Genomic DNA, 142562 nt, shown 5'->3' on the forward strand with positions numbered 1-142562 from the left:
ACTAAAGACCCTCTTGATGGAGATGAAAGAGGAGAGTGAAAAAGTTGGCTTAAAACTCAACATTCAAAAAGCGAAGATCATGGCAAATAGATGGGGAAAATGTGGAAACTGTCAGATTTCATTTTCTTGGGCTCCAATTCACTGTGGACAGTGGTAGCCACAAAATGAGAAGATGCTTACTCCTTGGAAGAATAGCTATGACAAACCTAGACAGTGAATTAAAAAGCAGAGACATCACTTTTCCAACAAAAATCCATATCATTAAAGCTATGGTTTTTCCAGTAATTATATATGGATGTGAGAGTTGGACCGTAAAGAAAGCTGAGTCCTGAAAAAACGATGCTTTCGATCTGTGGTGCTCGAGAAGACTCTTTGAGAGTCCCTTGGACTGCAAAGAGATCAAACCAGTCAATCCTAAAGGAAATCAACCCTGAATATTCATTGGAAGGACTGATGCTGAAGCTGAAGCTCCAATACTTTGGCCACATGATGTGAAGAGCTGACTCATTTGAAAAGACCCTGATGCTGGGAAAGATTGAGGGCAAGAGGAGAAGGGGGTGACAGAGGATGAGATGGCTGGATGGCATCACTGACTCAATGAACATGAGTTTGAGCAAACTCAGAGAGATAGTGAAGGACAGAGAAGCCTGGCGTGCTGCTGTCTATAGGGTCACAAAGAGTCAGACACAACTTAGTGACTGAACAACAATAACAATATATAGATAGATAGATAGATGAACAAAGTGTGGCATATGCACAAAATGGAATTTTATTTTATTTTCTTCCTTAAGTAGGAAGGAAATTATGTCACATGCTACAACATGGATGGAGCTTGAGGACATTATGCTAAGTTAAATAAGCCTAGATATAATAGCCTGTATATTATATATACCATGTATACAGTAATACTATGTATATATAGTAACATCTTAGGAAAGTATATATATTATATGCTTTCTCTTCTTAGGAAAGAATTCTACAAATGAAGTTAATAGAAGAAAATTATGGCTATTTCTAAGGTCCTTGATGCACACCCTTGGATATGGCTTGAGGCAGCTTTCTGATCCTGATTCAGCAACACCTTTGGGCTCTGCCGAGGCAGTACGTGGAACGAAGCTCTCCTAAGGCCTAAGGCTGCAGCACCCAGCTCAGCTCCCCCGCGTTGTCTCTGCCCCTCCAGGTCGGCCAGGCCCTTTACCCTCAGCCAGCAAGACATCTACCTCCTGCTCACACTGTCCACCAGCCCGTGTGCTACCTTTTCCTTCCCAGCCCAACAAGTCAATCAGTCCTCATGTGCAGACTACACACAGGGACTTACTCCAGCTCCTTCTGGAAACCCCTCTAAATGACAGCAAAAGGATCCTGTACTGCACGGAACTACACAGAGACGATAAACATGGCGGGGATTGAACACAGAAGGATGAGTAGCTGCTGACTTGTAGATGAGAAGCTGAGTCTGAAGCCCATGGTGAGGAAAGGCAAGGAGCAGCTCAGTCTGCACTGAGAACTCCCACAGGCTCTGTGGCCCAGGACTTGGTGGTATCAGCTGTTTCTAGAAGTGTAGGTGCAGATGGGACTGAAAACAGGACTGGTTGAAAGTCATTAGAGAGTGTCTGTACCACCAACCTCCTCCGCATGGTCACACAGCCAGACCACTGCATGTCCCCAAGCCCAAAACAAGACCAAATGGCTGAAAACACAGGTCTCTGGATAAAGGCAGAGCAGGCTGCCATGAGGATGGCCCACCAGACTGAAGACAGCAAGATACTAAAGATTCGCACAGTAAACCGAGAGAAAGCTTACGTGCCGAGGGCTCAGAGCCTCCCCACTCTTTGCTGGCTTGGCTCCCAAACCATGGATAGCTAGGACGGTATCTTCCAGGCACATACTGGAAGATACTTTCTGCAGAGACCTAAAGATATAAAAATGTGGGTTACATAAGGCAACAGGTGGATTGCCATACAGAGAAGCCCACATTGTCAACTCCCCCTGATGCTCAAAGTTCTCAGCAGTTTTTTAGCTCCCCATTTTAAAATATGAATGGAAAACCAAGGATCACCACAAATCTGGGAAAAGCCCCTAACAATCAAGGTAGAGACCAAAACAGGAAAGGAAAAAAAAAAAAAGGAAATGGAGTATGATGACTGGGCCTCTGAACATCCCGATAGGTTAAATGTTAGTTCTAAGTGTGTCTGTGAGGGTGTTTCTGGATGAGACTAACGTTTGAATCAGCAGATTGAGTAAAGCAGATTGCCCTCCCCTGGTGGGTGGGCCTCACCCAATCTGCTGAGGGCCTGCACAGGATGAAAGCCTGAATAAGAAAGAATTCTTCTCTCTGCCTGTCTGTATCTGGGTCATTGATCTCCTCCCACTTTCAGACTCAGACTTGAACTTAAACATCAACAGTTTTGCATCTCGGGCTGTCAGACGCAGACTGGAATTATTGTGTTTGCTCCCCTGGGCCCCCAGCTTGAAAACTGTAGACCCTGGACTTCCCAGCCTCCATAACTGTGTAAGCCAACTCCTTATAGTAAACCAACCTCTCTCTCTCATTTATTTTTAAATTACCCATCTCTTTGCTTTGTTGTGAATTTCTCTATTCCCCTCCTGTTTTTTCCTCTTAAATGTCAGACATTTACTTGTTTTTCTAACAGTTTACATTATCCTTAATAAACTCCCCAAATCCATCCATTTGTCTGTCTGTTAAATGTCTTCACTTGTTTGAGAAGATAAAGACCATCTAACTGTGTGGATGAAATTAAATAACAAAATTTTAATAAAACACTGACTAAATAAAAAATATATAATATATTTATATAATTATAAATATATATATTATACATACAATATATATTATATATAACTATATATATTGGTTCTCTTTCTCCAGAGAATCCAGACTAATACAGAGACTATACAGGGAGAGGAAAACCTAAACCACAACTCTAAGGGGAAAAATTAGAATCAAAATATTTTTTCCCAATGAAAAGTTAAAGAATATGATTTTGTCAAATATGGTTGAGAAAACAACAATCACAGAGAACTAGCTAATCTGATCACATGGACCATAGCCTTCTCTAACTCAGTGAAACTATGAGTCATGGTGTAGGGCCACCCCAGACGGATGGGTCATGGTGGAGAGTTCTGACAAAACGTGATCCACTGGAGAAGGGAATGGCAAACCCTTCAGTATTCTTGCCTTGAGAACCCCATGAACAGTATGAAAAGGGTTGAGTTTTGGAGAGTCATAAATTATTGCAATATCTAACATTTTTGACCAGCCTTAAGAACTGATTTTTGCTCCTTTGGGAGACAATACTGCCCCTGTGCAAAGTGTATGCCTTAAATCAGAGAGGACATTACTTCTGTGAAATAAGACTCAGTTGCTATTTTAAAAATGGACATTGAAAGAATAAAAAAGCATTCTTGGAAATTAAAATTATAAAAGCAGAAATTTAAAAACTCAATGAAAGGATTGTGAACAAAATCTCCCAGCAAGCAAAATGTTAAGAAAGAAGATGGCAGAGAAGGAGAGGACAGATTGCTAAATTATGGCATCAGTTCAGGAAGCTCAACATTTTATTAATGAAAGTTCCAGAAAGAGAGAAAACACAGGTGGGGTATGTGTGTGTTTGTTTTAGTGGTGAAGAATAATTAAATGAACAATTTGAGTAAATTTCTCCAAGGGACTGAAGAATATGCATTTCCAAACTCAAAGCAGCCAGGGAGAGCTGAGACCAGCAAATGAAACCCCGTTCCAAGGCACCTCCCCAAGACTCCAGAGCACGGGGAGCAAAAAGACAGTTCTGAGACACCCATTCTCTTACTCCTGGGAGGTGTCTTCCAGCTCCCGGTCTGTAAGAATCTCAAAGGCTGAAAAGGTTTATTCTAGCAGATTTGTCACGAGGATTTCAGCTCATTTAACCCAAGAGGTTTTGAACGGAGTTCTGAGGACTAGATCACATTTCCCTTACTGTAGAAGCCATATATGCTCATTACAGAAAACAAGGACATTTCAGAAAAGTAGAAAGAAGAAAAAGCATCAGCTCTAATTGAAAAAAAAATCTGAACATTTATTTCTTTACCAGCATGGAACTTTCTCTCTCAAGCTTTATTCTTTTCATAGGAAAAAGGAGTCTCAATTTATTTATGATTATTTCTAATTAGAGTTGACTATGTATTTTTTGTTTCCAAACATTCATTTTTAACTGAAGGAGAACTGCTTCACAATATTGTGTTGGCCTCTGCCATACATCAACGTGACTCAGCCAAAGGTATACACGTGTCCCCTCCCTCTTGACCCTCCCTCCCACCTCCCACCCCTTCCCACCCCTCTAGGTTGTTACAGAGCCCTGGTTTGAGTTCCCTGAGTCACACACAAAACTCCCGTTGGCTATCTGTTTTACATGTGGTGTGTATGTGCATCCATGTTACTGTCTCCATTCATCCCTCCCCCTCCTCCCCTCCCCCTCTCCCGTGTCTGTAAGTTCTCTGTCTTGCGTCTCCATTGCTGCCCTGTAAACAGGTTCATCAGTACCATCTTTCTAGATTCCATGCACATGCATTTATACAGGATATTAGTTCTTCTCTTTCTGACTTACTTCACTCTGTATAATAGGCTCCAGGTTCATCTACCTCATTAGAACTGACTCAAATGTGTTCCCTTTTTTTAAAAAAATGTGTTCCTTTTTGTGGCTGAGTAATATTTCATTGTGTAAACACCACAACTTCTTTATCCAGTCATCTGTCGATGGATATCTAGGTTGCTTCCATGTCCTAGCTATTGTAAACAGTGCTGCAATGAACATTGGGGTACACGCGCCTTTTTCAGTTTTGGTTTCCTCAGGGTATATGCCAAGGAGTGGGATTGCTGGGTCATATGGTGGTTCTCCTCCCAGTTTTTTCAGGAATCTCCATACCGTCTTCCATAGTGGCTGTATCAATTTACATTCCTACCAACAGTCCAAGAGGGTTCCCTTTTCTCCACACCCTCTCCAGTATTTATTATTTGTGCTTCTTTTGATGCTGGACATTCTGACCGGTGTGGGGTGATTTCTGTTTGTGGTTGTGATTTGCATTTCTCTAATGAGCCATGTTGAGCATCTTCTCGTGTATTTATTTGCCATTTGTATGTCTTCTTTGAAGAAAAGTCTGTTTAGGTCTTTGCCCACTTTATGTTGAGCTGTTTTTCTGGAATTCAGTTTTATGAGCTGCTTGCATATTTTATAAATTAATCCTTTGTCAGTTGTTTCATTCATTATTCATTTTCTCCCATTCTGAGGGTTGTCTTTTCACCTTGTTCGTAGTTTCCTAGGCTGTGCAAAAGCTAATTAGGTCCCACTTGTTTATTTTTCTCTTTATTTCCATTACTTTGGGAGATGAGTCATAGAGGATCTTGCTGTGATTCAATAGAGTTGACTGTATTTTTAGCAGTTATAATTCCTCTGGGAATCATCTAGTTTCAATATTTTTCTCGATGTGCTTGGTAAGATATCCTAGAGGAGCTGTGTGCCACCTTCTCATCTCTACGGCCATCCCAGACCGCAGCCTACAATGCTTCTGCTGTGAACGTGTGGAAATGCTCTTTCTAAGCGATGCCAGTTGCCACACTCGGGTTTCCGGTAGTCTGTCTTCCTGTTCCTCTTGCCTCTGGTGTTGTGGGGGTTTGGGTTCCTCTCTGTGTTGCTCTGGCTTACTGAAGACATGGCGGGGGCTGCCCCTCAGCACGTGCCTGCATCTCCTCCCTTCCAACCCTGTGCTTCAGCCACAGGGACCCCACGGACCTCTCTGTCCAGCTGGCACCTACAGAACACCATCCAATGAAATGTCACACATCAGAGAGGGGCAGAAAGCAAAAATGAAAGAAAAAGAAAAAAAAAAAAACAGCTAATTTTACTTTTGCTTTCGGTAGTGGAGCCTACTTAAGTTTCTGTTAAATATTTGTTCCTCAACAGCAAACTTGGTCCTGAACTGTTTTACTCTCTTGGTGAACATAATTCATTTCACGATTTCCCCTCCCTTGATGGAAGACTGTGAAATACGGAGCCAAAGGCTGTCAAAGTTTAACTGAATAACGTGGGAAGCAAACAAGGGTCCACGCTGCGGTTCTCTCTCTTGCTTTAAACCCAGACAATCATAAAAGCAAATCCACAGAACCATCTGAGGATGAGGAACAGGACTTGCAGACCACTGCAGAGTCCATTGCCTAAAGATGTTGTCTTCAGTAGGCAAAGGAGGATGAATGCTGGATAGAAGCACCCTTGCTTTCTCATCCCCACAGTGAGGCAAAAATTTATCTTACGAGCTAAAATTGCCCTAGAAAACATATTTGTAAGATTTGCCCTTCCTCTTCAAAGCCAACAAAAGTGGACACACTTTAAATGCAATTAAGAGTGGGGCTGGGGAAGGCCAGGGGGACTATTTGGCTTCTAGCACCACCTTGTGGTGGCTCATTCAAAATCCCAGGCCCTTTCAAAGGGTCCTGTAGGACCGAGGGTTGATAGCCTTCTTGAGTGTGGATTAAGTCCTTTTCTTAGGTGATAAAAACTAACAGAAATAACTAGAACTTAAGTGTAACTCTACAATAAACAAAGCACTCATTTAGTCCTGGTAGCAGTCCCATGCTGCAAGTAGTAGGATCTCAGTCCTAGAAACATCAAGACCAAGACTGGAAGAAGTTGGCTACTTGCGTGGGGCGTCCTGGACTTGAACCCAGATGTTCATATTCTAAATAGCGTAACACAATTAGAATTGTTGCATGTAGTATACATAAAAACGCAAAAGAAATTAATAGTACCATATTGTATTGCATATGTGCCAGGGTCCAGCCCCAGCAGGATCCAGGGGAACCCTCAGGATGAACGGCATCGGCGACAGAGGACACAGTGAGACAAAGCTCGGGGCTAAGTCTGAAGTTTATTTTTGCACTCCCCCTATATACCCTTAACATCTGTTTTGGGGGAAGTGCATATTGCTTACACAAGGATCAGCTCAAAACATTACAGCAACTTGACCTTCAACAGAAACAGGATGTCATTCACATACTTCTCGTTTACAAGAGTCTTTTTTATCATTTGGCCTTCAGGCCTGTTAACATTTTATGGCTTGCTCCAGGTGTGACTTAAGCAGCCTCAGTAGCTGACCTTGTTTCTCTTGTGGTTAGTCTATTTTCTTTTCGATAGGTGTCATCTCTATGGGAACCAGATAGGATTACATTTTTATGGAACAAAAATGTGAAGGATTGCAAAAACAGCAGATATAGCACAAAACAGGCTCTTAGTCTAAAAGTTAACTACCTCCAAGAAATCACCAGCTAATCTCTATCTCAAGTATTTTCTACTAGGCACATTTGTGGCTATTTTATTTGTGGAGCCTTTCTCACCCCGTGGAGGGACCTATGCGTAATGGTTTCTTTTGTTAGCGTACTGTGCTTAGGATGTTTAGAACAATCATGAGGATTTTTTGCAATGGAAGCACACATTTATCAAACAAGCCAGAATGCCAGTAAAAGGGTTTGAATTGAAGCATTTCTTTCATCCCTGGCCCCTTCATAGGGTACCAGCGTCTAGGAGATTTATTAACTAGGGTTTCAAGTTGGTCTTTATTCAGTGAAAGAGCAGCAGGAGAGTTCTCGGCAGGCAACACAAGAATCTGCAGCAGGGCGAACAAGAACAACAGTAGAAAAGCGGGGAGGATACAGGGTGGGGTACAGGCCAAGGCCAACCTGGAGGGTCCTTGTGTCCTGAACGGCCTTGCGTGTCAGGTCTTCTCCTCATGACCTCGTCATGGGTGGGATCTCCCACAACGGCTCCCGGCACATATGGTATGTTGTTGCTCAGTCGCTCAGTCGTGTCCCACCCTGCAACCTCTGCAGCACGCTAGGCTTCCCTATCCTTCACCCATCTCCTGGAGTTTGCTCACTCATGTTCATTGAGTTGGTGATGCCATCCATCCATCCCATCATCTGTCGTCCCCTTCTCCTCTGCCTTCAATCTTTCCTAGCATCAGGGCCTTTTCTAATGAGTTGACTCTTCACATCAGGTAGCCAAAGTACTGGAACTTCAGCTTCAGCATCAGTCCTTCCAATGAATATTCAGGACTGATCTCCTTTAGGATGGACTCGTTGGATCTTCTTGAAGTCCAAGGGACTCTCAAGAATCTTCTCCAACACCACAGTTCAAAAGTATCAATTCCTCGGAGCTCAGCTTTCTTTATGGTCCAACTCTCACATCCTTACGTGACTACTGGAAAAACCATAGCTTTGACTAGATGGAGATTTGTTGGTAAAGTGATGTCTCTGCTTTCTAATATGTCTGTCTAGGTTGGTCATAGCTTTTCTTCCAAGAAGCAAGCATCTTAATTTCATGGCTGCAGTCACCGTCTGCAGTGATTTTGGAGCCCAAGAAAATAAAGTCTGTCACTGTTTCCATTGTTTCCCCATCTATTTGCCAAGAAGTGATGGGACCAGATGCCACCATCTTAGTTTTTTGAATGTTGAGTTTTGAGTCAGCTTTTTCACTCTCCTCTTTCACCTTCACTAAGAGGCTCTTTAGTTCCTTTTCGTTTTCTGTCCGAAGGGTGGTGTCATCTGCATATCTGAGGTTATTGATATTTCTCCCGGCAATCTTGATTCCACCTTGTGTTTCATCCAGCTCAGCATTTCCCGTGATGTACTCTGCATATAAGTTAAATGTGCAGGGTAACAATATACAGCCTTGACCTACTCCTTTCCCAATTGGGAAGCAATCTGTTGTTCCATGTCCAGTTCTAACTGTTGTTTCTTGACCTGCATACAGATTTCTCAGGAGACAGGTCAGATGGTCTAGTATTTCCATCTCTTTAAGAATTTTCTGCAGTATGTTGTGATCCACAGTCAAAGGCTTTAGCGTAGTCAATGAAGCAGAAGTCGCTGCTTTTCTGGAATTCTCTTCCTTTCTCTGTGATCCAACTGATGTTGGCAATTTGTTCTCTGGTTCCTCTACCTTTTCTAAACCCAGGAGTTTAGGAGTTCTCAGTTCATGTACTGTTGAAGCCTAGCTTGGAGACTTTTGAGCATTACTTTGCTAGTATGTGAAATGAGTACAATTGTGCGGTAGTGTGAACCTTCTTTAGCATTGCCTTTCTTTGGGATTGGAATGAAAACTGACTTTTTTCAGTCCTGTAGCCACTGCTGAGTTTTCCAAATTTGCTGGCATATTGAGTGCAGCACTTTCACAGCATCATCTTTCAGGATTTGAAATAGCTCAACTGGAATTCCATCACCTCCACTAGCTTCGTTCGTAGTATGCTTCCTAAGGCCCACTTGACTTCGTGTTCCAGGATGTATGACTCTAGCTGAGTGATCACACCATCATGGTTATCTGGGTCATGAAGATTTTTTTTGTATTGTTCTTCGTGTGTTCTTTCACCTCTTCTTAGTATCTTCTGCTTCTGTTAGGTCCATACCATTTCTGTCCTTTATTGAGCCCGTCTTTGCATGAAATGCTCCCTTGATGTCTCTAATTTTTTGAAGAGATCTCTAGTCTTTCCCATTCTATTGTTTTCCTCTATTTCTTTGCATTGATCACTTAGGAAGCCTTTCTTATCTCTCCTTGCTATTCTTTGGAACTCTGCATTCAGATGGGTATATCTTTCCTTTTCTCCTTTGCCTTTTGCTTCTCTTCTTTTTTCATCTATTTGTAAGGCCTTCTCAGATAACCATTTTGCCTTCCTGCATTTCTTATTCTGGGTGATGGTTTTGATCAGTCTCCTTTACAATGTCATGAACCTCCGTGCATAATTCTTTAGGCACTCTATCAGATCTAATCCCTTGAATCTATTTGTCACTTCCACTGAATAATCACAAGGGATTTGATTTAGGTCATAACTGAATAGCCTAATGGTTTTCCTTACTTTTAGTTTTAGTCTGAATTTTGCGATAAGTTCATGTTCTGACACAGTCAGCTCTCGGCCTTGTTTTTGCTGACTGTGTACAGCATACACTGTATAGGTATACAGTGTATGTATGTATGTAATATAATGGGCTGCCCAGGTAGGACTAGTGGTAAAGAACCTGTCTGCCAATACAGGAGACATGAAAGACATGGGTTTGACCCTTGGTTTGGGAATATCCTGTGGAGGAGGAAATGACAACCCTCTTAAGTATTCTTGCCTGGAGAATCCCATGGACATAACAGGCTGGTGAGCTATGGTCCGTAGGATTGCAGAGTCAAACACAACTGAACCAACTTAGCAAACACATGTAGTATAATAAATACCCTATACTATTTATAGTATAAACCTTACTCGAGAAGGCGATAGCACCTGTGCTATTTTCTATAGCACTATAAACCAGGATTCACTACCTTTCTGGGTCTATTTCCTGCCTGTGAAGACAAGGCAATATTGGTTGACTCTTGGCAGTCTATGATTGAGCAAATGCTGTTACAGAGTTTCGCTACTAAACCAACTGTGGCCTCTTTTCCTGGATCCTCTGGACACCCTACCTGCAGTAGACCCTGCATCTCTGTCAGTTTGGGGTGCAGTAATGGGGTGGGTCTCAGGGAGAAGGGACATGGGACACCGAGGCAAGAGAACCAAGGCCAGCTTTTATTGTCTCTTACACCAGTCTACTGGCCCAAACCGTGACAAACCATGGGACCTCATTCAACTCTAAGTATATTTTACAACCAATGTATTTTAAAGTGGGGTCACTGAGGTTACCTGGCTCAGTGTCAGAGCCGCACATGTCCTTAGGCCAGCTTTAAATATTCCAAGTGAAAAATCTGCAGCCTTTCGTTTACAGGGCAGAAGTTTGGGGCCATTAATGCTCCTGAGGATGGAGACAACTCCAAGTTGTGCTTGGAGGAAACCGTGTGCCTTGTTCACAGGTCAACCACCAGCAGAGGAGCCTGCTTTTAGAGCCAGGTCCTTGTCAGCCTGCTCAGCATGCTTTAGATCCACTCCTGGCTCCAGGGCACGTGCTGGGCCGGGTCAGCAACCTCCAGTAGGTCTCAAGACAGTTACCTATGCCTTACAAGGAATCCGAGGTTCTAACAGAGTAAGGCCACAACTGACTTCCAATAACAAAAACCCAACCTTACCCTTCCACCACTGCTCTCCACTTCCTACTTTAAATATCCTGTTTTTATCTAGCTCAGCCATTAAAAGCCAAGGGACGTTGGTCAGAAGCAGTGGAGGAAAAGGGTGAAAGGGGCTCTAAGGAGTGGATGTTGAGAGGCATGCCAGGGCTGAAACAGGGTGTGGGATAAAGGGGAAAGAGCCTGGACTGGGGTGGGGGAGCCTGGGGCTGGTGGAGATGCTCTGCTAACCAGCTGCTCCGGGGCTGGGCCTGCTTAACGAGAAGGCCGTGAGCACTTTCCCCTTGGTTTCTTTATAGGTTGATTTCAAAGGACAACTCTGTACAAGCCCTCCTCAGTTTTGTGCTTACCTGGGCGAGCCATCTTCCAGCCTTCAAGGGAAAGGGAGAGAATACGTAGAGCCACAGAGCAGACAGTCAGCAGTTCCTCTTGTTTCCGCTGCTGCTCAGATCCTTCCAGTCAGGGGGAGACGGCAGACAGAGGACCCCCGGTGAGCATAGTCTGAGCCCACTGTGTCCTTCTCCCCTCCAAGAGCTCATTGCACAGAATACTTATGACTGTGTCCAGCCCCTCCCCGCGGGGGCCACCCCCTCTCAGAGGTGACTGGGGTTTTAGGGTCTTGGTTGACTGTGTGGACAGCCCAGACATTACACTTGAGACACATGTTCTCATCAAGAGCTTTCTGCAAAAAGGGAAACATAAAGGCTTCCAGGATCAACTTTTGTTGGCAGACCAAAAGAACTCCGATTATGTCAAGTAAAAGTTGTTACACAGGAGCCCTTGGGCAACAGGTTATGGACAGTCACATGGGCCACCTCAGCACTGGGCCAGGCGGTCCTGACGGCCTAGCGGCCACCGCCTCATGTCCTAGTGGAGTGCGGGGACAGGGGACGACCTCCCCCTCTCCCTCAGGGATGGGTGAAGGGTCTTGAGAACGAGGCAGGGCGCCAGGGGGTGTTCTTGAGACATAGCAGAAAGGGAATTTGTAGACACTGGTCTTGAGGTGGCACACAAATGAATCAAAGTAGAGGAAAATGGGCAAATATGAGGCAGTGGAAAAAGAGCACTCCTTCAAGCTAAAAATACATTTGGAGGTGTTATGTTAGTCTATTTGGCCTCATTTTTCCACAGCATTGTCTGACACGCTACTTGGAGACACACTTAGACTTGCAGGAACGATGAATAACAGGGGTGTTTAAGTGCTCAGGGCCCTTCTGCATTTCTACGTGGAATATTACGTTATACCATAAAACTTTCCTTTTCAAGCACTCCTATTATATTTGTATTTTTATTTGTATACACATTCCTTTAAAAAAGTTAAAATACAAAAATACACAAAATAAAGAGTGAGTTTAAATTCTGCTTGTCAAGGAAAGGCACAGAGATCAACCTTGTGAAAGGTCAGGACTCATGGCCCAGGTTGGGGGTAACAGGAGCTTGGGTATTCTGAGGCTTTCGGAACTTGCTCTGAAGGAAAACCCTCGGCACACACAGTCCTTCTTTTTTATTCACCGTCTCACGAAATACATACTCATTCACCTCTTCTTCATAACCTGTGTCCAGAAAGAGCCGCGCCAGGAATTCTGGAAGACAAGCAGATCAGCAGCGCTTGCAGTCTGGATGGCACTGTACCCTGAGCAACAGTCAGTATAGTGGGAGGCTAAGGGAACCTCACCGTGAGGTGGTGAGAAGGCTCTGCTCTGGGAGTGAACACACTTCTCCCTGTCAGCAGAAACTCCCAAACGATCACCAAGAGGCTAACCAACCTGGATCACACGCTCCTCGTCCCATCAGAATTCCCCACCAGCAGCACAGCCCCAGACCCTGCACTCAGTGTGTGTGCTCACTCACAGTGTGTGTGTTCATACAGTGTGTGTGCTCACTCATACAGTGTGTGTGCTCACTCATAGTGTGTGCGCTCACTCATAGTGTGTGTGTGCTCAGTGTGCTCACTCATACAGTGTGTGTTCATAAAGTGTGTGTGCTCGTTCATACAATGTGTGTGCTCACTGTGTGTGCGCTGACTCATAGTGTATGTGCTCACTCATAGTGTGTGTGTGCTCACTCAGTGTGTGCGCTCACTCATACAGTGTGTGCGCTCACTCATAGTGTGTGCGCTCACTCATACAGTGTGTGCGCTCACTCATACAGTGTGTGTGTGCTCACTCAGTGTTTGTGCTCACTCACAGTGTGTGTGCTCATACAGTATGTGTGCTCACTCAGTGTGTGCACTCACTCATACAGTGTGTGCTCACTCATATAGTGTGTGTGCTCATACAGTGTGTGCGCTCACTCATACAGTGTGTGTGCTCACTCATACAGTGTGCTCACTCATACAGTGTGTGTTCATACAGTGTGTGTGTTCATACAGTGTGTGTGCTCACTCATATAGTATGTGTGTTCATACAGTGTGTGCGCTCATTCATAGTGTGTGTTCAGTGTGTGTGCTCACTCAGTGTGTGTGCTCACTCATACAGTATGTGCGCTCACTCATAGTGTGTGTGTGCTCACAGTGTGCGCTCACTCATACAGTGTGTGTGCTCACTCATACAGTGCGTGTTCATACAGTGTGTGTGTTCACAAAGTGTGTGTGCTCGTTCATAGTGTGTGTGCTCACTCAGTGTGTGTGCTCACTCATACAGTGTGTCTTCATACAGTGTGCGTGCTCACTCATAGTGCGCACGCTCACTCATATAGTGTGTGCTCATTCATACAGTGTGTGTGTTCATACAGTGTGTGTGCTCACTCAGTGTGTGTGCTCACTCATACAGCATGTGTGCTCGCTCATACAGTGTGTGTCCTCACTCATACAGTGTGTTCACTCATTGTGTGTGCTCAGTGTGTGTGTAACAAATATAAAAATTAGAGCTTAAGAAGGTAATTATATTACAGTTCATATTACAGGCATACCTCAGAGATACTGTGGGTTCAGTTCACCGCAAAAAAGGCAAAAAAAGCAATAAGTAAGCATCACGAATTTTCTGGTTCTCCAGTATATATATGTTTACACTATGCTGTGGTGTAGACACAATGCAAGAGCATTGTGTCTAAAAAAACAATGCACATACCTTAATTAAAAAATACTTTATTGCTAACCACCATTTGAGTCTTCTGTGAATCTCAGCAGTAATATTAAAGATCACTGACCATAGACCACCATAGCAAATATAATACTAATGAAAAAGTCTGAAATACTGCAAGACATTAAGTGAGCAAATGCTATTGGAAAAATGGCGCCAATAGGCTTGCTCAACACAGGGTTGCAACAAACCTCCCATCTGTGAAAACTGGAGTGTTTGCTAAGCACAATAAAACAAGGTATGCCTGTATAAAATAGGCTTAAAACTAATGTTCAAAATACTAAAGTCATATTCAACATTTGGATTGTTTTCTTATCAAAAATGACCTTTTAAAGACCGCTCTATTATCAAGTTTATGTACTTAAGAAGTTTCAATCACTTTTATAGAAAAAGGCCTCTTACCTTTGTGAGACTCTAGTAATCTCAAGGCACTATCCTGTCCTATTTGCTTGATTTCTGAGGGAACAAAGTGAAGATTCTGGTTTGCCCCCCCCAGCCTTCCCAACACTGCTCCTAGCCTCATCCACATGGCGCATCACAGCCTGTCTACTGACCTGGGTCACTAAATGGACACCCTCACTAGAGAGCCTGTGAGCTCACGGCTGATGCGGTAAGTGGTGTGTGTGAATGGGTTTGGTTCACACACCACTGGTGTGTTCATTCACCACTGGTGAGTGCGCCTGTGTGTGGAGTCCAGTCGCCCCCAACCCCAAGCAGTACCACAGCGACAATGCAATCAAGGAAACAGAAATCATGACCAATTCCACCAATCTTACCATCAGTGAAAAAATACGATCTGGTTCCATCTTGTCTAACATAAAAGTTTTCTGCAAGTTTGCTCCCGGCTTTAAACCTAAGCATGGCATGATCATACAGCCCATAGTCGCGAAACAAGACACTTTTGCCTGGTTTTAATACCTACAAAACAAAACAGGCTGCACATAACTCGGGGACCCAGTCAGACAGAACTTATTATAAATTAAAACCTGATTATTTTACGGATGAGAATAGCTTACATTTGTGACAGGATGAAAAGGGCCAGACTGAAATACCTGTACTACGAAGGAAAAGGGCCTGCCAAGCAAAGGTGTGGTAAGGCCTGGCAGAGTCCCAAGTGCTGGGGGGGTACTTCCTGAGCTCTGAGGAGAGCACTCTCGAAGGTCCAGTGCCATAATCAAAACGCTAAAGACATTAGAGGAAAAAACATGTACCCTCACTAATATATTATTCTCCCATCACTTTATCAGCCATCTCCTAATCCATGACCCTGTAAGTCAAACTGCTTCTTTAAATATATATATATAATCAATACGAAGTCATGTTTTGGCCTTCCTCATCCTGAGTGTCAGTTCTGGTCTCCTGCACTGCAGTTCTGTATGGCTTGCCCACCATGCTAAGCCCATTACAGCTGACCAGACATTTTCTCACTAAGTCTTCAAACAATTCTGGGAGGAAAAGTGTGATTATCCCCTGAGACTAAGAAACTGGTAGCAGAAAAAGGAAGTGATGTGCCTACAATCATACAGCAGCTGTTAAACAGTGGAGTCTGAGCTCATACTTGGGTCAAATAGCATCACACTAGAAGATCAGGGATGTTTGTTAGTCCTGGGCAGCAGTGGGGAGGGGGAGTGTCAGTCCAATTCTGTCCTCACTCCTAACAAGACCAGAGAGGCTGGGAGGGAAGGGCTAACACCACCCATTCTCCCCCTACTGCTGCACTTCTTGCTTTGAGGTGGAGCACCCTCAGGCCAGCGCAGTGTGTAGAGAAAGGACAAGTGTCAGGTCCCGGTGGGAGTCCCTTACCACAGGTTTTATAAACAGTTGTCACAGAGCAGGTGTTTCAAAAACTGGAAGGTAAAATCTGCAGAGCATCGTATAACTGCTCCTCTCCTACAAAGCAAACAGCCATATGCTTTTCAGAATGAAAAGAACAAGGTACTTGCTGTGACACTTGTTTTTTAAGTGGGTATTCTTTCAAACTGTGTAACATTATCAAGTGAAAGTGGTCTTCAAAAGGGGGCATTGATTTTACTACTAAGTATATTCTGACTCATCACATCTGCAAGATAATCTTTAAAACGTATGACATACACTACCTATTACAGTAGATATCTGAGGTAATTTGATATTTCCTCTTCCTGAATAGAATATGAAAGAGTCCATAATACTTCCAAGTGTGCTGCAGATTTTCTCACTTAGCGAATTCTTATCAACACTAGCATGCATTTAAAATACTGTCAATAAAGAGCCTCTTGGATAAAAACATTCTTACTTTGGTCAGAAATGCTAAATTTTAAAATGTGACTAACTGAGAAGAAAACAATTTGAAAACTTTTATTTGTATGAGACTCACTCTTATTTTCAGAAGGAAGGGAAGGCCGCATGGGACTCTCGCTCAGGAATCTGAGAACTCCTGATCCATAGGCCAGCTCTTCTGTTAACTGGCTGAATGACCCTAGACAAATTATTTCATCCCTCTGAATGTGTTTTCTCGTCTGTAAAACAGAAATTACGGTACTAACACTTCCTCTGAGGCAGAATTGTGCCTTCGCTGGGTTTCTCATCCTCCCAACAGCTCCATGAAGATGGCAGGTGAGATCAGTCAGACCCACTCTTGGTGAGTGAGGTTCAGAGTACAAGTGATTTGCTCGGGCTTTCAGGGCAAGTCAGTGGCACAGGGAAGACCAAAATCCTGTCTTCTGACGACAGATTTGGTTGATTTTTACTCTACCATTTCATTCCAAAAATGAGGGAACCCAACTTTAAGGTTCCCTTTCAGTTTAAAATTAAGTGGTTTTAAAATTCCTCTGGTGTTACCATCCTAGTGTAATTAGCTCTACCATGGAAAAGCATGTTACTGTGGTTGCTCATACAGGACTGGAGAGCTGCCCAAAGGGTATCTGACTGTCAGAGGCTGAGAGGCTGCTTCTTCCGCTAACTTTCTGATGAAGCACATGATATCCAATTAATGAACCAGTCACCGTGTATGGGGGCCTCACACTGCTGTGGTGCACTCACTCCAGGTCAGCTGAAAAAGGAATTCTATTGAGGGCTAAAACAGGAGGCTGAAATGGAACTTATTAGCCTAAGAAAGGTTACAACAGAGGCCAGGTGTGGACTGAGACAGCTCAAATCAGCGTTTTTTTTTTTTTTAACATAACATTTCATTATTACTAAAATACACACAACATGCTATATGTTTTCATTTAAATCAAGAAGAGGGATTTCCTCATTAATACTCGGCTCTGTTGGACTTTATTATAATCTAATGGTGTCTCGTTAAGGCTTTATTTTCCATTTCCTGGGTTACTGAGGTTATCTGTTCATATGTTAACTTACTATCTGTATATTTTCTTCTATAAAAAGACTCTTTTTCCATTGTCATTCTTACTGTTACCCAAGAACTCTTTATACATTCTGAAATACTAATCTTCGTCAGTTGAATAGTTTTTTGGGTTTTTTTTTTTTTTTTTTTTGCCACAGCGAGTGGCATGTGGGATCTTAGTTCCCCAAACAGAGGACCAGGGATCAAACCCATGCCCCTCTGCAGTGGAAGGAAGGAGTCTTAATCACTGGACTACCAGAGAAGGCTCTCAGTTGAGTAGATTTTAAGTTACTTTTCCCACCTGGTCTCTCTAATTTCTTTGTATCATCTTATCGTTTGAAGAAAACAAACTCCTAATTTTGTTATATCATCTTTATGCACAGAATGCTTTTCAGTCTTTGAGAAAACTTTCCCCACTCTGAAGTCAAAGATTTCTTTCTTATAGTTTCTTCTGAAAGGCTTAAACTTTTTGTCTTTTCCAGGTAAGTCTTTAAATCCACCTTTAAATCCATACAAAATGACTTTTGCGTAAGGATGTGAAGCAGGAAAACAATTCTGCATTTTTCCCACATGGACCACCAATGGTCCCAGAATCACTTCCTGAGCAGTCCTTTTCCCAGTCATCTTCCAATGTCACCTCTATCAACTATCAAATTTCCATACATACATGGATCTTCTTCTAAGCTATCATATTTCATTTGTCAATTTTTCTGTCCCTCTGCAAATACCATCTGTCTTAATAACTATAGCTGTAATGAGCCTTTATATCTGGTTAGGTATAAATCTCCCCATCTCCTTCTTCAGGAATGTTTTGACTCTATTCCTTGATGTAAATTTAGAATCAACTTGTCAATTTCCTCAAAAAAAAGGAAAAAGTCTACCAAAAACCTCAAACTTAAACAACAGGGTAAAATATATCATGAAGTGGAACATGATTACACAGTGCATGTTACTTTTTTAAATAAAACATACAATTCTGTGGCATTCATCTTATACCTGTGTAATTATTTAATATTCTTTAATATTTTCTCAATAGACAATTATACTACCTGAAAACAATGTATTTCTTTCTCATTCTTCTTTCTGATGTTTTCCTGCTGACTAGGACCTCTAACACAACGATGAACAGTACTGACAGTGGGCACTGTCCTCCCCACGAAGTCCCAGACATTCCTTACTCCTGTCTCCTGCTCCTTCCTAGTCCCTGGACCCTTCATCAGTGAAATCACTGGTATCCTGAATGCTCCCTTCACATTCCTGTGCTAACAACCTGACTATCCCCTGAGGACAGTTTTCCCTGTCACCTCTCAAGCAGTCAGTGTTTTCGCCCATGGCCCAAGTATCACCGAGTGCGGGGATGAGACAGGGTCCTCCTTGCCCCCCACTGCTTCTTTCTGTGCATCCCTGTTTCTCCCCTCAAGTTTCAGCTCTGAACCTCCTGTCGTCAGCTCATACCACCACCCACTACCCCTTATCATTGCTGTTGTTTAGTCACCAAGTCGTGTCCAACTCTTTGCGACACTATGGACTGTAGCTTGCCAGGCTCCTTTGCCCATGGGATTTCCCAGGTGAAACTACTGGAGTGGGTTGCCATTTCCCGCTCCAGGAGATGTTCCCAAACCAGGGATCGAACTCACATCTCCTGCATTGGCAGATGGATTCTTTACCACTGAGCCACGAGGGCATCTATTAGTTCCAGGGTCGTTTCCCTCAATTTCATGATGAATGTTTCTTCTGGTTTATGCTCTTATCCGTACACTACTCCATTTTTAACTCCAATTAATATGAACATACACATGAATTACCCTTCCAAATATGCTGGATTCAATGATTTGAGTTTCTCTCTTTCAAAGATTTCATCCTTCACCTTACCTTAATCACTCACTCCCACAGTAATGTTCTAAAGTCTTGCCCACACCATGAAGTGTGATAACCCCTTCATACTCTCAATGTCACACAAGTCACCCTCTGACCACCCTCACCATTTTTCCATCTGTCTAATCCCCAGCTTTCTCAATCCTTCATGTTCACCTGAACCGTCAAAGGGAAGGACGATAAGGTGGCGTGTCTCGAGTCCCATTATTTGGAAGTGTGACTTCACTCCCTGAGTGCTGCAGCAGCCTGCTGGTAGTCACAGTAGCTTGGGTTCTAACAGCAATGATGGGAGAGGCAACAATGACCATGGCTGACTTTTAAGAGCACTCACCATTACTAGGCACTGCACTAGGCACTGCAAAAACATCTCATATAATCTACCCCAAATCCCAAGATCTAGTAACCATTATCTCAACATTCCACAGATAATGAATCGGAGGCTCAGAGAGGTAAAGGCAGCGGCCTGCATAGGGAAGTAAGGCTTAACTCGAGGCATGCTGACTCCAGCTTGTGTGCTCTGTGCGCTGGCCCCTGCTCTTCTGGCTTTACCGCAGGGCTCCACAGATCCCAGGCAGCTGCTCCAAGGCCGGCCAAGCTCTGAAGCACAGCTATGGCCACTAAGCCAATCAGAACTTAAGGTGGATGTTTTACGCAGGAGAACTTCTTTTCATACACTGACTACAAAGCCCACCTTGTAAGAACAGGGAGACTGTGAATTAAGATGGCATGTTAGCCTCAGAGGGAAGGTAAGTGAAAAGTCAGGATGTCGAACCCTCAAATGCAGGCTCGCAATCACTAACCTTGTAAATGTTTTGTAAGACAAGGTGCATCTTATCAGGGTGAACTGCAGAGAGCACAAATATCAAGGTGACAACATCCACAGACTCTGGGGGCACGTGTTCCAGAAGGTCATCTTTGGTCAGATCACACTGAAACACCTTGCATCTTTCTGTGTCATAAAGAGGATTTTGCTAGAGAGGAGAAAAACACAAAATAAATTCAACACAACATCCATGCTGATACATACAGAAAAACACAACACACATGGAGATGCTATTTCCATGTGCACACTGCTGCAGAGAACTCAATAGTCACTGTTACGGGGTAAACTGAGGAACAGGTCATTTTCACATTAAAGCATGTAACATTCAATACTGCTACGAGGGGGAAGATCTCAGTTTAACAAATAATTTTGTTCCTTTTTTTCTTTAACAACGTCTGTTGCCTTAGTTTCAGGTGTAGAGTGATTCAGTTATACGTATACATGTATCTTCTTTTCAAATTCTTTTCCCATTTATGTTATTAGAGTATTGGGCTGAGTTCCCTGTGCTATACAGTAGGTCCTTGTTGATGGATCTCTTTTAAACACATCAACGAATTATTTTTAACTGCTTATACTGTCTATCACATATTCCAAACTGAGCATTTCAGAAGCATGTAACTCCAGAGGGATGATAAATCAAAACCTGCCTCTGCTCCCTCAGCCCTCCTCTGAATCATCCACTATAACCCTGAATCCTATGAGAGGGCCTTCCAACTCCCTTTACTGAGACACTCCCACACGTCTTCTGGGTATATTTTCCCTTGATGCAGCGAGCTAAGAAAACCCCCCTTTTAAAATACAAGTATGTTCCTGGTATATTCAGGTAATGGGTTTCAACACATATATAACAGCATTATAGAGAAAAATAATAAACTTGTATTTAATGTAAATAAGGACCTTAATAAGCAGATATATGATGTTATAGGATGGGTCAGTTCTACCTATAACTCTGCTTATAAATTGGAGTTTATTGCAATCTCAACCGAATCCTCACAGATTTCAAGAAATTTGATAAGGTGAATTTTATTCATCTGGAAGTAAAAACCTTTAGAACAGCCAAGACAATTTTTAGATGAAAAGCAATGGAGGAGGAGGCATACCACAGGACATCAAAACACATTCCAAAATGTAGTACTAAACAGTGTGGTTTGAGAATGGGGGCCAACATATCAATGAGACTAAAGAGTGTCCCCAAACAGACCCATGTATTTAGAGGGATCAGTAGTGTATATGACAGAAGATAGGTGACAAAAATGACATTAACTTTTTTAAAAAGATAGAGAACAAAGGTTACAATCATCAGGAATGGAAAATGAATTTCTCCCTCAATTCACTGTTTGAACAGCTAGCTCTATCCACTTGTGTTAAAGGACAGCAGACTGCTAGGTGAAATAAAAGAATTCAGCTCCAGTGCAGAGGTGGAGAGATGGAGAGCCTATCCTTACAGGGCCATGAGCGGGACAGACAGCAACTTCATGTGAACCCACGAGAGAGTAGAGGTCAAAGAACCACCAGCCACCCCCAGATCTGGAGAAGGAGCGGCGCTTTCAGGAAGATCCAGGACCCAAGCATTTGCTTACCTGAGGCAGGAGCCTCCAGTCTGGAGACAGAAAACTAGCAATGTGACAAACAGCACGAAGCTCCCAGGGCTGAAGCCATCGGGAGGCCCCACCCTTGCAGGTGTTTTCCCCAGGGACATCACTTAGACTCTCACAGAAAGAATGGGGCTCTTTCTGGGGCTGGACTTTCTCAGTTCCTTTAAGGGAGAAAAGGTTTAATACGCAGGGGAAAAGCCATCTGAGACTTGGGTCCTTGGGGCACTGGCGGACTATCACTGCCCCTGGGGGAGGGCACTGCTCTGCCCAAACTTTGTCTTAATCTGCAGAGAGAATGGCCTCATGACCACAGAGGATGACAGAGGAGGGGAAGGGATGAGAAAGAAAAGTTCTATTCCTGGAGAGGCAGAAACACTTGTGGGAAAGCTGCAAGAGACAGGCTCGTCACGGGGAGGAGCACAGAGGGAAGACCCAAAGCCAACAGGAGCAACAAAGTCACCAGAGGAGTTGCCCATAGCAACAACAAACCTCACAGGTAACTATAACAACAACAGACTTTAACACAGACTGCAACTCCTGTCTAGATGATCACAAGTCCTTATTACCTATCCACTGCCCTGGATAACATACCTAGCTTTCAACAAAAAAAGAATACGGCACACCATATGGCAAGAAAAAAACATGGTCTGAAGAGACAATCATGAAAACCAGATTCAAATATGACACAGACACTGGAACTACAGGTTTGGACATTAAAAAATAAAAAATTATGATTAACGTATTATAGGCTTTAATGAAAAAGGCAGACAACACGCAAGATCAAATAGGTAATTTCAGAGATATAGAAACTACAAGTCAATGGGAAATGCTAAAAACCAAAAACATAGTAACAGAAATGAAAAATGCTTCTGACAGGCTCATCAATAGGAAATACTGCTTAAAAGGAATCAGTGAAGACATCAGAAAATACACAAACTGAAAATGCAAAGGGCAAAAAAGTTTAAAAAAAAAGTTAAAAACAACAACAACAACAACAACAAAAAGCCAGCATCCAAGAACTGTAAAACAATAGCAAATGGTGTAACAGAGATAACTGGAATCCTCGGAGAAAACAAGAACTCAAGAAATACTCGAAAAATAATGGCCAAACTTTTCCAGATTAATTAAAAATACTCATAACCAAAATTATAAAAGGCATATCTATTTGATTATAGAATTCCAAAAAGACATAAAACCTTAGTACCTCAAAAGGAAATGATTATTAATTTGATGTGATCACTTAAATTCTATAATAAAACAATACCTGATAAACTGGAAGAAATGTTTGCAACAGATACAACAGAATATATCCTCAAAATAGGAAACAAAATGACAGAAAAATGAGCAAAGGTATGAATAGACAATTCATACTACTGTCTAAGCCCAATGTGGGTGAGGATTTTGTTTGTTTTGTTTATTACTTAATCCCAATGCTTAGAACAGTGATTGGCCTACATCAGGCTCCGGATAAACATATGTAGAATAAAGGAAGAAAAACAAGTAGAAGAAAAACTAATGCTTATTTACATATCACAAAATCTTCAACCTTATTTGTTATAAAGAATAAACAATTTAAAATATGCAGACAGTACTTTTGGTCTATAAGATTGGGAGATATAGAAAAGACTGACAGTGGGACTTCCCAGGTGGTCCAGGAGACAAGATTCTGTGCTTAAATGCACGGGGGAGTGGGTTTGATCCCTGAATGAGGAACTAGGATCTCACGTGCTGTACAGTGCTGCCAAAAAAAAAGAACTGATGTTAAATGTTGATGGCACAGAGGAAAAAAAAAAATCTTTATATTATTGGTGAAATTATAAATTGATATAATTTTCTGGATGATAGCTGGCATTATCTATTTAAATTTTAATGTGTATGCTTCCTCCAAGGAATTCTATTTCTCCTATTAGTCACCACAGAGACATGTACACATGTGTTTTGGGGCATGCGTATAATTCTGATTACATCAATCCTACTTATGAGAGCAAAAATTAGAAGCAATTTGAACAATCATCAACAATGAAAATATTACTATATGGCATACCCATTCTGTGAAATACTATAAGAGGTAAATGAAATGCAGTAGACCTACCTGTACTGGGATGAAAAACTTGGCAAGATATAATGTAGAGCGAAGAAGGTAGGTTATAGTACAATGTGATATCACTATTAAAAAAGTCTAATAGGTGCTAAAATTGTGAAAGGTTGATGGAAAAATAGATATCTGCATGTTGCCAAAGTATCCCTCACATATCTGCTAATGACAAAAAGAAGACACCTGTGCAACAGGGGAATTAGGAAGCCACCTTAACCCAGTGGCCAAAACTAGCATCACTTACAGTGAGATTAGATCACTGCCTCCTGACAGGATGCAATATGAAAGCTACATCATCACCTACTAAAGTGTTTTTGCTCAAAATATTTTACCTGATTTAAATCTAACTTCTGGTTTACAGAAAATACAAGGCATAAAGCAACAAGTTAAACAATGATAGAAAGAAACAATCAGCCAATTTGGAATGCGGGACCTCATTATATAAAATTGCTTGCTCTCCCAAAACTCAATGTCATTGGGGAAAAGTCAAGGGGAAGGGCAGGAATGTTTTAGGCTAAGAAGATTTAAGGTACATAATAAAGTGTAAGATGCAGTCCTTAACTAAATACAGCTATAAACGACACTATCAAAGTTTATAAAGCAAAAGAAGCAAAATGCTAGCAATCATTAAATCTGGACACAAGTTTATGGATGTTGTCTGGTATTTCTTTCTACTTTTCTAAATAATGTTATGTTTCTGTATGTATTATACAGGCACATACACAGGAACAGGAATACAGTGATCATAGCTGGTCCTTCAGGAGGAGGACCGGAATTGGGAAAACGGGTATGGAAGTTAGGTACAACAAGTCTAGGAAAATAGAAACATAACAACACATGGATGGTGCACCAACCTTGACATATTCAACAGCTCTTGGAGAAAAATCACAGGCATAGGCAAAGATATCTGGATCTTCTTCTAAAAGTGGGAATAAACAGTTCCCAACCCCACAGCCAGCTTCAAGCATAGTCAATTTTTGATCTTCAAACTGAGGAAAGAGAACCCAAAGTTACAGTACACAACATCCACATAATGAAGAAACAAACTAAAAAGTCCAGAACATGAAACAAACTCTCTGCCCCCATGGAGTAGACAATTAACCAGTGAACTGATAACCCAAAGCAACTGATGCCTCATCTGTTGTCCCAACACTGGGTAATCTGGTGTGGTGAAAACACGGCATAATGGCTAACAAAACAGGCTCTGAGGTTAAATTGCCTGCACTCAAATCTGAACTCTTCCCCTCACCCCATGTTCCATCACTGAACAAATCACTTAAACAGCTTTGTCCCTCAATTTCATCAGCAAGTGGGAATAACACTAATGCCAAACTTCAACATGTTACTTTAAGGTTTAAATTACAGAACACTACTGTTAAGTTCATGTAAAGGGGTGTGATGAAGTATTCATCATTATTATCATTATGAACCTGTCGCTGAAATCATTCCGTATGAACTTAATATTTACAACTTTCAGATTAGCTTTAAAGAAACAGAAAATGCCCACTAAAGTCCTCTCTCCTCTGTATTTTACAACTCAGCAACTGCTAAAACTATTTGAGACAGTGTATATCTAAGCTACAAAAATTCAGGAAACAGTTGACAGGTTTCACAAATTTTCTACCTCACACTCGCCCTGGGAATGCAATAAAACACCCCTCTTCTACACATTTTAAATGAAGAATCGCTCAAATAAGGTGCAATATTAGTTTACCTCTCTACATGATCTGAGCTCCTCAAACTCTCTGGTAGTCCAGTGTCTATCTTTGAAAAAATTAGTGCTATTTCTTTTGTAAAAAAGGTCCCAGTTCTTCTGAGCCTCTTTTTCCAGTTTCTGTTGTTTAAAATCAGACACTAAAGCTTGGTCTCGCTTCAGTTTCTCCTCTTCTTCAGAGCTGAGAATCCTTGTCTGCAGTCCTCTCCTTTGCAAAGCTGCCATCTCCTACGTAGACGGTCATATATTGAACATTTAACACTGCTGGAGATTCTCCATTCCTCAACAACCAGAGGAATTCAAGCGGATACCACAGACACAGGCAGGGTCCTCTCAGAAGTGGTCCCTCAGGCTGGGTTCAAGCCTGAAGCAGTATCGTCGCAGATACTGAAGCAGATAATTCGCAGGAAAGAAAAAAAAAAAATCCGGTTGGCGGTTCTAGAACAGTGCTTTTTTTTTTTTTTTTTAAGATGCTGAGTTAGCGGTTCCAGAATAGTTCTTTCACTTAACATTTCAATTCCGCAAACATTTACTAGATGCTGACCCTACACAAAGCCCTGTCTCACTACAGGAGAAGAGGTCACAAAGAGCAAGACATAGACCCCGCCGTCAGGGGGCTGACATGCAGCGGCCAGGGCTCTCACGCACAGAAAGGCTTAACTCCAACCGGAACAGTCAGTAAGCCTCAGGGAAAAAAAAGTCATTCTCCAGAACTGACAGAGAAACCTTACGGTTCCTCAGGGTTCGGTGTCCGTGAAACGGGGGTGTCTTTAAAAACAACCACGACGGCTGTCCGAGCCGGAGGCGGTCGGTCACCGTCGCCAAGGACGTGAGACACGGGGTTTTTCGGGGAAAACGGAGCTACTACGCCCGGGTGGCCTGAATCTGTCTCATGAACCCGAGGGGGCGTCCCTTTCTGGGAACGGAGGCCCTCGCGCCGCCCTGTGCACGCGAAAGGGACGAAGAAGAGGCTCAGGGACGCGGAGAGTGGGGCCGCCAGGACCCTGCGGATGAGCCGGGTCGCCCAGCCGCGAGGGGCGGCGGCGACCCGCGTGAGCCTAGTCCACCGCGCGCTGGGCGCCCCCGTCAGCAGTTCTTAGGTTCCCCTGAAGGGTGGGGACGGGCGCGCTGAGCCCCCAGCCAGGCGCTGCCTCAAAAGCAGAATTTGGGAGCCCCCGCCGAAGAAAAAAACAAACCACCAACCAAATCCCTTCGATAGGTCAACACCCACCCCCCGCCCCGCGGAGAGACCTCGAATCCGGATTCTCCAGGCACAGAAGACTTTCGGCCATGGCACCGCCCCCGCTACTTCCGTTGCGGGCCCGGAAGTCCCTCCTCGGCGCCGGAAGTTCCGCTGTCGGGTCGTCTCAGAGTCGTCCCCCGCCCAGACGCGCAGGCCCGAGCTCGTTTCCGGCCTGTGCGGGTGGGCGCCGGCTCGGCTACCAGCGCGCCCCCGAGCGCTGTCCTGGGAGCGCGGCTCCCCCGGACGCCGGCGCCGGCGGCTCGGGCCGGGGCCGCGCCAGGAGGGCGCCCGGGCGGGCGCGAGGCACGTTCCGGGCCATGAACGGGACGGCCAACCCGCTGCTGGACCGTGAGGAGCACTGCCTGCGGCTCGGGGAGAGCTTCGAGAAGCGGCCGCGGGCCTCCTTCCACACCATCCGCTGTGAGTCCGCACACCGGCCGCCCTCGGCCCCGCAAAAGGCCAGGGGGCCTTGCCGGCGTTCCCTCCCTTGGGGGACCTTGGGTTTTCCTTTGGTTTTTTCCCAGCTCCCTCTTCTCAGACCAGACCCTTCCCTCAGCTCCCAGGATTTCGCCGCCTTGCGCTACCAAATGCTTCTTCCGAAGGTCATTGGACCTTCTTGCGCCCTGAACCTCCAAGTCCCCCTCCTCGCCCCCACCGCCCCCCACACACCCCAATCTCCACGCTTCAGGAGCTTTTCTTCTTTTCTCGGGGCTGGCATCCTCCACCTTCCCCTCTTATTACCGAAGGGCTGCGACCGCACATCAGTTTCCAGCTTCTTTGTATTCCAGCCTCCCCGCCCCCCCTCCCCCACACCGATCCCCACTGGGGATCTCCACGCTTCATGAGGTTTTCTCGTTTTCCTCTGGGTTGGCCTCCACTCCCTCCTGTTCCATTCCCTTCCTGTCTTCTTTCCTTTTCTTTCCTTGCCCGCTTTGGTTCTATTCTCCCCGACGCCCCGTTGCAGCCCCAGAATCCGCAGCTCTGCACCTCATCCGTCTTGTTTTCCTCCACATATCTGTGCCAGCTTGTCTCCTGCTTTGATGTCCTTTTGAGGTCACCAGACTACCCCTGACTTTTCTTCCAGACCCAGTCTCTTGTGGGTGGAAAGTAAAATTAGAGAGCCAGGAATAAGTTAGAGCTCGATCTATGTTTGGAAGCAAAAGCCAGCAGGCGTAAGGAATGTGCAAATAGTCATTATGCTGGACCTCTTTTTTTCTCCATGATTACAGACTCTGTTGAGGGAGGGCCTTTCCACTCTATCCTGGGTGAAGAATTGGCCGCCGGCGCATCCCACTGTGATTCACAGACTCCTGGTTTCGCGTCCTGGTTAGCCCCAGTACTGGTTAAGACTTGTTTTTGTCCGAGGAGCTCTTAGATGTGACTCAACACCTTGAAACAGGGCGTAGTAAATAATGAACTTCTGTTTTCCTGTGGTCACTTGCCAGGCCATTAGTCTGCTTCCTGCTGACAGCAGATTACCCTATGAGGGGCTGGGCTTTGGGAATGGCATAAGAGCAGCATCATTTCCTGAGCAGTTTACTAAGCTGATGTGTTAGCAGAATGAAGGGCAATGTGCAGTTTAAATCAGACGCTTGACAGAAGTGCCTGGCCTGCTGTTTGAGGCAGGTTTGTGTTAAAAGGGAGTAAGATGGCTGTTCACACTGTGCCTTAATTGCAGTTCAGAAACATGGGCAGGATTAACCTTTGGAAATACAGTTCAACCTTCTGCTCCAGATATCTATAGGAATATTCTTATTAGAGCTATGGAACTTGAGTGTGGCAAATCCTAACTTTGACAGTTCTTATCAAAATGAAATCAACTTATATCATGCTGTGACCTTTCATGTTTCATGTTGTGTTTTACAGTCACAGCGTTTTAAAAACATATTCTGTTTCTTTTCATCTTTATAATAACCCTAATAAAACACCTCATTGTGGGTAATAAGGCATGAATTTTCATCTGTCACTTGGGGGAAGGGAGTATCTTTGCTTAATGAAATGTTATCTAAAGTCTAGCCTTTTTCCTTCAAAATTATCCAGTGGGGATAAGAGGGAAAGTATATGGAGGTAGAGATGAAACAGTATTGCCCCAGAACTGATAATGAAGCTGGGTGATGGTACACAGGACTCATTGTATTATTCTCTTTGCTGTTGTGTATGAGAAGTTTTCCACAGTGAGATAACATTTTAAGAAATTCTAAGTGGTTTGTATTTTCTTTTATCTGAGTTGCAAAAAATTTCCATTCTTACACGCAAATGCCCTGCAAGCACTTGGTACAAGTAACCTGGTGAATAAATGCTTTGTTTCTTTCCCTTTAGATGACTTTAAGCCGGCGTCTATAGACACTTCCTGTGAAGGAGAGCTTCAGGTTGGCAAAGGCGATGAAGTCACGATTACACTGCCACACATCCCTGTAGGTTTTATTCCATCGTTGTTGTTTTTCAATATGGAAGCACAGTAAATCTTCATATTCTGTTACTGCAGTTTGATCTCCTGCTTCTTAAAAACTTCTAGATTTCCAAAGTGCCAACACAAGGAGAAAAGGAACTCTGGGGAGTCGATGGGATGGAATTCATGCTTCCCAGGCTCCTGAGCAAGAAAATTCTTTGTCGTTTTTCCCAAACTCCCTTTTTCCCTTTTGTTCCAAAGAAGGCATGGTGGAACCTGGCTCCTCCCTTAGACATATGTAGCCTCCCCCAACAGCTGAAGAAAAAGAGGCCTAAGTGCCCTATGGGTATAAAACAGCAATAGCTTAGGAGTGTGGAGAGGCAGGGGCAGGATCAGCATGGTTTGTGAATCTGGCAGGGGGTGATGTGCAGGCTGGTGGTTTCAGGCAGGGCCTCGGTTCAGAGCCCCAGGTTAAAAGCTGAGTGGAGAACCCTCCCAGAGAGAGACACTGCTGAAGCCTTACCAAGGCACCTCTGTGATCTCAAGGATCAGACAGAATAGTCTTTAATGAACACGTGTCAGTGCATGTCTGAGGCCTGTCCTGGAACGTGATAAGTTCTTGGTAACCAGTGAGAGAAAGAAAAGGCTCTAGAAAGAGAGACCTGGGAAGCTTTGTGCTGACAGAAACCTGTCTGCCAGTTTAAACTGCTGTCTCATTAGTTGTTGTCTTTGACAGGTTACATCATCTCCCTTTGGACCTTAGTTTCCCAAATGTAAAATAAAGAGGTTAGATAAATAGTCCCTAAGGTCCCTTCCAGCTCTTAATTTTTACTGTATGAACCAGGAGTCAAGGAGCCAACCAATTTCTGATTCCATCAAGGGGATTAAACGATATATTGGACAAATATTAACATCCACCCACCATGGTGCTGGCTCATTACTAGGTACTGAGAATATAGTCTTGAAGAAAACAAGCGTGTTTCTTGGCTCTAGGGAGTTTCAATAACTGTAGAAAAACATAGCACTTACTTTAGAAAATCTAGGGAGACTTCCCTGAGGAAGCGACCTTTGAGCAGATTTGAAGGCTGAATAATTGAAAGGGAGGGAGGGGTTGGGATGTTGCAGACAGAATCCTTGTTAAATCCCTTCAAGACAGAACTTGCGGTTCTGAGAGAGGACTGGTACCTTCTTCTCTGGGACCCGCAGAGCCCGGGGTGAGAGGAGCCGGGTGCAATGGAGGGGCCAGGTGGCTGGTTTGAAGGTTTTCTTCTTGGGTCTTAAGCACTGGGCAGTCTTGGTAGGCCTTAAGCAAGATAGTGGCTTGAGGTACTTGAACCAGCTAGAACAGTGAGCTTGGAGAAGGTGTGTAGTTACTTAGCATGAAGGGGAAGCCCGGACTCTCCTATTACAAGGAAGTGCAGAGATCACTCACTAGCTTTACTGCTCATAGTGAGAGCTCTATTCAGTGTCAGACACGAATGTGTCATTTCTGTTCTCAGTTCACACTTTACTATTATTTGTACATTTCCCAAATCTCTGGAAAATGTACAGTAATAATTTTAAAATTTTATATATATTTCTTGATTACTTAGAGCTAGTTGCACAGTTACAGATTCTTGTTATATTATTTTCTCTTTAACTCCTGGCTTCCCAAGCAAAAATAAAATACAAATGTTTATTCTGTTTCTTTAAAAAAAAAAAAATGTTTATTTGACTGTGCTGAATCTTGGTTGCAGCAGGTGGGATCTCGTTCCCTGACCAGGAAGCGAACCTGGGCCCCTGGCATTGTGAACACAGAGTGTTAGCCACTGGACCACCAAGGAAGTCCCCTTTCTATTCCTATTTGGGTAGTTCTGATAAAAGATTTGATGAGATAAAGCCAGCTCTAAATTCAGTCTTGATATTCATAACTGGAGTGTTTGGTTTGATTGTCTGAATTGTTCTTTTGTGGCGGAAAAGGGATCCACACCACCGATGACTGTGTTCAAGGGGAACAAGCGGCCTTACCAGAAGGACTGTGTGCTGATCATCAATCATGACACTGGAGAATATGTGCTGGAAAAGCTCAGCAGCAGCATCCAGGTCAAGAAGACACGGTATGTGAAAAAGCAGATAAAGGTTGCTGTGCCATTTCTGTAGACTTACCTTGTCTATTCAGTTATTTTATAAGAATGTGCACGTCTGGGAACTTAGTGTCCTGTTGGCAGTCTCAGCAACTCCCACCTGTGTCTTCTCAGACAAGTCAATAAAATATCTTTTCTTCAAAGGCAATGAAAATAAATAATGTTTTTAAGACTCGAAACATAGAAGTCACTGGGGAGAGGGGTGAACTTTATGATTAAGTCAATTTTATTAATCTCATGGTAGTTGATGCAGTACCACCCAAGGGATAAGGTTTAAGTTTACAGACTTAAAATTATGAAAGAATAATTGAGTAGTATATATTATTTTTTAGAGTGACAACATTAAATTTTTACAAGAGACATTTGAGATCATTATAATAGCAAAGCTTTATCTAATTTCTTTTGAATAGTGAGCTCTCTTTTAATTTTTAATTTGACAGGCATTACATGTGTCATATGAGGCCAATTAGATTTTATTTTAAGTCAAATTCTATTCTATAAATAGAAGTAACCCAGTGGTTATATTATTGTGATACAGTAATTATTGTAATAGAGTAAATAAATTTTAAAGAGAGTGTTAGTTCAATGTTTTTCTGTGTATGCTTCCTCAAGCCGTTTTCTTTACTCATTCCACAAAAAGTAAACGTACCCACCATTTATTGAGGTCTTATCACAGGCCAGGCACTGTGCTAGATGTTTTACGTGCGTTATCTAACCTTTACAAGTAACTTTTGGAAAGGTGGTGGTGTTATCCTTGTGAATACATGCACACAGATGGAGAGACGGGGTCAGTGCGCCAGTGCCTCCCTAAGTTCAGGGCTGGCGGGGAGCCCCCTCCTGCTGCGCAATGTGTGGATAGATTACCTCCTCCAACCAGGGGCTGCGGTTATCCTCCTGGAAGCTGTTGGTTGTGGGCGTTTCTGTTACTACTCAGTGTCCTCTAGGGAACAAGCAGTGTTTTATCACTTAAGTGTTTGTTAAAAATACAAGATTTCAGGACCTATTAAGTCAGAGTCTACACTTTAATGAGATTCCCCAAAGTTTGAAAAGTGCTGAGCTAGTCCATTTACAAAATAAATTGTTGATGGCACTTCCTTGGTCTGGGGTGGAATGCTCTGCCTGTGCCGGCAAGAGCTGGCATGTGACAAAATGAGTGGAAAATAGAGAATGGGAAAAAAACTGCGAACAGGCCAGTATTTCCAGAGCTAGCTTTCTTTAATAACACATTTGCGTGTGTTATAACTTTATAGTGTGCAGAAGTTGAGTAGTTACATTATTCTGTTATCATAATCACAGTATATCCTACCTCAGTGCCTTAGCTGCTGCTCAATAAAAAAACATGAGCTCCTTGAGGGCGGCGAGTGTGGTATCCATCTGTCTCTGGTGCATGGTGCAGAACTGGAATGCAGTAGAATGAGTAGTTTGTGTGATAAAATTCAGTCTTCTGAAACCTGGGGCTCTGCAGGTGCTTCCAGGAGCTCGGTAACTGGGGCAGATCTGAGAACCACTGTTTTTGCCCCTCCAATTTACAGACTGCTTCTCATTTCAGAGCTGAGGGGAGCAGTAAAATCCAAGCCCGGATGGAGCAGCAGCCCCCGCGACCCCCACAGCCATCCCAGCCGCAGCCGCCGCCACCACCACCTATACCATTCAGAGCACCAACGAAGCCTCCGGCCGGACCCAAAACCTCTCCCTTGAAGGATAACCCCTCACCTGAACCTCAGCTGGATGACATCAAAAGAGGTAGAGAGCAGTTTCTGGAGCCCCAGTAGCAGCTTGGAGGAGGGCATTGATGTTTCTGTGGAGGTATGGGGCTGGTGGCATGGGCGTTCTGCCACTGTAGCAATTTCTGCAGGGGTCACCGTTCCAGAGGTGATGGGTGTGCAGGGGTTACCACTCACCTCGTTTGATAAGGGGGAGTTCAGTGGCTTGAGCTCTGGCTGTCTTTGCAGCAGTCTGCTTAGAGGCCCGGGGTGTAAACGATCCTGACTACCATTTGAAGGTCCATATGGCAGACCTTTAAGCCTTTGGGAGAAGAGAATTCCCGGTGCTGGGGGTGAGAACCAAGTGTGCCGATGTAAATACCGTGTGCAGGTCAGATTCCTCAGCCAGTGCTTTGCACTGACACCAGGTGTGACGTGGGAGAGCTCCTTGAGGACCAGTGGCCTCCGAGGACTTAGCTGTCTGGTCAGGCTCTCTCCAGTGCACGCCTGAGGCAGAGCTCACCGTGGTTTTCTCCCCCAAACGGTGGATGGTTTTAGTTGTCCAGACTGTTAGGAAGTTACGAAGGTAAGTGTTGTATTTCATATTTGTGAAGTTTTATGAAATAAAATTAAACCCATAACAGCAGTAAACAGGAAAAGATCAAAGTTGGCCTTGGAAAATTTGCCTTTTCCACCTTGTGGAAATACTGTCTTTTTGCAAATGAGATCATTCTGTGTGTGGGGCACAGTTGTTAAGCATCTAGATTTTGTTTTTTCTCGTGGAGATTGGTATGCTGTCTGTGGAAGTTTTCACTTTAGCTGAATAGGAATTGGGCCATGAGTGGTTAGTTGTTGCCATTTATGCTTAAAGGAGCCATAGTCATTTAAGGTCTCGTGGTGTGTTTGGACAGGTGAATCTGGCATCTTTCTCGATGTGTTCTGTGGTGGATTCTTAATATGCTCACGGACACTGAAGTGGTCGGGTAAAACGTGTTCCTTCCCTGCTTTATGTTTAATACAAACCCTGCACCTAAAGGCATGGCTGTCCGTCAAATGTGTAAAGAGGACAGAGGAGGAAGAGAAAGACATTCTTCAGCAGCCTTGGCCCCTCCTGTGAGCCTCGTGGGCCATGCAAGCTGGAAAGGACCCCAGAGGCCATCTGCTCTGGCCCTCCCTCTTTCCAGAGCATCCTGGAAAATTCATTGCCTTCCACCTGGGTCTCCCAGCTGACTAGACATGGATCCAAAGCAAGTGCTCAGACCTTCCAGTTCCTGGTCAGATACTTCTCAGCCCCTAAGCAGAATATTGCTCTTCTCCTACTTGGTATTTAATCCTGTCATTCACAATCTTTTTTTTTTTCTTTTTTTTTAAGCAGATAAGGCCAAACAGACTTAACTTAGTTTCTTAAAAGAATCGTTATCTTGAACCAGTGTGCATTTTGCATACTTTGGGTGAATTAAGTGTTTCCATTGTTAGGTGTTTTTGTTTGTTGGTTTGGGTCGTTTTGTTTGCTTTTGAGGGCTGGAGAGGTAGGAGCTCATCTCAGGTACCATCGTTGCTCTGGGTTTTGCTCCTGCCCTGCGTGTGGCAAGCTTGACGCGCTGACCCCGCCCTGTCGTCTGTTCTAGAGCTGAGGGCCGAGGTGGACATCATCGAGCAGATGAGCAGCAGCAGCGGGAGTAGCTCCTCGGACTCTGAGAGCTCCTCGGGGAGCGACGACGACAGCTCCAGCAGCGGCGGCGAGGACAGCGGCCCCGCGTCGTCCCCGCAGCCCTACGGCAGCCGGCCGGCCGTGGCCAATGGGACCGGAGCCCCGCGGCCGCCAGGGAGCACGCAGCTCATGAGCACCCTCAGTAAGTGTGCCTTCCCACTGTCGGCCGGGGCGGAGCTGGGAGGACTGGTCGGATTGGTGGCTTCTGTCTGTCTTACTCCAGAGTCTGTAAACCTGAAGATATTTATGGCATAAGAAAGGGTCCTGCAAAGACAGTTTGAAGCAGAAAGGAGCAAGTCCCCAAGCAGTAAAAAACAGGAAGCGCAAAACTAAAAATCGGTTTCTTCTCTTGGCACAATTTAAATTTTGTGGATTCTGGGAAGTGCTGATGTGTGAGCGGCAGGGCTCTCTGTTTTTGCGTATCCCAGGTTTTAAGAGCCCTGCCTGCCCCCATGCAGGTCTTTGTCTGGTCCTGAAAGCCCAGTGCCAGCAGACTGCAGGGTCCCACCACCACAGAGGGGAGTGGGTGCCCTTAGGATGTGTTTGGAACCAGCTGACCTTGGGCAGGAGGGAAGGAAGGGCTGTGGTGTCTGGTGGCCTTTGGCACAGTTGGTGGTGGTAAGGCAGAGGGCACCGAGAGCAACCGTCTTCGTCTTGGAGCTGGGATGACATGGGTCTGTGCGCTGTCCTCTCGCCAGAGTCCCTGGAGCTGGGTGTCCTCCTGGGCTGACTTCAGGAGGTGTCCTAACCCTGCTTCTGTGGGGCAGGCAGAGTTGCTCTCAGCTCCACACTGTAGACGTCTAACAGACCCCTTGTTTGGGGCCGGCCTTGTGGCTTCTGCCTGCTAGGGGCCAGAGCACTCCCTTGCCCACCCCACCGCACACACACACTCCCGTATGTGCTGGGCCCTACTCTCCTACCTAAGTGAGTTCAGCACTGTTGTGATGCCAGTGAAGGCTGTCTTCTGGATTTCAGGTATACTTAGCGCTCTTCCCCGTTGGTTCAGGATACTATGTTTTACACTGGGCGTCTGGTATTCATACTGGAGAATGACCACAGCTCCTGTGACTGTGTAACTCAGCTCTTCGTTTTACCCAGTCAGTGCTAAACTTCCTTTCCTTCCAGAAAGTAAGAGCCAAAAATGGCTCAGTGCATGTTACTTAACCTACCAGTGCCTTAAACTCTTTTTTAGCTCTTTATGGCTCTTTATTAGCTTTCCCGGCTTGCAGCTTTTCCAATGGCAAGACCTTAATCTTTGCATACCACATATACAATTAAGTACTGAAGTTACTTAAACCAGGATCGTCAACCAGAACCAACTCACAAACCCTAAAGTCACAGTAAATAGCACAAATCTCCTAAACCCTAATGTGAAAACATACAGAGTGATAATATTGTTTTCCTTGATGGTAGCGTGCATTATATCTTTTCCCCCAAAAAACAAATGGATCAGTTTGAACCTGGGTCAAATAAACTGTTAAGAAATCTCAGAACTGAGTCTTCAGCTCCGTCATGCTGAGCCATTCACATGCACGTCGCCTTCTTCGTAAGTGATGGTGCTCGGCTTCTCTGATTGGGATTACTCGCTGGTCCTGGGCCTCCTTCCCCACATCTGGAACAGCAGAGGTCCCCTTGAGTGGTCTCAGACCTCTTTATGTCATAAAAATTATTGAGGACACTGAGGAGCTTTTATGTTTGTAGCTTGTGTCAGTGTTTACCACATTAGAAATTAAAACTGAAAAATGCTTAAAATACTCTAATTCATCTGAAAAAAATGACAATCAGCCATATGATAATAAAAATAACACTTTTATGAAAAATTTTCTAAATAAAAACATAATCAGTGTGAAGAGTAACGTTGCCTTAAAATTTTGCAAGTCTCTTTAACTGGCATAGTACAAAGTAGGGAGTCTTGGATCTGCTTCTGCATTCAGCCTTGCCATCAGTTGTGTAGGTTGAAGTCTAGGAAGAAAATCTGGCATCACAAAGGTTTCTAGTTAGAAAAGGGAGAACCTTAGGTTGAAGTGTTCTGAAAGGGCCTCAGGGACCCTGGTCCTGAGAACACATTGAGAGGAGATGGCCTAGAGATCAGGGATCCAGAAATGTAGAAGTTCACTTTTGTTTTATTCCAGGTGGTATCAGCTGGGGTCCTGTTATTCTTATTCTTTTAGATGGAAAAGCTTTACATTCTTCACTCCTAAACCTAGATGTTGCACGCTGAACAAAATTTAAGGTTTTATAGAGCTCAGTAGTTCAGGTCTGAGGTATAAAATAATGTGACTGTTCCAGCCAGAGGGGCTGGGTGTGTGTTTATGCTGCATTAGCATATTATTGGCATAAACAGAATTTAGCTGCCTGACCAGGAAACCCAACTGGGTGTTATTATTTTTGATTTTATAAAGAAACTTGATATGAGCAATCCTACAAGATAGTGAATGTATAACTAGCTAGTTTTAAGTATCTTTTGCTATTTATTGAGACCTGTAAGCACTGTGTATCCAGTCCTTCCCTGTTCTGCCCCAGTGTGCAGTGTTGCTGTACTTTGCAGATGCAAAAATAGCAATTCTTTTAAAATGTTGACTCTACCAGTTTTGTGGCCGAGCTGAATCAGTTTTCCTCCATAATTAAACTGAACCAGCGGTGTTACTGGAGCGTCAGAGCCCAGAGGGTCAACCAAAGAACCACAGGGGAGTCGTTTTTAAATTGTGTCCTTTTGGTCTGATTCTGTTTTCTCTTTATAGGAAATGACTTGCAGTTGAGCGAGTCTGGCAGTGACAGTGATGACTAGAGCCGGATCTTTTGAAGTCAACTTTTTGGTGCACAGATCTGCCACGAGACCAGGCTGCTTTAACGTGGCATCCACACTGAGAGGAAGACATGGGGATCGTGACTCTAGGAGGAATTGGAGGCTCTGAAGCGCTCAGATGTGCATGTCTTTAACTTAGCGGTGATGGGTGATTTTCTCATGTGATTTTTGAACAATCTCAACGTTTCAAAGTTTTAAGTAGATCTATAGCAGAACTAACAGAATTGTATCTCTATTTGGTTAGCACTGTTAATGGAAACCATACAAACGTGCCCTGGTCTAGGTTCCTCAAAGGCCACTTCTCCTGGCCAGTGTTTCACTTTCAAACCTCAGCAGCCACCAGCGTGGCCAAGTGGTTTGCCCCAGTGAAAGGAAGCTCAGTCTCTGACATGTGGGGGAGAGGGCAGCCTGCAACCCCAGCATGGGAACATGTTCCAACCACTTCCAGTTACAGAACCGCGGCAGTGAGGAAGTTCTGTCTGACCCAGCCTGGCTGGCCTGTGTGGAAATGGACTTCAGGATGGGGTAGGAGAGCGTCAGCAGGGGGACCTGGATCGTGGCTCAGCCTCACGTCTGCAGATGAGGAAGGGATGGGCCTGGCTGGTGTGGGGCCAGCGTCTTGCCCCAGGCCAGGCCTTCCCACTGCTCCCACCCCTGAATCTCCTATTGGAACCAGAGAGTCTTGTCCATGGGCCTGTGTAAGAGCTGTGTTGTGCATTAGAGCTTTTCCTGGATTCCAAAAGATGGGAGTGTGGGCTCCTTCTAGCTCCAGTTTAGATCCACGCAATCCCTGAATACATCAGTCCCTCATGAGGGGAGTGGGGGAGCAAATGAAGCCAGCAGCCACGTTGCTGATGCACGTGACTCACTTAAACTGGGGCTTTCAGCTCTGTGTGGATCCATAACAAGAGGGCTTCTCTTGGAGGCTGCCAGCAGGGACTGGAGTGGGACGGCTGAGGTGAGGAGGCCTCTGGGCAGATGCTCTCCAGACCGGGGTCCAGGTGGGAGGCGTGCAGTGTGCAATGAGCAGGTGTTGGCAGGGCTCCCCACTTCTTGCTTTTGTACCACTGTTCTTCCCTGGCTCCCAAGCTGACTTGTTTTTTATACACAACCAGAAGAAAGTCACAGGATTGCCTCCTGCGGTATGCCCTTTCCAGATGAATCTGTCGTTGCGGGAAACCGGTCACTAGGAAGCGTTCCGTATACAGCAGACGTTGTGATAAGGTGTCCCACAATTAGTGCATTAGCTTGGAGTCGCCCATTCTGTCATTTGAATGATTATGTCCTGAGAAATTTCTGTCTGCTTCGATTCAGCGGTATTGAGAACATGAAGACTGACCTTCCTCCCTCTGGGTGGCCTCTCCTTGGCTAGTGGAGGGAAGCAGTCTGGACCCAGGAAGAAGCTAGGTGATGGGTGGCAGGGGCTTTGAGTTGAGCCTCACGAAGTCACCTGTGTCCCCCGCGCGGCGGCCCCAGTTAGCTGGAGCGGGGCTGGGCAGCCTGCTCACGCCGCTCCTCCACCTGGGCTTGGGGTCAGGCCGGCGCCTGCGCTGGGTCCTCAGGGGCCACACCAGCACCTGCGCTGGGTCCTACACCCGTCATGGGGCTTCGTGGAGTTCATGGCAGGTAGGAACTTCCTTATAATGAATTGATTGTTTTTAATGTATTGGTAACGACAGCTCAGGGAAGCTGAAGGTCATGGTTGTGTGTGTTAGTTGCTCACTCATGTCTGACTCTTTGCGACCCCATGGACCGTAACTCGCCAGGCTTCTGTGTCCATAGGATTCTCCAGCAAGAATACCGGAGTGGGTTGCCATTTCCTTCCCCAGGGGATCTTCCCCAGTGAGGGATCAAAGCCAGGTCTCCTGCACTGCAGGTGGATGCCTTTCAGTCTGAGCTACTAGGGAAGCCCGAAGGTGATGGTTGGGAGACTTGGATTGTTTCTAGATGTGGGAATTGTTTCACCACTCTTCACTTGCTCAAGCTGGGGCAGGTACCAGGAACTTGGACTAAAGATAGATCTATTTAAGCCTCTCTCCCTCGTTTCCTCCCGTCAGGCTTGATGTATGTGGCCAGCCTGGGGTCTGGGCCTGTCTGGTGCCTGCTGGTGTCTGGGCAGTGCTTGCCGGTGGCCTGGGCCTGGGGGTGGACTCTGCACGCAACCCCCGCCCCATCCCCACGTGCCAGCCCTGCAGACCTGTCCCAGCTGCAGGCCCAGCCCTGGTTCTGTTCTCCGCACAGCCTGTGCCTGTTGCCTCTGCAAGCCCTCCAGCTTTGCCCAGCAGAGTAAGGAATCCTTGCTTTTTGGAAATGAAGCCTCCAGCCTCACAGATTCCCCCTCACGAGTGCCCTTCTGCCAGCCAAGCTGGACCTGTTCTTCCTGCCTCTGTGCCTTGTCAGCCGCCTGCCCCAGCCCCGCTCACGGGGTTCTCTGGGTGCCGCCAGCCGGAGTGCCATGCGTCCACATGGACCTTCCCCTTGCCTAGCGCTGGTCGGCGCGGGCCCCGAGCAGGCCCTGTGGTTCTCTCCTCTCTTCCCTGGAGCACGCAGGAGCAGACTGGAGAGGCTCACGGCCTGGCGGGAAGGGCAGAGAACCACAGGGGACACTCCCGGCCTCCGGAGACAGCTGGAGACTGTTCGCGCCGGCTGTCCTGGTTTCAAAGTCTGACCGAAGCATTAAAACGGCCTTTCCTTTGTTCTGTGTACCATCTGTCACTGTGGGTGCGTGTGCGAGGTGTGAGGTGTGAAGACTTAAGTCCGAAGCACATGAGGAGCCATGGGAAGCAAGCCACCGTACAGGCGTGATTCGGGGAAACCTAACAAACTAGAGATGTGTCATGATGCCACTCATTAATTCTTTTATTTCTGTAGCAGAATCATTTTTTTAAAGTGTGGTTTTAATGTGTATGTGTTTCAGTGGTGGGAAAACTTGAAAATTCCAAGATCCTTATTACTTCCCTGTTTGAGAGGCTGGTTAAGTAGGGTGTGTGTGTGGGGGTGTGTGCATGTGATGTATTTATTACACTATTCTGAAAGAGTAATTGTTATGTGGATATACATTAGGTACAGCCAAATTGTATGTTTCCATTTGGTGAGGAAGGTAGGATCCATAAAACTCAGGCCTTAACCAGTAGGTTGGACGACAAGACCAATTGAAATGTCATGAAATGTCTTTGTTGCTCCTGTTATTTCTGTCTTGATTTAATTGTCTCGTTCTTTAATGATTATTAAAATCTTGTGCCTGAAAGTTTATTTTGCTTAATTATGAAGTAGACATGCATGTTTATATTTATGCAAAATATTTGCTGTAAAGGTTTTTTTTTTTGGTTTACTCTTTTTAAAAAGTCACTATATTTAAGTAAAAAATGAAGGTCAGAAATATACATGTCTCGCGTTTTCTTTTTTTACTAGAAATCGATCTAGGAGTCAATGAAAAATGTAGAGTTCTTTTAAGAATCATTTGTGCTTAAGACTACTTATTTAAATTGATTCCCTTTTTCGTTTGTTGTTTCTCATCGTTAGGATTTATACTTCCGTTTTAAAATGCGTGAAGATCAGAACTGAAGGATGGCTGTAGCAAGCCGCATGGTGTCTGAGGCCATACTGGGTCTGAGAACCCTGGGGGCGGTAAACTGATTCCCTAGACGTGTCTCCTAGTCATTTTAGCTCACCTGGACCGCCACGCTACACAGAGGGCCTACGTACACCCCTGACCCCCAGTCGACACGGTCTGGACGTGATCCTACTACCTCCTTGCATCCCTCAGCTGGACTGCAGCAGCACCTGCACCTGTCTGGGGGTCTCAATGCCCCTGACGTCCTTTTCAATTCGCTGGTGTCTTCAATCTGTTGGGTGCTCGGTAGATTTGGGCTGAATACAGTTACATACTCAGGGAACAAGACTGGGAATCCTCGGCCGCTTACCCTGCAGATGTCCCCCACGCCTTCAGGTAGACACGGGAGACGAGCCCGGACTCCGGGAGCAGCGGTGCAGGGCAGTCACCTAAGGGAGTCTGATCCTCAGTGAACTGTTGCTGTTACAGCAGTAGTAACAAACCATTCCAAAGCCGGATGCTTAAGATAGTGTTTATTTTGCAATTTAGACCGGATCTGGCTGGACGGTTCTGGTTTTGACTCCTTCCTGTGCCTGGGGTCTGACCGGTTTGGCCGATCTGGGGTGACCTCAGCCCACGCAGCGCAGGCCGCTCAGGTCAGCTCCATGTCCCGTTGTCCAGCGGCTGGGCCTGGGCACGTGGCCACGGCAGGGGCAGGGGTGCTGGACATCACGACTGCTGACACCTCATTGGGCAGAGGAGGTCACTGGGCTGGGTTCAGGATCGAGGGCACGGTGGGTACAGACATTAAAGCAGCCCACAGGAGGAAAGGCGAACTTCACCGGGTCCCGGGAGCGGTGGCAGTTATCGGGCAGTTACTGCCGTCGTTCTCCTCCCTCCGTGGGCTGTGTGTCTCCAGCTGGGCTGGGAACCTTGGGCCACAGGATCGCCAAGGCCGCTCGGGGCTCTGGCTTTTCTCCTGGCCGGATGGGTGGAGGAGAGGCCGGAGGAGCTGACAGATCCGAATTGATCCCTACAGAGGGCGCCAAGTGCAGGCCGCAGGCTCCCTCAGGGCCCCGTCCATTCACTGCATGCGGTTTGCTAACCTACACTTTGCAACCCAGAGCGCCACGCTGGTTACCCATTGCTAACTAACAAATTGACCCAAAAGTTTGTGGCTTAAAAAGATCACCGTTTCATGTGATGGAATCTTTTAGTTAAGAATTAGGACAGAGCTGGGCTGGGCGATTCTGCTTCCTGTGGCTTCAACTGATGTCAGTCGGCAGATGGACAGGCCCGGCTTCTCTCCCGTGTCTGGCTCGTGGCGGGCTTGGCTGGAAGCAGGCTTCTTTGGGGCCATACCTGGCCTCTCTAGCAAGGCAGGCTCAGGGAGTGTGTCTTAACGCTGGCTGGTTCCCCTAGGACACGTGAGAATCTGTGTGGTCTCTCATGACTTGGCCCCGAAGGCACTCCGCCACAGTGTTCTATCGGTCAGAGCCGTCAAAGGCTCACCGAGATTCAAGAGGAAGGGACACAGACGCGTCCCCCTTCAATGAATGAAAGAGTCACCCACTCGGGGGTCCCCAGCTGTCTTCCCTGTGTTTGTGGCCTTGCCTGCTTTGGGCTCCAGAATCACTGCAGATAGTGATGGCAGCCATGAAATTAAAAGATGCTTACTCCTTGGAAGGAAAGTTATCACCAACCTAGACAGCATATTATGGAGAAGGAAATGGCAGCCCACTCCAGTATTCTTGTCTGGAGAATCCCAGGGACAGAGGAGCCTGGTGGGCTGCCATCTATGGGGTCGCACAGAATTGGACACAGCTGAAGCGACTTAGCAGCAGCAGCAGCAGCAGCAGACAGCATATTAAAAAGCAGAGACATTACCAACAAAGGTCCGTCTAGTCAAGGCTATGGTTTTTCCAGTGGTCATGTATGGATGTGAGAGTTGGACTATAAAGAAAGCTGAGTGCCGAAAAGTTGATGCTTTTGAACTGTGGTGTTGGAGAAGACTCTTGAGAGTCCCTGGGACAGCAAGGAGATCAAATCAGTCAATCTTAAAGGAAATCAGTCCTGAATAGTCATTGGATGGACTGATGCTGAAGCTGAAACTCCAATACTTTGGCCACTTCATGGGAAGAGCTGACTCATTGGAAAAGACCCTGATGCTAGGAAAGACTGAAGGCAGGAGAAGGGGACGACAGAGGATGAGATGGTTGGATGGCATCACCGACTCAATGGACATGAGTCTGAGTAAACTCCGGGAGTTGGTGATGGACAGGGAGGCCTGGCGTGCTATAGTCCATGGGGTCGCAAAGAGTCAGGCACAATTGAGTGACTTAACTGAACTGACCTGAACTTCTGTGGTGGTTCTCAGGTGAGATATCTACCCAGGGCAGGCTCCTAGGTCCCCCATCCAGCAGCATCAGCACCCCCTGGGACCTTGTTAGAGGCCCGAATTCTCACACCCCAGACCTGCTGGGTCAGAATGACCAGCCCTTCAGCTCATTCTGACGAACCCTAAATCTTGAGAACCACCGCCCCAGGACATAGCTCCCTTGGTGAGCCTCGGTGATGACCTGTGACCACGATGACCGCCGGGAACTTCCCCTCTAGGTGTTGGATGAAGGTGACTAGGGCTGGGTCGCCCGTGGAGGGTGGTATGTACTGTTTACAGGTTGGAACACTGAAGATGAAATTCATCATGGCCCTTGAATTGACCACGGGCAGAATTTCATGGTGGTGTGGGTTTCTTTCCCTTTCTGTGAGGGGACTGGGCTAGGCGGGGAAGAGAGGCAGGGGAAATGGCTGGTTTGGTAAGGTTGTTTCTTAGAGGCTTGTCTAAAAGTCAGCTGCCTGGGGCCGAAAGGAACTCAGGTGAGCCCCCCAGAGAGAAAGCCCCTCTTATAAAGGCAGTGTGCATCCTTTTCCTCTGTTTCTTGGAGGGGTTGGGTGTTGGATGAAGTGACGGTATGTATGTGTGCTTAATCGCTGTCTTGTCTGACTCTGTGACCCCGTGGACTGTATCCTGCCAGGCTCCTCTGTCCATGGGATCCTCCAGGCAAGAATACTGGAGTGGGTTGCCATGTCCTCCCTCCTCCAGGATATCTTCCCAACCCAGAGATCGAACCCAGGTCTTGCACATTGCAGGCAGATTCTTTGCTGCCTGAGCCACCAGGAAAGCCCAACTCCTCACTCCTGCGTGATGCATGGTGCGCACCCCCCCAGCCCCCGCCACCAGGAGATGCCGGTGGGGGACCAGCCCACACCCTGGAGCCTCTGCGTCCATGGTGGTAACTGGGCTGCTGTAAGTCTCCTTGGTGAGTCGCCAAGGTCCTCGAGCTGGGCACTAATTGTCATCACACAGAGGGAAGATCTGAGTTTCCTTGAAAGTTTAAATCGGTTCCCTCTGCTCTAGGGGAGGGCTGGGGTGGACAACCCAAGTAAAGCAGTCATGGGAGTTGGCTCGTTAATTGTAACGGAGTGTGGAGAGTTAAGCAGTTTGGCCCATGGGTGCCCTGCACACGGCTCTCAGTGATGGATGACAGGTGTGTCTGCCCCAAGACGCTCAGAAGTTTCATCCTGCCCGCTTCCCAAGCCCTGGCTCTTCTGTCCTCGCTACCAAGTTTCCTGCAGAGACTGCTTACCAATATGTTACTCCAACAACTTTGCAAAGTAGACACAGGAGTCCTGGGGCCAAACCCCATCCCCACACTTCCTTAGTGATGATGGGAGCGCCTGGACTGGCCTAGGGAATCCCAGCCAGGGGTGGATCCTTGGGGGTCAGCTGAACAGAGCTTGGCCTCCATTACTGGTGAAAGAGTAAGCCAGTTCCGGCTGGGAAAGCGCAAGTCAGCCCCGTGCCCCATTCACAGACAGCAGGCCCAACCACAGGTAACTGCAGAGTTAACAGGAAGCAATCTGTCCCCAGGTCACTGCAGCTCTGAAGGGTCATCATCACACCTTTCTCGCCTCTGGCCTTCTTTCCAGTGACATCCCCAGCCTTGCTTTGTCACTCCTGCCACCTGCGCAGAAATCACCGTGGAACTTTGAGACTAAAATCATGGGCTGTCAAAACTTTGCAGTCTGTAAGCCTGTCAGTAAGTCAGGAAGCTTATTATACAGAGTGAAGTAAGGCAGAAAGAGAAAGACTAGTACTGTCTATTAACGCATATATACGGAATTTAGAAAGATGGTACTGACGATCCTACACGTAAGGCAGCAAAGGAGACACAGATGTAAAGAACAGACTTTTGGACTCAGTGGGAGAAGGCGAGTGTGGGATGATTCGAGAGAATAGCATTAAAACATGTACATTACCATATGTGAAATAGATGACCAGGGCAAGTTTGATGCATGAAGCAGGACATGCAAAGCCAGTGCTCTGGGACAACCCAGAGGGATGGGGTGGGGAGGGAGGTGGGAGGGGGGTTCAGGATGGGGGGACACATACCTGCGGCTGATTCTTGCTGATGTATGGCAAAAACCATCACAATATTGCAAAGGAATTATTCTCCAATTAGAATAAATTAATTTTAAAATGAATAAAAAAAAAAAAAGGAACGTCCCATTCTTGCCTGGAAGACCTGAGCTGTGTGCACCCCTTCAGCAGAGAAGCAGTTTCAATTTCCACCCTAGATGCAGCGCTTCTAAGAGAGGTTTTCAGGAACAACATGCCGAGGTTTTTGTAACTTTATAGTTTTCCACTATTCGAATCAGGACCCAGGTCTACCTGACAGTCCAGGCTCGATGTCGATGCCTTTGCTTTGCACTGTCCAAGCCGGCTTCATTTACATTCTGTTTATCTACCCCCCCCCCATCCTCTCATTATCTTGTTTTTCCTGATTTGATGAGAGGCCCCATTGTTCCTGGGGTGTTTGATCTCCTACAACAAGTGAGTAAACCTTGTTGCTCTACCGGTCCCTCCCTGGGACGTTTATTGGGTAAGCTGTGTGCAGCAGAATTTGAGATCCACTGAAGATCCCCTGGAGAAGGAAGTGGCAACCCACTCCCGTATCCTTGCCTGGAAAATCTCATGGACAGAGGAGCCTGGTGGACTGCAGTCTGTGGGGCCGCAAAGAGTCGGGCATGACTGAGCGACTAACATGCATGCATGCTCTTTCAATGCTTTGCAGCACAGGCTGTGGTCCAGACTGCTATCAAAAATGAGCTCATAACCAGCATCAAAGAGGGAAGAATAACTTGGGTCCCCAAAGAGAGGATTGATTCAGCCTAAGTCACTAAACAATAATAACAGAAGAAATTCAACAAGTTCGTAACAGTTTCTAGAAGTCCAAAAGTATAAGCATGTTATCTCTGAAGTGCAGCACAACGCTGAATAAGGTACGATTATTCCCAGTACGTGGGCTTCCCAGGTGGCTCAGTGGTAAAGAATCTGCTTGCAATTCAGTAGATGCAGGTTCAATACCTGAGTCAGGGTGGTCGCCTGGAGAAGGAGATGGAAGTCACTCCAGGGTTTTTCCCTTGGAAATCCCATAGGCAGAAGAGCCTGGTGGGCTACAGTTCCGTGGGGCCACAGAGAGCTGGACACGACTTAGCAACGAAACAACAATTCCCAGATGAGAACTGAGACCCAGATGAGAAAGCAGAGACTCAGAGACGTTAGGCAAATAAGGATAGTTAAAGAGTGCGTTGATGACAGCCAGGGTTCAAATCCAGATTTGTGCATCTAAGCTCTCTGGGTTTTTTCACGAGCTACACCACATCTTTCATGACCGGTCTCACCCTCAGAGAGCCAACCTTTCCAAGTAGACCCATCAGAACCAAGCCAGAGCCTTCTGGAGGGGAGTGCCACCAAGTGTTCACCCCAAGTGGCTCAGCACCCATTCCTGCTGAAAGGAAAAGCAAATCTGGAGAGATGGCCCCTATAATGGACCTGTGTCCTCAGCCCCCAGTGACTCCATTCCTGCTCGCCGATACCCAGTCCAGCAGCCACCCCCTCCCCGCACAGCCTGTGTGCTTCTGGAGAATTCCCAGGGTGTGGGCTAAGGGTAATCTTAAAACCTTTGCCATCCTGCATTCAGGAACCCAACTATGATCTAATCAGCAGGCAGCTTTTTTTTCTGATAATAGGAATTGGTTCAAGAATGGGCGTGTCAACAAGACTCAAGGCAAGATTTTTCCGAGGACTCCTGGGGGAAAAAAATAAAAGTTCTTGAGAGCCCCTGGGATAGACGTTCTGTCTTCCTGTGGACATTGCAAGGTGCAGATGTCAGCCTGAAGCTGGAGTGGTCAGCTTGTGGCCACCCTAAGGCTCGCATGGACAGGAGAGGTGCAAAGAGCTGAGAGGATAGATCAAGCAAAGAGTTGGAGCAGGAGCCTTGATTGAACCTTGCCTGATCTCCAATCCACTCCCAGAACTTGCATCGGTGATCTGAGCCAATAAATTCTACCCTACGGTTTATATCAAAGTTGGATTTTCTGCTACTTGCCAGAAAAAGCATCTGGACTGACACAGCCTCCATTGGCGATCGTATTCTGAAGGCCCTGCCATTCTCAACCACCTCCACCTGACAGCTGAGAGTCGCTAAAATCCATCACCCGTCTGAGAACTGGCCCTGAAACACCCGAGGGCAGAGTCCACCCCCAGAAATAAGCAGGTGTAGTTGGAGGGGAAAGTCAGCCTCTGTCTCACGTCTCTCGGGGAAGGAAACCGAGGCTGTGGGAAGTGATGGACCAGGCGTGAATCAGGCACAAGGGTCTCCCAGCTCAGCGCCCTCCCAGCCCCGCTGCCCCAGTTCAGCTCCTCGCATGAGCAGCAGACGACCCCGGGGGGTGTTTCTGCGGCGGCCGGGGGCCCCCTGCCCCTGGGGAAACGGTCCCCTAACACTGCGAAGCTGGCATTCATGGCGGCCCAGGGCCCACGTTCCCTGAGCTTTCATCTTCCCATTTCAGAGCCCTGAAGGGGTAGGACTACTCTACAGATGGTCTTAACACCTGTGACCTTGAATCCTCTCCTGAGCCTTTCAGAACTCTCCCTAGAAACACCAGAGCTGGAGGCAGCCCCCCCCGCCCCCCAAACTGTGCAGTCCCGGATCTGGAGCGTAGATGGGGGCTCCCACACAAAAGGAGTACCTACATGAAGATCAGACACAAACTTACAGGTTAAGTAGGTTCTGCTTACCCAACTAATAGCACTTCATAAAGACCTAGAACTGTTAGATTCCTCACAGTCTCCCATGGCCCCACAAGGAGAGCAGTCACCAGCCCCACCCCGGCCAGTCTCACCCCGGCCAGTCTCACCCCAGGATGTGTGCCCACGTGGAGACCGAGCCTGCGTGTCCCAGCTCCATCGATGACCCCTGCAGACAGCCTGTCCCCAGCCACCCTCCCCACCCCCATCCCACGCTGACAGGTGTGTGCGAACCACACTCAGGAGGACAGGTGTGCAGAGAGGGCCATGCGGCCCTGGAAAGGGGTTCAGGACCACTCAGGTGGGGAGCGGGCTGTCCTGGTACCTGCAGCGTGGGGTGTGCAAGTGTCACCGCGGCCTTGGTAGGCTCACAGCCAGAGGAAAGCCAGAAAAGTGCCCTCCGAGGACTGGGAGCCAGGACGTGGCCCGCCCTGGCCAGCTCCGAGGGCAGTATTGGACCTGCATTCTTTCCTACCGAAGATGGTAAATCCAGGCTGGGGGCAGGGCTGGCTGAGCAAGACTGGGCTGGGTTGGGCATGGTGACCTTGGACATGAGTTTCCTTTCTTGGATATCGGTTGTCCCTGGGGGAGAGCAGAACTGCTTCCCATTCTAGAACCCTCTGTGGAGTCTGGGAAGCAGACTTGGTTTCAGAGCCCTCATTCAATCCAGGAGTTCTAGGACAGCAGCCCAAACCCCCAGGGAAGAGAGAGCCACAGCTGGGAAGTACACGGCCTTTTATTTCTTGGTTTCACATCCGAAGATGCCGGGATGAAGGAGGTGGCTTCACATGGGGACAGACATGGGCCATGGACTATCAATCAGCCCAGGACTTGCAATAGAGGCAGAAGGACCCAGACTGACCAACGCGTCCAGCTCCAGGGACACCACCCCGGGGTCCAGCCCGCCCATGACAGGCCAGCAGCACAACGCCAAGCGCCCAGGACGCGGGCAGGCTGAACAGTCTGTACACACCGGCGGGAGGGTCCATCCATCTGGGAGCAAACAGGTCCATGAGGTCTGCCGTGGGGAAGACGTGTCTCCCAACAACAGCTAAGCCCCACTCAGGGGAAACGACGGTGGAAGGCAGCTCAGGGACGCGCAGGACTAGCAATCCTGTAGAAACGGGGCTCAGGCGCGCGCACGCGAGGACAAAGGCACGTGCCCCGCAGACTGGGAGGGAGGTCCCAGGGCTCCCGGAGCGGCGCCGGGACAGACAGACACCGGCGGGTCCCAGAGCTCGAAGTCGGTGGCGCGGCCCGGACGGGAAAGCCCGACGGTGCGGCTGCTGGCGCACCAGGGATGCTGGCGCATCCCTGAATGAGGGATGGACACGGGGACGTTCACAGGACGGAGGCCGCGAGCGCAGAGCCAGGGGAGGTCAGGACGGCGCCCTGGACGGAAGCTCTGAGAGCCGCCCCTTCGGAAACGTCGAGAAGGTCGATGCGCTGCGCTCATCCGCGCTGCTGCAGAACGCGGGTGGGCCGCCGACCCAGTACTTATTCACATTTGGGGCGCTTGCCTGGGGAACCGCCTCCGCTTGAGGCCGTGGCCAGCTCCGGGGGGGAGGGGGGGGTGGATCTCTCGGCGGGCCAAGATCTGGGGCCTCCTCCAGAGAACAGGCCCGTCTCCCCACCCGGTGGTTCCCAGGCCCCGGGAGACCCCCGCCAGCGGCCGGGGAGATGCCTGCGTTTCCAGAGGTCAGAGGGGGCAGAGAGGCTGCTCCCCGGACGCCCCCCGCGGAAGGGAGCAAACAGTCCGTGTGCGCCTAACAGTGCGGAGCCAAGTCTGCGGCATCGGGAAGGCTAAGCGCCCGGCAGACGGGTATCTACATTCGGCCGCAGGGTCGCGCTGGGCGCGGGGTGGAGGCCCGGGGCGAAGACAGGGCGCAGGGGTCCTCGGTTCCTCCAGTCGGACCGCGTTACAAGCTTGTCTTAGCAGCAAGAGTTTGTCCTTGTTTCTGTGGCACGAAGGTGGTGGACACTGGACCAGGATGGGGTGAGGTCAGTCAGTCTGCCGAGGGTGGAAAAGCTGCTACCGGCCCCGCGGAGGTCGCTGCCTCCTCCCGGGGGCCCTCAGGTGAAGTAGCGGCAGGGCGTGGAGTCGATGAAGCAGTACGGGGTGCAGCGCAGGTCTCCGTACGACCTGGGGGAGGACACGGGGCAGTGGGCAGGAGCCCGGGACACAGCCACGTCCTGGGACTCCGGTGCAACCTCGGCAAACGGCTGCTCCCCTGGCCAGCTGCCTAAGGGCCGGGGGCTCCAGGGAGGTGAGGGGCCGGGGGGGGGCAGCCGGGTCCAGGCCTCTGGGGCTTTCTCCCTTGAGCAAAGCCGAGGGGTCTGGGGGTACAGGCTTGGAGGGTAGCCTTGCCCTGGACGCAGCCTCTCGGAGACAACCGCCCCCTCCTCCAGCGCCACCCTTAGACCACACGGTACTATTTCTGAACTGTCTAGTGTGGCGGCCACTGGCCACAGATCTTGAAACAAAGTTAGTGGGACCGAAGAATTGGATTCTTAACTTGATTTAAATAGCTTACCTATGTAGCTGTTTAAATCCTACACCTACCAAGTTGCAGAGCACTGCCTACACATACACAAGCCCCAGCGATAATTCTGAGACTCTGTCTTAACCTCACACCTATTTTCACAAGCATGCCCCGAGGCTTCTTGGGATTACGAGAGTAACCACAGACAGCCAGGGTAAGTCTTGGGCTCCACGCACTCTGTGCCCCAGGTCTGATTACCCACACTCAGGGGTCTCCACAGGCCATCAACCAGCTCAGACCCTCCGCCAACTCTCTGGCCGGGCCTGGCAGGAGCCTCCCTACTTCAGAGAAGGGCAGTGACCGCAGACGGGCAAGAGAAGGGCGACGCACACAGAGGTGGCCAGGTCTTGGCCCAGCCTGCGGTGCTTGGGATAGGGGTGACGACAAGTCTGAGCTCTTCCCCTTGGTTGGATTTGTTGGTGTGCATTTGGGGGTGGGCACCAGGAGACCCTCCTCCTTGGAGGAGAGGGGCGGGCCTGGGGTCTGTCCCCCAGCCCTGCCCAGGGCCTGGGTCCAAGCCCACACAGGAGGGCGGCTGGAGGGAATACGGGCTGGAGAGGCGGACCCCTGAAATCCCAGCCATCCACTCTGGGACAATGGGAGAGGCAGGCCGGGGCCTGGGGGAGCAGCCGCCTCCCCAGCTCTCCCAGAAGCCCCTAAGCCCTGGTCCGGTGAGGTCTGGGGTAGGGGGCGCCATTCTGCTTGAACAGCTCAGGAGACTCCCCTCGCGGGACAGAGGCCTCCCCTGGGCCCGGGAGATGTCCTCGTGGAGGCCAGGACACCGGCATGCTTATCCTGAGCCACATGGATGCCCACCGAGGGGGCCTCAGACACAACTGCCGGGGTGCTGGCAGGAACACTACGTTCCTGGGCTTCTCTTGGAAGAGCCGAGGTCAGCAAAGTGAAGTACTAACTCTGGCGGGGCCTCCACAGCGCCCGCAGGCCGCCTGCCCCCCTCCCGGGCCCCGCTCCACGGGCGGGCCCGCTCCTCAGGAGACCAGGCCGGTCCCGGGAGAAACGGGGGACAGAGCTGCTGAGCCTGAGCCACGCAGGGCTCAGAGGTGGTGCCCCGTGCCCGCCCAGGACCCAGGTGGGGCTGGGTCACACAACTGCGCTGACACAGCCCCCCAACGTGAGCCGGGGCTGCGTGACGTGAGCCGGGGCTGCGTGACGTGAGCAGAGGCTGCGTGGGACGTGAGCTGGGGCTGCGTGTGACGTGAGCTGGAGCTGTGTGACGCGGGGCTGTGTGTGACGTGAGCCGGGGCTGCGTGCGTCGTGCGTCACCGTTCCCCGGTGTCCACAAAGCCCCAGGCACAAAGAGCTGCTCAGGAACGTATTTGTGAAGGAAAGCGGGGAGCCGGGGAGCGGTCAAGCCCGCGAGGCGGTCCCTACCCGGGGAGATAGGTCTCACAGGTCAGGTGGCCGAAGTCCGAGCCGTCGCAGTCCTCCACGCCCCGGTGCCGGTGGCCGTCTCCACAGTAGGCCCGGCGGCAGCCTGCGGGGACACAGCCCTGAGGGGAGGGGAGGGGACGGCCCGGCAGGACCGCTCACCAGACGGGCCCTTCTCTCGCGCGCGGCCTTCCACAAGGGTCCAGACCCCAACCCCACGGAAGGTGGGCGCTGGGCCTGGTCCAGGCCTGCCGTGCGTCAGCCGAGAGCCCACCCCGGCCTTGGTGTCCTTGTCCCAGCCTGGGGCCTGGACAGTTCCCCCCCCCCCCCCATCGCGGGACCACTGCTGGTTCCCGCACGGCAAGGGTCAGGAGACCGCGGGCCCCAGGCTCAGTGACGGCTTGGGGCTGGAGGCGCTCTGGTGTCTGCAGGGAGCCTCCAGGTGACCCTGTGTTCCCATAGGAGCCAGACCGTCTTCCACCGTCTTCCACTGTTCTCGCCGGAGGGGAGAGGGGCCGGGAGTATGAACTCTCGTCTTTACAGCTTGCCGAAAAACTAAACTGGAGTCGCTCAGTCGTGTCTGGCTCTTTGCGACCGGGTGAACTGTAGCCCACCAGGCTCCTCCGTCCGTGGGATTTCCCAGGCAAAAGTCCTGGAGTGGGTTGCCACTTCCTCCTCCAGGGGAATCTTCCCAGCCCAGGGATCGAACCCGGGTCTCCCACATTGCAGGCAGACGCTTTACTGTCTGAGCCAAAAGGGGCTTGAGACCCTTAGGCAGTCCTTCCTGCTGTGTCACCTACACGAGGGGCCGGGGGCCTGCGGACAGAGCCGGCCTCTCAGGAATCGAGGCCCGGATCCGTCAGGGGAAGAGCAGCTTCCCGGGAGAAGCAACCGCTTCAGCCTCCGAGCTCCTGGCTGGTGAGGGACCCGCACTGGGCACCCACGCGTCCTAGGCCTTGACCCGGAGCCTGGCTCCTCCCCGCAGGGCCTAAGAAGCCATGCAGGGAAGGGGCGTCCGGCCCTGTCGGCACCCAGACCGTCCCCGTGACATCGGCTCATGGAATTTCAAGGCTTCTGCCGTCCATGCCCATCACACCTAGTTTTCAGGGACGCCCTCAGTCACCCCACTCACCCCATAGCCGCCCCTCTGAGACGAGGTGACTCAGTGGAGACCAGGTGACTTGGTGGCTCTGAGCACTGCCTCCGAACTCCACCTGACTCTGAAACTCATGCTGCCCACCTCACCTCCTGCTTTCGTCCCTTGACTTTTAAAAGAAGAGGGAAAAGAGACGCTCTGGTGCTAGGACGCCTGCTTGTCCCATCACGTCCGTGAGCCTGAGGGCCGCTTGGCCGCCCCGTCCCCTAGTGCTCAGCTTTGAAGACTCCGTCTGCTGACAGCGAGCCCGATTCAGAGCCTCGGCTTCTCCCACCGGCTTCTCAGTCCTCCTGCACCACCTTTCTCTTTCGATGAGAGTGTGGGTTTTGCCAAGAAGTAGGATTCAGGAGAAAAGGGAGGGCCCCGTGGCTTTTCCGGGGCCCAAACCCTTGATGGCAGCCCCATCACCATCCTCGGAAGGTGGGATGGTTTACATCTGGCCTGAGCGAGGACGGTCATCCCCTCTAGCAGCCCAGCGCTGGCTCTAGGAACTATCCAAAAGCAGCGCAGCCTGACCCCCGCCCCGCGGTGGGGCTTGCTGGTTCCCCGGGGCCAGGCCCCACTCACGGATGCAGTCATCGCCAGAGTCTGTGTTCCCGTCGTCACACTCCTCCCCCAGCTGCAGGACCCCGTCCCCGCAGGAGCCGCGGTGGTCTCCAGGGTAGTCCTGGGGGTGGACAGGTGTCAGCTGGCCGGAGAAACACAGCGCAGTTACAAGGGACGGCGTGCCAGGCAGCCTGGGACGCCGGGGACAGAGGAGCCGGGTGGGCACAGGGCGGTGGAGACAGGGCACTTCTGTCCCGGGGCCAGAGCTCTGCGGTCGGTGGGGAGGCTGGGCCTTGGGGAGCCCGGGGAGCCCTGTCTGGAGCCTGGACCCAGAGCAGAGGCTGCAGGCGGGGGCCTGGGGCCCAGAGAGCTCTCAGAGGCCAGGTGAGGGGGCGCTCAACCCTCCACAGAAAGCTCTGCTCCCGGCCTCCCCTTCCTTCACAGGTGCGTCCCTCTGCGGAACACCACCTTGGGTACCTGGACGGGGAGCCAGCCAAGGCTGTCCTTGAAGTACAGGGACCTCTGGTCTCTGCGGAAGGCGATGGCGTTCTGGGTGTTCAGCCTCTCCAGTTCCTCCTGGTTGTTGACCACAAAGATCTGCCGGAGAACACACTGGTGAGGGTCCCAGAAAACACTTCCCTGGGGAGCAGGGCTTAAAGAGCCAGAGGAGGAAACAGGCCCTGTTGGGGGCTGGTGGTCAGTGAAGAGGGCTGGCATTTGTGCTCCAGCGTGCCTCCTGAAGTGAGGGCTAATGATTCCCACAGCCTCCCAACCCAGTTCAGAATGTCTGAGTTTGGAATAAAAATATCTACCAAGGTTTACCTTTGAAGTGTTACAAAGACTTCAATAAAAAGGTGATGTCATTTAATCAAGTCTTTCAACATCTGGAAATGACTTAAAATTCTTACACTCAAAGGCATTTATTACAATGCTATTATATCAGGGAAAAGCTTGGAGCACTTGATCCATTTCTGAAAATAGGGCTCTGGTTAAATAAATCATAGCACAGCCACCTGATGCATGGATTATTATGTGTCCATTTGAACGATGAATTTGTGTCCAGGGTTTACTTCAAAGTAATCCAAAGGAGGGTGGGCTGTCATACATTAAATATAAAGAAGAAAGGAGATGAGCTGGGACTTGATCATTGTTGAACTTGGGTAAAGAGGACATGGGGGTTCCTTACACTATTTGTTCTGCTTTGGTATTTACTTGCAATGTTCCACAATGTGTTTCTTAAAAAAAGACAATCTAGTGGTTAGGACTCAGTGCTTTCACCGTTGGAGCCCAGGTTCAATCCCTGGTCAGGGAACTAAAACCTGCAAGCTGAATGGCATAGCCAAACAAAAACGACACAGAAAATGCTCCACAGTGGACCCACAACGATATCTAGATTTTCTTCTTTGGATTTTCCCCTTTTTTTCCAGTTTCCTATAACAAGTTTGTGCCCAGTGTAACAGGGAAATAAATTTTACTTAAAAGGTTTATACAAACCCCAGGGGGTCATCAATCATGTCCTGAGGGGTGAGCACCTCAGATTCCTCCCAGAAAAGCCTTACCACAGGAACTCGGGAGCTGGGCCCATACACAGACTCCCCGTAGGAAGGGTTATTCACATTCATGGGAGGTCCACAAAGACATCTTCCTGGGGGCCCAGGAAATCCTCTTTCCCCCTTGGGTCCCATTACAAGTTGTCCTAGAAAGCAACAAACCGCTGTTACCAGAGCAAAGGAAGAGAAAAGCAAATAGCCCAGGGAGGCGTCCACAAGCTTCACGACAGAAAGAAGCCTGAAGTCCACAGTGTTGCAGAGAGGCCTGGAGGAGAGGTCCTGAGAGGTACTTCTGGTCCAAGCTGTGGGTCCCCTAAACACAGCACCTTTGCCAACCCTCTTCCTCCCTTCCCTCTCTCCACAGTTTAGACACTAGACATTCTACTCCCCAGACCCCCTTGCCCCTGGAGGTGACCATGTGCCACAGTGTTGGCCAATGCAAGGTCTGTGATGGAAGAAGGGTGAGCTTCTGGGAAAGCCTATCCTGATAAGGGAGAAGCAGAGCTGGATGGGGACATCGCTGCCTCCTCCTTCTTGCCTGGAAGACAGACAAGATGGCTGGTGCTGCAGCAGCTGTGCTACGACCCTGAAGTAAAATAAGCCAGCATACAGGGACGGCAAGGGCCTTGTGGGACCTGGGACCCTGAGAGTGACACCTAGAGGCTGAACCAAAGCCAGCCACTGTCTGCCCCTGGACTTCTTTGTTGTAGGAGGAAAACAATCCTTTATGTTTTGTGTGCCAAGGTTCTTCAGTCGTGTCCGACTCTTTTGACCCCATGGACTGTAGCCCACCAGGCTCCTCTGTCCATGCAATTCTTCAGGCAAGATTACTGAAGTGGGTTGCCATGTCCTCCTCCAGGGGATTTTCCCCACCCAGGGATTGAACCTGCGTCTCTTAAGTCTCTTGCAGTGGCAGGTAGGTTCTTTACCACTATCGCCACCTGGGCAGCCCAAGATTACTGAAGTGGGTTGCCATGCCCCCCTCTTCTCCACCCAGGGATCAAACCTTCCTGTTACATCTCCTGCATTGACAGGTGGGTTCTTTACCACTAGCACCACCTAAGAACTTCTTATTGATGAGCATGTTACTGGCTGATGACTTTCATTTTTTCTTATTCATTTTATTTTTTTCTTATATGTAGGAACTTTACAAAGGAAACTCTTGAGTGTGGGTTTCTTTGATTTCTTCTAGAAGAAAATGGAATGTTTGAAAATGCTCAGCCTATTTTTTTTTTCTCTGATACTGAGTGTCTGAAAAAGACATGATGGGGAAATTCACTCCCTGCTAGGTGGGAGACCTGCTAGGGTTGGTAGTTCTCACCTGGACTTGTAAAGGCCATGATGCCCAGGCCACACTCCAGACCAGTTCCATCAGGACTGCTGAGAAAGGAATTCAGGCAACTGTGCTTTTCAAAGCTCTTGTGATGATTCCAGTGAGCACCGAGGTTTCGAGCCACTGGGCTTGGGAAATGGTCTTCGCACAAACCCCCTCCAGACTGTCCTCCTCTCCAGCCTCCATCCCTCCCTCACCAGGCACCTCCTCGCTCACTCCTGATCTGGGTTCAAACATGACTTTCTCAGGAAAGCCTTCCTGAACCCTCCTGCTCCGTCCTGCTTACACTGAGGACAGTTCTGTGGTTCCCCACGCCCTGTCTTACTGGCACCTGTCTCTGTGATTCAGTTCCCTGTAAGATCATCTGGCCAGCCGCGTCTCCTGGAAGAGTGGATGCTCACCTCCACGAGGGCAGGTGGACGCCTGTCTTCACTCACCAGGGCGTGGCACCCAGCAGGGGACAGAGTGCATGTTTGATGATCAGATCAAACATCGGATCAGAACGAACCCAGACGAACTAAGCTCTTTGGAAAAGACTAGAGGTCCCTCTCTAGTTGGCAGAAAAATGCTAGAGCCAGGGCCATCCAACAGGAAAAGATGGGCACTGAAAACAGAAATAAGTAAATACCCCCTCCTTCTGGGAAATTACGCACGGGCTTGGATATGAGCCAGTCGTTGGTTTCAGGTTGGACAGCTGTGCCCAGGGCAGTCAGCAACTGGGGACACAGTCTGCACATCCCACGAGGGTGTGGAGAACATGACCCCAGGGGAGAGGTCTGGGTCAGAACCCCGTGGAGGCAGTTGCAGTAGCAGGAGGAGACCCCTGTGGGGCCACCCACATCCTGAGACGTCCTGAGCTGGTGGACAGATCAGAATGCTGTCAGCCTTTAGGGAAGGGAGGCCCGCCAGCATCTTACACCAAGCTGTGGTCATTCGTCCTAACCAGAAATAGACACAGTCTGGGTGGAATGCCAGTCTCCTGTTCAGAGAGAGACTCCACCCACTCAGGAATGCTCTGTGGAGTTTGCACCTGGGGAAACTGAGATGGGAGTGCTCTGTAGCCAAGGATGGGAGAGCATCATGCGGGCCACCTTCCAGCTGCCTGTGCAATTCCAACTTTTCCTCCAGAACCATGGTATCTGTCCCGTTAATCCAGCTAATCAGTGGTGAGGCTGAGATTTGACTTCATATCCACCTGACACTAGGCTGTTCGAAAGACATACGTCCAAGAATTACTGATTCCTGCCAGCGTGCAGGAAGCTGGCAATTCCCAGGTAGCACATTGATTCACTTATGCCCTGTCTGGGGGCAGAAGGACTCCGCCAAACTCGTAATTTGGTTATTGCAAATTACATTTTCAAGGCCTTTTGCTACTGTTCCCTCCTCCGGCCCCCAGCCCCTCTTTTTTGGTTACCTTGGGTCGTGACAAGCTCCTGCCTCCTCCTGCTCCATCCTGCCCACCCCCCCACCCCTCCAGCACTGGTCAACAGCAACAGAGGTGGCCTCGAGACAGGACAACAGGACGTGGCGGGGAGCCTGCTTCCTGCCCCCTCCCCCTACCACTTCCTCCCAGCTGTCCAGGGGCATCTGTTACATCTGCCCGATTCCTGCCAGGCTGCCCTGAAGGGCATAGCCGCCTGAACTCCCCAGCCTCAGCCTCTCAGAGTGTGTTCAGCGAGCAGCCTCTCCATCTCCTGGCAGCCAGAGGACCAGCTCTGCCTCGCTGCCTAAGGGACCTCCCATCCCCACCGGCTGCTGCTGCGATGGGAGCAAGTCTCGAAAGGGAATCTGGGAGAAAGTAGAGGAGACCTGGGCCGTCCCATCACCCCCACCCCGCTCGGTCCCTGCAGAGGCTGCGTGGCTGCATGGGAGGGTCAGGGGACTGGGCATCACAGGTGGATTTCGGACCAGGAGTGGCCAACCAGTCTGCTCGGTGACCTTGGGGGATCTCTGAGGCTCGAAGTTCTCATCTACAAAGAGAGGGTAGGATCAGACCAGGGGAGGTTAACCTGGGGCCCACAGAGCCCGAGAATATCCCAAGATGAATTTGGGACAAGGGGTCTGGAGCTCTGGGTGTAGGTAGACACGTGTTTTTTTCCCGAGAGTGGAACTTCACCAGGCTCTCAAAGGTAGTCTCAGAAATGAGTTTGTAGGCCTGTTCCAACTCCTGATGATGATCTAACTGGGCACAGGGAAGGTCTCTTCTAAATGCCTCCCTCTCTTACTGTCTCCACCCCCCGCCCCCCAAAAAGAAACATTTCCCAAGAGCAGGATTCTTGCCCCATTTTCTTCAGTCCCCTCACTCTGGGAGGCTCCACAGAGGGGAAGTGACCCAAAGGAAAGCACAGGGAAGGGACATCAGTCAAACAGCCCCCCTGCATCCTGCTTGGCTGCTGTGCAATGATCGGGGGGGGGGGGCAGCCTGACAGCTAAAGGGGCCCCGGTGTGTGAGCACCTACAGGTGGGTGCAAATGGGGGGTGCAAAGCTGACTCAGCCAGGACCCTGCCTCAAGGACCTGCCACCAGGAGGAAGAAGAGACACACCTGTAGGAAGCAGTTACCAGCAGGGGACTGTTGCAAATGCAGCAGGGACCGCAGCCCAAGGGAAGAAGATGTCCCATCAGGAACCAGGAAGGGTGCAGAAGAGAGAGCTCGGGAGGAAGGAGAGGAGGTGGTGGGGTGGTCCCGGGGCTGACAGGAACGCTCTGTCAGGCCAGGTGAACCAGAAGGACTGTAGGAATATGCTCCAGCCCAACCAGGAGCAGAGTCCTCTGACGGACAGAGGGTGGTGTGGGGGAAGGGGCCAGGCACAGGGCAACGGCACAGCGGGCTGAAGGAGAAGGCGTTGGAGAACCAAGGAGACAATACAGGGCTACACTGGCCCTGTGACAGGGAGGGGCTGCAGTCCCCCAGAGGCTGACAAGACAATCCAGCCAGCAGCCAAGGGGGCGGCTAAGGGTCTCCAAGTCCTGCCCTTCCCACCCCACCCCACGCTTGAGGGGGGAACCGGGATTCAAGTCAGATACACTGTGGGACCACTGAGGTCTTCGTTTGAGGAGGATGCCACCCAACCACAGGCTCCCTGGCTATTCCTTAGTTTTGTGAGCCCTTAAATACCCCAAAAAGAAGAGGTGGCAAGAATACACAGAAGAACTGTACAAAAAAGATCTTCACGACCCAGATGATCACGATGGTGTGATCAGTCACCTAGAGCCAGACATCCTGGAATGTGAAGTCAAGTGGGCCTTAGGAAGCATCCACTACGAACAAAGTTAGTGGAGGTGATGGAATTCCTGTTGAACTATTTCAAATCCTAAAAGATGATGCTGTGAAAGTGCTGCACTCAATATGCCAGCAAATTTGGAAAGCTCAGCAATGGCCACAGGACTGGAAAAGGTCAGTTTTCATTCCAATCCCAAAGAAAGGCAATGTCAAAGTGGGCTCAAATTACCACACAATTGCACTCATCTCACACGCTAGTAAAGTAATGCTCAAAATTCTCCAAGCCAGGCTTCAGCAATATGTGAACCATGAACTTCCAGATGTTCAAATTGGTTTTAGAAAAGGCAGAGGAACCAGAGATCAAATTGCCAACATCCGCTGGATCATTGAAAAAGCAAGAGAGTTCCAGAAAAACATCTACTTCTGCTTTATTGACTTTGCCAAAGCCTTTGACTGTGTGGATCACAACAAACTGTGGAAAATTCTGAAAGAGATGGGAATACCAGACCACCTGACCTGCCTCTTGAGAAACCTCTTTGCAGGTCAAGAAGCAACAGTTAGAACTGGACATGGAACAGCAGACTGGTTCCAAATTGGGAAAGGAGTATGTCAAGGCTGTATATTGTCACCCTGCTTATTTAACTTATATGCAGAGTACATCATGAGAAACACTGGGCTGGATGAAGCACAAGCTGGAATCAAGATTGCTGGGAGAAATATCAGTAACCTCAAATATGCAGATGACACCACTCTTATGGCAGAAAGTGATGAAGAACTAAAGAGCTTCTTGATAAAAGTGAAAGAGAAGAGTGAAAAAGTTGGTTTAAAGCTCAGCATTCAGAAAACTAAGATCATGGCACCTGATCCCATTACTTCATGGCAAATAGATGGGGAAAGTGACAGACTTCATTTTCTTGGGCCCCAAAATCACTGCAGATGGTGACTGCAGCCATGAAATTAAAAGATGCTTGCTCCTTGGAAGGAAAGTTATGACCAACCCAGACAGCATATTAAAAAGCAGAGACATTACTTTGCCAACAAAGGTCCGTCTAGTCAAAGCTGTGGTTTTTCCAGTAGTCATGTATGGATGTGAGAGTTGGACTATAAAGAAAGCTGAATGCAGAAGAATTGATGCTTTTGAATTTTGGTGTTGGAGAAGACTCTTGAGAGCCCCCTGGACTGCAAGGAGATCCAACCAGTCCATCCTAAATGAAATCAGTCCTGAATATTCATTGGAAGGACTGATGCTGAAGCTGAAGCTCCAATACTTTGGCCACCTGATGCAAAGAACTGACTCATTGGAAAAGACTCAGATGCTGGGAAAGATTGAAGGCAGGAGGAGAAGGGGCCAACAGGATGAGATGGTTGGATGGAATCACCGACTCAATGGACATGAGTTTGAGTCAACTCCGGGAGTTGGCGATGAACAGGGAGGCCTGGCGTGCTGTGGTTCATGGGGTCGCAAAGAGTCGGACAGGACTGAGTGACTGAACTGAAACTGAACTGAAATATACCAGGGGCCAAAAACATCCCTTCCAAAAGCAAAACCCAGGCTTCAGACCATGCTGTCAGTCTCTGGGGTTGGCAGCCCAGGGTTGTGGGCTTGAGGGAATCGTCCTGCCTCAGAACCAAGAAGGGAGAGAACTGACCCAAAGAACTTTCATCCGGATCATCCAGTCATCTCAGGGAGACAGTGTGGGCAGGGACACGGGGCCAAGCTACTGCTCGGGCCATATCCTAACAGACAGAAATGGGTGCGGCAGGATGTCAAAGTGACTGATGCTTGTCCTTCCATTACTTTTTCCTTCCCGATTTCAAGGGGGTGGCTAGACCGTGCTTTCTTGCCCTTGCTGAGAAACAGGTCATATTAGACGACATTTGCCTTCTGTTCTCAAGAGGGGCAGCGCTGTATGAGGTCCATGAGGAGGGAGGGGCTGGAGGTCAGAAAAGGAGAGATCACACCAGAGTGGGAGGACAGGGACCCCAAAGCCTGGAGACGTGGAGACTGCAAATCTCAGGAGGAGCGGTTGTGGGGTGCTCCTGGGAAAGCTGACCTTTGAAGCCCAGGATTCCCAGGTTTAGAGATGATCTGACACTCAAGCCTGGTATGAGGATGGTGGTTACCCCTGTGACCACATGGCCTCGGGCAACTGGTTTCAGAGGTGAATGGGGCCGGTCAAGGGCTGGAGGGACCTCCTATGATGTCCTTTCACCATAATCTCCCAGGATCTCTGCCCCACTGTTCTGTGACAGTTGAAGAAGTGGAAGGAACCCCATTAACGTGCAAGATTGAATTTTTCCCAGCATCCTAGCTGGTTGCAGTCTCAGGGCCGGTTTTCATTTGGTTTCAAGGATCTAACAGAATTATATTTCTTGGCCATCCCACGATGTGGTTGTAAATATTTACCCATAAACACAGTGGGGGAAAGTGCACTTTGGAATCTTTAAATGCCTTCATTTTCTTAAGAAAAGAATTAGAATAAAAATTTTGGTTCCTTTTGCATAACTGAAAACAATGGATCTTGCACAGTCAGTAAACAGTATTCATCTATATAAACACAGCACCAAGAGATGCTGTGTTAATACAGAGGATGTGTTGTGAAAGGCCTTCCTTTCTAACAAACCAAATAAAAAGCTCCTCAAATGCAAGTAAAACAAGGTAGCAGTGTACCTATGGCTTCTTCAAGGGAGACTTTCATTTCTTTGTAATAAACTCTTTCCATAGTCAATGCAAATCTGTATGGACTCTTTCATAACACTGTAAGAAAGAAAAATTTGCAGTGTCATCTTTACCCCGAATTGCTTGGAGCCATGAAATGTTTTTTTATAAAGAGGTGTTCGCTGTTGAAGTACTAGCTGGTTATTTTTCAATTCATGTATCAATGACATCACCAATGTGATTTTTTTCTTTTTCTCTCCTCTATTTGTTCTCCAAAATGCTAAATCAAAACCTTAATAGTGTTTATCTTCCTTGTGTAAAACTCGAATAAGCCAAATGGTAGATAAATTAGAAGTGTATTGAATTGCTGCAGGCATTTCAAGTCCAACCTCTGCTGGACTCCCTCTGGGAGGCTGGCCAGAGGCTGACACTCTGGACCAGGTGAAGCAGTGAAGTTCTTACCTGCAGAGGGAGGACCTGGGGGGCCTGGGGGACCCGGACGGCCAGGTTGACCAGAAGGCCCAGGTTTGCCTGGGGGGCCTGTAACGCCACTATCTCCTTTCTGCCCCTGATGGAGAAAAAGGCAGAGCCCGTTATAAGAGCAGGACATTGCAGACTTTCTTCCCCGGTCAGCTGTCCACTGGCAACCAGCTTGTACTTTGGACCAAGTGCTGGAGGAGGAATGCAGTCCCAGAGGTCACCAAGCTCATAAAAAGCTCAGGGGAAGCAACATTTGAGACAGTGCTGGATGCAAGTTTATAGATACCCAATTTTTTTTATATTGGGGTATAGTTGATTTACAGGATTGTGTCAGTTTCCGTGGTACATCATAGTGATTCAATGGTTTTTTTAAAATTATATTCCATTATAGGCCATCATAGAATATTGAGTAGAGTTCCGTGTGCTATACAGTACATCCTTGTTGCTTATCTAGTTTATGTGTAATAGTGTGGATGTGTTAATCTGCCCCTCTCCCATCCATCTCCCTCTGGTAACCCTAATTTCGCTTTATGCAGGCATCACTTCTTGCTCTGTCCTAGACACATAGCATGTGACAGCAAACGGGGAGGATCCAACCCACCCCCCTCTCTGGCAGGTGCGGAAAGAGCAGGTGCTTTCCAATCAGACCATTTCTGTTTCAGCACAAGAGCTCTTCCCACCCTGTGGCCTCTGGTGCTTTCAGGATGAAGACACAGCCCCTTCCTTCAGTCTCCCCAGCCCTGCACAGCTGGACTTTCCAGGCTTGTCCCAGCCTTTTGACGTTGTTGGTCTTCAGGAGCACATGCCTTTTATTTTGCTTCTCAAGACTCCTCTCTGCCCCAAACTGCTCTCCCCTCCCTTCTGCCTTGATAACTCCCTCCCATCCTTCCACACCCAGTGAAAACACCACTGTGGCAAAGCCTTCTCCGACTTCTCCTGATCCAGTCAGTTCTCCCCGGCACAGGCCCTTTGCCTTCGTGGCCTTCACCCCTGCTCAGAGCTACAATTGGCCTATGGTCATTCCATCCACGTCCCTCCAGGAGACAGAAGCTCCCCACAGGCTGGAATCTGTCTTGCTCACCTCCTTTCCCCAGATCAAGTTGGGGAGGAGGAGAAGCTGAACACAGAGAGTGGATGTGGTTTGTTGGCTCTAGGTCAGGAAATCTGGCTTTTCATTTGGTCCATGAGGCCCTGCGTAACTCAGGGCATTGCTCTGTGCCCTAGTTTTCTTGTCTGTGAAAGGCAGCCAGGCAATATACACCTGCATAGGCTTGTCACGAGGCTAGCAAAGATCTCAGAGGTGAAAACGTGGTTTGCACAGAACCAAGGGCTTCGTGGGCCAAGTTGATTATCATAGCGGCTGGCTTGGTTTCATCTTTGCTCCATGGTCAGAAAAGTTCTGGCTCGTAAAGAGACGTGTACCTGTGTCTTTCCACGTGGGATGTCCTCTTTGCGGTCTGCTCTTGGACGGTTAAGTGCACACATCTCCCCCGGGGCTGCCCTTAGGAACAACCCCAGAAACCAAGGCTGGCATACCTGCAGAACCTCCCCCCGAGCCATTGGCTAACTGTCCCTGCCTGGGCCCCGACCACGGCAGTGCCTGGAACTCGGCAGCTTTGGATGGGTCCCCTTCACACAGGTGTGCCAGGACTGCCTCACCCACCTGCTGAAATGTAAATCTTCCCAAGCCTGGGGGGCAGGCCAGCCGAGCACGCCTTTCAACCACCATGGGATGTGTGACCTGCCACCTTGCCCACGTGGCCCTGGGGGCTCTCTCAGCAGTGTGCAAGGAGTTCTCAAATCCTTCATGTGGGATGGTGAGGTCAGAGTTTGTCCCCAACTCCATCCCAAGGGAGGGAGTCTTAAGCTTTGCCCGAGCCTTAGCAATCTGTGAGGCCACCGAGACAGGTTCCCCTTGCAGATGTCACAGGAAGTCACACCTTCTTAATATAGCTGCAGCGAAGGCTCATTTATCTAACAGCCACATCGGCTGGCTCTGAGCAGAGGAAGTGACACAGCTCGAAGAAGCTGGAAATGCTCCTTGTCCTGACCTCGGCGGTAACAGAATGTTCTGCTTGTCGGTCATCTGCTCGGATTGGCCTCGCCTCTGTGAGCAGGACTCACTGAGCACTGCTTTCCAGGAAAATGCTCCTCATCCCTCTGTTGCACAAAATCTGGGGATTCCCATCCAGGAAGCCGCCGTGTCTCTGGGAAGGAAGACATGTGTGATACACTCATGTGGTTTTCCTGGGTCTGCCCAAGGCCAGCTTGGAAGCAGGAGGCTGAGGAGAAGATATGCAGTGGGGAGACTGGTCTCAGGTCTCCAGTTTCTGTCCCTGCTGGGGAGCTGGCTTGGCTGGGGGGTCCTGGGTGGTCATGCCGCTTCCCTGGCCCCTGGTTTCTAGGTGACTACATGCAAGGGAATTGGGTTGGTGGGATCTTCAGTCCTGGATCTGAATTTCTTAACTCCTGGAGCCGCTTCTGAATTTCTGATTCTGGAGTCTGGGTTGTTTAACCTCCAGAGACTCTTAGCACCACAGCTCAACAAACACCCTGTGTATAAGACTCTATTAGGCAATTAATTCATGACAAAAAGAAAGCATCACATCCAGCCCCCAAGGCTGACCAGGCAGGCTGGGGTTGAAGCGGCACTCAGGTGTCTATAAAGTCTTAGAGAAGATGAGTCCATATCCCTAACTGAGCTCCCAGACGTGGTTCTGGTGTTGTCTTTAAGATGGCTCCAACACAGTCATTCTCAACAGGGTCAAGAAATAGACTTCTTGGCTTCTGCTCTGACCAGGACCAGACAAACACTGTCCAAGGAAAGACACAGATGACGGAAACCAAGTGGCTTCTCGAGTCCCAAGCATAGCACGTTCTGGATGAACACGGCCATAGAGGGGAAAATGCTTTCTTTTTAAAAAGACTTTTTCCCTTGTCTTTCTTTTTCTGAGCCTAGTTTTTAGGAAACTGTTATCTGTGGCCTCGTGGCCATGCTACCCACGGTAAAGCTTTAGAAATTGAACTGGAACCTTGTGACTTCAAGAGTCACCATGGATGGGCTTCCCTGTTGTCTCGGTGGTACTCGGAGGACACAAGTGTGATGTCTGGTCCAGAAAGATCCCCTATGCCGCCAGACAAGCAAGCCCATGTGCCACAGCTTCTGAACCCATGCACCAAAACTAGTGAAGCCTGCGCGCCTAAAGCTCTGCAGCAGGAGAAACCACTGACATGAGAAGCCTGCACACACCTTGACAGACAGTGTCCCTGGCTCACCACAGCTGGAGAGAGCCTGCACCCAGCAACAGAGACCCAGCGCAACCAAAACAAATAAAAGTCATCGTGGAAGCTGATTCATCAGGTCAGAGTCTATATCATTCCTAAATCCACTTTGAAAAGACTAGAACTGGCTTCTTAGCATTACTGTGGTTCTGAGTTCTGGCACATGTGAGACTCACGTGGAGATTTAGAAGCAACAACCCACCCTGAAGGTTTATATCAGAGTCTTTGGGAAGTAAGGGCTTGGCAGGAAAGAGAAGAGACACATTTGGAACACCACCACTGCACCCAGGGCAGGGCATCTGTATTGAATCAGCCCCCAGGTGATTCCGATGTAAGCTTGAGTCTGAGAGCCATGGATCTAGCCTAAGGAAAGAATAGGAACGTGCCCACACGTGTTCACTCCTCAGCATTATCTATAGTCCGGTTAGGCCTCTCTTGTCTGAGCAATCTTCTGGTCCCTCATTTACTAAAATCTGATGCAGGGATTTTGAAAGAAATGTTTTAAAACACGTAATGAATGAAGTAACAAGTGAAAGTGCATATGTTGTGATTTTTAATTAAAATTTAGGATAAATATAAATGTATATAGGTCATAAAAGGAACAAATGGCTAGAGAGTCCACAGAAGCAATAACATTGGAAGGAAGACCACCAACATGGTAACAGGGTTATGCCTAGACGTTACGTGTTTAGATGATTTCCTTCCTAGTTTTCTCAACTTTCCATTTTTCACAATGCTCATGTATTACATGTATAATGGAAAAGGAGGTAAAAAGCCAACAGAGTGGCAACCGAAAGAGTAAGGGACATGTGACTCATTCAAAGGGGTGAGGTGCTCTGAGGCCCTGGGGACAGCTTACATCACATGGTTTTGACCCAAGAGCCTGCTGACCCAGGGAAGGAAAACTTTCCCTAGGCCCTGAATAGTGCCAATAAAGAGGGTCATTTACAAATGGGGATCCTGAGGGAGGAGAAAACACCCTGCTTTTGAGACCTAGAAGACCCGTGAACGGCCCGGAAATATCTGGGCTGGTTCCAGAAGTCCATCTGTTTCTGGGACACTGAGGTAAAAAGCAGGTTTTTGTGGGGTCAGTGGTCTTGGTGCAGACAGACCTGTTTCTGTGAACTGAAGACCCACTCCTGGCCTCAGCATTGGACACAGCTAGATGAGCATTCTACTCCATCCCCCTCAAACTCGGCTCCCTTAGGGAGCCCAGGTGCCCTGCCCCCCAGCCCAGAGGATGCCGGAGACCAGATTGTGTGCCCAGAAGGTCCCTGACCCACTATGCCCTGCACCCCAGATCTGGTTAGCCCTGGGATCCATACCTGCTTGCCTCGTTTCCCTGGTCTGCCTGTGGGTCCCCGGTGGCCAGCAAGCCCAGGCTCGCCCTTTGGCCCCATTTCTCCCTGGAAAGAAGAAAGAGAAGCAAGAGAGGGGTGAGGCTCGAGACTCCAGCAGAGCTCCAGGTCAATCCGCCCCCTTCATGGGCCATCTCCACCGTCGCTCTCTTCTAGGCAGGCTGCTTCAGGAGGCTGGGGGAGCGATAGGGTCATGAGACAGGGAAAGAGATTCTTCACGGAAGAGGAGGGGAAGGAGCAGGTTACCCCGGGTGGGGTTATCATCTGAGAGACACGGAGGCTGGGCAGCACACAGTTTGGTTCCCAAGTCCCCAGTCTGAGCGGCCAGGGTGGGAGGTGCCTGCATTTTAGTCCCCTGTGCCTGTGCCTGGGACACTGTTGGGGGAAATGCTCTCTCTCTTAGTTGAAATTTTATGTTGTGTTTTTAGCATAAATCCAAATCTCTGGGGTTTTTGAATAATCGGACACAGTTTTGACAACTGTCATCTTTGGGAAGCTTCTTCCATGTTAGATACATCCCTATGCATGCGTCTTAGCTGCTCAGTCACATCTGACTTGTTGTGACCACATGGACTGTAGCCCACCAGGCTCCTCTCTACATGGGATTCTCCAGGCAAGAATACTGGAATGGGTAGCCCCTAACCCTAACTCCCACTTCAATACTTTGGCCACCTGATGCAAAGAGCTGACTCATTTGAAAAGACCCTGATGCTGGGAAAGATTGAAGGTGGGAGGAGAAGGGGATGACAGAGGATGAGATGGTTGGGTGGCATCACCAACTCAATGGACATGAGTTTGGGTAAACTCTGGGAGTTGGTGATGGACAGGGAGGTTTGGCGTGCTGCAGTCCATGGGGTTGCAGAGTCGGACACAACTGAGAGACTGAACTGAACTGAACTGAACTGAGCCATTGCCTTTTCCAATACACATTCCTACTCTTCAGCAAAAAACTGGTTCCACCTCACTTCCATTTGATTCAGAGAGAAACACTTTGTGGGAGAGATGTTCCAGACACGTGTTCAAATTCCTAATAAAATTATTATAAACTGCATGGAAAGCAACGTAAGCCATGTGTGTGTGCTAAGTCGTGTCAGTCATGTCCAACTCTGTGTGACCCTATGGACTGTAGCCTACCAGGCTCCTCTGTCCATGGTTCTCCAGGCAAGAATAGTGGAGTGGGTAGCTATTCCCTTCTCCCAAACATAAGCCATATTCCCAGTTAAAAAGCAAATGCACTAACTGCAGAATTCGAGAGTTTAAGGTCAGCCTTTTGTAAAACTGGTCTCTGCATCTCAGACCATCCCCTTCTTCCCTGTGTTCTTCTAGGATTCTGGGCTCACCTGTGGCTTCTTTGGCTCATGAACCCACAGGGCAGCCTTCCTACCCCCAGGAACCCCTGGACACCCCAGAAAGCACCACACAAACTAAGTTTCGCAGCAGGAGCCGTGAGAATTTCTGCCAGGCAGTGGCCAGTGCCTGTGAAGAGCTTCCCTAACCACTTAGACAACGAATAACACCCAGATAACTTCTCCCAGGGACGCCATTGTGTACAACACAATGGAAAATTCCAGGGAACACCAATTCACATTGAGGATCAAGCACAGAGCTCTGAAATTACCTGCTGGTTCAGCCAGTGTAATGAATTTGTCAAGCTACCAACATCCTGCCTCACCAAGAACTGTCCTTAAACCTACAATTTCTTTCCCATCCGTCATGCTCTTCAGCCTGCTTGGATAGGGTAGATTCTCTGCGACTATGTAGATGTTTGCACAATTTTCCTTGGCTATTTAGAGGAGGCTGAGAGATGCCTTGCTTGTCTGGGAGAAAACAGTAGCATAAACAGCATAATTTTTTGGAAAAGATTGTCTGAAGGAAGTGTGGTCCTTCTCCTCACCAGTTGGAAGCAGCCAGTAATATCTTGATCTAATTTCTCTCTGAAGACCTAATTATGGTCATCACATTACCTCTGTCTTAAACAGGCTGCATGGGAGGGAGGGAGAATTCTCTATGGAAAGCCTAGCGAATGGAACAGAGAGCAGAGAAGCTGTCATATTTAATTTTACAGGAATGTATTGCTCTCAGATACACAGAATGAAAACCTAGACTAAGTATTTTAAAATAAAATTGTTTTTCTCGGTAACGTTCCCTTTCATTTGCTTATAAAATTAATCTCTTTTCAACCCACCACTCTATGTAGGTAGCAGAAACAGAGCTTTTGATAGCTTTGGGCAGTGATAAATGATAATAATTTCAGATGATTGAAATTATTTAAATATAATCTACCAATGGGAGAAAGATAAAACTTTGTTCTTTCAAGCATGGAAAATAAAATTTTAAGGTGAACTTGGAAACAATTTAGAATTCTAAGAAAGCATCCCACTTGCCTGTTGGAAGAATATCATGCCCTGAGGCTTAGACAAAAATAGGTTTCTAATCTTAATGCCTTAACAACATAAGGACCCACCATTGCAGTGGTGATTGTCCTAAGTGGTTGTTCAAGCACCCTTTCTCTTTATTGTCTGACGCTCCCCTCACCTTCACGTCTGAGTTCTCTTCCCCAGACCCTAACCTCAAATAAAAGTTAAAAAAAAAAAAGTCAGTCAGTTGCCACTTTCACAATTTTTAGTATATCTGACACCACTCTGTTATTCAATGACTACTTTTTATTTAAGTCAACCAAATAAACTCCTTTTTATTAAGCCTTGTCCTAGTAAGATATCCCTGAAATCCTTCTAAGTACTTAAATAAATAATACATTTAACTGTCAAATAAAAACATTTTAGCTGTCACCTGCTAAAATAGCTCTGCATTCCTCTGGTAGTGCCTGTACCCTCCTGAAGGAGTGCTGAGCTGGGTGCCGACAGAACTGGCCTTGAACCCTCTTCAGGGCCCCTGGCCGCTGCAGCTCCAATATGAGTCCCGGGGCACAAAGCTTTCTGCTTTTGAACAGTCTGATAGCCCCCTGACAGACAGGAGACACAGAGAAGGCCTCCCTCTTCTCAAGTGGGGTGTCCCTTCCTCCTCTGAGTCAGAGAGAGGTCTTACCAATACATTTGGCAACTTGCTCCCCTTTCAAACAGGAACCTTCCACAAAGAAATCCACTTATCGTTCTTGATGGATGAAAGGCAGACCTCTTTTTGCTGTGCTTGGAGGATCTAACTTGTTACTGAAGCCTATTTTTACTACTTCTGAGTACTTACTTTCTGCCCCAACATTCCAGGAAATCCTGGGAAACCCTGTGAAGAGAAAAACAAACATAATGACTGCTTCTGAAATAATGCTTGAAAAGGCTGAGGAAGAACTTGGTCAGTCATTTTCAAGATAAAGCCCCGTCAATCAGCCAGTCAACCCATTAGTCATCCAGCAAGTCAGCCATCCAGCTAGTCAGTCATCCAGTCAATCAGTCATTCAGTCAGCCAGTCAGTCAGCAGCCAGGTAGTCAGCCAGCCAGTCATTCAGTCAGTCAGCAGCCAGGCAGTCAGCCAGCCAGTCATTTAGTCAGTCAGCAGCCAGCCAGCCAGTCAGTCAATCATTCAGTCAGTCAGCAGCCAGCCAGTCAGTCATTTAGTCAGTCAGCAGCCAGTTAGTCAGCCAGCCAGTCATTCAGCCAGTCAGCAGCCAGCCAGTCATTCAGCCAGTCAGCAGCCAGGTAGTCAGCCAGCCAGCTAGTCAGTCGGTCAGTCATTCATTCAGTCAGTCAGCAGCCAGCCAGTCAGCCAGCTTGTCAGTCATTCAGTCAGTCAGCAGCCTGTCAGCCATCCAGTGAGTCAGTCATTCAGTCATTCAGCAGCCAGGCAGTCAGTCAGTCAGCCCACAAGATGCAGATTGGTAGGGGATGTCACTTCTGCTGTAGTTTATCATTTCTATGAAATGCCCATTACCTTTTCTCCTTTGGGACCCAAGTCACCCCTTTCACCTCTGGACCCCTAAGAGGAAGCCATAGGAGAGAGTCAATGAGTTAACTCCCAGGAGAATAACTGGAGCATTTCTAACTGAAAACTCCACAGGTCAGCACCCTCACTGCCCTTAGAAGACTGGGTATGCCTAGGGAAGATCTTCTTTATGAGATACCTCCTATTTGGATCCCCCAAAACTGCTTACATTAATAATGGACACTCCACAGAAAATTCTGGGTCCTAGGTTTTCTCCTATCTTCTAGGAAATTTGTCCTCAGGGTGTGGCTGGATTTTTTACTCCATTTTTGACAGACACCAAGGCTGTGTGGTAGAAGTGGGGCCTAAGTCACACATCTACCATCTTCGCCCAGCTCCCCCTGCCAGGGGTGTTCACGCTGCACCTGGCACAACCTCCAAACCTTACCTGCTCCACATGAGGGGCTTCCACTTCCACTGGGAGCGCCTCCCTAACCCGCCTGCCCTGGCTCCAGGGGCCCTCACTTCTGTCTCACGGCCCACTGATGAAGGACAGGGTAACATCGAGAGGTGGCGGCTGCAGCCACTGACTAAAGAGACCCCTGGGCCCATGCTCTGTGCATCACGGACCCCAGACTCAGCTCGGGGAGCCATCAGAGACAAGCACAAACCTTTTCCCCTCTGGATCCAGGGTAGCCCTAAAAGAAAGCAGAAGGCGCATTGACAGTCAGCCCTGTAGGACCTCCGGGTCTGGAGTAAGAGCGGAAGGAACCCCTTGATGGGGTGGTGGGATGTGTCTCCACACTGGGCTGCACGTTCTAGGGCGGGGGTCAGGGGAGGTTGCAGCAGTGAGTATAAAGATGTCCCTGAGGGTTGTGTTTACACCAGGCCTAAAAAGAACATTGCTTTTCTTAACCCCCACCCTCAAAGGCCCAAACAAAAGGTTTCCATCTGCTTTGTTGTCCAGAGGTTTGACCCTCATTGTCCAAGAGAACAGCAGGAATGGCCTCCTTCTGCCCCATGTCCCAGGGCATGCCCACCCGAGGGCTAGTAAAGATAAGCACAGCCTGGCACCAGTCTCTCCCACATCTGTGATAATCCCCAGCCCAGGACAGCAGTCACCCAGTCCCCACTTTATAGACACCAGCTGCTCTAGAGTCTTAATCAGAAGACCTGGAACCATATGTCTGGATCAACACACTGACCTTGGAGCCCATTGGTCCTCTTGACCCTGGCAAGCCCATCAGACCCATGTCACCTTTTTCACCCTGTGGGAATCACAAGAAGGGGGGAATAAAGGACCTCCAGTGACATTTCCTAGAGAAACTGAACCAGGAGAGGCATGGGCTAGATCAGGATGGAGCTGGGGATATCGAGGCTGGCCTGTGAATCTCAGGACCCCAAATGCTCCCTTGTTCACTCCCAGGGGCCCAAGACTACAGACTCCAGGCTTCATTGTGGTATTTGTCATGAAACATAGAAGGAAATTGTCCAAGGTAGAGCAGCTCTCCAAACCAAATGCTCACTCATGTGTTATAAATGAACTGACATTTGATCCTCTCCCAGAGAGGGTTGGGAAAGGATGGGGAAGAGAGCATGAAGGCATTTGGGTTCTCAAAGGACAAGATATCTGTGCTCCAAAAAACTACATCTGCTCTGCTGTTTGCATAGGGAGGGCCTTTCAGATGTTTCCATATACTCTTTCCCTAGGTTTGCAGCCAAGCAGAGTGACCATTAACCTCTGGGTGGAAGCAGGGGACTAGGATTCATGGATGGGATCTGTTACCCCTCAGAATGGTTTACAGTTGGAACTTTTAGTACCTTCTGTGCTAAAAAAACTTTAACTAGCACTAAACAGTAGAAATAGAAGGTGAGCTACAGACTTAATTTTAAATTTTTTTAGAAGCCACTTAAAAGTAAAACTAAATGAATGAATTTAACTTTAAATTTAAACATTAAATTTACTCTAGTTAATTATTAATCACTATTTAATAATCCAATTATTTTAAACGTGTCATCAATGTAAAAAGTATCCATGAGAGTTTTACATTTGATTTTTCACAATAAATATTTGAAATCTGTTGTGTATTTAAATTTACATCACACCTCAATTCAGGTGCTAAATTTTCATCCAAAATACTTGATCTGTATTAGATTTCATAAAATTTATAGTTAAAAAAGCAGATTTCAACTCAAGTTGCTCAAAAATACTTAAATGTTTTCAAATAACTGAATTGAGTAAAGATTTTTAAATTCAGACTTAAATTAATTGAAAACATTTCAGTTCCTCAGTTGTACTTCGCACATTTCAAGGGCTCAATAGTCACATGTGGCTAGTGGCTGCCATACAGGATGGCTAAGCATTCTATACAGTGGATTTTTAAGGACATATCCTTGGGAATTTTCTTAAAGATGACTGGGAACAATTTTCTAGTCTCATAATAAATGCAGCCAGTGAGTCAGAGCAGATGGTGACATTCGCCTGCCCACCCCTGACTTCTGCAGGTCAGTTCTAAATCATGGCCTCTGCACGCTATAGTCTACAACCAAAGTGTGTAAAAAGACATGCATATGGGTGTGTCAGCTTCTCCTCACCTGTCTGAGGAAGGGGATTTCCCCAGGATTTAGCGATCCATCTGTGAAAGCAGGGTTTCCGTGGTTCCAGCCTCCGATTCCCTTGCCCTCACCCTCCACCCACTGCCCAGTTAGTATGATGGGTCAACAACCTTCCAGACACAAGCTCCTTTGGGGTCATCTCAAGGAGCCAAAGAATTGGGAGCTAACCCTCAGGACAGAGCAGGACAGGGCCCCTGGAACGAGGCAGCAGGCCCTTGTTTCTCCTCCCACAGGAGCAGCTGTGGGACTGACCACAGTCTTGTGGTCCAGGCAAGGGAGGAAGTGTTTGGGGCCCTCTGGGCAGTCCTTGGGCTCTCTCCTTTCTCCCTGTCTTGAGGAGGTTGAGTTTTGCCGACTGTGCCAGGAGACAAGGGAGCCGCCACCTCCTCCCCTCGAGCTCTGATGCCCTGGGAGCCGACACACTTACCCTGGGGCCTTCAGGGCCGGGCCAGCCGACAGGCCCAGGCATGCCAGGAACTCCTGGGGGGCCAGGTCTGCCCTTCAAAGACAGAGAACAAACGTTAGGACTATTGGGCTTATTCCCCTCCCTCTGAGAACAGATTTGTCTCTGTGGCCTGGTAGGGAGTATAGGCTCAAGCCTGGCCATGGGACCCTCATCCCCACCTCCAAAGACTCATGGCCTGGAAAGCTGGGCCACTCAGATGGGTTGAAGCCCTTGGTATCACATGACGTCGACACACGAGATTATTCCATTCAAGGGATGGAAGGTGGTGGGAAGGAGCTCTAAACGTCTCGGTCCTTTTATTGTTATCACCCACCCACACATCCCCTGCATTCCAATATATTCTCTCCAAGGAGGCAATATAGAAGGGGGAAGGTGAGGTTTGGGGGTCAGTGACAGATGCTGGGCCCTTTCCCTTGAGGTCTATCCCCTGCTCAGCATGCCCACCTCCCAGAGGACACCTTCCTTGCCATAACAACTCACTCCTTCCTGCAACCTGCATGTGTGGATTTGCTGGGGGCGGAAGTTGCCCAGCAATTGACTCACCACCCCTTCCTAAGCCAACAGCCCAGCCCCTTTACATCAAGGTGAGGAAGGACCAATTCTCTGTTGCCATTCCCACTGCAGAGCTCCTCTGTGACTCAGGCTGAAGCTGGATGTCACCTGATACCACAGCCTTCCACATCCCCAGCTAGGCTAACCGAAATTAGCCAGTGGGTGCAGAGGTCAATACAGACCCCACCTCACTGCCCCCACACTCTCTTGCCGGGCTTACTCTTCCACAGCTCCTTGGCCTCAGTTGGGTTTGCTTGACACAGAGATAAAGGTGGTCCATGCCATGTGCAAGTGAATTAATGATTAGAGCAGCTCTCTCTCTTATCCCTGACCCAGAGATCACGGTGCTGGCGGGCACGCTAGCTCCCACTCCTGCCTGCTTCACCCACAGCAGACATCACTAAGCAATCACAGGCCGCATAATCCTCCCAGCCCGGCGCTTCAGATAACCACTAGGCCTTGGCTGGAGGTTAACTGTGTCCTAAAGGGGTGGGCCTTTGTCATACAAAGGTCTTTTTGAGGCTCTTATTGATAGTAAAAGTATTTGAATAAAATAACTGGGGAAATAGTAATTTATATTTAGAATCATGGGCATCTTTTCTTGGTCGTGAACCTTCTTCTGTATCACCAAGACCGACAATTTCAGTGCCAGCATCCCCTGACCACAGCAGGCAATGGTTGACTGACTCCTTCCTGATGTTAATGAGAGTCTTAATTACACATGTTTGGTTTATTCAGAGTCCCTGCGACCTGAGGTAACTCCCATTTATTTCAGCTGGGCCCTGAGGCAAAGCCATTCATTCTTGTCTGACACTTAATTCCAGTTTAATCAAATCGACAGTGAGAGTCATTTGGTGCCGCCGGCTGGGGTCTTGGAGGATTTCTCTGATGGACAGCAGGATGAGGCTGGGGGGGACCCTGGCCAGGCTTGGCAGCTTCCGAAGTCCGAATGCCACCAGGGGCAGGCTGCAGACTCTGACTGAGAAGCAGGCAGAGAGAGGCGGTCACTTCCGTCCTCATCAGGATGACGCCTGGGCATTGGGGCTGCGGAGTGTGCAGCTGGTCCCCACCCCGAAGGCACACAGTTTCACTTGCCCAGCACAGCTGCCCGTGTAATTCTGACAGGGTAACGTGGACCGTACCTTCCTTCCTGGTCGACCAAGCTCCCCCTGTGGATGGAGAAGACAGGTAAGCAGAAACTGCTTTGGAGGAAAAGTTCTGGAACCTGAGGGCTTGGCAGGTCTGATGAGCCAGCGTGCCCACGGGGCAAGGTGCCCTGGAGGCTCACAGCGTCCCCGCCACATCACAGAGCCCCGTTGAGACAGACGAATGGGATCCCACGCCCACAGTCACCATGGAGCCCATCGTCACCCTCTAAGGCAGGGTGAGCGCATGCTTTGAAATCTCAACCAGAAAACCCTCAGAGGCATCCCTAGAAACCAGGCTGGTGTTACCCAGGGGAGGTAGGGGTGAAGACAGAGGTGCTTCATACCTTCTCTCCCTTTGGTCCAGTCTTGCCAGGAAGCCCGGGCGGGCCCTACGCAATCAAGATAAAAAGAGAACAAAGCCCGCATCAGCCAGAGGCAGGACGGGTGAAAGGGCGCCCTGGGTGCCCTAGCCCCTCAGTAGGCAGTTCTCGCTGCAGACTCAGGGGTCCCGGCATGGCAGGAAGGACCCTGCGCCCCATCCAGGCCAGGCCCATCCTCCTCCCTGGGACCCTCTTCTTGCTTTCTCTGGGCTGTTTTCAGCATCACTGTTACTGCGGTGCTCACACACCTGCTATCTGTGATTTTCCTTTTCTCCCTGGAATTCTCCGATAGGCTGAACCTCCTGAGTGCCTGGTAAGAGCAACTCAAGGGACTTAAGAAGGGCTATCTGATGAAACAAGATGCTTCACCACCTCTCACCTCTTTTCCGCTGCTCTTACCAAGTTCCCCTGGGGCTCTGACCAGACAGAAGTGAGGCTTTGCTCTCAGGAGTAGCTGACACAGAAATTCCCGCGGTGGACCTCTGGGTACCAGGAAGAGCAAAAAGCCTTCTGTTTCAAGATGCTAACAGGGTGGGTAGGTGAAGAGTGAATTTTTGTCCCACTGCTCAGCCAGTCGCGCTGGAGCTTGGCACACACTGCAGGATGCAGCTGCCCCCGGTGCACGTGCTTATGAAACCCTCAGTTGGCAGCTGTCTGCCAAGCTCCCCAGGACGGCAGAGAGGAAATCCACCAAAACCCCTGGGCCGCCTCTTCATTCCCAAGATCTGCAGGTGAGCACGCCTTACGTGAAGCCTGCCTGAAATAGGATTTCTGTGAAGCTTGTTCAAACGACCCACTCCAGCCAAGGGATTCCAATCCTCTCTGCACATCAGATGCCCTTGGGGGACCTTTTAAAATTCCCCAGGGACACAGGCATCCCAGGGGATTCTAATGGGCAGAAAAGTTGGGGAACCACCGTTTTTTGGTTTATTCTCCTTCTGTTTGGGGGAGGGGGCGGAAAGGGAGAGTTTCAGTTCCATTCTTTCTTCTTTCCCAAGCCTCAGTGATTTTTGTTTTCTTCAAATAGGCCAGAACTATTTATCAGGCCATGATGCTGTCCCTAGCTCAAGGCTTCCCAAACTTTGACATGAGGGTGATTCCCTCTGGGGAGTCTTGTTAAGATGCAGGTTCTGATGAGAGGGGGTGGAGTGGGGGGAGGGGAGGCTGAGATTCTGGGCTTCCAGCAAGTTCCCAGTGCTGGCAGTTGTGGTTCCGAGGCTCCCCCTCTGCGTGGGTACAGGGTCACCCTGTGTTCCTGGAGTGCAGAGGTGGCTGTGGGATCCCTGGAGCCAGCCACACAGCCTCCTCGGGACCCACGTGGGCTTGCACCAGGTTAGAGAGGTTCCTATGGAGCTGGAGACGTGGCCTCCGGGCAGCCGGGACCCCCTTCCCTTCCCATGGGTTGTCTGCAGGTGCAGACCACGGGAGCTGACAAGGTGGAAAACCCCCTGGGAGCTGAGCCTCGGGCACCCACCATGCGTCTCTGCAGACTTCCCAGAGCCTCTGTGGCAATTCTGGCCAACTGTGGGTCCCAAGTCCTGCTTTCTTCACTGCATTCAATAAACATTTACGGGGAAGCTCTACTTCCCAGCCAAGGGATTCCAAGCCTCTCTGCACATCACAAGCTCTTGAGGACCTTTTAAAATTCCCCAGGAACACAGGCCAGGACTACACCCAGGTACTGGTGTGGGTGGGCACAAAGCAAGGTGGACAGTGTCCCTGCTTGCAAGAGCTGGTCTGCAAGGAGCCAGACAGGAAACACTTTGGCTTTGCCTCTGATACAGCAATTCTGTCATAACTCAACTCTGCCCTTCAGTGCAAGAAGTCGCCAGAGAACAATAAACTTTAATTACAAAACACGCTGGTCTGGACCCTTGGTTATAATTTGCCAACCTCAGGCATACAGCTTGTAATTTATGGAGGTGGGCAGACCCACGAGTCTAGGAACAAGAATAAAACTATAATGACATGAGAAAACTATGCAGAGAAGGAAAATTGGTCCCTGGGCGGAGAGTGATGGGGTGCTTACTGCAGACAGAGGGTGGAAGAGGCATGTCTGAGGAGGTGGGGCACCTGGATTCTGAGGGACAGAGGAGCTGGCCACGGGGACAGTCAGAAGGAAGGGCATTGCAGACAGCCGGAGCTGCAAGCAAGGCCCTAAGGCCGCCACAGACTTCGGGTGGTTGAGGACCCAGGACACACTGTGGCTGCACTGGGCGGGCCATGACGTCATGGGAGACAATTTGCAGGAGATACGGGTCCCCACGCGGGGCTCTGCTCCCAGGGTGAGGAGTGTGTCTTAGTCTTCCTGTGACGGGAAGCCACAGGAGAGGTGACAGACTTCCAGACCCCAGGTCCTCCTCGATGGACCCCCTCTCCCAGGCCGGCCAGAGGGCCCAGGAGTCTGTGAGACAGTCTCTGGAGGGGACCTTTTGTCTCCCTAAAAAATCCTTCCACCAGCATTCCACCTGCTCCTCACTCTGACCTGAGCTCTGGTGGGGAGGGGTGGGCTGGTTGGGGCCCGAGTCTGGGGCCAAAATGAGTTCAGAGCACCACGTTCCTTGTTGCCCTGTTTCTCTGCCCTGCACACAGGCCCCTCTGGGTGGGGTTAACAGCTGCACTGCCCCTGAGTGTTTTTCTGATGACCGCTATAACAATAACCACCCCCATCTAGGCAGTAGCTCGCCTGGCCATCTCCCACATCTAGTACTGCAGGGGAAGTTATATCCCCATTGTGCAGATGGGCACATTGAAGCTGGGAGGCAGAATCGGCCAGAGAAGAACCACGTGGTTCCTCCAGGGCAGGAAAACAACACCAAGGCACCTGAAGGGGGGCAGCTCTTCCCGGGGTGTGGTGGGCGGGGGAGGGTCCCTGCCCTGAGCAGAGGACCTCAGGGGAAGGGCCCAGGGTGTACTGACCTGGGGGCCCGGAGGCCCAGATGAGCTGAGTGACCCCTGCACACACGGGGACTGTGCCGTCTCCAGTTCCAGGACGAGATTCTTCATGTCCGGGGAGAGAAGCTTCAAGACAAAGTGACACAGGTTATAGGTCTGACCAGAGGTGCAGAAGAAGAGTCAGCCCCCGGGCACAGACCTGTCCCACAGCCCAGGCCCCGAGGCCAGCCGTTCCCTGACTCCCCAGTGGGCGTCTCAGGAAGGCAACCTCTGACTCCCAGTCCCCTTCCTCCCATCTGCTGAGACAACCCGGCTAAAATGGATTACAGAGAAAAAGCAACCACTCTGGATGGAGTTAGGAACTCACTCGGGGGCCTTCACCCAGCATCCAGGACAGCACCACCCAATAGGAATAAAATGAGTCACTAATGCGAGACTCCCGTGCCATCTTAAATGTTGTCGTAACCACATAAAAAAGGTAAAAGGGCACACGTGAAATTAATTCTGGTGAGTATTTTATCTTACCCAATATATCTGAAATATTATTTCAATGCAAGAAAAAAAATTACTGAGATATTTTTGCATCATTATAAAAAGCATTCCGTGTGTATTTTATACTCTGCACATCTCAATTGGAACTGGCCAGATAGGGCCAGAGGCTAGTGTATTGGACAGTACGGGTCTAACAGGTTCTGGGAAAATCTGAGCATCTAGAGCCCCTGGAATGCCTTCCAGCTCAGCTTCCCCCATCCTGCTCTTTCCCTCCCTTTCCCTCCCTTTCCTCAGTTCCGTTCTCCCTCACAGGACTGTTTCCTGTGTCACTTCATGGATAACCCAGTAAGAAGGAAATTTCACACGCGCTTAGGGAGAAGAAAAAACAAGAGGGGGAAACTTCACGTCTGAGCCGCTGACAGGAGCCCAGAAAGCTATCAGTTCACCTCAGTGTCTCTGAGCCGACAGGACACTTGCCCCGTCGTCTACCTGCCGAGACAAACACGTTGTCTGCTGGCCAGCTGAACGGCCCAGCCCCGTTCCCGGTGAGGAAACATCTCCCTCCCTCCATCCCGCTTGAGGTGCACCGGCACCAGCGGGGTGCATAGAACCGGCCCCTGAGGACAGCCCCGGGAGGAGTCCCCGCCGGGCGGAGGGGGCGTGGCTGGGCGGAGGGGCGCCCAGGGACCCCCGACAGTCAGCGGTACTCACCGGGCCCCGGCCCCCTCGGAAGAAGGGCGGCGGGAACAGCGGGGGCGGCGGGGGCGTCAGCAGGCAGCATGCTCTGGGGCCGCCGCGCCTCTTCTGATCCAGGCCGGGCAGGGCTGCTCGGAGAAACCCCCTGCTCGTTAGTGTGGGGCCTGCGTCAGGGCCTCGGGGTGCCCACAGTACCCGGGGAAGACCGGGCGGAGACCGTGTGCCACCCCCGATGGCCGGCCGCCTCTCACTTCCAGCCTGCTGGGCCCTCCCCGCTTCGCCGGGTGCGCACTGCAGCCGCTGGGACCACCGGGAGGTCAGGCTCCTTCTCCAGACGCTGACGGTCACTTTGTAGACGGGACAGACAGCATACGGTTCAAATAGACCCGCCAGGTGCCCCTTCTCTCAGCTGGGGAGAAGGCAGGGTCTGCTCACACCCTTGACACCGTGTCTGGAAGGAACCGTTCCCTGGGGGAGGCAGTGCCCCGGGCCAAGATTTCAAGCATCCGTTTGACTCCAGACTCTACACAGACATTCGGGCCACCCGTGCTTACAGGAGAGCTACAGGCTAATGTCTTCAGACGCAGGAGTGAGATGACGAGGGGGCCCTGGATCCTTGCAGCTTCACAGACAGGTGTTCAACCTGAGCACACGTTCAGTGCTGAGCTGGTCCTGGCAGAAAGGACACAGATCCCCAGGGATTCCTGCAGCACCCCGGGTAGAGATCCCAAACTCCCCAGCCTCCAGGAGCCCCTTCAGCTCCTGTCCAGTCTCTGCCCTGCTCCCTGCCCACCGCCCTGGCTCCCAGCCTGGGGGAGTCCTTGTGGCTGCATTTGAGCTTCATATGAACATCATCCTTTTTTGGCTCGACATCGTGTCTGTGACGGGCATCCCGATCCCTACTTGTCGTCACGCTGCTGAACAGAGTCCCGCTGTGGGACACGACCACAACCCTCTTATCCATCCTGCTGCCTCTGAACACTGGGTCGACACGGCTACATGCCCGCCAGACCGGCTAAACTGAGAATGCCAGAACGCAACATTTGTCAGCAAGGGTGTGGGACAACCAGAATTTTCACTCATTGGCTGGCGGGATAGAAAATGGGCTCAACCTCTTTGGAAAACTCGCCGAATCGTCTCCTAAAGCTGAATGTGGCCATGTCCGATAGCTCGGCAACTCTCACGCCAAGGTGTTCACCAACGGAAAAGTGGACGCGTGTTCACCCAAACACATGTACTTCTCGAACATTGCCCAGAGCTGTTGATTTTCCAGCTCCCCGTCCTGGTCTTGTGATGGTGCCTCCTGGTCCACCCCTCCTCCAAATCTCTGACCCGTGGATTGCCCTTCACACCCCTCTCTGCCCTGAAACCAGTTTTCAGACTTGTCTCCCGGAGACAGTGCTTGTCTTTTGCTTCCACCCTGTGATCCAAGGCCTGACTCGACATCAGGCAGCCAGCGGGTGCGTCCCAGAAGGCACGCAGTGTGGGGCTGCCGGTGTCAACTCCAGCACCCCGGGAATCACCGCACACACCTACACCCTTGCACCCAGCGGAGGAGCATACCGCTCTCTGGACCACTGGTCCTCAGCCCCCTCAGATGCAAGGACCCATTGGTAAGAAGTATCTTTAAAGACCCCTTTGTTATCCCAAAATAGAATCCAAAAATAAGACAACATACCTATACCACTTAAAAATCAATGTAATGTTCTGAATGTAATATAAAAGAGAGCTTTCAGAAAAGTGATTTATGATATAAAAATGCATGTTTTGATATGCATATTTTGTTGAGCACTAGAACGTCAGAAAACTTGACGACATAGTTAGATGCTTGTGCCTACGTGTGAAACCATACTGAATGCAAAGTCTACTAACATAAGGTGCGGCATCTGCAACACAAATGCTTCAAGTGAGGTGCCCACTGTGAGATGTGATTTTCTCAAATGAGGAAAAATACTGTGTAAAATCCCAACCAAACAAAGCATAGTCACTACTCAGCAGTTGTTATATGAGAAAACTCAGTTTCATATATAGCAGTTCAATAAATATTGATATGAAAGAGAATTAGCTCCTAGGATGAGATAATTATAAAATGTATGCATCTTCCATGTGACATTTCACAGTCATGTGGGACATGGGACACGCATATGATGCTGTCCCACTGCACGAAACCTCTCGGCTCAGCTGTTGTGACAACTGAAAATGAAAATTTCTAACAAGGCCCCATGGAACACTCTCTGAAATAAATTGTACCAATGTTTTCTTTGGCCAGTCTCCCAACGCAATAGAAATAAAAGCAAAAATAAACAAATGAGACTTAACCAAACTAATAAGCTTTGACACAGCAAAGGAAACCATAAACAAAACAAAGACACCCTGCAGAATGGGAGGAAATATTTGCAAATGATGCAGTCAACAAGAGATTAATCTTCAAAATATACCAAGAGCTCATACAGCTCAATAACAAAGAACCCAATCAAAAAATGGACAGAAGACTTAAACAGACATTTCTCCAAAGACATCCAGATGGCCAATCAATTCAGTTCAGTCGCTTAGTCATGTCCTACTCGTTGCAACCCTGTGAACCGCAGCATGCCAAGCCTCCCTGTCCATCACCAACTCCCGGAGTTTATCCATACTCATGTCCATTGAGTCAGTGATGCCATCCAACCATCTCATCCTCTCTTGTCCCCTTCTCCTCCTGCCCTCAATCTTTGCCAGCATCAGGGTCTTTTCCAATGAGTCAGCTCTTCCCATCAGATGGCCAAAGTATTGGAATTTCAGCTTCAGTCAGTCTTTCCAATGAACACCAAGGACTGATTTCCTTTAGGATGGACTGGTTGGATCTCCTTGCAGTCCAAGGGACTCTCAAGAGTCTTCTCCAACATCACAGTTCAAAAGCATCAATTCTTTGGCGCTCAGCTTTCTTTATAGTCCAACTCTCACATCCATACATGACCACTGGAAAAACCATAACATTGACTAGACAGACCTTTGTTGACAAAGTAATGTCTCCGCTTTTTAATATGCTATCTGGGTTGGTCATAACTTTCCTTCCAAGGAGTAAACATCTTTTAATTTCATGACTGCAATCACCATCTGCAGTGATTTTGGAGCCCAGAAAAATAAAGTCAGCCACTGTTTCCACTCTGTCCCCATCTATTTGCCATGAAATAATGGGACCAGATGCCATGATCTTAGTTTTCTGAATGTTGAACTTTAAGCCAACTTTTTTACTCTCCTCTTTCACTTTCATCAAGAGGCTCTTTAGTTCTTCACTTTCTGCCATAAGGAATATTGGAATATAATGGAATATATATATATATATATATATATATATATACATATATTCCAATAATATAATGGAATATTGCTCAGCCCTAAAAGAGAATGAAATAATGCCATTTGCAGCAACACAAATGGACCTAGAGAGTGTCATATTAAGTGGATTAAGTCAGAGAAAGACAAATATCATATAATATTACTTATGAAGTGAAAGACACTTGGTTGTGTCAGACTCTTTGTGACCCCATGGACTATAGAGTCCATGGAATTCTCCAGGCCAGAATACTGGAGTGGGTAGCCTTTCTCTTCTCCAGGGATCTTCCCAACACAGGGATCAAACTCGGGTCTCCCACATTGCAGGCAGGTTCTTTACCAGCTTAGCCACAAGGGAAGCCCAATATTACTTATAATATTGTATAGTATTATATGTAGAATCTAAAAAATGAAACAAATGAACTTTTTCATTAATACAAAACAGACTCACAGAGAAAACAAGTTTATGGTTACCAAACAGGAAAGGGAGAGGGATAAATTAGGAGTCTAGAATTAGAAAAACTGTACAGAAATGTCTTAATGACCCAGATAACCACTCACCTAGAGTCAGACATCTTGGAGTGTGAAGTCAAGTGGGCCTTAGGAAGCATCACTATGAACAAAGCTAGTGGAGGTGATGGAATTTCAGTTGAACTATTTCAAATCCTAAAAGATCATGCTGTGAAAGTGCTGCACTCAATATGCCAGCAAATTTGGAAAACTTAGCAGTGGCCACAGAACTGGAAAAGGCCAGTTTTCATTCCAATACCAAAGAAGGGCAATGTCAAAGAATGTACGAACTACCACACAATTGCACTCATTTTACATGCTAGCAAGGCAATGCTCAAAATCCTTCAAGCTAGGCTTCAACGGCATGTGAACCAGGAACTTCCAGATGTACAAGATGGATTTAGAAAAGGCAGAGGAACTAGAGATCAAATTGCCAATATCTATTGGATCATAGAAAAAGCAAGAGAATTCCAGAAAAGCATCTATTTCTGCTTTATTGACTATGCTAAAGCCTTTGACTGTGTGACTCACAATAAACTGTGGAGAATTCTTCAAGAGATGGGAATATCAGACCACCTTACCTACCTTCTAAGAAACCTGTATGCAGGTCAAGAAGCAACAGTTAGAACCAGACATGGAACAATGGACTAGTTCAAAACTGGGAAAGGAGTACGTCAAGGTTGTATATTGTCACCCTGATTATTTAACTTATATGCAGAGTACATCATGTGACATGCCAGGCTGGATGAAGCACAAACTCTAATCAAGATTTATGGGAGAACTATCAATAACCTCAGATATGCAGATGATATCATGCTTATGGCAGAAAGTGAAGAGGATATAAAGAGCCTCTTGATGAACGTGAAAGGAGAGTGAAAAAGCTGGCTTAAAACTCAGCATTTAAAAAGTCAAGATAGGGGACTTCCCTAGTGGTCCAGTGGCTAAGACCACCAGCTCCCAATGCATTGGGCCCGGGTTTGATCCCTGGTCAGGGACTATATCCCATATACTGCAACTAAGTTTATAAATAAATATTGTCTAAAAAAAAAAAAAGTCAAGATAGGGACACATAGCTTTGGAGGGAGGAGCCCATTGTGTCCCCTTTTGCCTGGCAAACAATAAAACTGTTCTTTTCTATTTCACCTAATAAATAAATAAATAAATAAAACAAAAAGTAAGATAATGGCATCCGGTCCCATCACTTCATGGCAAATAGATGGGTAAAAAACGGAAACAGTGGCAGGCTTTATTTTCTTGGGCTCCAAAATCGCTACAGTGACTGTAGCCATGAAATTAAAAGATGCTTGCTCCTTGGAAGAAAAGCTATGACAAACCTAGACAGCATATTACAAAGCAGAGACATTACTTTGCCGGCAAAGGTCCGTCTAGTCAAAGCTCTGGTTTTTCCAGTAGTCATGTATGGATGTGAGAGTTGGACTACAAAGACAGCTGAGTGCTAAAGAATTGATGTTTTTGAACTGTGGTGCTAGAGAAGACTCTTTAGAGTACCTTGGACTGCAAGGAGATCCAACCAGTCCATCCTAAAGGAAATGAGTCCAAATTCATTGGAAGGACTGAGGCTGAAGCTGAAACTCCAATACTTTGGCCACCTGATGCAAACAGCTGACTCATTGGAAAAGACCTCGATGCTGGAAAAGATTGAAGGTGGGAGAAGAAGGGGATGACAGAGGATGAGATGGTTGGATGGCATCATGGACTTGGTAGACGTGGGTTTGAGCAGGCTCCAGGAGATGTTGAAGGACAGGAAAGCCAAATGTGCTACTATCCATGAGGTCGCAAAGAGCAACTGAATAAGAACAATCCTCAGAGCAACCCTGAGAGTTAAGTACTATTATTACTATGATCCCATTTTACAGGCCCATTACCTGAGGCTAAAGAGGTGAAGCAATTGCCCAAGGTCATACAACTTGTAAGTGACAGAGACAGGATTTGAACTCTGGTTCAAAGCGTCCTTCCTGCTGCTCTGGACTGACTGAAATATTAGCTCCTGAAATAAAGGTCAGGAGCTAAGAAGGCCAGAGGCTCCTGGAACAACCAGCTGATATATTAGAGAAAGTGTCAGTGCCTCCAAGTCACACCTGGTGCTGAACACAGCGGGCTCCACTACCTCATCGCGAGGAGTGAGGACATGCATCAGGGTACCCACAGGCATCTTGCAAGAGGGGGCGAGGAAGGCTTTATTCTAGGAGTGGGGCTCTGCTACATGATGCTGGAGGGCCGCCTGTGGGGACGCCCAGTCTGACCTGGCTCTGGACTGGCCACTGCAGCCTCTCCTTTGCCCCCACCCGGCCTTGGTGGACAGCCAGGGCTGAGCTGTGGTTGTTCGCGTGGCCTCTCCCAACCAGGGGCAGCTGGGGGCAGCTCATGATGGTGCACTGCTCATCACTCCAGTTTCCAAACCGTCCAGGGCCCTGGGGCCTCTGCAGCCCACACCCTGTGTGGCCCCCACCGGTGGAAGACCCTGGCTCCGTCAGAGCCCTACCCCAGGCCGCCCCCTGGACGCTGGCGCTGCCCTAGCAAGCACACTGCAGCCACTGCTCCTCCTGTTAAGGCTTCCGCAGGGGCTGCCCCCCAGCCCTACTCCTAGACCCCCTTCATTTTCAGCAGGTGACGATCATCTATTTCTGCCTGCACCCACGCCCAGCTCCCTAGAGAGGTTTGTTTTTAGCACCATCTAGTTTATTTCCAGCTCATTCCAGCTCAGAATATTTCCATCAGGTGGACGTGTTTGGGAACAGTTTCCCGTTCCCCCCACCCCCTGCCCTTCCCTCCTGGTCACTAAGACAGGACTTCACACGTCTATTTTGGGGTCATCTGAGTGGCCCATTGGTCTCTCCGGACTAGGCTGCCTCCATGGAATCGTGTCTGAGCTCAGGTCCCGCCTGGAAAGCCCCAGAGGCACTGTTGTAATGGAAAACATCATGTGTGTCTGTGTGTGTGCGCACGTGTGTGTGTGTGTCTGTGTGTGTGTGCGCGTGCACATGGGGTCTGCAGAAACCGGGGTGCTCCACAAGGCTTAGCCCCGGGAAATGCCAACCTCCCAGGAATCTCGGGACTGCCTGCCCTGACGCACAGACATGGGAGTTCCACTGTGCGTGGCTCAGCTGTGCCACATCCTGGGTGGGGACAATCCTGGGTGTGACGCAGGCTTTTGCAGATGGGTGGGGTTTTTCCCTTTTGCTGTTGTTGATGCTCTCTTTGCCCTTTGAACAAAATACCTCCTTGAGTCTTGGAAAGTGATTCACTCAGACTTATGCTTGGAAACACAGGAACTTGGATCATAGTGTGAATCCAGGCACAAGGGGACATGGGGCCCAGCGCGACTCCCCACTGCCGTCTGAGACTTAGTTTCCCCAACTGCATCACATGGGATTTGGCCCCAACCCCCTCCAGAGTCCTTTTTCACCCACGGTGAGCCCCAGCATCACCACCATCTGGGCCATCTGGGTCTCACTCACTAGGCCAGCCCACGCGCAGCGCACTAGAGACGGCTTCCTCTGTTTCTGCCTCCTTGTTTTGCATCAAGCAGCATGGGAAAGAAGTGGCCCAAACTTTCTACCTTTGCAGGTTGGGGAAATTGCAGGTGCAGCTACACTCTAACTGCAGCTGCTGGCGCTCAGCCTGCTCCTCCTGCCCCCTCTGCGGCTCCTGTGCCTGGGGGAACATGCACTCGCCGGAGCTGAGGCACGGAGAGGGAGGCACATGTTCACAGCATCCCTAGGGCTTCTGCTCATGAGTCAGATAGCTCAGCAACAGCCATGATCTCAGCCTGCCTGCCTGCCGTCTGCCTGCTTTCCCCTGATGCATGGATTCCAGACCAGATTGCACCCCACAGTTTGTCTTCAACCCCACTCACGCCACATGTACCTTGAGACACGAATTCTGACCCTAGGTCTTAAAGGCGTTTGCACTTCTCTGAAAGACCACGTTAGAGTCGTGGGACGGCAGTGAGCCGCAGGACACGGCCTGGAGACGTCTGGATGGAGAACGTCCCGGCCACCCATGCCGGGGTGGCCCCGGACCACAGAGCACCGTGCTGCTTCAGAACCAAGGGGGCAGCTGCCAGCCTGCCACCCAGGGTTACCAGAGGGGCACACACAAGCATGGGAGCCAAGATCGCATGAACTCCAACGTCAAACCCCTTTGCACGGCAATTCCAACACCGGTGGAGGACTTGGACATTTAAAGGCTGCTGGAAGTTCCCCAGAACAACTTGGCTTTCCAAGAGTCTTTTCTTTTCCCAGAGCAACATGCAATACACACACACACGCACACAACTCACCCAAACAGCAAGCCGAGTAACAGAGCAATCCTGAAACAGTGAGCAGATGAGCGAGGCTGAGGGGTGGGCTGGTCATCGTGGGCAGGGCCCAGGCGCACTGGCAAGGGGGCACCCTCTGGAGGCCGGCTGAGAGTCGTCACGCCCCCAGCGCTGCCAGCACCTGGCCTGCTGGGCATCTGGGGTGGGAGCTGGCCAACCCCGGCTTCTGCCCCAGAGGCCAGGGGTCCAGAGGCCAGTCCTGAGCTCCTGGGAACAGGAAGGGGGAGGCAGGGTTCTCACCACTCAGGAGGATGCACTGGGGAGTGGGTGGGGGGGTGGCTTGGGAGAGGAAGAGTGTCCTGGGGAGCACCCAGGGGAGGAGGTGGGGTTGGGAGCCTCAGACACTGATGCCCCTGCAGCAGAGAGGAAGCAGAGGTCAGCCGTCGAATAGGCTGCTTTTGATTCTGGCAAGCCTCACAGGGCCAGTCTGTCACCGCGAGGGGATGGGGTGGGGCAGTCTGCCCGCCTCCACTCCAGGGAAGGAAGGTCTTTGGTCTTTGTTGCTTCACCATGTCTGTGCCAAAGTGCTGGCAACAGAGCTAATCTTAATTTAAAAATATGGTATGTATTTTCAAAGAGCCAACAGAGCAAACTTTTTTTTAGATTAAGCTTTCCTGTAAAATGATTGAGTGATATATACCAGATACGTGTGGAAATCTGACACTTGATAAGCACCCAGTGCACAAACACGTGCATACACATACACGCACACACAATATTCTAGGTCATAGAAGCAGTAAGCATGGTTGTTTAAATCAGCTTAGTGAAGACCATGAGCTACAGCAGGAGTCGGCAAAGTTTATCTGGAAAGGGCCAGAGAGGAAGCATTTTAGGCTTCATGGGCAGCCTCTGCTGCACTGCACCCCCACCATCGTGTGTGGAAACAGCACAGACAACATGGGCAGCGGGCATGTGGCCACGCTGCAGTGAAACGTCATTTACAAAAATAGGAGGCAAGCTGGACTTGGCTCCCAGGCTGTACTTTGCTGACCACTGAGCTACACCCATCAAAACATTCGTCCGTTCATTCATCAACTGTTTCATTCATTCGAGAACACACAGAGGGTGAGTGCCAAATGCCTGCCAGACACACTGACTGGACACAGTCCCTGCCCTCAGGACATGTCATTAGCCTTCGTGGAAAGAGTCAATGACCTGGAGTCAGGCAAACCTGGGCTGGAGCCCTGCTTTTGCCTCTGTCTGAACTTAAGGAAGTTATTCACACTCTCGGAGCCTTAGCTCACTTATCTATTGAGAGGATAGGGAGAAATGAACCTAGTTCATTTGTTGTGAGGATTAGAGCAGGACTTGTGGAGTTCCTGTGGAATAGGGATTGTTTCATCGATATTTTCATAGATAACTTGTATGAGGTGGAAAATTAAAAGTGGCTGACATGGGGCTGGGTATCCAGAGGGATTTACAGGAGGAAGTGCTGAATACCAGCTGGGGCAAGGGATGCAAGTGAGAAATCAGGGGAAGCTTCCTGGAAGAGGTGGTACTTGAGCTGAGCTATGAAATTGGAGATCTGATGGTACCATGATGGGAGGAACTGGGGAGGAGAGGGCTCTGTTCATCTCTGGGACATTCCCTCTGTCAGCAGAAACATCAGGAAATGCAATACAGAGGGCACGCAGTTCTGAACCCCAGCCCGTGGCAGAAAGGTCATCTACGTCCCCTTTACCCAGATTTCCTGGAGGTGGGTTATGTTACTGCAGCTCTTCAGTTTTTCAAGCCTTATTTCAAACACCCTCAGAGACAGAAGTTTGGCCGCTTTAAGCATCTGAAGCACTTATTTTTTACCTTCCATGTCAAACTTCTCCAAAGTTTTATACAAGGAAACCACCAGCTGTACTGTTTCATTATTGCCAAAACAGAGGATCACCAAGGTCCTGTCTAGCCCTGCTGGTGTCCACATCTCTGCTCTGAACCTAATGTCTCAGGCTCCCCAGGGTCTCTTTCTGTCTCTTTCCTGCCTCAGCCCCACTCTTTCTGTCTCCCTATCTCTCAGACTTTGTCTCACTCCATCTCTCCCGGCACTAACAGTTGAATTTCCCTGAGTCGAATGTCTGGAGGTGTGCTCACTACTGGACTGCCCGTCAGTCAGGTGTGCCATCCTGGGATGAGGGGGTCCTGGTCTCCAGCCCCAGTGTGGACAGTAACGTGTGGCGAGGTTTTGGGAAACTCCCTTCTGTGCTTAGGGTTGGTTTTCCCATATGTAAAATGGAGTGAAACAGGAGGGAAGGGGGCAGAGCACAAACTTAAAAGAATGGCATAGCCCGAGGACTCAACATTCCATTTGATTAGAACCAAAGATGGGTCCAAGATGGCAGAAGATTTGACTTCCAGTAGACCTTTAGCCTCAGTACACGCTCATTGTAACATATCCGCAAGCTAAGTGATTGACTCGCCTATAGACACCAGAACATTTCTGAGGCCAGCCACCAAAGACCAAAAAGTGGGTGGTGGCCCGATTCCTGAAAATCCTCACCCTTCCCCCGAAATAGGTGGAATAATCCTCCCACTCAGTAGCCTATGAAGCTACCCAGCCCATGAAAACTGTGTCATATTTTGAACCACTCTTTTTCTCTGAGTTGGCACACACCATGGAGTGTATTTCTCTCTAAATAAACCTACTTCTTACCTATCACTTTGTCTCCCACTGAATTCTTTCTTCAGTGAGGAAGAACCTGAGCTTCGTTAAATGCTGAAACCAGGTGTGCAATCTCAGCGAGAAGACAGTGTGGGTTCTGGCCTGGTTTGAGTCCTGGCCCATGGGTTTGAGTCCCAGTCTGTGAAACGGTTTTAGGAGCATTGGACCAGAGCTGCTCTAAACCCGTTCCAGCCCCAGCTTCTCCCAGGGGAGGCAACTCCCAAGACACAAATGGACCTTCATGAGGGTCCTGGGCCAGGATGGAGGGCCACGTTCCTCTCCTCTCCCCTGGAAAGCAGTTCTTGCCTTCAAGGCAGCCGGCCTGTGGCACAGCCTTTCACCGGCCCCAGCATCAGCTCACCCAGCAAAGTTGCCTGCAAAATCTAATTAATAATAAAAGTTTCCAGGGCCTTCCTGCAGCTGGTGTCAGCAGGTGTCATCTTCACAATCTTTTGTCTTAATTTCAGCTCTGGGATGTATCAGCCGGGCCAGAAGACCCTTCTGGAATACTGCCGCCCTGGGCACCAGGCCAGCGCTCCTGTCCCCACCGCTGCACGCACAGGCCTGCCTCCTGCTGAGCCACCAAAGTGGGGTCTGCTTTGCATCTCCCCCACCCCCCATCCCTGTGTGACTCCCACCCTTGCTGCCCAGAGACACCGTGCAGCCTGGCTAACTCAGCGCCCTTCCCAAGGACCCAGGCTCCCAGAAGAGGCCAGAGGACCTGGGTTCTCCCTTTTCACCACCTGACATGCTCACCTTGACCAAACTTTGGTCAGGCTCTGAACCGGGCCCCCACCCTGGGCTTCCCTGTCAGCCTGCTGAGTCCAGTTTTCACAACAATCCTCTAAGTCAGTTTTGAGAGACTCCCCACCCTTGACATTTTCTCCCCCTTGACATCTGATCAAATTCCTCATCCCCCCTCCCCCCATACTCTTGATATTTCATCATGTGGCCTGCCTTCGGCAAGAATCCTCTTAAATGGCTTTAGCCAGATCCCCCTACCCTTGGGGTATCTCAGTAATTTTCCACATACCAACCTCCCAACCTGCTCTTCAACTATAAATCATCACATTAAACAATTCCTATTTAATGCGGAATTGAGCCCACTCTCTCCTCTCTTGGGCTTCCCTAGTGGCTCAGATGGTAGACTCTGCCTGCAATACAGCAGACCTGGGTTTGATCCCTGGGTTGGAAAGATCCCCTAGAGAAGGGAATGGCAGCCCACTCCAGTATTCTTGGGATTCCCTGGGGGCTCAGCTGATAAAGAATCCACCTGCAATTCGGGAGACCTGGGTTCAATCCCTGGGTTCAGAAGATCCCCTGGAGAAGGGAATGGCAGCCCACTCCAGTATTTTTGGGATTAAACAATTCCTGTTTAATTCAGAATTGAGCCCACTCTCTCCTCTCTTGGGATTCCCTGGGGGCTCAGCTGATAAAGAATCCACCTGCAGTGCAGGAGACCTGGGTTTGATCCCTGGGTTGGAAAGATCCCCTGGAGAAGGGAATGGCAGCCCACTCCAGTAACCGTTCTTGGGATTCCCTGGTGGCTCAGATGATAAAGAATCCACCTGCAATGCAGGAGACCTGGGTTTGATCCCTGGGTTGGAAAGATCCCCTGGAGAAGGGCATGGCAGCCCACTCCAGTATTTTTGCCTGGAGAACACTATGCACAGAGGAGCCTGGAGGGCCACCATCCATGGGGTCGCAGAGTTGGTCACAACTGAGCGACTAACACTCTCCTGTATGCCAAGCCCTTGCTGTGCCCCCAGGATGGAGAGGCAAACCTGCCTGCAGCCTGGCCTCTGGAGGGCAAAGGGCTTTCATCTCCTCTGCCAGCTCCAACGGCTGGTGCTGATTTCCTGGGACGCTGTGTTAAGAAGGGCTCTGAGGAAAGAGGGCCTCCCTGAGATGGGAGGAGGGAGCAGCATCTCAGCTGATGCCCACTGGGCCTCGTTTAGCAATATCTCCTCACGGAACAGTGACATCACCGGACTCGGCACGTCCCACGCTTTATGACAGAGTCCCCAGGGGACAATCATCCCCGATTTATGAAGGAGGAGCCGGGTCACTCGATCCAGAGAAGGTGGGGGGGTCAGAGTTCAACCCGATTCTCATGCGGCCCTGGGAGAAGATGGCCTCCTGGGGGTGCTCCCCAGCCCCGGGGGTGGCTCCCTGTCAGACCACCCTAACCCTCTCCGGCTTCTCTAGCTGCTCTCGCGGTGCAGGCGGCCCCCATCTACCCTGACCTGACCCTGACCTGGCCCTTCCCTGGGGGCGGGCTCTCAATCCCCAGGTGCTGACTTGACATCCCAGGACCTCCTCCAAGTTGGGGTGGAGAAGGCTGGTACTTCCCCTTCCAAGGTGAACTTCCCCTTCCAAGGAACAGACCTGCTCCTGAGAAGCGGCAGCAATGCCCAGTGCCCCCTCAGTGAGTGGCATGTGGCCATGTGATTCTTCCCGCTAATGGTTCTGGTGATGCGAGAGCTGGGACAGAAAGGGTCTGCATCCCTGAATGCCAGCAAGGAGGCCGGCCGCCTCTGACCAGAGCCTCTGGGCTCTTGGGCAAGCAGGAAGTAAATTTTCACTAGGCAAAGTCACTGAAATGCTGGCATTTGTCATAGCATATGGCATTATCCCAAATCTGGCAAGGCACCAGCTGGGGGGACATTCGTGACTCTGCAGCACCCTTCCCTGGTCCCCACATACTGTGTGTACCCGTATCATCAGCCTCGTCTCCAGACAAGCCTCAAGATCTAAGGAGGCACCTGAGGACACACACAGCCAGTAGGTAGGTGGCCTGATCTTGAAGACATTGGTTGAGTCCAGATGTCTGACCCTGGAGATTTCTGGACGTCTGGTGACCAGCATGAACTGCTGACCCTGCTCCACACCCCCACCTGTGGGAGGGAACCAGCAGGGAGCCTCAGAAAAATGTAGCTGTGTCCCAGTCAGGCGGGCTTGGGGGCATTCACACCCAGTCTCCAGTCTCTCACGATCACTCATCTTGAGGTTCTAGTTTCCTGGTTGGTCAATGCACACGAGCAGGCAACTCACTAGTCAGTTTCCTCCCTGATTATCCCAACTGCAGAGAGGGCACAGTCATACACGCATTTACCTTCTCTGTGGAATAGTTTACTCTTCAAAGTGGGCAAGGGATCTGCAGCTCATTTTGAAATTCATCAAAAAAAAAAAAAAATAAATAAGATGGATAAACAGAGGATAAGTAAATATAGCAAAATGATAACAACTGCAGAATCTCCGTGGTGGGTGTATTTGTTTGCCAGGGCGGCCGTAGCAGAGTACCTGAGTGGCTGAAACAACAGATAATCACTTTTCACACTTTGGGAAGCTAGACAGCCAAGATGAAGGTGTCCAAAGGTTTGGTTTCTCCTGACGTTTCTCTCCTTGGCTTGCGGACGGCTACCTTGCCCTGTGTTCTCGTGGGGCCTTCTTCCTCTTTTCAAACATCCCTGGTGTCTGTGTGCATCCAGATCTCCTCTTCTTAAAAGGACACCCATCAGCGTGGACCAGAGCCACCAGCACGGCCTTGCTTAACCTTACTCACTGCTCTGAGTCACTCAGAGAATTGTAAAATAACCTGAATCACTCCAAATACAGTCACGTGCTGAGGTGAGGGGGGCTGGGACTCCAACAGACACATCTCAGGGCAGGACGAGATGCAAGTCAGCCCATGAGAGTAGGCATCTTGGCGTTCCCTGGACAGTTCTTTCCACTTTTTTTGAATGTTGGGGATTTTCTACAATAAAATTTTTTAAATACAAGCAGACAACAGAGAACCAAAGACACCTCTACAGGGTTAGGAGTGGAGTGGGCCATCCAATGCCCTTGCTGGCAAACATCTGGGTGCTCAGGAGTCGCACGTGGAGCTAGCTGGGCACCAATGTCGCCTGGAGGAGCCCCGAGTCACTCACCAGGAGACCTCGAGCAAGAAATTGGTCCTCGGGAAGGACATGAGATGACTATCCTCTTCTGCGCCCCACCCACATAAGGCTGCCCAACTTACAAGGACGCAGGAAAGTCACCTCCTGGTGGTCACTGTTCCGTAGTAAGTCTTACACCAGAGGCCACGTCTGTGGTTGTGCAGAGGTTTGAGGAGACACACCTATCTCTCTTTCCATCCCCCACAAGGGAACTTCTCTGGATCTTATCTAAAGGGAGGCATCTGCTTTTTCTGAGTTCAAGCTCTAATTTGACCAAATGGCATGTGGTAAATAGAGAGGAAGGAGGAGGCAACGTTATTAGGAGGCAAAGGAACATCCAGAAACCTCCCCACGGCAGGCTGTGCCTTGGCTCTGAATTTGATTAGAGCGACCAGGATAAATCAGCAAGTCCTATTCAATCTCCTGCTTTGTCTTCACAGGGAGGCCAAGTTTCTAGAGTGATTCAGGAGATCTGGCCACAGGTCACAGGCAAAACCCTCCAGTCATATTGGGCCCGAAGGCTGGATTGTTTGCAACTTGCCCTGACAAGTGGGACTCAGTGGAAAGACCCTAAGTTTCCACCAGCTACGTTTTCACCCCTTCATTCATCCATGGAGACATTTTAGCTCTATGGACATTTATGATTCAAAATCACGTGGCTCACACAGCCCTTTCCCTAGAACTCCCATCCCTCCTCCACCGCTTCCAGGAATTGTTACCTGAGGGTCCCCTGCAGGTGGGGAGGAGGGAGCCAGGGACCCTGGGAGCCCCTGGTTGCCTGCTGGTTACCCGCCAGCAGAGGGAAAGTTTCTACCCATTGGTCTCATGAGTCACTGAAATCCCTGGATTCCAGAACACGGGGGACCTCGGCTTGACCCGCTTAAACTCAATTGAACAACAGAGTTTCTCTACTGAACGAGCTGGCAGAAAGAATCTTATAAGCAGCACTATGGTTACGTGGTTCTAGCATTCTGGAAATTCCCTGAGATCTCAATTCCCTTCTGTAATTTGTGTTTAACAGATTTTTTTTATTAAAGTTTTTTTCTTTTAATGTGCACCATTTTTAAAAGTCTTTATTGAGCTTGTTACCATATTGTTTCTTTTTTTTCCTTTTTTTCTTTCTGTTTTTTGGCCTCAAGACATGTAGGATCTGGTTCCCTGACCAGGGATCAAATCCTGCCTTGGATGGTGGATTCTTGATCACTGCACTGCCAAGGAAGTTCCTCTAGCAGAGTTTTAAAGACAGAAATTCCCATCCTGTGTTCCAGGTGAGAGGTTCACTTTTGTATGCATATGTGGGGTTTTGCTGAATTGTTTCGAATAGGTAATACATTCATGTGATTCAAAATTCAGAAAGCATAAATGGCTATACTTGAAAACCCTCCTATTCTGTCTCAGTTCCAATTGTTGACTTTCAATTAGTCTTCTGTGTACTTTTCCATGAATATTTTATGGACAGTGGAGGAAATAGGTAGAGTGTTTCCCCCTCTTACTCAGAGTTACTTGTAATATAATACTATATTTCTGATGCTGTCTCAGTTTCTTTTTTTTCAACTTTCTCAGTTTCTTCACAGTATTTCTAATAGTATATTCCATACTATTGTGCTGTACAAAATGCATCTACACTCCTTTCTATGGCTTTGGAATAGTCCTTCATTTGGAAGAACCATAGTTTGTTCACCCTGCCCCATACTAATGTGCATTTGGGTGATTTGCAAACATTTTCTCATACAAACAATTATACAATGAAATAACCTTCTGGATTTCCCTGGTGGTCCAACGGATGAGACTGCCTGCTAATGCAAGGGACATGGGTTTGATCCCTGGTCTGGGAGGATTCCAGATGCCCTGGAGCAGCTAAACTGGTGTGCCACAACAACTGACCCCAAGCTCTAGAGCTGCAACTACTGAAGCCGGTGTGCCTAGGGCCTGTGCTCTGCAACAAAAGAAGCCATTGCAATGAGAAGCCCATGCACTAAAACTAGAGTAGCCTCTGCTTTACGTAAGAGAAAGCCCTTGTGCAACAATGAAGACCCAGCATGGCCAAAATAAATAAAATAAATCTTCTGCATGCATCTTTGTATCATTGGTAAGCATGTCCATTTGATGAATTTCTAGAATAGAATTGTGAGTCAAAGAGTGTGTGCATTTGCAGTTCTTACACACGATGCCTAATTCATCGCCACAAAGTCCTCATCGAGCCACATTCCGTCCCACAAGCAGAGGATGACGGTATCTGTTTCCACACACCTTCACCCATACACGTGATGTCAGACCTTTGAACGTCATCCATCTGACCAATGAAAAATGACACTTTGGTGTGATTATAATTAACATGTCTCTTAAACTGAATGGGACTGGGGATACATCACATGTTTTAGAGCCATTTGTATTTATTCCATTTTTCAATTAGCTTGGTGGCCTTCTGTTATAAATTTTTTGAATATATAAAAAAGTAGCACTTTATGGTACAACTTGCAAATATTTCCTCCAGTTTGTTTTGGTCTTTTGATACTGTTTTTTGAATTGTTTTTCTCATACATAACTTTTTTCTTTTTATGTAGTATAATTGATTGCAGAAGCCTTTTTTATGGCTTCTGGGTCCTCCTCATTTTAGGTCCTCCCCCAAATCTCCCAAGTTTTTGTCTAATAAGTTTATGATTTCACATCTCATGTTATCAATCTTAATTCATTTGTGATTTATTCTGGTGTAAGATGTAAGTTTGTTTGCTTGCTTTCCCGGAGACATTTTATCTGTGACCTAATGCAGGAAACAAAAACCTTCTTTACTGAAGGTAGCCCACATTAGCTGTCATACCACCTGGGAACATGCACGGCTGGCCCAGGACTTGAACCCAAATCAGCTGTGTCCTTCCCTTCACTGCTCTGTTCATTCAAATGCCAACCACCTGTGTGCACCCCGGATCCCACCACGGTGACCCGCTTCACTTCTCATTGGTTACTTCACTTGTGTTACTTTAATGTCACAGACAGACTATGGGCTTCTCGTGTTAGTCTGTCTTGTGAATCTTCTTGTTCAGTATAATGGTTAAGTATACTGTTAAGTACACATGACGCACTGCAGTTGTGTCCAACTCTTTGCGACCCCATGAGAATTCTCCAGGCCAAAATACTGGAGTGGGCAGCCTAACCCTTCTCCAGGGGATCTTCCCAACCCAGGGATCGAACCCAGGTCTCCCGTATTGCAGGCAGATTCTTTACCAACTGAGCCACAAGGGAAGCCTAAGAATACTGGAGTGAGTAGCCTATCCCTTCTCCAGCAGATCTTCCTGACCCAGGAATCTAACCAGCGTCTCCTGTATTGCTGGCAGCTTTACCAACTGAGCTATCAGGGAAGCCCACATATAGGAGGAGGTACAATAAAAACTGGTTATTTGATTGATGGGAAGTGTATCAAAATCTGTATATATCAAGTAACAGTCATAATTTAATTTAGAGACAGATGCTATAATAATAATGATGACAATGATCTGAATCCATTCAAATGGATCTTCTTGCCTCATACAGGGAAAAAACAATAAGTGGCAGCAGATGGGTATGTGGCCCCAAAACTGAGCATCTTTGGTAAGTCAGCCCACATTTACTGGCATTCCATTTGAAATTTTTATGTTTAATAACCTGTCTCTGATTTCCCCTGAGGTCGCATGCTGGCAGACCTGGTTGGTGACTTGGCATCACTGTCCATTTGGAAGGGGGCAAGACTGTCATTTCAGATGCTGTGTGGACAGAGGGCCGAGTTCTCCTGACTCAGATGAACTGGATACGGGAAGTGACTTGTCTACCAGCTAGGGACTACATGGGGTCACACAACTTCCCAAAGTGGGGGTCCCCTCGGGCCTGCAGTTTCCTGGGGGCCCCTAGAGTGCTCACCCAGTCCAGGGAACTGAGAGCTTTCTTCTTCACAGCTCAGGGGGGTGCCTTTAGGTGGACTTTGCCCATCAGCTCAGGACTCAGCGGCTCAGGCCTCACCCTTGCTGTGAGTCCGTGTTTCCAGGTCGTGGCCTCCCATGTTTCTTCCTTTGATCCTCATGGTAACCCCTTGAATTATCCTCTGCTATGCCCCCTATTTCCAGGTGAGGGAAACTGAGGCTCTGACAGCCAAGGTCCTGTGGGGTTGAGCGTCTGAGCCCAGACCTCCGGTTCCATAGCCCACACTCTTGTGATGGGCCCTGCTCAACCCAGGGTCTGCTGGAGACTGAAGGCTGAGACTGGACTCCAGTGCCCTGAGCAAATCCATCTTGCCACCAAATAAGAGCAGGCAGGAATAGGGCAGAAATGAAGCAACTCGGGAGGAGGCTAGTGGCCTGGATTCCAACTCTCTCGCTGCCATCTGGAATAACAGTTGCAACAAGTAACTGAGAACTTAACTATGTTCCCCCTGGAGAAGGAAATGGCAACCCACTCCAGCATTCTTGTCTGGAAAATCCCACGGACGGAGGAGTCTGGCAGGCTACCGTTGATGGGGTTGCAGAGTTGGACACGAGTGAGCAACTTTCACATACATACATACATAACTTACACACATACATAACTATGTTCCGGGTGCAGTGCAAAGCTCTGTACCTACTACACTGCCATCTGATGAGGCAGGTACTCTTCCCCCCGATCCCCATTTTTCAGTTACTGTTTATTGTGTGTTTGCCATGGGCTGGACACAGTGCTATGCACGTTCAGCATACTCTGTCATTGCTTTTTTGTGATGGCTCTGAGAGATCCAAGTATCTTTTTTGTTGCTGCAGCACCGCACAGCATGTGGGATATTAGTTCTCTGACCAGGGACTGAGCCTGTGCCCCCTGCAATAGAAATGTGGAGCCCTAACCACTGAATCTCCAGGGAATTCCTAAGAGAAGGGAAATCAAATAAAGCAGAGATCACAGTGATAAAGCAGGAAGAGAATGCTTTGAAAAATGAACAAAATGAAAACTAGTCCCTGGACTACCAGAGAAGTCCCCCAAGTACATTTTTAACCCCTGTTTTACTCACGCGGACACTGAGGCTCAGAGATGTTTACCAACTTTCCCAAGGTCACAGAGCTGTTCTGAGTGGGGTTGAAATGGAAACACAGGTTCCTCCCACTCTGCTCAGTTCCTCTCCTCATTGTTTCACAATAGAGCTGTGGTTCTCAATGAAGGGCAAAGTGGGGGAGGTATTTTGCCCCTCTCCCAGGCGACCTTCTGCAACATCTGGAGACATTTTTGTTATAACTGAGAAGGGTACTCTTGCCTTCTACAGGGCAGAAGCCAGAGACAGTGCTTATGTTAGTTTCCCAAGGTTGCCATGACAAATTGCCACAAAAAATGACTTAAGACCACAGAAATTTGTTGTCTCTAAATTTTGAAAGCTAGAAGTCCAAAATCAAGGTGTTGCCAAGGCCAGACTCCTCCTGAAGGTTCTAGGGAAGATGCTTTCCTAGCATCTGATGGCTCCCAGCAATCCTTGGCATTCCCTGCCCTTAGCTTTACCACTCCAGTCTCTTCCTCCATCTTCACGTGGCCTTCTTCCCTGGATCTGGTGTGGCCTCTCCTCTTTGTACAAGGACACCAGTCATTAGATTCAAGGTCAACCCTAAATCCAAGATGACTTCATCTCAAGATCCATAACTAATTGCATCTGCAAAGATCTGTGTTTCAAACAAAGTCACATTCTGAGGTTCCAGATGAATATGAATGTTCAGGGATGCTTTCCAGCCACCACACTGTTAAGTACCCTTCAAGGACAACCTCCCACAGCACATATTTATTTCAAAATATCACAGTGCTGAGGTTAGGAAACCCTGCTTCAGAGAGAGGCATTTCTTCTCTGGGAAGTAAGGAGAATGGTCTCTGCTAATCACAGAAAGGGTCTTAGAGCAGCTTCAAGGCCAGAGGCCAAAGGCAGTTACTATTATTAATCCCATTATACAGAGGTGGAAAACTGAGGCCTTCCCAAATCAAATGGGGACCACTTGGCCAAGATCATTCAGCTACTGGGGTCACAAAGCTGTCACTCCAGACCAGAGCTGTCTGAACACGGACCCCAAGGCTTTTCCTGCCACGAGTGAGCTCTCAGGTGCCAAAGCTCTGAAGAGAAACATGGGCCAAGACCCCTTCTTTGTGGAGGAGCTAATTCTGTAAATCAGCGAGCAACTTGTGTGCCACAGAGTCAGAGTAAGTCTGTGGCTACAAGGATCCCTGGAATCTGGTCCATTCTCTCGTTTCACAGTTGAGGACACTGAGTCTCACGCAGAGCAGATGGCTGGTCCCACAGGACACGTGTCCCAGAGGCGGCAGCAGGTCAGAGAAAGAACTCGGGGTCCCCGAGTTCGACCTCAGGGTCTTGGCGGGTCGCCGCAGCAACTCTCAGGTGAACTTGAGTGTAAACGGGGTGATGGCTAACTCTCCCCCCGCCGCCACCTTCTAGCTGGGCCTGGACAAGAGAAGCTGAGCTGCAGGCCCCAAGCTGGTCAGGCAGGTGCCCTGTGAGACAGAGGAGGTGAGGGCTGGGCAGTCAACTCCCATAATTAAAAAAAAGGAAAGGAAACCGGTTACTCAGATGCTCTGAGGAAATTGCTCCCAGGACTTACGTCTTCCCGACAGCCTCTGGACCTCCTGGGGCTCACATCACGAGCGGAGGCGGGGCCTGGAGGAGCACCACCCTTTACGTCACGGGTGGGGGCGGGGCTTGGGGGAGCGCCACCCGGGCCCACGGCATCTTGGCGGGGCTCCCGTCACAGGCGGAGGCGGGGCATGGGGCAGCGACACCCAGACCCACGGCCTCCCGGGGCTCCCATCACGGGCAGAGGCGGGGTGTGGGGGAGCGACACCCGACAGCCTCTGGGCCTCCTGGGGCTCCCGTCACGGGCGGAGGTGGGGCGTGGGGGAGCGACACCCAGACCCAAGGCCTTCCCTCAGGATGGGCTCCCTCGGAACCTTCCCCCACCACACACACACATCCTGCACATTAACCTCGACAGCAGAGAACCTGGTTCCCCGACGACCACAGAGATTCTGGAGGCCTTTTGGTAGCGGGGTCACCCTGTGAGGTCCACCCCAACACAGAGGATCTCGGAAGACCAGCCAGTTCTGTTTGGGCACAGAGGGCAGCCTGGTTTCAACTGTCAACGGTAAGGACGCACCTACAGGCCCCTCACAGAGGGGACGAGTTCAGCCCCGAGTCAGGATAAGGTTAGAAAGCCCTAGTCTGGCAGGTAGGTCTCTACAGGTAGGACGGCCATCATCACCACATCCCCTGCCCTCTCAGTTCGCCGAGACCGGCATGCTAGGTCTGAGACCCGGAACGTCCTTCCTGGAGCATGTAGTCCCAGACAGAACTCCCAGCTGCAGCAGAAAAGCTCCAGGACTTTCTCCAGGCTTCTCAGAAAGACACCAAGAAGGCCAGGATTCTGCAGCGGCAGAATCCGTGGGGAAGCCCCGGAGGGAAGAGCCAGTCCCAGTCCCATTCCCAGTCCCTTCTTTTCTTTCCTGTCTGTTTTCAGATCTCAGCTGGTTCGTGGTGCAAACCTCCCAGCAGCCATCAGGCCCCCCTTCATTTGTCTCACCTCCCAGCACACGCCTCCTGCTTGTACTTGTGCTGGTTGCCCTGGAGACCTAAGTGTGGGCTTGAATGGAGTCTAACACACTCAGTGCGGAGGTGGAATAGGGCCAGGTGTATTTTTAAAGCTGGTCGTCACGAGAAGAGCCTCCTTCCCTGGTCACTGGGTCCCTGCTTTAGGAACTGGTTCACAAATGCAAAATGGCTAAACCCTGAGCCTTTTGCATGGCCTTAACCCATTGGATAGTTTAAGTAGAAAGTTATTGTCTGTATTGTATTTTCGACTTTTGACGCCGTCATGACCTCCTGGAGTGTGTAGAGTCACTGTGAGATTCTGGAAATAATGAGAGAAAGGCTGACACATCACACACCAGGTGCTTTTTAAAGTTCTTTGTGTTCATAATTAGCCCACTTAATCTTCACAACTGCTCTGTGAGTGAAATCCTACTCTGAGCCCCATTTTACAGTTAGGGACACTGAGGCACATAGAGGGCGATTGGTCTGCCCTACATCATGAAGCTAAGGAGGGAGACGCAAGATTTGAACCTAAGCAGCATGACCCCAGACGCCCCACTCCTAATCAGTTGGCTCTTCTGCCTCTGCACCATTCTCCCCAGACAGTCCTGATTTGGAAATCTGGCCCTGTGCAACCTCAGGGAAGTGTCTGCACCTCTCTGAGTGGTAGTTCCCCTTTTGGTAAAATGGGGTTACTAATGTCTTGTGAACTTGCAATCAGAAGTCAGGTATGTAGAGAGTCTAGCAGATAAGTAGAACTCTAGGCAAGTTAGCTTTATGAGTGTTAATGGGGCTCCCTTGGCAGCTGGACCCCAGCGCTGGTATCACAGCAGTGGGTGCTGAGCCATAACTGGTACTGTCCAGAGGGGTGGGCAGGCAGGCAACTGCACAAGGGCCATCAGGACCACAGCTGCTGCATTAACGTGTCCACGGCTGATGCTGTTGCTCCCTGCCAGAGCCCTTGGCAATCACCAGGCCTGCAGGCATCCAGCTCCTGCCACAAGCCCCTGAGCCTGACTGAGGGCTTCTCCAGTCGTGGATGTCACTTGCAAAGCACATTCCCCAAGAGCTGGTGGGTGAGCATCCAGTCCCCTGTCTCCCTGAGAGATGTCTGAGCCTCAGCTGCCCCCAACCCAAGTCTGCTTATGACCTCCCCCAGCACCAACTGCCTTTCCTTTCCTGTCTGGATTCCCAGTGCCCTGCTGGGATCACCCCCCCAAACACACCACTTGCACCCAGATCTTTGTCTCAGGGTCAGCTCTAGAAGTGAAAGTGAAGTCACTCAGTCATGTCTGACTCTTTGCAACCCCATGGAATATAGCCCACCAGTCTCCTCTGTCCATGGGATTATCCAGGCAAGATTACTGGAGTGGGTTGCCATTTCCTTCTCCAGGGGATCTTCCTGACCCAGGGATCGAACCTGGGCCTCCCGCACTGCAGGCAGACGCTTTACCCTCTGAGAGGGATCCAAATGTCGATAGTATCCATGTGCCTCTGATCCTGATGTCCTTAAAGAAAGTCCTCGGAAGACCCTTTACCCAGTGGAAAAGGCAACTGTGGGAGAAAAACTGATTACTGGCCCCCAAAGAGGTCTAGACTCTAATTCCTGGAACCTGTAAAGGTTACCTTATATGACAAAAGGAACTTTGCAGGTGGGATTAAACTAGGAAATTTAGGATAGGGAAACTACTTGAGTGGGCCATAAATGTAATCACAAGTGTCCTGATAAGAGAGAGGTCGAGAAAGACCTGCACAGAGGAGGGAGGCTGTGTGACCAGGGAGTGGCCAGAGGAAATGAATGCAGGAACACAGAGGCAAACGGGCAGCGGTCCTCAAAGCACGGCCCAGGGGCCAGCAGGATTAGCAGCATCTGGCATCTCATTAGAACTGCAAACCCACAGGCCCCACTCCCCCACATCAGAAAGTCCAGGGGTGGGCCCAGCAACCTGGCTTAACAACCCTTCCCGGTGACTCTGGTGCTGGCTGTAATGGTTAACCATGGCCAGACATTAGCATCACCCCAGGGGCACTCAACACTTTCCATGCCCAATCTTATACATTTTATATCCCAGAGAGTCTGTTGCAGCTGGTCTGTTTGGCCAGGACACTGGGTACCTGTAATGCTTCCCAGGTGAGTCTCATGCCTCTCCGGGAAAAACCAGTGCTGTAGTTTGAGAACCACTGATCCAGGATGTTAACTTTCAAACTGAGCTTTGCAGAGTTGGGAATTCTGGGAAAATGCCAAGACAGATAAAGATGGAGGGAGCAAAGTCCAAAACAGTGGGAGTAAGGAAGAAGGCAGCTCAGTCGTGAGACGGGAGCGTGTGGTGGGGACTCAAGAGCCAACAGTTCTTTCGGTATCAGGATGTGGGTCAGGACAGCCAGGCTGCCCTGGTTTCCAAGAGGTGTTTTGGTTTTTAAGAGACATCAGAAATACACTTTTAGGGGGCCTCCGGAGTTGGTGATGGACAGGAAAGCCTGGTGTGCTGCAGTCCATGGGGTCGCAAAGTGTTGGACACGACTGAGCGACTGAACTGAACTGGTGGCTTCAGTGGTAAAGAATCTCCTTCTTGCCAATGCAGGAGACATGGGTTCGATCCCTGATCCGGGAAGATCCCACATGCCATGGAGCAACTAAGTCCGTGTGCCACAACTATGGAGGCCACGTGCCGCGACCACTTAAGCTCTCGCACCCTAGAGCCTGTACTCAGCAACAAGAGAAGCCACCGCAATGATAAACCCTCGCACTGAACTAGAGAGAAGCCCTTTCTCTCCACAACCAGAGGAGAGCCCACATGCAGCAATGAGGACCCAGCTCAGCTGAGAATATATAACAAAGTTACTTTTAAAAAATAATTTTTAAAAATTGTTAAATAACTTGATTTTTAAATGTTAGAAAACAAGGCAACTGAAAATTTTTTCTCTCTCTCTCTCTCTTTTTTTTTTTGGTACTGCAGCATAAAGGCGCTGGGTACAGCACCACATGAAGACTAGATGTGGTCCTTGGGCAGCTGGTTTGCTGCAGGGGTCTCTCATTCAGCCCTTGGGCCCAGGAGACTAGTCTTCTCAGGATGACAGCAGGAACTCCACAGGCAGAAAGTATTTTTCTGCTCGCTGCTGCATCCCAACTCCAGGTACAGAGTTGGGGGTTATTTAGTGTTTATTGAATGAATACATTTAAATTTATCATCTTGTAGCAATCCTGTGAGATCATTGTACCCACTTTACAGATGAGAAAATGGGGGCTCACACCACAATAATTTGTGAACGTCCAACAATCACATAGGATTCAAGCTCAAGACCCCCCGCAGGAAGGACACCTGTGAAGAGCAAGTACAACGCAGCTGTGAAAAAGTCTGACAAAAGAAGGGTCTGGGGGCACTTGGTACCAGTTACAAGAGCAATGAGAGTGAGCAGTAGTTACTATGTGCACCACATTTCAGGAAGACTGGTCACCAGCCTACGTGGTGACTCATGGACGTCACAGGGATTTCTCTTCCTCCTGGAGCTGTGTTGTTTTTGTATAGTTGTGGGTCTGAGAGGACTTCCCAGGTGGCGCTAGTGGTAAAGGACCTGCCTGCCAACGCAGAAGACTTAAGAGACGTGGGTTCCATCCCTGGGTCGGGAAGGTCCCCTGGAGGAAGGCATGGCAACCCACTCCGGTATTCTTGCCTGGGGAATCTCAGGGACAGAGGAGCCCAGTGGGCTGCAGTCCATGGGGTCACAAAGAGTCAGACACGACTGAAGTGACTTAGCATGCGTGCATGTGCGTGGGTCGGAGGGAAGCAGGCTTGGGTAGGGTGGTGACAGTGTTGGGGCTTGATCCAGCTAACCTGGAGAGGAAGTCGTCATCTTTCACTCCCACTTCTCTCTGAGCTGAGAGGCATCTACTGCTTCATTAGGAGGCTTAGGGTGGGGCGAAGTGGGCAAGCTGGGACCCCTGGAGGGCCCTCTAATTTAAGAACCCTCTCTGATTATATTATCCAGAGGAAATATGGGGAGCTAAATCGGAGGAGATGGCTGGGAAGTACATTACAGAACATTAAACAACAGTCGACCAGCATCAGACACAAATAAATGGCCTGTAATCTACTGCCAAGAACACGATTGGTCCCGAGCGGTGGCCTGGCTGGCTTCCAGGCAGGGGAGTGCAGGGCTGGCCACCAGTCCTATAGGCCACGAATGCCTGCCCTGATCCTGTCCCAGCACCCACAGGAGAAGACTGAGGCAGCCAGACAGCTCACAAGTGTCCCCGTGACCTCACTCTTCAGGACTGGATGTGGGCCTTCTCCTCTCCATCTCGTCCTGAACCCTGGACCCAAGCATCACCTGGTGAGCTCCTGCCTGCTTGAGAAATCCGGTGATGCAGAAGGGAAGCCCTGCGTGTTTCTGGGCAGAGCCGCCTGGCTCACATGCTGGAGAGAATGTCTGTGAAGTGCTGCTGCCCTGGCTCCAGGAAGCCTCATCCCCCACATGCCCTGGTTGACGCCCATCTGACCAAAGCACACTTTGGCTTAGAGCTTTGACTCCTCTTGCAGAATAAAGGGACTTTCCAGGGGATGGCAGTGGTAAAGAACCTTCCTGCCAATGCAGAAGATATAAGAGACACGAGTTCGATCCCTGAGTCAGGGAAATCCCCTGGAGGAGGGCATGGCAACCCACTCCAGTGTTCTTGCCTGGAGAATTCCATGGACAGAGAACCATGGCAGGCTACAGTCCATGGGTCGAAAAGAGATGGACATGACTGAAGTGCCTTAGCACACACACACAGGACACAAATACCTCTAAAGAAAGATAAACCTGTTCCCTGGCAAGTCATTCACACTTTAGTATGAAGTCATTGTGTCAATCCTTTGCTAAAAGCACTGAAGTCCTGAGGAGAAGGCAGGAAAGTATGGAGAATGCAGACCTGGAACTGGATTTTTGGAGGCTGGGGTATAGGACTTTAAAAGCTAGTATCAGTGTTCATCCATGGCCATAGCAGATTTGGTCTATGTTGGTAAGAGCCCTGGAATTAGAGTCAGTGGGCAGGTTCCAGTCTCCAGCTCTCCCAACACCAGCTGTGCTGTCTTGGGTGGGTCACTTAACCTCTCTGGGCCTTCATTGCTTCTTCTGAAAAGCGGGAATGAGACCACACCCACCCCAGGTGCCGTGAGAGTTGCAGAGATTGAAGTGTGTGAGAGGCCTGTCCTCCTATAAATATCACCATCCTTGGGTCTGTGCCACCACATTCGAGAAACTCTACAATGATGGAACCACGTCTGTGAATGGACTCTTGAGCTGAGTGAGTGCACAGACCACCATGATTCCAGCCTGGCCCACCAGACCCAAGTCAGATCAGTTGACCCTTAGCTGATCCACAAACACATGAGCTTCAGCAGTAAACAACTGTTGCTCAGCCACTTGAGTGTTATGGTGGTTTATCGCCCGGCAAGGGTTGAAACAATACACCAAAAGTTAGGGCTTCTGACACTTTCTATTTTAGGGCCATGTTCAATAGAAATTAAATACCTGACACGTCTCTGCCTTCTTAAGCAAAATAAAGCAAATACAATTTTGTCTTCACGGGGTCATTCACGTTCATCACAGTGCCAACCAGTCAATGAGCTACAAGTTGATGGTGCCTCTGCAGACAACATGCAGAACAGAGGCTCTAGAAATAATTCCAACCTGCTATCCTTGTTGATCAAAGAATTATTCCCTTGGTCCCTTACCCTTCCTCTGGTGATCAGTTGTGTCAGCTGTCTCTGTTGTTTCTGTCCTCACTGTGTCTGTTTAAAGTAGCAGCCCCCAGTAGACCCTAGGCTACAGTGCTCAGCTAACTCACCACCCCCAAGAAGCCTGTTCTCCCAGCCTGTGGGGATGACGCCCTTCTAAGTGCTCACAGGCTTGCAGTGAGGGCCTGAGCTCGTTTTCTGGGTATCCGACACGGGTGCTGCAGTGCTGGGATTGCTTTCATCAAGTTGTGGCTTCTTGGATGCCGTTTGCTCCCTTCCTGGGCCTCTCGGGGACCCGGCGGTGGGGCTGCCAGGCCCTGACCATCTGCTTCAGAGTGCTGTGCTGTGTCTGGGGCTGCTGGAGGCCAGTCTTTCCTGAGGAGAGTGAGGGAAAGGACCAGGCTTCCTCCATCTCGGCCTCTCTCTTGCCGGTCGGGCTCGTCTCATGCCCCACACGGCCGTGAGCACAGGGCCTGGCACACAGCAGGCACCCCCTGAGCTGCGGTGGGTGGAGTGAAAGGGCTTCCCGGTGGCACTTCTCACTGTATGCACAGGGCCGGTCTTCTTCAAAAACATGAACTTCTGGGTTCAGACTGTTTCACATCAGATTGCTGGAGAACTGTTTTCAAAATAGAGTTCTCCTGCGTTTAAAGAACAAGTTCCTGTTTCAGGGCGTGAGTTTCTGAACTGTGCTATCTGGTGACCTGGCGACAGGGACAAGGCAAGGTGACTCCATGGGAGGAAGCAGATTTTTTTTGCTCTGTTGAGCTGACACCTCAGTGACTCCCCCCTAGAGCAATCCCCGTCGTTTTACCAAATGTCCAAAGACCACCAGAAGATCTGGATTTAGCAGCTCATGACAAAGGGCCTCTGGACGGGTGGGCTGACTCTTCTTAGTTCCCAGTTCTTCACTCAACCAGGGGCTGACCCCCACGACTACATTGGGGGCCCTCTTGCCCCAGCTTCCAGTGGAGTTTGGCCCACGGGAGGCACTGCCAGTAGGTGGTTGGGTTGCAGGAGTGGGTTGGAGTGGTCTGGGGATGCTATCTGCTTTGGGTCCCTCTTTGACAAAGGCTCCTGCTCAGTAACTCCTCCTTCAACATCCCAACCCTCCCAGGATCCAGTTCCCCACCTCTCCCTCAAGCACAGGATGGGAAAGGCTCTTGGGGTGCTGGTTTCTCAGCCTGCCTTCTGGGCTCCCTGAACCCCACCCGCACCTCTGAGAGTGGTCCCCTCAGTCCTCAGTTCCTTTCTCATCCACCGTTACTCTGAACAGTCTGTACCAGGTCTCACCTAAGAGACGTCTAAGCCATGCTGAGCCTCTCTTGAGGGCCAGGAATTAAAAAAACAAACAAACAAAAAAAACACACCCAAGGTTCTCTTCTTTCCAGTTTTCAGAACTCATTAGCCACTTTGGCTGCCTCTAAATTAAGTTGTGCGAAAGGATGGCAAACTCCAGTCTACAGATGAGAAAACTTTTCACTCCCTCACTGACTCATCCAGTCACCAAATATTTATTGGACACATCCCTGCTCTTTCCCCGGGGGATTAGGAATAGTGAGGAAGACTGTGTAGTGCCTGCCCACAGTTGCTCTCAGTCTAATGCCAACCACCTCCCAGAGACCTGAGAGTAACCCCAGATCAGGGCTGGAACCACAAGACTGAGTTTCCTAGAGTCCCGAGACTTCAGCAGATTCTCAAAGGAATCAAGCTAGGTTGAGAACCACCAAACAGACCAAAGTAACCATTGTGCTTCACTCCTGAGTTGGGGAGTAAAGACCTCCTCGCTCCCAGAAGCCTGGTGCTCTCCGCTTAAATGGGGGGGAAGGGGTGAAGACACACACCTGTGGCAGCCCAACCATCTGCGTTTCCTGCCCCCCAACATTCTCCACCAGCTCCTGCCCCCTCCTCCAGCTCCCCGTGCGTTTATAATTAGCCCCACACCCTTCTCTGAGCCCTTCCCTAGGGGCCTACAAACGTTGGCGGCTCCGTATGTCAGCTCCGTATGTCAGCAGAGCGTTGTTATGAATGGACGGGGCTGGGCACTGGGAGGGAGCCATGTCCTGCCTCCCCGGAGCCTGCGTCCAGCAAAGCAAGGGACAGTGTGATTCCTGCCTCAACTCGGGTGTTTCTGAGATGCGTTGGAGGGCTTGATGGAAACAGCTTTTGCTGCAGTCAAGGGTGACTGAGGTGAGCTGAGGGGGGCGGTGAGGGTGCAGGCTGCCAAGCCTGGGGTCTGTCTGCCCACCCCCCGCCCCAAGCCCTCAGGAAACTTCTACGTTTCCTCAGAAAGGTTGACACTGGCCAGCCAGTAACCCAATACTTCCCCTGTCCGGGCTCGGGCAGGACAAGGCCACTAGCTTGGAGCCCTCAGGGGAGGTTGCCGGGCTAGGGGCTGAGAGAGCCCCCTTGGCCACCCAGCGCTTTGGGTGTCCACTCTACGGCCCCATCCCACGCTCACCAAGAGGACCCCTTCAGGGAGAAAGTTCGATGGAAAAGGAGACAGCGCTGGAGAGATGGGAGACCTGGTCCCAAGGCTGCAGGGGCCCTGAGACCCCCAAGAGAACCAGCGGGACGCCCCTCATGGGCAGGCCAGCCTGCAGCGCAGCGGGCCCCTGTGGGCCGAGCACCCCCCGCCCCAGGGATGGGGTCAGGGGTGCATTGATGGCAACGTCTGGACTCACTTCCCTCACTTGCATGTGTGTCTCTGTGACGCTCCCCACAATTCTGACCAAAACGCCATCCTGCAGCAAGTGAAGCAGTCTGTCCAGGGTCCCGATCTCTGAGCAGCTGCTGGGGACAAGCACTGAAGGGGCGTCCCCACAAGGACAGCCAGCCACGACCCCAGGCTGCCCCCAGCCAGCCCCCCTCCAGCCCGAGACGCTGCAGCCAGGCTGCCTCCCTCCCCGACTGGGGATAACAGAGGGGAGACGGGGCGGTCGTGGTCCGGCTTTACCTGCTGAAATCGGGAGTACGCTGGTGAGGAAAGTGGGCTGGGACACGATGAAGCGGAAGAAAAGCTGAAGATAAATTCCCAGAGTCACTGGATGCAGGACAACCATGCTGGCTGCGGTCTGGAGAGTGTCAAGTTCTCAAGGCCGGGCTGCGGGGAGCCTGGCTTATCTCTGCTTTGTCTTCCTCTCGTGGTTGGCCTCTCTCTCTGCCTCTCTCTCCCTCTCTCTCTCTGCCTCTCTCTCTCTCTCCCCCCCGCCTCCCCTCTCTCCTTTCCCCATGCCTTTACCAAGAAAGAATGCCAACCATTTCCCACTAAACCTCCTCCGTACTACACAGGGTTATATTTATCTTAACCCGGGATCAGATGCCCATGTTAAAATTAAGATATCTGAAATTTCTTTTCTGCAGACTGAGGAACGAGGCCACTGAAGAAGTGACTTATAAAAAAAAAAAAAAAAAAAAAAAGAGCAGTGAATTCTCAAATGTCCCCTAGAAGCGGTCCTCAAGGGCAGACAGACTTCTTGATTGATGATCCACCAGCGCCTGCCCCCTCCCAACCAAGGTGTTCTGCAGATCCCAGAGTCAACTCAGACTCTCAGGATTTGAACTGAATTCCATGGAAACAAAGCCTTCTGCGGTCAGCCTGTGACACTTTGACCCACTGGGGGACCAATGTTATGTTGACCGTGGATTTTTTTCTTCAATCATCCAATAAAAAGTGGGGGGTGGTCGTAGTGGTGAATTTATATTTTCCAAAACAGCTTTCTTTGTCCATTAAAAAGTGCTTATTTTCCCTCTACTATTCCTAACCTTTTTTTTTTAAAAGAATTTGTAACTTTTTTCTACTCAAAGCAATGAGTGAAAAATGAAGTCAGTGGATTATAAAGCAAATGATTATTGATCATACTACATTAGGGAAATAACATCACTGACTTGACTTTTGGCTAGACAAAATTCTTCAAATAAAATGTCACATCTTTCAATAAATCCTCTCATGAGGTTATAGAGACTGTTAAAGAGATCTTTAGGTCTCTCTATATAAATAATTAAAATAATAATCCACAGAGATGTGCATTTTGCTTTAATCTACATAACATACTCACAACCCCTCATGGGCATTAATTCATACCCTGAGCAAACCATAATACAAAAAGACACACACACACCAATGTTCTTTGCAGCACTGTTTACAATAGCCAGCACATGGACACAAACTAAATGTCCGTTGACAGATGCATATATAAAGAAGTTGTGGTACAGATATACAATGGAATATTACTCAGTCATAAAGAGGAACAAAACTGGGTCACTTGTAGAGATGTGGAGAGACCTAGAGTCTGTCATACAGAGTGAAGCAAGTCAGAGAGAGAAAAGCAAATACCGTATATTAATGCATATATGTGGAATCTAGAAAAACGATATGGATGAACCTATCTGCAAGGCAGGAATAGAGGCGCTGACGTAGGGAACACACACGTGGACCCAGAAGGGGAAGGGGGTGGCAGGACAAATTGAGAGAGTAGCATTGACGTGTACACACTGCCAAGTGTAAGACAGACAGAGGGTGGGAAGCGGCCATACGACAGAGGGTGCTCAGCCTGGGGCCCTGTGCTGACCTGGGGGGTCCGAAGGAGGGTGGGAGGCTCAGGAGGGACGGGATGAGCTTTGCACAAAGCTGATTCACCTTGAGGTGCAGCCGAAACCAGCATGACGTTGTATAGTGATTATACTCCAATAGAAAAAGAAAAACTAAAACAAATGGTGTGACTCCCGTCTCCGGGGTGCGGGAGCCGAGCTCCAGAAGAGCAGGACACGGAGAGGCGATGCCCGCAGCTCCGGGTCCAGGGGCTGGAGCTCTGCTGTGACCGGGGACAAACTGCCTGATGGCTCCGAGCCTCAGTTTTCTCCTTAACGGCCTGTTGGAAAGGTTACATGAGGTAGCACGGGATGACTCATACACGAATTGAAGATTATGTATAGAGACAACAGAAATGAAGCCTATGGAGCCGCGGTGGACAGGCGGATGAGCTGGACACCCGCAGTCTCCTGCATCCCTGCGGATGCATGATGCTCTTCCCCACAGGAGGTGGGGGTCTGTTTTCCCTCCTGTCAAGTCTGGGCCAGCCTTGTGGCAAGCTCTGACCCTCAGAATGTGGCTGAACTGATGCTGCCATTTCTGGGCCTGGCCTCAACAGGCCTGGGAGCTTTGGCTTTTGCCTCTTCTTGGAAAATAGCTGCCACGTTCAAAAGTCTGGACTACTGATTAGGCCACAAGGAGAGGGAAGCAGCTGAGATTGGCCATCTGGCCGTCCCGGACAAGGCCCTCGACAGGAGAGTGAGGTCAGTTTGGATCATCTAGCTTCATTCAGGTCCCCAGATGATGGTAGTCACTGAAGGGACCAGGTGAACCTGTAAAGAATTACACAGGTGAACCCAGCCCAGAAGACAGAGTCACGAGCAAGCAAGTTGCCTGTTGATTTGCCTTCAGTGTCCCAAAGCCACTAGGTTTTCAGATGATTTGTTACAGCAGCAACAGCTGACTAATACACGATTTAGGAGAAAACTATGAAGAATATACTCGAGTTACATTCAAAATTAACAACAGGACAGCTTAAAGAAAGGGGTACCCCATGTCGCTGTTCCCACAATGTTTAACAGAAGGATCATGACTTTTGGCCAAGTCCAGCCAGGAAATTCTCAGGCTTGTTTGCACAGTTCTGGAAGCCTCCAGCCCCAGCAGTGGGCTTTGGGTGCCTTGCAGAAGGTGTAGGCTATGTGAGGAGAAGGTAGTTTTTCAGTAACTTGATGCCAGAACCTGGACTTTCACCATCCAGTGCTGATTTCTCCTCTGAGAAGCCAGAGGGATCGCTCCTCTCAGCACCCAGATCTCACTACTGGCCTTGTAGTTGCCACAGATTCTGTTGCTACATCCTGCCAGTGACAACTGGTGGTATAATGTCTGAACGGCTTCCACCCCACCATGTGTTGCTGTTTAATGTGTGTGAATGTCCCTGAGGGGTTTCCCTGGTGGCGCAGTGCTAAAGGATCTGCCGGCCAAGGCAGGAGACGCGGGAGATAGGGGTTTGGTCCCTAGGTTGGGAAGGTCACCTGGAGTAGGAAATGGCAACCTGCCCCATTTCCTTGCCTGGAGAATCCCGCGGACAGTGATGCCTGGAGGGCTACTGTCCGTAGGATCTCAGAGAGTCAGACACGACGGAGTGACTGAGCGCGCGCGCGCACACACACACACACACACACCCCATTGTCCCTAAAGATAGGGGACTGTTTCAGAGCTTGGTGCAACCCCCTCAGACCCTCCAGGACAGTTCCCGTGTCGGTTAATATGGTCCAATCACACCACTGTAAGATGAAAAGGAAGTAGGAAAAGGGATGTAACCTTACGCTCCAGCCATGCTGAGCAGCTGGAGCTTCCCAGCAGCCCTGCCTGCGCCCATGCAGCTGTGGACCAGGGCCCGGTCCAGGGAGAGCCGGGGCCAGGGTGGGCTGTGTGGACAGCGGCCTGAACGCAGGAGGCTGAACGTGCACTCAGGCCATGCAGGGGAAGTCATTGCTCATCTAAACATGCAACTGAGACCTCCACCCTCTGGGTAGGCCCCAGCACAGAGGTATTTATAGGCCCCCAGTACTTATTAAATCATGTTTTGTAAATTTCCACTTCCCCTGGACCAGGTATTTTGTGAGCCTGTTTCATATGAGGTTATCCTAACTGACTGAGGAAGAAATTATCATCTCTCTTGAAACTCTTCTGGAAGGGCTCTGAATCTTTCAGAATCTAATAACATAGGCTATTACATTTCTCTAGAAGGAAATGATCTGAGATTTGTGAAAGGCTGACACCAATAAAGCCAATCAAAGTTAGAGCCTTCCTTTCCAGGCCCTGGAGGTCGGGGTGCACGCTGAGGAGCAATGTGAGAGTACCCGTCACTTTAACGCTGAGCAGACATGTGCCATTTCACTCAGAGATTCCACAGAAATACTCGTGCCACTGCCTAGCAGTTCAGATGCAAGGATATTCATCATAGTCTCAGATGTGAAGCAGACGTTCCCTCCATTCACTGAAACATTATACAGACATCACAAGGAATAAGGTTTGCTGATGTTCAGTCACTGTGCCGACTCTTGGTGACCCCAAGGACTGTAGTGTGCCAGGCATCCCTATCCTTCCCTATCTCCTAGAATCTGCTCAAACTCATGTCCATTGAGTCAGTGATCCTATCCCACCATCTCATCCTCTGTCATCCCCTTCTTGTCCTGCCCTCAATCTTTCCCAGCATCAGGGTCTTTTCCAGTGAGTTGGCTCTTTGCATCAGGCGGCCAAAATATTGGAGCTTCAGCTTTGGCATCAGTCCTTCCAATGAATATTCAGGGTTGATTTCTTTTAGGATGGACTGACTTGATCTCCCTGTTGTCCAAGGGTCTCTCAGAGTCTTCTCCAACACCACAATTTGAAAGCATCAATTATTTGGCACTCGGCCTTTATGGTCCAACTCTCACATCCACACATGACTACTGGAAAATCTGTAGCTTTGATTATATGGACCTTTGTCAGAAATGTGATGTCTCTGCTTTTTAATATGTGTCTAGATTGGTCACAGCTTTTTTCCAAGGAGTAAACATCTTTTCATTTCATGGCTGCAGTCACTATCCACAGTGATTTTTGAGCCCAAGAAAAGAAAATCTATCACTGCTTCCACTTGTTCCCCTTCTATTTGCCATGAAGTAATTGGAAGGACTGAGGCTAAAGCTGAAACTCCAGTAATTTGGCCACCTCATGCGAAGAGTTGACTCATTGGAAAAAGCCCTGATGCTGGGAGGGATTGGGGGCAGGAGGAGAACGGGACGACAGAGGATGAGAGGGTTGGATGGAATCACCGACTCGATCGACATGGGTTTGAGTAAACTCCGGGAGTTGGTGATGGACAAGGAGGCCTGGCATGCTGTGATTCATGGGGTCGCAAAGAGTTGGACATGACTGAGCGACTGAGCTGACTGAACTGAATGGGACCAGATGCCAAGATCTTTGTTTTCTGAATGTTGAGTTTTAAGCTAGTGTTTTCATTCTTTCACTCTCATCAAGAGGCCTTTTACGTTCCTCTTCACTTTCTGCCGTTGGAGTGGTATCATCTGCATTTCTGAGGTAGCTGATATTTCTCCTGGCAACCTTGATTCCAGTTTGTGAGTCATCCAGTCCAGCATTTTGCATGATGTGCTCTGCATATAAGTTAAATGATTAGGGTGTCAGTACACAGCCTTGACACACTCCTTTCCCAATTTTGTACCAGTCCATTGCTTCATGTCCAGTTCTCACCGTTGCTTCTTGGCCTGCATACAGGTTTCTCAGGAGACAGGTAAGGTGGTCTGCTATTCCCATCTCTTGAAGAATTTACCACAGTCTGTTGTGATCCACACAGCCAAAGGTTTTGGCATAGTCAATGAAGCAGAAATAGATGTTCTTCTGGAATTCTCTTGCTTTCTCCATGATCCAATGAATGTTGGCAATTTGATCTCTGGTTCCTCTGCCTTTTCTAAATCCAGATTATACATTTGGAAGTTCTCAGTTAACATACTGCTGAAGCCTAGCTTGAAGGATTTTGATCATTACCTTGCTAGCATGTAAAATGAGAGCAATTGTGTGGTAGCTGGAACATTCTATGGCATTATCTCTGCAACAAATGATTCTGGAAAACTGGTATTCGATATGCAAAACAAACAAAAATGAACCCTAACCCTTTCATTATGTGTGTGCATGCTGAGTCGCTTCAATAATGTCCAAGTCTTTGCAACCCCATGGACTGTGGTCTGCCAGGCTCCTCTGTCCACAGGATTCTCCAGGCAAGAATACTGGAGTGGGTGGCCATGCCCTCCTCCAGGGGATCTTCCTGACCCAGAAATCAAACCCAGGTCTCCTGTGTTGCAGGCGGATTCTTTACCCACTGAGCCACCTGGGAAGCCCAACCCTTGCATTGCCCCCTACAAAAAAATTATCTCAAAGCAAACTATAGATCTAAATGAAAGAGATAAAATCATTAAACTTTGAGAAGAAAATAAAAGAAAATCTTAGTGATCTTGGGTTAGGCAAAAACTTCTTTTTTTAAATTAAAAATATTTAATAAAATTCTATATATTTAAGGAATAACAACATGATTTTTTGGATATACATTGTGAAATAATTAGTCAAACTGATTAACACATTCATTACCTCACATGTTTGTTTGCTTGTTTTTTCCTAATGAGAACACCTGACAAGTACTCTCTTAGGGACTTGCTGGTGGTTCAGTGATAAGATCCCGCCCTTCACTGCAGAGGGCATAGGTTCAGGGATCCCTGGCTGGGGAACTGGGATCCTGAAATCATGCAGTGTGGCCAAAAAAAGAAGTACTCTGTTAGAAAAATTTAAGTATACAATACAGTATTATTAGCTATAGTCACTATGCTAAACATTAGAACCCTAGAATTTATTTACCCTACAAACTAAAACTTTGTACCCTTTGATCAACATTTTTCCATTCACCCCCTCACCTCTAGTAACCATCCGTGCTTCTATGAAAAAAAAAGTTTCTTAAGGACAGAAAAAGCACAGACAATAAAAGAAAAAAAATCTTCGCTGGACTCATCAAAATTGTAAAACTTCTGCTCTTCAAAAGACAATGTTAAATTGAAAAGAGAAGCCAAAAACTAGACAAAAATACTTGCAAGATACATACAAGGGACTTATATTCAAAATACACAAATAACTTTTACAACTCAATTATAATGAAGCAACCCAACTAAAATAAAAGGGCAAAAGGTGTGAGTTTGAATGGGTACTTTTCCAAAGAAGATACATGAATGACAAACAAGTACATGAAAATACAACATCATTAGTCATTCAGTTCAGTTCAGTTCAGTCACTTAGTCGTGTCCAACTCTTTGCGACCCCATGAACCGCAGCACGCCAGGCCTTCCTGTCCATCACCAACTCCCAGAGTCCACCCAAACCCATGTCTATTGAGTCGGTGATGCCATCCAACCATCTCATCTTCTGTCGTTCCCTTCTCCTACTGCCTTCAATCTTTCCCAGCATCAGGGTCTTTTCCAATGAGTCAGCTCTTCGCATCAAATGGCCAAAGTATTGGAGTTTCAGCTTCAACATCAGTCCTTCCAATGAACACTCAGGACTGATCTCCTTTAGGATGGACTGGTTGGATCTCCTTGCAGTCCAAGGGACTCTCAAGAGTCTTCTCCAGCACCACAGTTCAAAAGCATCAATTCTTCGGCTCTCAGCCTTCTTTATTGTCCAACTCTCACATCCATACGTGACCACTGGTAAAACCATAGCCTTGACTAGATGGACCTTTGTTGGCAAAGTAACGTCTCTGCTTTTTAATATGCTGTCTAGGTTGGTCATAACTTTCCTTTCAAGGAGCAAACATCTTTTAATTTCATGGCTGCAATCAAAACCTGCAGTGATTTTGGAGCCCAGAAAAATAAAGTCAGCCACTGTTTTCCCATCTATTTGCCATGAAGTGATGGGACCAGATGCCATGATCTTAGTTATTAGGGAAACGTACATGAAAACCATAGTGAGACACCACGACCTGTTACTAGAATGGCTAGAATGGCTAAAATGAAAGAAGACTGACAATTCCAAGTGTTGGTGAGGGTGTGGAGCAACTGGAACTCTCTAGTGGGAATGCAAAATGGTACAACCACTTTGGAAAGCAGTTTGGCAGTCTCTCATGAAGCTAAATATATACTTTTCACATTACCCAACCACTCTCCTTTTTGATACTTGTCTAAAATAAATAAAACATATTTCCACCCAAAGAGTTGTATGTGCGTGTTCATAGCCACTTTATTTGTCATAGCTGAAAGCTAGAAACAACCGGAATGACTAGCTAAACTGCGTACAAGGCAGCAGTAGTCAGTAACATGATGAGGGGTCAACATGAGGGCCACGGCTGAATTTCAGATGCATGATGCAAAGTGGAAGGAGCCAACACAAAACCCGAATCCTGTTTAATTCCGGGTACATGGCCTTTCGGAGAAGAGAAAACTCTAGGGATGGAGAACAGATCAGTGGCTTCCAAGGGTTATGTTGTGAGGAGGAAGTTAACGGCAAAGGCAAGTTTGGATGATGATAGTAAAGTTCTCTGTCTTGACTGGAATGTTGTCTCCTATGTCAAAACTCAGCAAATTCTTCTCCTAAAAACAATGAGTTTTACTGTATGTAAATCTTCCCTCAATAGGGGACTTCCCTGTGGTCCAGTGGTTAGGATTCTGCGCTTTCACTGCAGGGGGCTCTGGCTCAATACCTGGTTGGGGGACTAAGATTCTGCAAGACAAGTGTGTGGCCAAGAAAAAATTTCCCTCAATAAACTTGACTTTATAATAAAAAATAAGAAGAAGAAAAAGATAGTTCCCATTTACACACTGACATGGAAACTTGTCCCTTGAATATTGTTGAGAAAAACTGGAAAGTTGCAATGCATCTGACCAAACAAGCGAGTCTATGTATTAATCTCTTATATGTGTGAAGAGAAAGGCAAAGAGGAAGGTCTAGAGTGTGCATTACATGCTTGGGGGTGGAAGAGTGTGGGCCAAGGGAAAACAGAGGGAAACCTTCCAGTTCAGTCGTATGTAGTTCAGTTCAGTTCAGTTGCTCAACTTTTCGCGTGTCCGACTCTCTGGAAACCCATGGACTGCAGCACGCCAGGCCTCCCTGTCCATCACCAATTCCTAGAGTTTACTCAAACTCATGCCCATCCAGTTGATGATGCCATCCAACCATCTTATCCTCTGTCATCCCCTTCTCCTCCTGCCTTCAATCTTGCCCAGCATCAGGATCTTTTCAAATGAGTCAGTTCTTCATATCAGGTGGCTGAAGTGTTGGAGTTTCAGCTTCAGCATCAGTCCCTTCAATGAATATTCAGGACTGATTTCCTTTAGGATGGACTGGTTGGATCTCCTTGCAGTCCAAGGGACTCTCAGGAGTCTTTTCCAATACTACAATTGTATTTAAATAACACCTTAATCTTATACCTGTTATACCTTTTAAACCTTATACAAATGATATTTGTATTAGTGGATATTTTTACAGTGAGCATTCTTTCATCTGTAATTTAAAAATAAGAGGACTTTTAATCTGAAATCAAATTCTTGGCCACCTTAGGAGTACAGCAGAAGGAAGAAAGGGAAGAGGTGTGTCTTTCCTGCAGGTCTGAGGTCCAACAAGTCCCTGCTGACCTGCGAAGCAGGGCAGACAGACCATTTATTGTTTGGTCCTGGCAGAGAAGGGAGCCATGAGCCTGGTCTTTTTGGCCCAGAATGGAGGCTGATTCAGTGACACTGAGCGCTGGCTACCTCCCCACGGCCGCTGACAGCTGCGTCAGCAGGAGGCAGACAAGATTGGGCAGCTGGGAGGCTGGAGAGAGCCCCTCCTCACAGCTCTGATCGAGTCGTCATCCGGGCAGCGGAGAGCTGGGCTGGAAAGCTCCTGGTCGTCGGTCTAAGGGGCCCAGGCCATGAGCCTGCAGGGCAGGAGGTGTCTGTCCTTGCTGTCTGGAAGGAGATTTGCCCTGGGTCACCTGGAGTGCCGTCACAACAGCGACAATAATCTCACTCAACGCAGCTTTTCCAAAACTGGGCTGGAGGTGCACCCATTCTAACTCCACTTTTTAAAAAGCAGAGGGGTTTACATAAGTCAAGACACGTGGCCTCTTGTAGGTCCCTCTTGGTAGCATACCAAAGGTCCTGGGAAGTCCTGCAGAAAAGAAACCCATTTACTTTGCTATTTCTCCTAAAAAAGCATTTGGCACAAAATCTATTTTAATTTAATTCCTATTATTTAATCCCCCTTTTTCTTTTTTTCCCCAAGCTTTAAACTTTTTATTTTGTTTTGGAGTATAGCTGATGAACAATGTGGTGGTAGTTTGAGGCGAGCAGTGGAGAGACTCAGCCATATGTACACAGGTACCCATCTCTCCCCCGAACTCTTGTTCTTTTTTGAAAAGTATTGATTTATTTCACTGCATCAGGTCTTAGTTGCTGCATGAGGGATCTTATTCCCTGACCAGGCACTGAACCCAGACCCACAGCACTGGGAGAGTGGAGTGTTAACCACTGAACCACTAGAGAAGCCCCAACCCCTTTGTTTTCTTGCATTTTATACAGCAAACATGTCATTGGTTGGTAAATAAACAATTATTATGTAGGGCTTTACTTTCTAATAAGATGTTTTTTAACAGTTTCTTCCCCTCATTTGCAGTGCACAAGGGAGGCAGCAGGGCTAGACTTATAATAATTCCCATATTACAGGTGAGAAAATTGAGGCTTATGTGAGGCCCCAGGGACGGCAGCAGAGGTTCCAGCCATGTTCCGGCAGGCAGAGCCATCACTGACAAGAATGGACTTGACCCCTCGCGCTGCCTCGAGAGCCAGAAGCCAGCTGGTGCTCCGGGGCCTCAAGTTGGCCTGCTCCCTAAGGGAGTACCAGCCAGCCTCGTCTCTACCTGACGCCAGGCTCGGACGTGCTGTGGGTCCAAGAGTCGCTCAGCTGTGAAGGGAGGAAGCCTCATCCTTGATGGGGAAACAGGGAAGTCACCGTTTTAAGACAAGAAGTCAGGGAGGGTTGGAGATGCTGGAGGAGGATCCCCAGTGATCTGTGACAACCGAGGATGGATGGTTCTTGAACTGATGGCCACAGGCTGGGAAAACATCCTGACTCCTGGGCAGAGCCAGCTTCCTGACCTTAGTTATTTCAAGAATCATAGAAATAAAGACCACAAAACAATCACTAAGCCACCAAAGTATCTCAGGATACTCAACCCCACCCACACAGGTGGGGTGGTGTGAGTACCCCAGGTTTCCGAGAGGTGAACCCTAGAACATAGCTGATCTTCATTTCCTTCTTTCCTAGCCAGGCCAAACTATGTTCCCCATTTACTGTTTGTACTTGCCACGTGTTCATTCTGTATTTGTTGGGAGAACGTTTCTCCCCACCCCCACCACCCCATCGCCTCCGCCTACCTCTCCCCGCCACCCTGCCCCATCATCCCCACCATCCCACCTTGAATGCCAGAAGACTGCATGGGGGCGAGGAGGATGCTGCCTCACAGTTTGAGCTGGCCCAGGGTAAAGCCAAGGCCTCTGTCTGGAAGCTTGGATCTAGTCTCCATGCAGCTGGAGGCGGAGGTTGCTGGCCACCCTGGAGCAGGACGACTCCTAACGCACTGCTGGGCCAGGGCCACCCAGGACTCTGCAGGGAGGGTGGGGGCAGGGCCCCAGCTCTGTGTCACTACCTCACGTCTACCCTGCTGTGGGAAGGGGGATCTAGGCCAACGCGAGCAGTACCAGCTGCTGAGGGACGTTCTAGAACCAGGCTTCTGGTGGCTCAGAGGGAAAAGCATCTGCCTGCAATGTGGGAGACCTGGGTTCAATCCCTGGGCCAGGAAGATCCCCTGGAGAAGGAAGTGGCAACCCACTCCAGTATTCTTGCCTGGGAAATCCCATGGTCGGGGGAGCCTGGTAGGTTACAGTCTATGGGGTTGCAAAAAGTCGTACATGACTGAGCAACTTCACTCTCAACCTCAGGGGAGAAGACACACAGGCTCAGCAGCCCTGGGCTGTGTTCAACGAGGCCCTGTGGCCCCTGCAACCAGGCGGTTCCCCATCCTGGCGGCTGTCTGGGAACAGACTGTACAAATTCAGGATGGGCGATATTTAATCCTCTCCTTAAAACCTTAAAGTGCTTTAAAAACAGCCACAGCAAAAGGACTATATCTACAAGGCCCAAATATATACCTATGGAAGCTGGGTTAAGAGAACAGGTGATTTTTCTTTTTTAAGGACTACAGAGAGCAAAGAAAAATACTCCTTGCGGTACCATGGATTATGTGATAACCGGTTTCCTTACATACAGAGTTTTGCAAACACACATATGTCCTTAGGAAATGGACAGACAAGGCTAAGTTGGAGAAGATGGAAATGAAAAAAAAAAAAAAAAGGAAGGTAAGAGAGAGATTCATTCATTCAGCTAGTTCCTGCTGTGTCCCATACAAAAATCTAAGAGTTGGGGGTTTGTGCAAACTGAATGTATAAAACTCCTCCCCTTCAGGAAATCACTTTCTAGTATGAAGCTGTCAAGACAGACAAGAAGCACAGTCCAGGCATGAACCAGACATTCGGGCTAATACAGATTGGAGAGAGAGAACTAATCAGGGTGGGCCTCCCCGAGGAGGTGACAGCCTGGCAGAGAGACCTGAGGGGACGCGGTGTTTGTTTCAGGAGCAGAAAGGAGGCCCAGGTGGCTGCAGGAGAGTAAGCAGGGGTGGGTGAGGGAGAAAGCGCGGGGGGAGGCATGGCGTCAGGTCATCAGAGTCTGGCTTTGTTTTAAGACGGAAGCCAGTGGAGGGTTTGAAGAGAGGAGAGACAAGCTCTGACTCATGTGGTAATGGGAGCACCCTGGCGTAGAAACGGTAAGAAACGGACTCGGAAATGGATGTGGGGTGGGGGTGCAGGGGGCCCCTGAGGAGGGTCCAGAAGGTGGAGATGATGGGGGACGTGAATACCGGCCAGGCAGGACGTGTTTCTGAGCTGGAGCAGGGCTGACTGTTCTCTGAAGGTGGCTGCACCAATGGACATCCATCCACCGCCGCCGCCGCCTCCTCACCACGTGCTCTGGCTGCGCTCCGCCCAGCCCAGCGCCTCGCTCCGCCCAGCCCGGCGCCTCGCCCCTCTGGACCTCTCTGTCTTTCTCGTGAAACACTGGCCCTAAGACGGGCCTGGGCCCCGGGACCCTTTGCTGCGGTGCTCACACCTGGACACACCTCTCCTCAAGCAACAAGACACGAAGGAATGACGTGAGACTAAACTAGCTGGGTGCATGGCACTTGGGGTGAGTTCTTGACCCCAAAAGATAACAGACCGAGAAGCACAGCTGCCACCTTTGAAGAGCAGGGTACCGCGCCTGCAGACAGCACCTAAAGGCTAACAGCCCCGCTCAGGGGCCTCTTCCTCCCCGCCCACCAGCTCTTTATAAAGTTAATAGGCCTGCCGTGCTGCCTTCCCCAGGGTCACAAAGACTCAGACACGACTGAGCCACTGCACAACAGAAAGGAGAAGGAAATGGCAGCCCACTCCAGGATTCTTGCCTGGAGAATTCCGTGGACAGAGGAGCCTGGCGGGCTGCTGTCCATGCGGTCACACAGAGTTGGACACGACTGAAGCGACTTAGCATGCATGCATGCATTGGAGAAGGACATGGCAACCCACTCCAGTATTCTTGCCTGGAGAATCCCAGGGACAGCGGAGCCTGGTGGGCTGCCATCCATGGGGTCGCACAGAGTTAGACACGACTGAGCCACTGCACAACAGAAAGAACTGACGAAGGGCAGATGTCTCATGGGCTGGGTGGGTGTCGGACAAAGTAGAGACTGGGCAGGACAGGAAAGTCTTTCCTCGGACGCTGCCGAAGTGCTGAGGGGGCCTGGAGGTGCTAAGACTGTGGGTCCAGGGTCAGAGGCCCCTGCCCTCCAGGCTCTTGGAATTTGGCAGGAGGCGGCCCAGAGCCAATGAGGAAGGTTCGAGGTGAGATTTGACCCTAGTTCCCAGGGAGGGATTCTGGGGAGACTCTGAGGTCTTTCTGACTTCAGAGGATAAAAATGCCAGTCATCCAACACCTCCTACGCTGGCCCACATGTGATTTCTTGACAGTCTCACCCATGGGAGGGAACAGTCACTCTCTGTGTTACAGATGCAGAAACAAAGGCCAGGGAGGCAGCTGAGGCGACCACGCTAGGGTCACAGAACCAGAACGCAAATAGCCTGGAGCCTGCGTTCTCCACACCTCCAGCCCCAGTGCAGACACCACCGGGAATGGGGAGGGGGCCCTGAGGGGGCCCTCCCGGGCACAGGTGGGCATGGACATGGCCCATTGGGGGCCAGCGTCAGGGCCTCATGGCCAGAGGGGCCTCGGAGGAGAGAGAACGGGCCAAGGTGCTGGAGGAAGGCAGGGCCTGGGGGCCTGAGACACAGAAGCCTCTTTTCAGTGTGAAAGACGGGCCCGGGGGAGGATCCCACCCCACCCATGCACGGGGCACTGCAGCTCCCACCGTGAGCCGCCAGCAGGGAACAGCAGCCTAGCCTTTCCCTTCTATCTCCGCCCGGCCCAGAATCCCGGCTCTCTCCTCCCGGCACAGCCTCCCCTCCCTTCACGTCCAAGTCCTCCCGGTTCTCCACGTTTCAATGTTCCCTCCTCCATGAAGACTCCGCCAGGAACTTGCCCAGCATTTTTCTGATCTTCATTCTTGCACGTGGCAGCAATAGCACTGTGGTGTCAAGGCCAGTGGTAACTGGTGGGAATCCCAGCTCGGCCATGCACCAGCTGAGGTAACCATTGAGTCCTGCCCCAGGTCACGGAAGCGGAGCCCATAACCAAGGCCACCTCTGAAGCTAACTGAACCCCTCTGTAACCGTTGCCCGAAGCCCCTGATGATCACTAACAAGCTTCCTGACTCCCAGCTAGGCAAACACACCCACTCCAGTAAACACCCTAGAGCGCCCCAGCCAGCAGTCACTAATGTCAACCTTTGTTTTCTTTGTCTTGAGGCTATAAAAATTGACTACTAACCCATAAAAGCTGTCGGTTTTCCCTGGTCTGTCAGGAGGTCAGCCCACTGCACTTGCAGTGCCCACATTATCTCTGCTTTGTGCCTTTAATAAACTCAGTCCCTTCTGAAATGCCCTGTGTCTGGAAATTCTTTTCCAACTGCTCTCAGAGTGCCTCAACAAAAACTCCCTGCAGTTCCATAGAGATAATGTCCCTTATGGGCTCTAAGGGTGTGTCAGCCGTGAGCCCTGAGGTTCCCTGCACTAGGGACAGCTGACCTCTGGGCTCACCTCTCCCCACCCTCTATACCTGACCAGGGGGTTGTGTGCAAGTCTCAGCACCCACGTAGGAACCAGGAGCACTTTATTAATTGTGGTAAGAAAAAAAAAGACAGATTCTGGTGAAGGCTGAGCTGGGGAATATGGGTCAGACCTGGAAGCCACAGAAGGTTGCTGCTTCCTCCTCAAGGAATTGAGATCACCAGGCCTTCTCCCACCTTCTGCTTACCTCCCCTCCAGAGATAAGGATGAGGCCAGAGGGCTGGAGGCCAGACCTGGTGGGTGAGCTGCCCCTGGGATTCTCAGGAGGCCACAGAGCTGATCTCTAAGGCAGAGTAAGCCCATCCATGAGCTACATGGCCCTGTGAAGGTCCTAGGTTCTGACCCATGAGACTGATAACTCATTTTTTTGAGAGAGCGTGGACATATGGCCTTAGACAGGGCAGCCCAGGGTGTAAGTGTGAGAAGAGGGGTCTCCTCTTCCACACTATGGATTCAATGTACTACTTCTAAATGCCTTAGACAAGGCCTTGCCATGCCGTAGGAGGCCATTTAAACTATTCAAAAAGAAAATGCTTATGTATATGTATGTGTGCTAAGGTAAATGGAACTCTAGTCTGTGCTTTTGATCTTGCAATACAGGTATATGTCTTATTTCTCTGAGTAGATTATTAATTCCTGGAGGACAAGGCTCTTGACTGGCCCATCTCTTTATCCTCCCAAGTGTCAAATATGATACTAGACCTTCATAAGTGTTACATGAATTAATGAATGGATTTCCATGGTTTATGTGAGACAGATAAACCACATGGCAATATACCCAAATCCCTAAGAGTAATTCAACCTGGGTCAAGATTCCCCTTGCAACGTCTCAGAGCAGACTTGACTCTTGCCAAGAGAAACATATGTTTGCAGCTGCAGAAGCCTCAAAGGCCTTAGCTCTAAACAAAATGACACATGGAAGGTACCTTTCACACAGTCTGGCCTATAAATGTAAGGTTCCAGGATCCCTGTGTAAAGTAGGGGGGTGGTGAGTGCCTTTCCCCCTACCTCCCCCAGGCTCTCTCCACCATGTCTGGACACCTCCCATAACAGGCATGCACCTGGCCTGGAACAAGACAACCAATTCTGCCCCGCTCTGGCCTCTGTGCCTTAATGCCACGTCAACAACTCCTGAAAAATAGTCTTCAGAGGAAAAGATGCTCACATATCCTCAATTACAGTCTGTGATTCTCCACAAAGTGTCTGGAAAGTGCATTAGCAGAATACGTTCATTTGCTAGGGCTGCCATAGCCAAGAGACCACAGATTGGGTGACTTAAACAACAAATGTATTTCCTCACAGTTCTGGAGGCGAGAAGTCCAAAATCAAGGTGTCTGCAGGTTTGGTTTCCTATGAGGCCTCTCTCCTTGGCTTGCAGGTGGCTGCATTCTAGCTGGGTCCTCACATGGCCTTTCTCTGTGCATGGACATCCCTGAGGTCTGTGTTCAGATTTCCTCTTCTTTTAAGGAGACCAGTCAGATTGCATTCGGTCAGTCGTCCATTCAGTCACTCAGTCATGTCTGATTCTTTGCGACCCCATGAACTGCAGACACCAGGCCCCCTGTCCATTGCCAATTCCTGGAGTTTACTCACTCATGTCCATCGAGTCAGTGATGCCATCCAACAATTTCATCCTCTGTCATCCCCTTCTCCTCCTGCCTTCAATCTTTCCCAGCATCGGGATCTTTTCAAATGAATCATTTCTTTGCATCAGTTGGCCAAAGTATTGGAGTTTCAGCTTCAGTAGCAGTCCTTCCAATTAATATTCAGGACTGATTTCCTTTAGGATGGATTGGTTTGAACTCCTTGCAGTCCAAGGGACTCTCAAGAGTCTTCTCCAAGTCTTCACCACAGTTCAAAAGCATCAATTCTTCAGCACTCAGCTTTCTTTATAGTCCAACTCTGACATCCATACATGACTACTGGAAAAACCATAGCTTTGACTAGACGGACCTCTGTCGGCAAAACAATGTCTCTGCTTTTTAATATGCTGTCTAGGTTGGCCGTAACTTTTCTTCCAAGGAGCAATCGTCTTTTAATTTCATGGCTGCAGTCACCATCTACAGTGATTTTAGAGCCCCCCAAAATAAAGTCTGTCACTGTTTCCACCATTTCCCCATCTATTTGCTGTGAAGCGATGGGACCGGATGAAATGATCTTAGTTTTCTGAATGTGGAGTTTTAAGCCAAATTTTTCACTCTCCCCTTTCACTTTCATCAAGAGGTTCTTTGGTTCTTCTTCACTTTCTGCCATAAGGGTGGTGTCATCTGCATATCTGAGGTTATTCATATTTCTCCCAGCAAACTTGATTCCAGCTTGTGATTCCTCCAGCCCAGCATTTCTCATGATGTACTCTGCATATAAGTTAAATAAGTTAAATAAGTTAAATAAGCCTTGACGTACTCCTTTTCCTATTTGAAACCAGTCTGTTCGTCCATGTCCAGTTTAACTGTTGCTTCCTGACCTGCATACAGATTTCTCAGCAAGCAGGTCAGGTGGTATGGTATTCCCATCTCTTGAAGAATTTTCCAGTTTGCTGTGATCCACACAGTCAAAGGCTGTGGCATAGTCAATAAAGCAGAAGTAGATTTTTTTCTGGAACTCTCTTGCTTTTTTGATGATGCAATTGATGTTGGCAATTTGATCTCTGGTTCCTCTGCCTTTTCTTAATCCAGCTTGAGCATCTGGGAATTCATGGTTCATGTACTGTTGAAGCCTGGCATTTAGAGTTTTGAGCATTACTTTGCTAGTGTGTGAGATGAGTGCAATTGTGCAGTAGTTTGAGCATTCTTTGGGATTGCCTTTCTTTGAGATTGGAATGAAAATTGACCTTTTCCAGTCCTGTGGCCACTGCTGAGTTTTCCAAATTTGCTGGCATATTGAGTGGAGCACTTTCACAGCATCATCTTTCAGGATTTGAAATAGCTCAACTGGAATTCCATCACTTACACTAGTTTTGTTTGTAGTGATGCTTCCTAAGGCCCATTTGACTTCACGTTCCAGGATGTCTGGCTCTAGATGAGTGATCACACCATCGTGGTTATCTGGGTCATGAAGATCTTTTCTGTTTCCCCCCTCAGTCAGTCTCTCCCAGTCTTATTTTTACTGACTGTATAGAACTTCTCCATCTTTGACTGTAAAGAATATAATCAATCCGATTTCAGTATTGACCATCCGGTGAAGCTTATGGAAGCTTCCATAAGCCTCTTATACGTCTCCATCAGAGGGCAGACAGAATGAAAACCACAATCACAGAAAAATAACCAATCTGATGAGACGAACCACAGCCTTGTCTAACTCAATGAAACTATGATCCATGCCGTGTAGGGCCACCCAGGATGGACGGGTCATGGTGGAGAGTTCTGACAAAACATGGTCCACTGGAGAAGCGAATGGCAAACCACATCAGTATTCTTGCCTTGAGAAACCCATGAACAGTATGAAAAGGCAAAATGATAGGATACTGAAAGAGGAACTCCCCAGGTGGGTAGGTGGCCAATATGCTCCTGGAGATCAGTGGAGAAATAACTCCAGAAAGAATGAAGGGATGGAGCCAAAGCAAAAACAGCACCCAGTTGTGGTGGTGACTGGTGATGGAAGTAAAGTTTGATGCTGTAAAGAGCAATATTGCATAGGAACCTGGAATGTTAGGTCCATGAATCAAGGTAAATTGGAAGTGGTCAAACAGGAGATGGCAAGAGTGAACATTGACAGTTTAAGAATCAGCAAACTAAAATGGACTAGAATGGGTGAATTTAACTCAGATGACCATTATATCTACTACTGTGGGCAAGAATCCCTTAGAAGAAATGGGGTAGCCATCATAGTCAACAAAAGAGTCCAAAATGCAGTACTTGGGTGCAATCTCAAAAACGACAGAATGATCTCTGTTTGTTTCCAAGGCAAACCATTCACTATCACAGTAATCCATGTCTATGCCCTAACCACTAATGCCAAAGAACCTGAAGTTTGAACGGAGGTATGAAGAGCTACAAGACCTTCTAGAATTAATACCAAAAAAAAAAAAATGTCCTTTTCATTATAGGGGACTGGAATGCAAAAGTAGGAAGTCAAGAAATACCTGGAATAACAGGCAAGTTTGGCCTTGGAGTACAGAATGAAGCAGGACAAAGTCTAATAGAGTTTTGCGAAAAGAATGCATTGGTCATAGCAAACACCCTCTTCCAATAACACAAGAGAAGGCTCTACACATGAACATCACTGGATAGTCAATATCGAAATCAGATTGATTATATTCTTTGCAGCCAAAGATGGAGAAGCTCTATACAGTCAGTAAGAACAAGACTGGGAGCTGACTGGCTCAGATCATGAATTCCTTATTGCCAAATTCTGACTTAAATTGAAGAAAGTAGGGGAATCCACTAGATCATTCAGGTATGACCTAAATCAAATCCTTTATAATTATACAGTGGAAGTGACAAGTAGATTCAAAGGATTTGATCTTATAGACAGAGTGCCTGAAGAACTCGGAAGTTTGTGACTTGTACAGGAGGCAGGGATCAAGACCATTCCTAAGAAAAAGAAATCCAAAAAAGCAAAATAGCTGTGTGAGGAGGCCTTACAAATAGCTGTGAAAAGAAGAGAAGCTAAAGGCAAAGGAGAAAAGGAAAGATATATTCATTTGAATGCAGAGTTCCAAAGAATAGCAAAGAGAGATAAGAAAGCCTTCCTCTGTGATCAGTGCAAAGAAATATAGGGAAAAAATAGAATGGGAAAGACTAGAGATCTCTTCAAGAAAATTAGAGATACCAAGGGAACATTTCATGCAAAGATGGTCACAATAAAGGACAGAAACGGTATGGACCTAAGATAAGCAGAAGATATTAAGAAGAGGTGGCAAGAATACACAGAAGAATTATACAAAAAAAAAAGGGGGGGATTGTATGAGAGCCCCTCTTTAAAGGCCCTAACTTCAAATACCGTTACAATTTGAAGTACTGGGGTTAGAGCTTCAGGATACAAATTTGGGAGTGGATACAATTCAGAACTGGATTCACTTGTTTCCTGACTGTGTGGTTTTAGGCAAGTTGCTAAGCCTGTCGGAGCTTTTGCTTCCTCATTTGCAAACTGGGCTCCTGGGTTTTGTGATAAGAAAAGGAATTACCATGTGGTGGGGGCCTGGCACACAGTGAGTGCTCAAGGAATGCTGGTTTCCCTCTCAGCCTATATGTGGGAATGCCTAGACTCATATATACAAGATACGTTGCTTATGGGCCTGGTGGGGTGTGAGGAAAGGACTGCTCATGGCTTCTTTTAGCCCTGCCCTACCCCAGGAAGAAAGAGGGCTGCTACAGAGTAGATGCATGAAAGATGTTTCTCTGACCACAGTGTGGTGCAGGACACAGAAAACAGATCAGGTGTCAAGCATATAAAAGATTGAGCTGGACTTTCTAAAGCCTAAAATGAGAGTTGGTTTATAGCTGAAACTGACAGCAAAAGCTATGATTCCTGTTTGAACTATTGTCTGAGATTTGTGAAAAAGCAATGTGATAGAGTTTGTTTAAGAACCTAAAACTTGCAATAAACTGGTTATTAGTACTTATTATTTCTTGTATCTTTGTTGTCTTATATCCCTTAATACCCCTCAAAGCACTCCAAAATTCAGATCTTTTAATTTTTCCTGCTATACAAGGGTCAATTCAAAGCATTCTCTTAGTTGAGTTTTCCCCTTTGAATAAAATCTTACATCTCACTTGATTTTACCAATTTTCCACAGACAATTCCAAACATTTTACAAAGAACATTTTTTTGAAATGTATGTTTAAAAAAAAAAGACCATATATGACAAGCCTATAGCTAACATCATACTAAATGGTGAAAAGCTAAAAATTTCACTCTGCTATCTGGAACAAGACAAGCATTCCCACTCTTATCATTTATATTCAGTATAGTACTAGAAGTCCTAGCCAGAGGAATTAGGCAAGGAAAAGAAAACACATCTAAACTGGAAAAGAAGAAACAAATTTGTCTCTGCAGATGATATGATATTGCAAAGAGAACACCTTGAAGATTCCACAAACAAGCAATTAGAGTTAATAAACACATTCAGTAAAACTGCAAGATATAATATCAAACAGAAAAATCAGTTGCCTTTTTATATGCTATCAATGAACTATGTAAAAAAGAAATTAAGAAAACAATTCAATTTTCAATAACATGAAATAAAATAAAATGCTTAGGAATAAATTTAACCAAGGAAATGAGAGATTTGTACACTAAAAATTATAAAACATTGATAAAAGAAACTGAAGAAGACATAAAAATAGAAAGAGATTCTGTGTTGATTGATTGGAAGAATTAATATTGTTAAAATTTCCATACTACCCAAGACCATCTAAAGATTCAATGCAATCCCTATCAAGATTCCAATGGCAGTTTTAAGAGGAGAAAAAACAATCCTGAAATTTATATGAAACCACAAAAGACCCCAATAACCAAAGCTATCTTGAGCAAGAAGAACAAAGCTGGAGGTATTTCATTTCTTGATTTCAAAATATATCACAAAGTTATATTAATCAAAATAGTAAGATACTGGCGTAAAAACAGACATATAGACCAATAAAATAGAATAGAGAACCTAGAAATAAGTCCATACACTTATGGTCAATTGATCTTCAACAAAGGCGCCAATAACAACAATGGGAAAAGGATGGTCTCATCAATAAATGTTTTTGGGAAAACTGGATAACCACATGCAGAAAAATAAAATTGAATCCTTATTGCACACTACATACGCAACTCAACTCATGAATTAAAGTCTAAAACAGGATCTGAAACCAGAAAAATACTGGAAGGAAACATAAGGGGAAAGCTTTTTGACATTGGTATGTGCAACGGTTTTTTGGATATGGCTGGAAAAAGCACAGGCAACAGAAACAAAGATAGTCGAACGACACTATATTAAACTAAGAAGCTTCAGTACAGCAAAGGAAATAAGAAACAGTGAAGAAACAACCTATAGAATGTGGAAAATATCTGTCAACCGTACACCTCATAGGGGATTAATATCCAAAATATACAAGGAATTCAAACAATCAAGCAAGAATACAAATGACCTGATTTTAAAAGGGCAAGAGGGACTTCCCTAGTGGTCCAGGGGTTAAGAATCTGCTTTCCAATGCAGGGGACATGGGTTCAGCCTCTGGTTGGGGAACTAAGATCCCACATGCTGCAGGACAGAAGCCCGCACACTGCAACTCGGGGGAGAGCCTGCATGCCACAACCCATGCAACTCTGGAGCCCTCACAGCGTAACTAGAGAAGTCCTTGGACCATGACAAGAAAGCTTCGCCCTGCAACAAGATAAACCCACACACCACAACAAAGAATCAGGGCAGACAAAATTTTTTAAAAACTTTAAAAATAAAAATAAAGAGTAAGAACCTGAAAAGACATTCTTCCAAAGACACCCAAATGGTCAACAAGTATGAGGAAAAAGATGTTCAACATCATCATCATCAGAGAAATGAAATCAAATCGCAACGAGATTATCACACCACACCTGTCAGAATGACTGTTATCAAATTAATAAGAGAAACATTGGCAAGAAAAGAGAAATGCTGTGCACTGTTGGTGGGAATATAAATTGGTACAGTCATTATGGAAAAGAAAAACATTCAAATCACATCAGTACAAGAACCTGGAGGACATTATACTAAATGAAATAAAATAAGCCAGGCCCAGAAAGACAAATGCTACAGGACCTCACTTACACACAGGATCTAGAAAAGTCAACTGCATAGAGACAGAGGTAGAATGCTGGTTGCCAGGGGCTGGGGGGAAGGGGTGAGGGACGTGGGGAGACATTGGCCAAAGGGAATGAAGCTGCAGTTACACAGGATGAGTGTGTTCTGGAGACCGAAATGTACAGCATGGTGACTAATATGAATAATACCGTATTTACACCATTTGAAATTTGCTAGGAGAGCAGATATGAAGTGTTCTCACTCCCCTCGTATGGTAACTGTATGGATATGTTAGGTAATTTGTAGTTATCACTTCACAGTGTATACATATATCAAAACGTCATATTGTAGATCTTAAATCCGTATCATTTTTATTTGTCAATTATGCCTCAATAAGGCGAAGGAGGAAAGCATGTTAAAGGCGCCACAACGCAAGGGCAGCCCATGCCTTTGCAACACGGGTTTCCCCAGCCTCGGGTGTGACATGCTCATAGTGAGTTCAGCGCTTCTGTGGGGAGTTCAGGCGCTCAGTGCCCGCCCAGACTCCCCGTGCAGAAAGTACTATTCAAACAGCCCTAACCTGTTCGTCCACGGGGACTGCCCTCACACGGGGCCCTCCTGCTCGCCATGGCTCTCCCAGCCCCAGGCACAGGCTTTTTCAGTGCCGCGGTCCAGGCAGAGGCCCCGTCGTGTTCACTCATCGGTCTACGCCCACTGCTCCTCCGTCCGCCCCCGTGGGGTGGGCTGTGGGTTAAAGAGGGGGAAGCACACGGGGAGTCCCATGATTCAAGATCCTGCTCTCCCGAGGGCCTGGCGGCGAGTGTGCGTGATGGGAGGGGTAGAGGGCGGGAGCCAGGCTCCCCATGCTGGGGAGGAGGGTTGCGGGGGTCTGGTCTCCCCCGTCATGCGAAGGTCTGGCTGGGCGAGGAGGCTTTTGAAGACCTCACTTGCTGGCCGCATAGACTTCTTCACGGGGGTTCGTGTTTTCATGACGCACCAGCAGGCTTCCCCAAGAACGAGCCATCCAAGAGTGAGAATACGGAAAAGGCCCCAAGCCCTGGGAGCGCCACACAGCCAATGGAGCCAAGTCGCTGAGTCCAGGCCACACTCCGAAGCTGCCCTCCTTGAAGGCAGGAGCGCCGGAGAAACTGTGGCCCTTCCCACAGTTTCCGTCGGCTCTTCCTGAGTCCAACCTGTGGTTTCCAGCCTGCTCTTTCCTCCTCCCAAGGCCTCTTGGTTCCTCACGCATCCTCGCCAGCTCTCCATCCTGAATCTGCAGGGCGCACACAGCCGGTCCTTCTCTTGAACTCAGCACTCTTTCTCCACTGGTGTGACACCGTAGCCCAGAAGCAATTCACACTCAACACTGTCTTCCCTCTCCTGACATCCTGTGCTTTGGAAATGAGACACACCTCAATAGGACAGAAATGGGCCCAGTTTTCTCCCTTGGATGCCCAGAACGTGGGGCTTCCCTGGTGGCCCAGTGGTTAAGGCTTTGCCTTCAAAGGCAGGGGGTGTGGATTCACTTCCTGGTCTGGGAGATAGATCCCTCATGCCTCAGGACCAAAAAGCAGAAAACAGAAGCAATATAGTCACAACTTCAATAAAGACTCTAAAACACACACACACACACACACACACACACACACACACACACAAACAGTTCTTGAATTAGGAACTATGCAAACTCAATGCAACTGATAAGTGGTAGCATCCAATATTCAAATGACTTGCTAAAGTAATTTTCCATTTTTATTCCTGCCCTATTTCAGTCAGTCTGGGAGATTCCTGGAAAGAGCATGTGCTAAATGCATTTCCATTTCCATTAGTAGCAGGCTCCATAAATAGCCAATCTGTTTCATTTTTCTATGGATCATTCTCAACTCCATTTACCCAAGCTGAGTCACACTGTCAAAGAAAGCTGAAATGGTTTATATTCAAATAGCTAAAACTTGTTTGTCCTGGTATGCAATTATATACACATTTAGAGAAAGAGGAAAGAAAGCAATACCAATATATACTATTTTTCTGACAGTGACCTCTCTCTCCAGTCTTTTTTTGCTTAAAATGGAGCCTTGCATTTAAAAATTGAGTGTAAAGTGTTTATTACATAATGATTTATAGGCAGCATCAATATATATTTAAAGACCTGAAAATTAAAAGTGAGTACAAGTCACTCAGTCCTTCCGACTCTTTGTGATCCCATGGACTGAAGCCTGCCAGGCTCCTCTGTCCATGGGATTCTCAAGGCAAGAATACTAGAGTGGGTTGCCTTTCCCGTCTCCAGGGAATCTTCCCAACCCAGGGATCGAACCTGGATCTCCTGCATTGCAGGTGGATTCTTTACCATCTGAGCGACCAGGGAAGCCCATTTAGAGACCTACTGGGAAGCAGTTTTCCAAGGTAAGAGCCCAAAGCCAAGGTCTCTGGAGAGCCTGAGCTCTCCCATGTCTGAGGTCTTATGGACACCTCTCACATTCTGGCGTGTGTCTGCAGATAGGAGCATGAGGAGCAGCCTCAGGTGCTGACACTCAGATACACTGCCGGTGTGGTTATTGCTGAGGAGCTGGCTCTAGGCTCACGTGGCTGTCGCTCAGGGCCCGGAACCTTTACATCCTTACGCCCCATCCCTCCTGCTCCCTTTTAGCCCCTTCGCTCTCTGTCTCACGAGTCAAACCTCAGCCCAAAGTCTGGCAGCCCCATTAGCTGGTCCAGGGCACGGGGCGTGTCATGCGTCTTAGAAGAGGAATCCAGAGGCTCACGTCTTCCACACACAGGGTCCGCAAAGTGAGCAGTGGGGATTTGATAAATGTCAAATTAAATAGGAACTATGTGATTTATTTCTTTTTTACTTAATCATGATTGTTCTCCATACTTTGCCATTGACATTCTTCAGGAATCCTGAGGTTCCCCCCTACCCAATTTTTTTTGGATAATTAATTTTGCAGTATTTTGCAAAATTTTTTTGCAGGATATTTTGCAGGATAATTTTGAAAAAAAGTCTTCATTTAAAATCACAGGCCCATTTGTTCTCTTTCAACTCTTTTTTTTTTTTTCTTTTAAAATGGTCCCTTCAGGTTGGATGCATGAGACAATTGCTCGGGGCTGGTGCACTGGGATGACCCAGAGGGATGGGATGGGGAGGGAGGTGGGAGGGGGGTTCAGGATGGGAAACACATGTAAATCCATGGCTGACTCATATCAATGTATGGCAAAAACCACTACAATATTGTAAAGTAATTAGCCTCCAACTAATAAAAATGAATGAAAAAAAAAGAGGGGAAAAAATTAATAAAATGGTCCCTTCAAGATAAAACCATTCAATATGTGACCTTGGAAAAGTCCTTTGATTTCCCTGAGCCTGCTTCCTCATCTGTAATATGGGGATTACAGATAATCTGTAATATGGGAATAATGATAATGCCTTTCAAAAGATTGCTGTGAAGATGAAATAAATTATGTGTATGAAAGTTCTTGAGTTGTGTAAACTTGATTATCATTACCTCAAATTCAGACCAAAACGACACAGATAATCAACATTAATAGCTGCCTGGTACTTCCCTGGTGGTCCAGTTGTTAGGACTCTTATGCTTCCACTGCAGGGGCCCAGTTCCTCGTTGGGGAACTACGGTCCCGTAAGCTTCAAGATCCAGCCAAAAAATAAAATAAATAAATAAATAGACATTAATAGCTGTCTAAAACAGAACATTCATATGAATGTGAGAGTTGGACTCTAAGGAAAGCTAAGCACCGAAGAATTGATGCTTTTGAACTGTGAGGTTGGAGAAGACTCTGGAGAGTCCCTTGGACTGCAAGGAGATCAAACCAGTCCATCCTAAAAGAAATCAGTCCTGAATATTCACTGGAAGGACTGATGCTGAAGCTGAAACTCCAATGTTTTGGCCACCTGATGTGAAGAGCTGAATCATTGAAAAAGATCCTGATGCTGGGAAAGATTGAAGGCAGGAGGAGAAGGGGAGGACAGAGGATGAGATGGTTGGATGGCATCACTGACTTGATGGATATGAGTTTGAGTAACTCCGGGAAATGGTGGTGGACAGGGAGGCCTGGCGTGCTGCAGTCCCTGTGGTTGCAAAGAGTTGGACATGACTGAGCGACTGAACTTGAACTTAAAAACAGAACAGCCATCACTACTGGAGATTTCCTAGAAAAGTTGTACTAAACATTTAGATTTTAACTATCTGCTCTTCCACATCTTTTTCTTGTCTACCCACAGCCCCCCATTCCTTCCATCAGTGGCATGCACTACCTCAGACGATGGGAAGGTTTACCAGGTTTGGGGAGTCCCCAGCACAAGAGGCCTGAAATCCCCCTCCCCCCAGAGTGTGGACCCCAGCGAGAAGCCACATCCAGCGTGGCACCTGGTGGTAGCAGCTGGGCCTGAGAGAGGCCTGGGCATCTCAGCACAGTGTGGGCAACGTGGCCAGATACTCCCCGTGTCCCCAGAGGAAAGCGGAAGGGACTGAGCAGATGATGGTATGCCGGAATGACTGTGGCTGTTAGCAGAGGGGATGCTATCTGCAGGTTAGCAGGGCCTGAGGTTGAAACCTAAGGCAGATGAAGCCTAAGGAGGGGAATGCCTCGAGGAGAGAGAGGACAGTGACGGTGGCTGGCCTCCAGAGATGCCCCCGAGAACCACAGCTCCTGACGGTCCCCCGACTCTGCCATCCGCTCCCACGCTGAATCTGGGTTGGCCTGCAGTTCACAGAAGGCCAGAGAAATAACATGGTACCTGCCCTACGCCCACGTCTTCAGAAAGACTAGCAGCTTTCAGTCTCTGTGGGAGTCAGCCCCTGGGTGAGGAGCCCAAGTCCCCTGTTGGAGGGGCCCATGAGGGTCAGACACCCCTGGTGGAGAGAGACCACCTGCAGGATACCTGGGCACCAGGGTGCTCACCTGTTAGCTTACGACTGTCAGGGACGTTGCAGAGAAGGACCGCACCCCAGAGGAACTGTGTGGGGGCATCACCAAACAAGAGCACAGTAGTTAGCAAAAGGTTTGGGGGAAGGATTAGGGCTGCCGGAATACAAATGAAGCTGAGTGTTTTGTTTGCTTTTAACTGAGAAACAAGTTTATTCAATTGAGGTCATCAAAGAAACTCAGCGTAGAGTGACACTGTTGTTGTTTAGATGCTAAGTTGTGGACTACTCTTGGCGATCTCAGGCTCCTCTGTCCATGGGATTCTCCAGGCAGGAATACTGGAGTGGGTTGCCATTTCCTTCTCCAGGGGATCTTCCCGACTCAGGGATCGAACCCCACATCTCCTGCATCGCCAGGTGGGATTCTTTACCGCTGACCCACCAGGGAAGCCAAAGTGACATTGTGTGCGTGCTAAGTCGCTTCAGTCGTGTCCAACTCTTTGCAATCCTATGGAGTATAGCCCGCCAGGCTCCTCTATCCATGGGATTCTCCAGGCAAGATTACTGGAGTGGGTTGCCGTGCCCTCCTCCAGGGGATCTTCCTGATCCAGTTATTGAACACTTGTCTCTTATGTCTCCTGTATTGGCAGGAGGGTTCTTTACCACTAGCCCCACCTGGGAAGCCCCAAAGTGATGTTAAGAGTCAACAATTTTCTGTGCCAACTACTTGTCTATCATTTTTTAAAACTAGATGTCATATTTCACAGGCAGTAAATTCACATACCGTAAAATTCACCACGTTAGAGTATACAATTCAGAGTATTTTTAGAAAACTTTAGAAAACTTTGTATTTGGCATTGGGGTACAGCTGAGTAACAACGTAACAATGGTGTGATACTTTCAGGTGAAAAGCAAGGGACTCAGCCATAATATACACATATCCTTTCTCCTCCAAATGCCCCTCCCATTCCAGTGCTTATAGTACTGAATCAAAGTTTTGGTAGGCTCAGAGCAAAGCGGGCTCTGTGTAGATTCCACAACAGTTTATGACCGAAATGGCTCCCAAGGTTGTGTTTCCTCAGACACTACAGGGTTATGGCAGACGGAAAATGTAATGTCCAGAAACTTGGCACCTGAGGAGTTGCGTCTGAGATGTGCCTAGCAGTAAACTAAGGCTGTTTCTCTGCGGCCAAGTGATTTAGCTCCTCTGGGCAAAATCACAGAGTGTCATTCTTACTGATGAAACTTTCTGATAGTCTATGATTTTAGAAAACAAAGCTACTCAGGAATTTTTTTAAAAAGACTGTTTTTAGGCATTTTCACTTGCAGTGAGTCCCTGGATGGACTATTTCCTTCTGTCCATTTGCATATTGTTTGATCCATTCTTGTACTCCAGCCTGAAGAAAGAATGAGCAGATGTTGACATTCTTCAGTTCAGTTCAGTTCAGTTCAGTCGCCCAGTCGTATCCGACTCTTTGCGACCCCATGAACCACAGCCTCCCTGTCTATCACCAACTCCTGGAGTTTATGTCAAACTCATGTCCATTGAGTCGGTGATGCCATCCAGCCATCTCATCCTCTGTTGTCCCCTTCTCTTCCCTCCTTCAATCTTTCCCAGCATCAGGGTCTTTTCCAATGAGTCAATTCTTCCCATCAGGTGGCCAAAGTACTGGAGCTTCAGTTTCAGCATCAGTCCTTTCAATGAATATTCATGGTTGGTTTCCTTTAGGACTGACTGGTTGGATCTCCTTGCAGTCCAAGGGACTCTCAAAATTCTTCTCCAGCATCATGGTTCAAAAGCATCAATTCTTCAGTGATCAGCCTTCTTTATGGTCCAACTCTCACATTCATACACGACTACTGGAAAAACCATAGCTTTGACTAGATGGACCTTTGTCAGCAAAGTGATGTTTCTGTTTTTAATATGCTGTCCAGGTTTGTCATAGCTTTTCTTTTAAGGAGCAAGCATCTTTTAATTTCATGGCTGCAATCACTGTTCATAGTGATTTTAGAAACCAAGAAAATAAAGTCTATCACTGTTTCCACTTTTCCCCATCTATTTGCCATGAACTGATGGGACTGGATGCCATGATCTTAGTTTTTTGAATGTTGAGTTTGAAGCCACATTTTACACTCTCCTCTTTTAGTTCCTCTTCACTTTCTGCCAAAAGGGTGGTATCATCTGCATATCTGAGATTATTGATATTTCTCTCAGAAATCTTGATTCCAGCTTATGAGTCATCCAGCCCAGCATTTCTCATGATATACTCTGCATATAAGTTAAATAAGCAGGGTTACAATATACAATCTTGATGAACTCCTCTCCCAATTGTGAACCAGACTGTTGTTCCATGTTTGGTACTAGCTGTTGCTCCTTGTCCTGAATACAGGTTTCTCAGGAGGCAGGTAAGGTGGTCTGGTATTCCCATCTCTTGAAGAATTTTCCACAGTTTGTTGTGATCCACTCAGTCATTGTAGCACTATTTACAACATCCAAGACATTGAAGCAACCTAAATGTCCATTGACAAATGGTAGGATAAAGATGTAATACCTATACTATAGAATACTATTCAGTCATAAAAAGGAATGAAATAATTCCATTTGTAGCAACATGGATGGACCTAAGTGAAGGAAGTCAGAAAGAGAAAGATAAATATCTTATGATATCACTTTTATATGGAGTCTGAAATATGACACATATAAACTTATTTATGAAACAGAAACAGACCCAAAGACATAGATAGCAAACATACAGATACCAAGGGGGGAAGAGAGTGGGGGTGGCATAAATTAGGGGTTTGGGATTAGCAGATACAAGCTACCATATATTAAAAAACAACAAGGTCCTACTGTATAGCACAGGGAGTTATAGTCAATATCCTGTAATGAACCATAATAAAAGAAATGAAAAAATCACTTTGCTAAACATCAGAAAGTAACAGAAAGTATGCAAAGACAGGCATAGTAAAGGACAGAAATGGTATGGACCTAAGCAGAAGATATTAAGAAGAGGTGGTAAGGACACACAGAAGAAATATACAAAAAAGATCTTAATGACCTGGATAACCATTACGGTGTGATCACTCACTGAGATTCAGACATCCTAGAACGTGAAGTCAAGTAGACCTTAGAAGCATCACTACAAACAA

The 142562-nt window shown here is 48.5% G+C and overlaps 3 protein-coding genes across 8 annotated transcripts; 1 reads left to right on the forward strand and 2 right to left on the reverse strand.

The window, feature by feature from the left end:
* Window positions 1-12352: 12352 nt before the first annotated feature.
* Window positions 12353-26926, reverse strand: METTL6 (methyltransferase 6, tRNA N3-cytidine). Of its 5 annotated transcripts, none has more exons than XM_065943149.1 (6): window positions 26837-26926; window positions 25586-25972; window positions 24726-24860; window positions 20159-20329; window positions 14935-15076; window positions 12353-12661 (listed from the first exon to the last, which is right to left on the reverse strand). In XM_065943149.1, exons 2-6 carry the CDS (start codon window positions 25808-25810, stop codon window positions 12480-12482), a joined length of 855 nt encoding a protein of 284 aa, XP_065799221.1. In that variant the 5' UTR covers window positions 25811-25972; window positions 26837-26926; the 3' UTR covers window positions 12353-12479. The 5 variants fall into 5 exon arrangements, 4 of the variants coding, with proteins under 4 accessions (XP_065799221.1, XP_065799220.1, XP_065799223.1 ...); XR_010664242.1 differs by lacking the exon at window positions 26837-26926 and adding an exon at window positions 16512-16653 and having other exon boundaries at window positions 12524-12661; window positions 25586-26827; XM_065943150.1 differs by lacking the exons at window positions 12353-12661; window positions 26837-26926 and adding exons at window positions 15962-16048; window positions 16512-16653 and having other exon boundaries at window positions 14941-15076; window positions 25586-26827.
* EAF1 (ELL associated factor 1) lies at window positions 26838-40941 on the forward strand. The gene is made up of 6 exons (XM_065943147.1): window positions 26838-27248; window positions 29148-29242; window positions 31177-31313; window positions 32890-33083; window positions 34672-34896; window positions 37496-40941. The coding sequence occupies exons 1-6, from the start codon at window positions 26876-26878 to the stop codon at window positions 37540-37542; spliced, it is 1071 nt and encodes a 356-aa protein (XP_065799219.1). The 5' UTR covers window positions 26838-26875; the 3' UTR covers window positions 37543-40941.
* An 8099-nt stretch (window positions 40942-49040) lies between these two features.
* Window positions 49041-112082, reverse strand: COLQ (collagen like tail subunit of asymmetric acetylcholinesterase). 2 transcript variants are annotated; one of them, XM_065942640.1, is made up of 17 exons: window positions 111901-112082; window positions 80918-81030; window positions 79739-79840; window positions 76784-76828; window positions 76434-76460; window positions 74701-74772; window positions 72863-72925; window positions 72329-72355; window positions 71667-71711; window positions 70986-71021; window positions 67752-67832; window positions 63127-63232; window positions 55460-55596; window positions 54378-54497; window positions 53922-54021; window positions 52202-52304; window positions 49041-50409 (listed from the first exon to the last, which is right to left on the reverse strand). In XM_065942640.1, exons 1-17 carry the CDS (start codon window positions 112004-112006, stop codon window positions 50340-50342), a joined length of 1353 nt encoding a protein of 450 aa, XP_065798712.1. In that variant the 5' UTR covers window positions 112007-112082; the 3' UTR covers window positions 49041-50339. The 2 variants fall into 2 exon arrangements, with proteins under 2 accessions (XP_065798712.1, XP_065798711.1); XM_065942639.1 differs by having other exon boundaries at window positions 53922-54042.
* Between the last annotated feature and the right edge of the window lie 30480 nt (window positions 112083-142562).

Source organism: Muntiacus reevesi, chromosome 8, assembly GCF_963930625.1.
Source record: "Muntiacus reevesi chromosome 8, mMunRee1.1, whole genome shotgun sequence".
Taxonomy (NCBI): domain Eukaryota; kingdom Metazoa; phylum Chordata; class Mammalia; order Artiodactyla; family Cervidae; genus Muntiacus; species Muntiacus reevesi.

Excerpts from the sequence above, each read along its gene's own strand:
- COLQ (XM_065942639.1), bottom strand. The coding sequence starts at position 112,006 with ATGGTTGTCCTGCATCCAGTGACTCTGGGAATTTATCTTCAGCTTTTC. Across the intron at positions 76,829-79,738 it reads CTGGGCCTCCGGGCCCCCAG|GGCCCGCCCGGGCTTCCTGG; the intron begins GTCAGTACACCC and ends TTGATTGCGTAG. Across the intron at positions 67,833-70,985 it reads CTGGAATGTTGGGGCAGAAA|GGAGAAATGGGGCCAAAGGG; the intron begins GTAAGTACTCAG and ends TCTTCTTTCCAG.
- EAF1 (XM_065943147.1), top strand. The coding sequence starts at position 26,876 with ATGGCACCGCCCCCGCTACTTCCGTTGCGGGCCCGGAAGTCCCTCCTC. Across the intron at positions 27,249-29,147 it reads CTCCTTCCACACCATCCGCT|ATGACTTTAAGCCGGCGTCT; the intron begins GTGAGTCCGCAC and ends CTTTCCCTTTAG. Across the intron at positions 34,897-37,495 it reads GCAGCTCATGAGCACCCTCA|GAAATGACTTGCAGTTGAGC; the intron begins GTAAGTGTGCCT and ends TTCTCTTTATAG.
- METTL6 (XM_065943149.1), bottom strand. The coding sequence starts at position 25,810 with ATGGCAGCTTTGCAAAGGAGAGGACTGCAGACAAGGATTCTCAGCTCT. Across the intron at positions 24,861-25,585 it reads AGCTCAGATCATGTAGAGAG|TTTGAAGATCAAAAATTGAC; the intron begins GTAAACTAATAT and ends CTCTTTCCTCAG. Across the intron at positions 15,077-20,158 it reads TCTTACAAAACATTTACAAG|GTATTAAAACCAGGCAAAAG; the intron begins GTTAGTGATTGC and ends TTTGTTTTGTAG.